Source organism: Ranitomeya variabilis, chromosome 8 (genome assembly GCF_051348905.1).
Source record: "Ranitomeya variabilis isolate aRanVar5 chromosome 8, aRanVar5.hap1, whole genome shotgun sequence".
Lineage (NCBI taxonomy): Eukaryota > Metazoa > Chordata > Amphibia > Anura > Dendrobatidae > Ranitomeya > Ranitomeya variabilis.
Window position 1 is genome coordinate 213,167,476 of NC_135239.1, and position 110,579 is coordinate 213,278,054.

General features: G+C 46.9%; 2 protein-coding genes across 6 annotated transcripts; one reads left to right on the forward strand and one right to left on the reverse strand.

Moving 5' to 3' along the window:
- Window positions 1–851: 851 nt before the first annotated feature.
- LRRN1 (leucine rich repeat neuronal 1) lies at window positions 852–95,531 on the reverse strand. 4 transcript variants are annotated; one of them, XM_077276850.1, is made up of 4 exons: window positions 95,430–95,531; window positions 32,921–33,033; window positions 8,100–10,339; window positions 852–1,597 (listed from the first exon to the last, which is right to left on the reverse strand). In XM_077276850.1, exons 3-4 carry the CDS (start codon window positions 10,244–10,246, stop codon window positions 1,585–1,587), a joined length of 2,160 nt encoding a protein of 719 aa, XP_077132965.1. In that variant the 5' UTR covers window positions 10,247–10,339; window positions 32,921–33,033; window positions 95,430–95,531; the 3' UTR covers window positions 852–1,584. The 4 variants fall into 4 exon arrangements, 3 of the variants coding, with proteins under 3 accessions (XP_077132965.1, XP_077132964.1, XP_077132966.1); XR_013218472.1 differs by lacking the exons at window positions 32,921–33,033; window positions 95,430–95,531 and adding an exon at window positions 19,217–19,517 and having other exon boundaries at window positions 852–5,654; window positions 5,797–10,339; XM_077276849.1 differs by lacking the exons at window positions 32,921–33,033; window positions 95,430–95,531 and adding an exon at window positions 19,217–19,521.
- A 10-nt stretch (window positions 95,532–95,541) lies between these two features.
- On the forward strand, window positions 95,542–109,517 carry CRBN (cereblon). 2 transcript variants are annotated; one of them, XM_077276853.1, is made up of 11 exons: window positions 95,542–95,651; window positions 96,042–96,145; window positions 97,356–97,558; window positions 98,204–98,353; window positions 99,066–99,231; window positions 101,046–101,108; window positions 101,186–101,270; window positions 105,323–105,438; window positions 105,514–105,578; window positions 105,652–105,783; window positions 108,759–109,517. In XM_077276853.1, the coding sequence occupies exons 2-11, from the start codon at window positions 96,068–96,070 to the stop codon at window positions 108,943–108,945; spliced, it is 1,245 nt and encodes a 414-aa protein (XP_077132968.1). In that variant the 5' UTR covers window positions 95,542–95,651; window positions 96,042–96,067; the 3' UTR covers window positions 108,946–109,517. The 2 variants fall into 2 exon arrangements, with proteins under 2 accessions (XP_077132968.1, XP_077132967.1); XM_077276852.1 differs by having other exon boundaries at window positions 95,571–95,723.
- Window positions 109,518–110,579: the final 1,062 nt, after the last annotated feature.

The window sequence follows — 110,579 nt, forward strand, 5'->3', positions numbered from 1 at the left end:
ACACAGCTCAGCAGTCAGTATCACACAGGAGAGGATTAGATACACGGCTCAGCAGACAGTATCACACAGGATAGGATTAGATACACGGCTCAGCAGTCAGTATCACACAGGATAGGATTAGATACACAGCTCAGCAGTCAGTATCACACAGGAGAGGATTAGATACACGGCTCAGCAGACAGTATCACACAGGATAGGATTAGATACAGGCTCAGCAGACATCACACAGGATAGGATTAGATACACAGCTCAGCAGTCAGTATCACACAGGAGAGGATTAGATACACGGCTCAGCAGTCAGTATCACACAGGAGAGGATTAGATACACAGTTCAGCAGTCAGTATCACACAGGAGAGGATTAGATACACAGCTCAGCAGACAGTATCTTAGATACACCAGTTTTGACTTGTTTTCTATTTTTTCCTTTGGGTTTTTCTTGTTAATGGAACATTTAAAAATAGAAAAGTGAGAAATGAGTAAATTAGCGCCGGCCTCGTCCTGCAGTCACACGCCGAGCGACACTGGGGGGATCACTGGGGGCAGCAGTTGCGGATCCGGGCACATTCTCACCTCAGCGTCATTATCCCGAACATTATGTAGCAGGAGGGTCCCGGCCAGGCAGTGTTATCACAGGGATCTGAGGCTTCATGTCTTGATTGACAGCTGCCATGCAGCAAAGTGTCAATGACCCAGCAGTGCCACCTGGTGGTCATACTGATATCTGCACATTATCAATGCAGCTGCAGGGGAACTACAACAGTGTCATATAACTGCAATAAACTAGCAAGGCTTGATGGGAGTTGTAGTTTCCCAGCAGTTGGAGCTAATGACGGGAATGATTTCACATCACTCAGTGTGAAAAACGGTTTATTTTATATAGAAAACAGCATATTGTCCAGAATGTAGCGGCTCTACCATTGCTCTGCAGCACTCGGGGTGGGGTGAGCCGCACGCTACTCTCTACCGTGTTACTAGGCGCAGCGAATAGTATGGCGTTGTGCTTTAACGAGGGGGTGACATGCGGTAACAGTCATGTGACCAGCGGCCACCGCCGCTCCTGAAACGGTGATTTTCTTCCTGAGGTCTCGATGCACGTGTGATGTTACCAAAAACCGTGAATGTGGTGAAGAAATGAGACGTTTCTGGAAGCAGCCGCTCGTCTCGCAGTCCTTGTACAGCACCCGTCGTCTACGCATGCAGCAGTGGCAGCCATTCCTCTGCCCAGAAGAACTGTCATAGGGGCACAGTCGGTTAATATGGCTCTTCTCGGACATCACTACTTGCCCCGGCCCATGTGTGTTGGGAATGGCTGCCGGTGGAAGCAAGGAGGGTGCAGGTAAAACGTCTCAAGGCCGAGAGGGGACGTATTGCTCAGACAGCTCTACACGAAGCCTTAATCTTCTACTACAAAAGGGGTTCAGGTCACCCCCAAAATTCCAGAGAATAAGTTGATACAACGATACAGTCAGTTCACTTGTTGGGGGGCGGAGGAGAATTTTCGACGTTGCCAGCGGAGTCTTTTCCCTCCAGGTTTCGCTTCTGCTCACGCCGATTCAACAAGTGTTCACGAGGCGCCGGCCGCTCTAGAAATCAGCCCTGTGCCAAAATAATGGGAAAATCTTAAAAGGGGAAATAATTCAGGAGCGAAGGAAACAAATCTTCACCTCCAATAAAGCTGCGATACGCCATGAAAGAACCAAAATAATGGAGGACGAAGATAATCAAACAGCAAAGACCCCGAAACGCGTCAGTGCAGCGCCCGGCCAGAAACTCTGAGAGGGGCTGCAAACGTGTCAGCACCCGGCATCCAGAGGACAGTAACCGCCACCGTCCAGTTGTCAGGTCCTGGTCCCAGAAATATCTTTAGGGCTAAATCTGATAAATGTGGAGTGATATTGCATCTGCTCCAGTCACATCCAAAGCTGCATTCTAAATACTGCCAGCTTCTCTCTGCTAAGAGACCTCCATTAGCTCAACTAGGAGACCCCCCATAAGATCAGCTAAGAGACCCCCATAAGCTCAGCTAAGAGACCCCTATATAAGGTCAGCTAGGAGACCCCCATAAGCTCAGCTAGGAGACCCCCCATAAGCTCAGTTAAGAGATCCCCTCTATAAGCTTAGATAGGAGACCCCCATAAGATCAGGGAAGAGACCCCCATAAGCTCAGCTAAGAGACCCCCCATAAGCTCAGCTAGGAGAGCCCCATAAGCTCAGCTAAGAGACCCCCTCTATAAGTTTAGATATGAGACCCCCATAAGCTCAGCTAGGAGACCCCCATAAGCTCAGCTAGGAGACCCCCCATAAGCTCAGCTAGGAGACCCCCATAAGCTCAGCTAGGAGACCGCCCATAAGCTCAGCTAAGAGACCCCCTCTATAAGCTCCGCTAGGAGATCCCCCATAAGCTCAGCTAAGAGACCCCCTCTATAACCTCAACTAGGAGAAACCCATTAGCTCAGCTAGGAGACCCCCATTAGGTCAACTTGGAGACCCCCCCATAAGCTCAGGTAGGAGATCCCCATAAGCTCAGTTAGGTGACCCCCATAAGCTCAGCTAGGAGGCCCCCCATAAGCTCAGCTAGGAGACCCCCCATAAGCTCAGCTAGCAGAACCCCATAAGCTCAGCTAGGTGACCACCTGTAAGCTCACCTAGGAGACCCCCCATAAGCTCAGCTAGGAGGCCCCCCATAAGCTCAGCTAGGAGACCCCCCATAAGCTCAGCTAGCAGAACCCCATAAGCTCAGCTAGGTGACCACCTGTAAGCTCACCTAGGAGACCCCCCATAAGCTCAGCTAGGAGACCCCTCTATAAGCTCAGCTAGGAGACCCCCCATAAGCTCTGCTAGGAGACACCCATAAGCTCAGCTAGGAGACCCCCATAAGCTCAGCAAGGAGACCCTTCATAAGCTCAGCTAGGAGACCCCCCATAAGCTCAGCTAGGAGACCCCCCATAAGCTCAGGTAGGAGACCCCCCCATAAGCTCAGCTAGGAGACCCCCCATAAGATCAGCTACGAGACCCCCATAAGCTCAGCTAGGAGACCCTTCATAAGCTCAGCTAGGAGACCTCCCATAAGCTCAGCTAGGAGACCCCCCATAAGCTCAGCTAGGAGACCCCCCATAAGCTCAGCTAGGAGACCCCCATAAGCTCAGCTAGGAGACCCCCCATAAGCTCAGCTAGGAGACCCCCCATAAGCTCAGCTAGGAGACACCCCATAAGCTCAGCTAGGAGACCCCCATAAGCTCAGCTAGGAGACCCCCATAAGCTCAGCTAGGAGACCTTCATAAGCTCAGCTAGGAGACCCCCATAAGCTCAGCTAGGAGACCCCCCATAAGCTCAGCTAGGAGACCCCCCATAAGCTCAGCTAGGAGACACCCATAAGCTCAGCTAGGAGACCCCCCATAAGCTCAGCTAGGAGACCCCCAATAAGCTCAGCTAGGAGACCCCCCATAAGCTCAGGTAGGAGACCCCCCCATAAGCTCAGCTAGAAGACCCCCCATAAGATCAGCTACGAGACCCCCATAAGCTCAGCTAGGAGACCCTTCATAAGCTCAGCTAGGAGACCTCCCATAAGCTCAGCTAGGAGACCCCCCATAAGCTCAGCTAGGAGACCCCCCATAAGCTCAGCTAGGAGACCCCCATAAGCTCAGCTAGGAGACCCCCCATAAGCTCAGCTAGGAGACCCCCCATAAGCTCAGCTAGGAGACACCCCATAAGCTCAGCTAGGAGACCCCCATAAGCTCAGCTAGGAGACCCCCATAAGCTCAGCTAGGAGACCCCCATAAGCTCAGCTAGGAGACCCCCATAAGCTCAGCTAGGAGACCTTCATAAGCTCAGCTAGGAGACCCCCATAAGCTCAGCTAGGAGACCCCCCATAAGCTCAGCTAGGAGACCCCCCATAAGCTCAGCTAGGAGACACCCATAAGCTCAGCTAGGAGACCCCCCATAAGCTCAGCTAGGAGACCCCCATAAGCTCAGCTAGGAGACCCCCATAAGCTCAGCTAGGAGACCCCCCATAAGCTCAGCTAGGAGACCCCCCATAAGCTCAGCTAGGAGACACCCATAAGCTCAGCTAGGAGACCCCCCATAAGCTCAGCTAGGAGACCCCCAATAAGCTCAGCTAGGAGACCCCCCATAAGCTCAGGTAGGAGACCCCCCCATAAGCTCAGCTAGAAGACCCCCCATAAGATCAGCTACGAGACCCCCATAAGCTCAGCTAGGAGACCCTTCATAAGCTCAGCTAGGAGACCTCCCATAAGCTCAGCTAGGAGACCCCCCATAAGCTCAGCTAGGAGACCCCCCATAAGCTCAGCTAGGAGACCCCCATAAGCTCAGCTAGGAGACCCCCCATAAGCTCAGCTAGGAGACCCCCCATAAGCTCAGCTAGGAGACACCCCATAAGCTCAGCTAGGAGACCCCCATAAGCTCAGCTAGGAGACCCCCATAAGCTCAGCTAGGAGACCTTCATAAGCTCAGCTAGGAGACCCCCATAAGCTCAGCTAGGAGACCCCCCATAAGCTCAGCTAGGAGACCCCCCATAAGCTCAGCTAGGAGACACCCATAAGCTCAGCTAGGAGACCCCCCATAAGCTCAGCTAGGAGACCCCCCCATAAGCTCAGCTAGGAGACCCCCCATAGGCTCAGCTAGGAGACCCCCCATAAGCTCAGCTAAGAGACCCCCTCTATAACCTCAACTTGGAGAACCCCATTAGCTCAGCTAGGAGACCCCCATTAGCTCAACTTGAAGACCCCCCCATAAGCTCAGGTAGGAGATCCCCATAAGCTCAGTTAGGTGGCCCCCATAAGCTCAGCTAGGAGACCCCTCTATAAGCTCAGCTAGGAGACCCCCTCTATAAGCTCAGCTAGAAGACCCCCCGTAAGCTCAGCTAGGAGACCCCCCATAAGCTCAGCTAGGAGACACCCATAAGCTCAGCTAGCAGAACCCCATAAGCTCAGCTAGGTGACCACCTGTAAGCTCAGCTAGGAGACCCCCCCATAAGCTCAGCTAGGAGACCCCTCTATAAGCTCAGCTAGGAGACCCCCTCTATAAGCTCAGCTAGAAGACCCCCCGTAAGCTCAGCTAGGAGACCCCCCATAAGCTCAGCTAGGAGACACCCATAAGCTCAGCTAGGAGACCCCCATAAGCTCAGCTAGGAGACCCTTCATAAGCTCAGCTAGGAGACCCCCCATAAGCTCAGCTAGGAGACCCCCATAAGCTCAGGTAGGAGACCCCCCATAAGCTCAGCTAGGAGACCCCCCATAAGATCAGCTAGGAGACCCCCATAAGCTCAGCTAGGAGACCCTTCATAAGCTCAGCTAGGAGACCTCCCATAAGCTCAGCTAGGAGACCCCCCATAAGCTCAGCTAGGAGACCCCCCATACGCTCAGGTAGGAGACCCCCATAAGCTCAGCTAGGAGACCCCCCATAAGCTCAGCTAGGAGACCCCTCTATAAGCTCAGCTAGGAGACCCCCTCTATAAGCTCAGCTAGAAGATCCCCCGTAAGCTCAGCTAGGAGACCCCCCATAAGCTCAGCTAGGAGACACCCATAAGCTCAGCTAGGAGATCCCCATAAGCTCAGCTAGGAGACCCCCCCATAAGCTCAGCTAGGAGACCCCCATAAGCTCAGCTAGGAGACCCCCCATAAGCTCAGCTAGGAGACTCCCATAAGCTCAGCTAGGAGACCCCCCATAAGCTCAGCTAGGAGACCCCCATAAGCTCAGCTAGGAGACCCCCCATAAGCTCAGCTAGGAGACCCCCCATAAGCTCAGCTAGGAGACCCCCATAAGCTCAGCTAGGAGACCCCCCATAAGCTCAGCTAGGAGACCCCCCATAAGCTCAGCTAAGATCCCATGATGCATTGCAATCTTGCCTACATCCAGTTGCACCCCTGGCTGTGCCTATGTCTTCAGGTATACAATGGTGGCACCCACTGCACATGCCCCTCCACCAGCTGCACCCCTGGCTGTGCCTATGCCTTCAGGTACACAATGGTGGCACCCACTGCACATGCCCCTCCGCCAGCTGCACCCCTGGCTGTGCCTATGCCTTCAGGTACACAATGGTGGCACCCACTGCACATGCCCCTCCACCAGCTGCGCCCCTGGCTGTGCCTATGCCTTCAGGTATACAATGGTGGCACCCACTGCACATGACCCTCCGCCAGCTGCACCCCTGGCTGTGCCTATGCCTTCAGGTACACAATGGTGGCACCCACTGCACATGACCCTCCACCAGCTGCACCCCTGGCTGTGCCTATGCCTTCAGGTACACAATGGTGGCACCCACTGCACATGCCCCTCCGCCAGCTGCGCCCCTGGCTGTGCCTATGCCTTCAGGTATACAATGGTGGCACCCACTGCACATGCCCCTCCGCCAGCTGCGCCCCTGGCTGTGCCTATGCCTTCAGGTATACAATGGTGGCACCCACTGCACATGCCCCTCCACCAGCTGCGCCCCTGGCTGTGCCTATGCCTTCAGGTATACAATGGTGGCACCCACTGCACATGCCCCTCCACCAGCTGCGCCCCTGGCTGTGCCTATGCCTTCAGGTATACAATGGTGGCACCCACTGCACATGCCCCTCCGCCAGCTGCGCCCCTGGCTGTGCCTATGCCTTCAGGTATACAATGGTGGCACCCACTGCACATGCCCCTCCGTCAGCTGCGCCCCTGGCTGTGCCTATGCCTTCAGGTACACAATGGTGGCACCCACTGCACATGCCCCTCCGCCAGCTGCACCCCTGGCTGTGCCTATGCCTTCAGGTACACAATGGTGGCACCCACTGCACATGCCCCTCCACCAGCTGCGCCCCTGGCTGTGCCTATGCCTTCAGGTATACAATGGTGGCACCCACTGCACATGACCCTCCGCCAGCTGCACCCCTGGCTGTGCCTATGCCTTCAGGTACACAATGGTGGCACCCACTGCACATGACCCTCCACCAGCTGCACCCCTGGCTGTGCCTATGCCTTCAGGTACACAATGGTGGCACCCACTGCACATGCCCCTCCGCCAGCTGCGCCCCTGGCTGTGCCTATGCCTTCAGGTATACAATGGTGGCACCCACTGCACATGCCCCTCCGCCAGCTGCGCCCCTGGCTGTGCCTATGCCTTCAGGTATACAATGGTGGCACCCACTGCACATGCCCCTCCACCAGCTGCGCCCCTGGCTGTGCCTATGCCTTCAGGTATACAATGGTGGCACCCACTGCACATGCCCCTCCACCAGCTGCGCCCCTGGCTGTGCCTATGCCTTCAGGTATACAATGGTGGCACCCACTGCACATGCCCCTCCGCCAGCTGCGCCCCTGGCTGTGCCTATGCCTTCAGGTATACAATGGTGGCACCCACTGCACATGCCCCTCCGTCAGCTGCGCCCCTGGCTGTGCCTATGCCTTCAGGTACACAATGGTGGCACCCACTGCACATGCCCCTCCGCCAGCTGCACCCCTGGCTGTGCCTATGCCTTCAGGTATACAATGGTGGCACCCACTGCACATGCCCCTCCACCAGCTGCACCCCTGGCTGTGCCTATGCCTTCAGGTATACAATGGTGGCACCCACTGCACATGCCCCTCCGCCAGCTGCACCCCTGGCTGTGCCTATGCCTTCAGGTATACAATGGTGGCACCCACTGCACATGCCCCTCCGCCAGCTGCGCCCCTGGCTGTGCCTATGCCTTCAGGTATACAATGGTGGCACCCACTGCACATGCCCCTCCGCCAGCTGCACCCCTGGCTGTGCCTATGCCACCTTTGCTGTACGGATATATTGCTCCCGAGCCCAGCGATGAGACTGCACATTCTGGGCATCTCGACACTTTCCTGCATCTCGCCCTTAGAGGGATTACATGGCGCTCTGCCATTCACAGGCGTCTTCAGCTTGAATCGGGACCAACAGGCGGCTATTCAGGCAGCGCGGCTCACACTTGGCAGCCGTTCACAGTTTTCTGGCCGGGCAGAACACAGCAGCGTGAACAAAGGGGGGAAAAAAGAGGAAAATAAGAGGGGACAGGAGGGGGAATGTAAGGGGCCATGGTGGGAGTTGTAGTCGTCGCCTCCACTAGTCTTTGTGCTCTGCTCGGATGTCCCTATCTGGAGTTACCACATGTAATAGCTCCGGGATGTGTCCACCTGGGAGGCTTTGGTCTCCACAGTGCCATCTTTGTCCTTCTCGCTGTCGCCCTCCCACAGGCTGATGAGCGGGGGGTACAGCTCGTTCAGGGGGATGGAGGACGTCTTCTGCATGTACTTCTTCAGGGAATGACGATAGTTTTTCCTCTGGAATCTTTTCGCTGCATAAACCGTGACGGAGGCGAAACTTATGAGGGCGAAAAGCGAACCCATGACGGCGGCCAGAGCGGCGCTGGTCTCCTGGTCACTGACGGCCAGTGAGTAGGATGCGCCTTTGGTGGTGACATTGATGCAGGCACGCTGTGCTTGCTGATGGAGACCGGAAACAGTCAGACACACTTCGTACTCTGTGGCGGGCTGCAGATGGGTGAGGTTGTACTCGTGGACGTCAGCGGGCACGCGGGCCGTGTATGTGATGTGTGGGTTGTCGATCTTCATCGTGGCTGAAGACCACTTAAGGTTAGAGGCCAGGACGCTGGAGCTCACCTTCCAGGACACCAGGACGGAGCTGGCCTCTGTCTGCTGCACGTAAAGCCGCAGAGCCTGAGAGCCATCGAGAAGGGTCCCGTTAATGCGCAGCGTGGCAACCCTGGTGTCTGCTCCTTCTGAGTTTTGCGCCACGCAGGTATAGCGCCCCGAGTCCTCCACCTGCACGCTGCTGATCTGGAGCGTCCCTTCCCCACTCAAGCGATACTTATCTGACAAGGTTTCTGTGGTGACCTTATGTCCCATGGGGGTCACCCAATAGATATCAGGCTCAGGTTCGGCCATTGCTCTGCAATCCAAGGCAATGGTCATACCAAGGTCCAGGCTGAGATGGCCGGGGAAGGTGTCCGGAGATATCATGGGTAAGCACTGCTCTCCCGCCGGGTCTTGGGCCAGTGCCTCTTTCACAGACTGACCTCGATATTCTGGGGGCAATGCACAAAACATGGACAGCGGCTCCATAAAGCGGATGGTGGTCTGGTTGGATCCCATCCAGTGAAGGACGCAGTCGCATCGTAGCGGATTACTGTGGATGCTGATTTCCCGCAGGTTGGGCAGCGACTCCACCGTCCCCTTGTACACGGAGTTCAGGGCGTTGTTATTGAGCATCAGGCTCTCCAGGGTAGGCACGTTACGGAAGGCCGATCGGTGGATGTAGGACAGTTTGGGATTGTTCGTTGCTTCAAGTTTGGTTAACTCAGGGAGATTGTCTAGGGCGAAACGGTCCAGAGACACCAGCTCCGCCATATTGTTGATCCCAAGCTCCTTCAGACGCAGCATGTTCTTGAAGTCTCCTTCCTGAACCTTCCGGATTGGATTCTTATTAAGGTCCAAGAATTTGAGGTTGGGGAGCTTTTGTAGAGACACCTGGGGAACGTTGCTGAGCTTATTATCATAGAACGACAAACTCTCCAGATTGTCCAACCCTAGAAAGGCATTCCCGGGAATATTGCTCAGGTACATGCCCGCCAAGACCAAGCTCCGCAGGCTCGCTAGTGGCTGGAAATTTAGATCCAGTATTCCGATGACTGGGTTCTCCCCAATCATCAGTATCTCCAGGTTGGGGGTGGACTCGAACCAGCGGCTGTCAATAATCCGCAGTTTATTGGAGTTTAGGTGCAGGCGGAGTAAACTGCGCAGTCCGGCAAAGGCACTAGGTGAGATGGAGCTGAGCTGGTTGTGGTTGATGTAGAGCTCCTCCAGGTTGGTCAAGTCTTGCAGACAGTAGTCCATCATCTCAAAGACTTGGTTCTCCTCCAGGTGCAGAGTGGTGAGCTGGCTGAGATTGGCCAGGCCCACATCTTGGATGGAGCTGATGTTATTCTGGGAAAGGTCCAGCTCCGTCAGGTTCACCAGCTGCTGAAGTTCTCCATTAGTCCGTTCGATGTTGTTGCTCTGCAGAAGAAGGACCTGGGTGTCAGTAGAAAGGTTGGCCGGGATCTTGATCAGACGTAAGTCATTGCAGTCCACAGTTTTGGCCTCGCGGTAGGTGGACTGTGGAGTGAACCATGGACGGTTACCACATACACAGAGCTGGGGACACTCGATGGCTTCAGATCCTGAAAACGAACTGATGAGAAATCCAAGCAAGACCCTGTAAGACGTCAGCACAAGATGCTTCCTGCAGGCCATGGCCCCCGTCCCACGAGACCCTCAAGATGCAGAAAACTGGGCCAATGCTGGTAAGAATCACGATCCTGATTTTATTCCTTCCCTGGATCCAACCTGAAATAAAACAGAGGGGCCATTAGGTCTCACTATAAAATGCACAGAAATCACACATTATTGATAAATCAGTGCTTTCTTATTGGACTAAGTTCACATGTCCAGTAATCATCCTTTAGAATGGATCCAGAAGAAATCCCATTTGAAAAGGATCCGTTTTTTGATTACTGGAGGTGGGAAAATAAATATTTAACTTATACTACTGGACATGTGAACTGCAAAGTAATCACCTATTGAAATTCATCCAGTAAGTAACAAATGGATCCGTATCAAATGGGAGTACAACTGAGCGCGAATTAACGGATCCACTTGACATAGACCTCAATGTTAAGAAACACATCCAGTTGAAATCAGTACTTTTCAGGCGAATAAAAAAGTTGTGTTTGCATAATTCACTGACTGCTGCTGGATCCGTTCTAATTGATTATTACTGGACATGTGAACATCGCCTTAAAGGGGTTCTCGTTACAGGTTAGGAGTGTCCTCCGACAATCACAGATGAAACTGAGCTGTAATCTGCAGTGAAACAAGTGTTTTATTCCCCTACAGCGCCCCCACAGGAAAGGTGAAGAATTACACCATCGCTATGGAAATCATAGTTGTCTGTGTAATGTATGGACGTCCAGGTTCCTCCAGGCAGAGATCATCTTTGTAGCTATCCTCTGCTCTGGATGGATGGAGAACTCCCCATCTGCAAGTTTGTAGCAGTTTTTACGTCCCAATTCCTTACAATCTCAAGATCTCTGCTTGCGTCACAGTAGATAAAATATTCTAGGTTACATCCTGTAGGCACTGCTCACTGCTGGAAGTGTTGTATCAATTGTATCCAGTTTAGGTAAACATGGCCTCTAGACTGATACATTGTTGCACAATATCAGCACAGGAGAGAGATTTGTGCTGAGTTCATTTCACAGAGGATTCTCGACTCTAGACTGATACATTGTAACAAACATTCAGCTGTAGGGTGTTTTAGGTCAGTACAGAATGTCAGCCTCTGGGTATAAAGTAGAGGGCTCTCATTCACCGACAGCAAGCGGAGATCCTGATAATGGTGAGGAAAGGAACCATAGGTGGCAGAAATGTCATTATACTCTGATTATGCTTCATGATAAGGATATAGAAGGGCGGACCCCTCTACTACTTTGTGACCCCAAAACCTCTTATCCTTGAAAAGACCTTAGAGGAACAAAGCAGAAGAATGAGACATGGATGGAGGGGACTCACAGGCCATTCATACACAAGTCTCCTGACAGCTGGGACTGGGGGTCTCAAGGGTCTCTGAGTGACAGCTGATCTATATTAACTCTCTCATCTCCTGTGGGTCCATAACTCGTGTCTCCAGGACCCCGGGGATGTAATCATTTCAGACAAAGGAGCGTCATGGAGTGAGGGTCTTCTCCAGTGAAGGACATGACTAGGAGATAAAGGATTTATGCTCTAGTCACTGTGCAAGCTGCAAATCATTAATCAAGAAAGTTTACAAATTCCATGTGATACATTATTATTGTGGTCAAAGGAAACTTTACAGCAGTGGCATCCAACGTGGCACAACTACAACTCCCAATATGACCTGAGTTGTAATTTAGTAACAGCTGAAGCCCCAGGTTGGAGACTACTCTTCTAAAGTTCCCAAAGTTCGAAAGCTGTCACGTCTTGCTGGGAGTTGTAGTTTCACACACCATTCTATGTCTGCATGTAAATATTGATTATGTGTTATAACATGTCGTCTTCTCCTATTACATTTGCCCTGTCCTGTGCATCACTGTATGATCTAATGGCAGGCACTGGCTGTATGGCCTGCAGAAAGCGGGGTCTCGGGGGCTGTATGGGGGGCATGGTCCCTGGCTCTGGTGAGGACTGGCCTGACTTCAGCTCTGCTGCAGGATGAATGGATTCTGCTTCGCTCTGCAGAACTGGGCATCCTGACAAAGCAGGATGGAGCTGCACAAAGCTCTGCATGCCCCCCGCTCGCTCAGCGCCCATCCTGCGCCCAGGTCCTCTCACCCCCAGTGCCCGCTCTCCTGGCCTTTTATCACTGTCACTTTCTGGCTGAAGCCTTTATGCAGAAAATTCCTCCACGTGAAGAAGAGGAGACATCTGGCACAAGAGCCTTATTGCCATGTAAGTCACCAAGATGTGCAGAGCTTCAGAACACGAAGCAGAGGGGGAACGGGGGAGATATTTTTATGTAAATAAATGAGCACTTTGAGGGGGCTATAATACCGTTTGGAGAGCTATATGGGGGGCATTATACTATTTGCAGTGCTACTTGGGGGCCATTATACAATGTGGAGAGCTATGTGGGGGCCATTATACTGTGTGGAGGGTTGAGTGGGGGCTATTATACTGTGTGGAGGGCAATGAGGGGGCCATTATACTATGTGGGGGGTTGTGTGGGTTCATTATAATGTGTGGAGGGCTATGTGGGGGGCCATTATACTGTTGTTTGGGGGGTTGTGTGGGGGCCATTATACTGTGTGGAGGGTTATCTGGGGGCCATAATAATGTTGTTTGGAGGGCTATGAGGGGCCATTACACTGTGTGGAAGGCTATGTGAGGGGCATTATACAGTGTTCAGGGTTGTATGGAGGCCATTGTACTGGGTGGAGGGCTATGTGTAGGCCATTATACTATGTGGAGGGATATGTGGGGTCCATTATCCTGTTGTTTGGAAGGTTGTGTGGGACCATTATACTGTATGGAGGGCTATGTAGGGCCATTACACTGTGTGGAAGGCTATGTGGGGGCCATTATACAGTGTTCAGGGTTGTGTGGAGGCCATTATACTGTGTGGAGGGTTGTGTGAGGAGCCATTTTACTGTATGCAGGCCATTATACTGTGGGAAGGGTTGAGTGGAGGCCATCATACTGTGTGGGTGGCTGTGTTGGGCCATCATTAAGCATTGGGATCACTATGGTGGTATCTTACTGTGTTTTGTAAGGGGTGCAAAGTTGTGGTATATGCTCTTCTGCAAATATTATTTTCTTTTGGAGGGGGGGAGACAATTAGGACTTATGATATGGGTTTCCATGATCTCTATGTACGCCCCTGAGCACAGTTCTAACCACTGAGCCACAGAATTACTAATTAATATACAGTCACCTCCCCCAGTAATGGCTGATAACAGGGAGTAATAGATCGTTGCTATGTGACCTACAGTCGCCCTCAGTTACAGGAGGTTGTGCGGGGCAGGGGGGTGAGAAACGGTTAATAATCATCATGAAGAACACATCAGGGATCAGAAGCTACAAAATCTCATTTGTTTATTGTTACAATGTTACTTTCTTCATGCAGGACTTTCTGGGAGAAGATGTAGGACACTGACGAACCGACAGTGACCGCGTCTCAGGTCGCACACGAGTCAGTCACTATAGACTTCAATGTGCGTTACATAGGACTGCGATCAGCACGCGGCTCAACTGCAATTCAGTGTTGTTTACAGGAAACAAAATCAGATCTAGAACAGTCGCGCGGCTGGAAGTTATCTTGGTTGTGCTACTTGTCTGCGAATTGCTGTTTCGCAGCATATATATATATTCCCAGTATACTACACATAATCCCAGTATATACCATACAGAAGCCCAGTATACTATGTATAATATCACTTACACTACATATATTCCCAGTATACTACACATAATCCCAGTATATACCATACAGAAGCCCAGTATACTATGTATAATATCACTACACTATATCGTATTATTTATTTAACGGCCTTCAGCTGGATCTTGAGCCATGGAGACTTGACGGATGAACGATCTGTAGGAAGATGGATCTCGTGCAGCCTAGAGAGGTCATCAGGGTCTCCTCTGCGTTATCTTGATAGTATCCAGCCATCGGGTTGCTGATCTTCCCACTTTATTATACACATCTCCCATTTCTCTTTCAAACTGGTTGTGTCTTTTTTCAAACATATTTACTAAATAACTATCTAACAAATGGCTTAATCCCAATATATATGTTATAGAAACCCAATATACTATGTATAATCTCACCATACTATATATAATCCCAATACACTACACATAACCTGGATATATATCATATAGAAACCCAATATATTATGTTTAATCTCACCATACTATATATAATCCCAATATATACCATATAGAAACCCAATATACTATGTATAATCTCAACATACTATATATAATCCCAATATACTACACATAATCCCAATATATACCATTTAGAACCCAATATACTATGTGTAATCTCACCATACTATATATAATCCCTATATACTACACATAACCCGGATATATACCATATAGAACCCAATATACTATGCGTAATCTCACCATACTATAATCTAATCCCTATATACTACACATAACCCGGATATATACCATATAGAACCCAATATACTATGTGTAATCTCACCATACTATAATCTAATCCCAATATACTACACATAATCCCAATATATACCATTTAGAACCCAATATACTATGTATAATCTCACCATACTATATATAATCCCAATATACTACACATAACCCGGATATATACCATATATATGGATATATACCATATAGAAACCCAATATACTATGTATAATCTCAACATACTATATATAATCCCAATATACTACACATAATCCCAATATATACCATTTAGAACCCAATATACTATGTGTAATCTCACCATACTATAATCTAATCCCTATATACTACACATAACCCGGATATATACCATATAGAACCCAATATACTATGTATAATCTCACCATACTATAATCTAATCCCTATATACTACACATAACCCGGATATATACCATATATAACCCAATATACTATGTATAATCTCACCATACTATAATCTAATCCCTATATACTACACATAACCCGGATATATACCATATAGAACCCAATATACTATGTGTAATCTCACCATACTATATATAATCCCAATATACTACACATAATCCCGGATATATACCATTTAGAAACCCGATATACTATATATAATCTCACCATACTATATATATAATCCCAATATACTTCACATAATCCCGGATATATACCATATAGAACCCAATATACTATGTATAATCTCACCATACTATAATCTAATCCCTATATACTACACATAACCCGGATATATACCATTTAGAACCCAATATACTATGCGTAATCTCACCATACTATAATCTAATCCCTTTATACTACACATAACCCGGATATATACCATATAGAACCCAATATACTATGCGTAATCTCACCATACTATAATCTAATCCCTTTATACTACACATAACCCGGATATATACCATATAGAACCCAATATACTATGCGTAATCTCACCATACTATAATCTAATCCCTTTATACTACACATAACCCGGATATATACCATATAGAACCCAATATACTATGCGTAATCTCACCATACTATAATCTAATCCCTATAAACTACACCTAATCCCAGCTCTAGCTGAACCATCACAGCCCAGTGTCATCATGCTAATCCCACTGCACGGAGACAAACACTTGTATCCATGTGAGTTATCACCCGGAGATGAGATCACAAGGTGGAAAATGGGTCACCTGGGATTATAGTCACCGCTGGTTCTTTCTCTGGGGGTGGAAGGTTGCATGCTTTACCTCCAAACTCTGCAATCACAAGACTTCAGAGCAACCAGGTGGATCACTAATACCTGCTGCAACTGCACAGCCCACCCTGGAGAAATAGCTGGTGATACATCACACACAGTCACAAAGAAAGGGATACCACTAGATTACCAGCTAATGTCACCAGATTACCATATAATCCTGCAGAAATCCATAAAATGCTAGATCACTCGCCATCATTAGATCAACTAGAGATATTAATGGGATAGCACAATGGATCACCAGCACATGGGACAAGATCACTAGGACATGACAAGATCAACAGCTGGCACCTCCCCAGGATGTTACTAGAATGCCCAAATCAGAGCAGTGACAGATCAGACCTGGTCACTTCTATCCAGTGGCAGATCACACTAGATCTCAACTATCTAATAGATCACATTATATTACTTCTATGTAGATCAATAGAGTTCACTTCTATCACAGGAGATCACTTCTATCTATTGGCAGGTCACACTAGATCACTTCTATCCAGTCACAGATCATACTAGATAACTTTATCTGCTCAAGGGATCCAGTTGAATTACATTAGATCGCATTAGACTAATTGGCTGGAGCATAGACAAGGAGTTTGGATCTAGTATTCAATACAGATTCTATAACACTAGATCACTAATACATATGACCAGATCACAAGTACCTCACCGGAGATGGATGTGATTTCATGTATCGCAAGATCCCTAATATACCAAATCATTATCACAATCACAACATTGTTAGTAAACGATCGGATTACGGACTACTAGACTTTACTGAGATGAGTAGATCCCACTAGATTCCATCATAATAAATCACCAGGACAAGATCTTACAAAAACATTACAACTATAAAAGTGGCACTAAAACACTGGATCACTGGAATTAAATGAAAGATCACCGACAAGAACGGATTAGTCCAAAATAATTGTGGATTTGGGAGATCGCTTTGGATCCATCGATCTACTCAATATCGCGCATCAGATTGTGTCTTATAAGCAGATCACTAGCAGGACTGTAGCTTAGTTGATGAAAATGATTGCAGCTGCACGATGTCTGGTGGAGGATCTTGTAGGATCAGATGTGCAGTGTCAGCAGCTGCAAGTGTCCCAGTAACACCAGAGACACGACCCCCATCATCCCTCCCAGCAATGTGCACACTGCCAGTGCCCGCCAGTCCTGTGACCCGCACAGCCCAGTGCAAAAGTGATGACACCCCTACACACAAGGTGCGCAACCCAGCAAATACACAATACAGCAGCACATAAAGCTCTGCACACAACTCACTGGAGAACAGTCCAAAGGCAAACACACTGCACAATACACAGACACACTGCACTATACACAGACACTGCACAATACACAGACACACTGCACAATACAGAGTCACACTGCACAATACAGAGTCACACTGCACAATACACAGACACACTGCACAATACACAGACACACTGCACAATACACAGACACACTGCACAATCCACAGACACACTGCACTATACACAGACACTGCACAATACAGAGTCACACTGCACAATACACAGACACTGCACAATACACAGACACTGCACAATACAGAGTCACACTGCACAATACAGAGTCACACTGCACAATAACAAACACTGCACAATACACAGACACACTGCACAATACACAGACACACTGCACAATACACAGACACTGCACAAGAGTCACACTGCACAATACACAGACACACTGCACAATACAGAGTCACACTGCACAATACACAGACATACTGCACAATACACAGACACTGCACAATAGAGTCACACTGCACAATACAGAGTGAGGCTGCCGTCACACTAGCAGTATGTGGTCAGTATTTTACATCAGTATTTGTAGCCAAAACCAGGAGTGGGTGATAAATGCAGAAGTGGTGCAGATGTTCCTATTATACTTTTCCTCTAATTGTTCCACTCCTGGTTTTGGCTACAAATACTGATGTAAAATACTGACCAAATACTGATAGTGTGACGGCAGCCTAACACTGCACAATACACAGACATACTGCACAATAGAGTCACGCTGCACAATACACAGACTCACTGCACAATACAGTCACACTGCACAATACACAGACACACTGCACAATACAGATTCACACTGCACAATACACAGACACTGCACAATACACAGACTCACTGCACAATACAGTCACACTGCACAATACACAGACACACTGCACAATACAGATTCACACTGCACAATACACAGACACACTGCACAATACACAGACTCACTGCACAATACACAGACACACTGCACAATACACAGACACTGCACAATACAGTCACACGGCACAATACAGAGTCACACTGCACAATACACAGACACTGCACAATACACAGACACTGCACAATACACACTGCACAATACACACACACTGCACAATACAGAGTCACACTGCACAATACTCAGACACACTGCACAATACTCAGACACACTGCACAATACACAGACACTGCACAATACAGAGAAATAACACTGTCACACTGCATAATATAGAGATATACAGAGATACACTGCATAATACACAGGCACACAGCATGAGAGCCCACAACACCAGTGCCCACGTCCTGTGCCCAGTACCCTACACAACCAAAGTGATGGCACCCCTATACACAATCCACCAAATACACACATAAAAGTAGTGCAAGCAAACAATAGACCAGCACATCCCTACAGCTCAGCACAGCTGCACTGCACAACACTACAAAGGCAAAGAAGACACTGCACAATACAGAGAAATAACACAGTCACACTACACCATACTGCACACTGCATCCAGTATATGGGCCGACACTGTGTACATGTGAGGCAAAGCACTCACACAAAGCAGTCACACACAATACATGCACTTTCTACAGGCAGCTGTGCTCTGCAAACAGTGAGCACTCAGCCCAGTGCAGAACATACAGCACAGTGCAGAGCCACAACATAGAGCACACAGCCAGCCCAGTGCAGAGCACACAGCCCAGTGCAGAGCACACAGCCCAGTGCAGAGCCAGAGCCCAGTGCAGAGCCACAGCCCAGTGCAGAGCACACAGCCCAGTGCAGAGCACACAGCCCAGTGCAGAGCACACAGCCCAGTGCAGAGCACACAGCCCAGTGCAGAGCACACAGCCCAGTGCAGAGCACACAGCCCAGTGCAGAGCCACAGCCCAGTGCAGAGCACACAGCCCAGTGCAGAGCCACAGCCCAGTGCAGAGCACACAGCCCAGTGCAGAGCATACAGCAGCACTTACCTCCTGTGTGTCTATGTGGTGTTCTTCATGCCCCCTGTCGCTGTCCCCACAGCCCCCATGTCACCCCTCTGCCTCCGCTCCAGGACTGAGCTGCTGCCTCCTGCCCTGGGGTAAGTCCAGCACTGGTCCGCTGTGATTGGCTGCTGCTGGGAGCTCCATCTGCACCACGAACAATGGAGGGGGAGGTAGGAGGCTGTGGCCGGGAGGAGGGAGCGGACCCCGGCTGGGAAAGTGGAAGGTGCTGGGAGGAGGGAGCGGCAGGTGGAGCAGCCGGCAACTTCTGCAGCCCCAGACAATGTGCGAGAAGAAGGGTCTGGGATTATCCGTCATCTGCCAGGAGGAAAGCAAATCACCACAACCACCATCATCCTCACCCACCACAACGCGCATGTCATCATTACTATCTCCAAGGATGAAATGTAACACAAATAACCACAACGGCAACAACAACAACCATCATCCTCCTCATGGCAACATCCAGGAGAGATCACAAACTATTGTCCTTATTTACAAGGAGAAGTTACATTAAACCTGCAGCCTCCACCATCACTCACATTCCACGGTAGATCGCAGGCTCTTGTCTCCAGGATCTACTGCTGGTCTTCCCTTTGTTTCTACTCTGTTCTTATGAAATGTCTGATCCTGATTCATCATGTTCTCTCCGAAGTGTACTGCACTGCAGACTATGATGGCACCATATATATATATAGTACAGACAATAATAACAACCGTCATCTCCTTCTAATTATCCATTATAAGAATCCGAGCAGCAGAAGCAGGAGAAAAAGTAATGTCACTATTGTAACATTATTTATGAGGAAAGTATGTAACATTATACAAATAACAACTGTCACCATCCAAAGTGTCATTATCCTGTACCCCCAGTGTCAGCGTCATTATCCTGTACCCCCAGTGTCAGCGTCATTATCCTGTACCCCGAGTGTCAGCGTCATTATCCTGTACCCCAAGTGTCAGTGTCATTATCCTGTACCCCAAGTGTCAGTGTCATTATCCTGTACCCCCAGTGTCAGTGTCATTATCCTGTACCCCCAGTGTCATTATCCTGTACCCCCAGTGTCAGCGTCATTATCCTGTACCCCGAGTGTCAGTGTCATTATCCTGTACCCCCAGTGTCAGTGTCATTATCCTGTACCCCCAGTGTCAGCGTCATTATCCTGTACCCCGAGTGTCAGCGTCATTATCCTGTACCCCAAGTGTCAGTGTCATTATCCTGTACCCCGAGTGTCAGTGTCATTATCCTGTACCCCAGTGTCAGTGTCATTATCCTGTACCCCCAGTGTCAGTGTCATTATCCTGTACCCCGAGTGTCAGTGTCATTATCCTGTACCCCAGTGTCAGTGTCATTATCCTGTACCCCCAGTGTCAGTGTCATTATCCTGTACCCCGAGTGTCAGTGTCATTATCCTGTACCCCGAGTGTCAGTGTCATTATCCTGTACCCCCAGTGTCAGTGTCATTATCCTGTACCCCCAGTGTCAGTGTCATTATCCTGTACCCCCAGTGTCAGTGTCATTATCCTGTACCCCGAGTGTCAGTGTCATTATCCTGTACCCCGAGTGTCAGTGTCATTATCCTGTACCCCCAGTGTCAGTGTCATTATCCTGTACCCCGAGTGTCAGTGTCATTATCCTGTACCCCCAGTGTCAGTGTCATTATCCTGTACCCCCAGTGTCAGTGTCATTATCCTGTACCCCCAGTGTCAGAGTCATTATCCTGTACCCCCAGTGTCAGTGTCATTATCCTGTACCCCTGAGTGTCATTATCCTGTACCCCCAGTGTCAGTGTCATTATCCTGTACCCCGAGTGTCAGTGTCATTATCCTGTACCCCGAGTGTCAGTGTCATTATCCTGTACCCCGAGTGTCAGTGTCATTATCCTGTACCCCCAGTGTCAGTGTCATTATCCTGTACCCCCAGTGTCAGTGTCATTATCCTGTACCTCGAGTGTCAGTGTCATTATCCTGTACCCCGAGTGTCAGTGTCATTATCCTGTACCCCCAGTGTCAGTGTCATTATCCTGTACCCCCAGTGTCAGGGTCATTATCCTGTACCCCCAGTGTCAGTGTCATTATCCTGTACCCCGAGTGTCAGTGTCATTATCCTGTACCCCAGTGTCAGTGTCATTATCCTGTACCCCGAGTGTCAGTGTCATTATCCTGTACCTCGAGTGTCAGTGTCATTATCCTGTACCCCGAGTGTCAGTGTCATTATCCTGTACCCCGAGTGTCAGTGTCATTATCCTGTACCCCGAGTGTCAGTGTCATTATCCTGTACCCCCAGTGTCAGTGTCATTATCCTGTACCCCCAGTGTCAGTGTCATTATCCTGTACCCCGAGTGTCAGTGTCATTATCCTGTACCCCCAGTGTCAGTGTCAGTATCCTGTACCCCCAGTGTCAGTGTCATTATCCTGTACCCCGAGTGTCAGTGTCATTATCCTGTACCCCCAGTGTCAGTGTCATTATCCTGTACCCCCAGTGTCAGTGTCATTATCCTGTACCCCGAGTGTCAGTGTCATTATCCTGTACCCCGAGTGTCAGTGTCATTATCCTGTACCCCGAGTGTCAGTGTCATTATCCTGTACCCCCAGTGTCAGTGTCAGTATCCTGTACCCCCAGTGTCAGTGTCATTATCCTGTACCCCGAGTGTCAGTGTCATTATCCTGTACCCCCAGTGTCAGTGTCATTATCCTGTACCCCGAGTGTCAGTGTCATAATCCTGTACCCCCAGTGTCAGTGTCATTATCCTGTACCCCCAGTGTCAGTGTCATTATCCTGTACCCCCAGTGTCAGTGTCATTATCCTGTACCCCGAGTGTCAGTGTCATTATCCTGTACCCCGAGTGTCAGTGTCATTATCCTGTACCCCGAGTGTCAGTGTCATAATCCTGTACCCCCAGTGTCAGTGTCATTATCCTGTATCCCGAGTGTCAGTGTCATTATCCTGTACCCCGAGTGTCAGTGTCATTATCCTGTACCCCCAGTGTCAGTGTCATTATCCTGTATCCCGAGTGTCAGTGTCATTATCCTGTACCCCCAGTGTCAGTGTCATTATCCTGTATCCCGAGTGTCAGTGTCATTATCCTGTACCCCGAGTGTCAGTGTCATTATCCTGTACCCCGAGTGTCAGCGTCATTATCCTGTACCCCGAGTGTCATTATCCTGTACCCCGAGTGTCAGTGTCATTATCCTGTACCCCGAGTGTCAGGGTCATTATCCTGTACCCCGAGTGTCAGCGTCATTATCCTGTACCCCGAGTGTCAGTGTCATTATCCTGTACCCCGAGTGTCATTATCCTGTACCCCGAGTGTCATTATTCTGTACCCCGAGTGTCAGTGTCATTATCCTGTACCCCGAGTGTCAGTGTCATTATCCTGTACCCCGAGTGTCAGTGTCATTATCCTGTACCCCGAGTGTCAGTGTCATTATCCTGTACCCCCCGAGTGTTAGTGTCATTATCCTGTACCCCCAGTGTCAGTGTCATTATCCTGTACCCCCAGTGTCAGCGTCATTATCCTGTACCCCGAGTGTCAGCGTCATTATCCTGTACCCCGAGTGTCAGTGTCATTATCCTGTACCCCGAGTGTCAGTGTCATTATCCTGTACCCCCAGTGTCAGCGTCATTATCCTGTACCCCCAGTGTCAGTGTCATTATCCTGTACCCCGAGTGTCAGTGTCATTATCCTGTACCCCCAGTGTCAGTGTCATTATCCTGTACCCCCAGTGTCAGCGTCATTATCCTGTACCCCAGTGTCAGCGTCATTATCCTGCACCCCGAGTGTCAGCGTCATTATCCTGTACCCCGAGTGTCAGTGTCATTATCCTGTACCCCAGTGTCAGTGTCATTATCCTGTAACCCGAGTGTCAGTGTCATTATCCTGTACCCCGAGTGTCAGCGTCATTATCCTGTACCCCGAGTGTCAGTGTCATTATCCTGTACCCCCAGTGTCAGTGTCATTATCCTGTACCCCAGTGTCAGTGTCATTATCCTGTACCCCCAGTGTCAGTGTCATTATCCTGTACCCCAGTGTCAGTGTCATTATCCTGTACCCCGAGTGTCAGTGTCATTATCCTGTACCCCGAGTGTCAGCGTCATTATCCTGTACCCCCAGTGTCAGTGTCATTATCCTGTACCCCCAGTGTCAGCGTCATTATCCTGTACCCCAGTGTCAGCGTCATTATCCTGCACCCCGAGTGTCAGCGTCATTATCCTGTACCCCAGTGTCAGCGTCATTATCCTGTACCCCGAGTGTCAGTGTCATTATCCTGTACCCCGAGTGTCAGCGTCATTATCCTGTACCCCGAGTGTCAGCGTCATTATCCTGTACCCCCAGTGTCAGCGTCATTATCCTGTACCCCCAGTGTCAGCGTCATTATCCTGTACCCCCAGTGTCAGTGTCATTATCCTGCACCCCCAGTGTCAGTGTCATTATCCTGTACCCCCAGTGTGTGTCATTATCCTGTACCCCCAGTGTCAGCGTCATTATCCTGTACCCCAAGTGTCAGTGTCATTATCCTGCACCCCCAGTGTCAGTGTCATTATCCTGTACCCCCAGTGTCAGTGTCATTATCCTGTACCCCAAGTGTCAGCGTCATTATCCTGTACCCCGAGTGTCAGCGTCATTATCCTGTACCCCCAGTGTCAGGGTCATTATCCTGTACCCCGAGTGTCAGTGTCATTATCCTGCACCCCGAGTGTCAGCGTCATTATCCTGTACCCCGAGTGTCAGTGTCATTATCCTGTACCCCCAGTGTCAGTGTCATTATCCTGTACCCCGAGTGTCAGTGTCATTATCCTGCACCCCCAGTGTCAGTGTCATTATCCTGTACCCCAGTGTCAGTGTCATTATCCTGTACCCCCAGTGTCAGTGTCATTATCCTGTACCCCGAGTGTCAGTGTCATTATCCTGTACCCCAAGTGTCAGTGTCATTATCCTGTACCCCAAGTGTCAGTGTCATTATCCTGTATCCCGAGTGTCAGTGTCATTATCCTATACCCCCAGTGTCAGTGTCATTTTCCTGTACCCCAGTGTCAGTGTCATTATCCTGTACCCCGAGTGTCAGTGTCATTATCCTGTACCCCGAGTGTCAGTGTCATTATCCTGTACCCCGAGTGTCAGTGTCATTATCCTGTACCCCGAGTGTCAGTGTCATTATCCTGTACCCCCAGTGTCAGTGTCATTATCCTGTACCCCGAGTGTCAGTGTCATTATCCTGTACCCCCAGTGTCAGCGTCATTATCCTGTACCCCGAGTGTCAGCGTCATTATCCTGTACCCCCAGTGTCAGTGTCATTATCCTGTACCCCGAGTGTCAGTATCATTATCCTGTACCCCCAGTGTCAGTGTCATTATCCTGTACCCAAAGTGTCAGCGTCATTATCCTGTACCCAAAGTGTCAGTGTCATTATCCTGTACCCCCAGTGTCAGCGTCATTATCCTGTACCCCGAGTGTCAGTGTCATTATCCTGTACCCCCAGTGTCAGCGTCATTATCCTGTACCCCCAGTGTCAGCGTCATTATCCTGTACCCCGAGTGTCAGTGTCATTATCCTGTACCCCCAGTGTCAGTGTCATTATCCTGTACCCCGAGTGTCAGTGTCATTATCCTGTACCCCAGTGTCAGTGTCATTATCCTGTACCCCGAGTGTCAGTGTCATTATCCTGTACCCCGAGTGTCAGTGTCATTATCCTGTACCCCGAGTGTCAGTGTCATTATCCTGTACCCCCAGTGTCAGTGTCATTATCCTGTACCCCAGTGTCAGTGTCATTATCCTGTACCCCCAGTGTCAGTGTCATTATCCTGTACCCCCAGTGTCAGTGTCATTATCCTGTACCCCGAGTGTCAGTGTCATAATCCTGTACCCCGAGTGTCAGTGTCATTATCCTGTACCCCCAGTGTCAGTGTCATTATCCTGTACCCCGAGTGTCAGTGTCATTATCCTGTACCCCGAGTGTCAGTGTCATTATCCTGTACCCCGAGTGTCAGTGTCATTATCCTGTACCCCCAGTGTCAGTGTCATTATCCTGTACCCCCAGTGTCAGTGTCATTAACCTGTACCCCGAGTGTCATTATCCTGTACCCCCAGTGTCAGTGTCATTATCCTGTACCCCCAGTGTCAGTGTCAGTATCCTGTACCCCCAGTGTCAGTGTCAGTATCCTGTACCCCCAGTGTCAGTGTCATTATCCTGTACCCCGAGTGTCAGTGTCATTATCCTGTACCCCCAGTGTCAGTGTCAGTATCCTGTACCCCCAGTGTCAGTGTCATTATCCTGTACCCCGAGTGTCAGTGTCATTATCCTGTACCCCCAGTGTCAGTGTCATTATCCTGTACCCCGAGTGTCAGTGTCATTATCCTGTACCCCCAGTGTCAGTGTCATTATCCTGTACCCCGAGTGTCAGTGTCATAATCCTGTACCCCCAGTGTCAGTGTCATTATCCTGTACCCCCAGTGTCAGTGTCAGTATCCTGTACCCCCAGTGTCAGTGTCATTATCCTGTACCCCGAGTGTCAGTGTCATTATCCTGTACCCCCAGTGTCAGTGTCATTATCCTGTACCCCGAGTGTCAGCGTCATTATCCTGTACCCCCAGTGTCAGTGTCATAATCCTGTACCCCGAGTGTCAGTGTCATAATCCTGTACCCCCAGTGTCAGTGTCATTATCCTGTACCCCGAGTGTCAGTGTCATCATCCTGTACCCCGAGTGTCAGTGTCATTATCCTGCACCCCGAGTGTCATTGTCATTATCCTGTACCCCGAGTGTCAGTGTCATTATCCTGTATCCCGAGTGTCAGTGTCATTATCCTGTACCCCGAGTGTCAGTGTCATTATCCTGTACCCCCAGTGTCAGTGTCATTATCCTGTACCCCGAGTGTCAGTGTCATTATCCTGTACCCCGAGTGTCAGTGTCATTATCCTGTACCCCCAGTGTCAGTGTCATTATCCTGTACCCCGAGTGTCAGTGTCATTATCCTGTACCCCGAGTGTCAGTGTCATTATCCTGCACCCCGAGTGTCATTGTCATTATCCTGTACCCCGAGTGTCAGTGTCATTATCCTGTATCCCGAGTGTCAGTGTCATTATCCTGTACCCCGAGTGTCAGTGTCATTATCCTGTACCCCCAGTGTCAGTGTCATTATCCTGTACCCCGAGTGTCAGCGTCATTATCCTGTACCCCCAGTGTCAGTGTCATTATCCTGTACCCCGAGTGTCAGTGTCATTATCCTGTACCCCCAGTGTCAGTGTCATTATCCTGTACCCCCAGTGTCAGTGTCATTATCCTGTACCCCAGTGTCAGTGTCATTATCCTGTACCCCGAGTGTCAGTGTCATTATCCTGTACCCCCAGTGTCAGTGTCATTATCCTGTACCCCGAGTGTCAGTGTCATTATCCTGTACCCCCAGTGTCAGTGTCATTATCCTGTATCCCGAGTGTCAGTGTCATTATCCTGTACCCCGAGTGTCAGTGTCATTATCCTGTACCCCGAGTGTCAGCGTCATTATCCTGTACCCCGAGTGTCATTATCCTGTACCCCGAGTGTCAGTGTCATTATCCTGTACCCCGAGTGTCAGGGTCATTATCCTGTACCCCGAGTGTCAGCGTCATTATCCTGTACCCCGAGTGTCAGTGTCATTATCCTGTACCCCGAGTGTCATTATCCTGTACCCCGAGTGTCATTATTCTGTACCCCGAGTGTCAGTGTCATTATCCTGTACCCCGAGTGTCAGTGTCATTATCCTGTACCCCGAGTGTCAGTGTCATTATCCTGTACCCCGAGTGTCAGCGTCATTATCCTGTACCCCCCGAGTGTCAGTGTCATTATCCTGTACCCCCAGTGTCAGTGTCATTATCCTGTACCCCCAGTGTCAGCGTCATTATCCTGTACCCCGAGTGTCAGCGTCATTATCCTGTACCCCGAGTGTCAGTGTCATTATCCTGTACCCCGAGTGTCAGTGTCATTATCCTGTACCCCCAGTGTCAGCGTCATTATCCTGTACCCCCAGTGTCAGTGTCATTATCCTGTACCCCGAGTGTCAGTGTCATTATCCTGTACCCCCAGTGTCAGTGTCATTATCCTGTACCCCCAGTGTCAGCGTCATTATCCTGTACCCCAGTGTCAGCGTCATTATCCTGCACCCCGAGTGTCAGCGTCATTATCCTGTACCCCAGTGTCAGTGTCATTATCCTGTACCCCAGTGTCAGTGTCATTATCCTGTACCCCGAGTGTCAGTGTCATTATCCTGTACCCCGAGTGTCAGCGTCATTATCCTGTACCCCGAGTGTCAGTGTCATTATCCTGTACCCCCAGTGTCAGTGTCATTATCCTGTACCCCCAGTGTCAGCGTCATTATCCTGTACCCCAGTGTCAGCGTCATTATCCTGCACCCCGAGTGTCAGCGTCATTATCCTGTACCCCAGTGTCAGCGTCATTATCCTGTACCCCAGTGTCAGTCTCATTATCCTGTACCCCGAGTGTCAGTGTCATTATCCTGTACCCCGAGTGTCAGCGTCATTATCCTGTACCCCGAGTGTCAGTGTCATTATCCTGTACCCCGAGTGTCAGTGTCATTATCCTGTACCCCCAGTGTCAGCGTCATTATCCTGTACCCCGAGTGTCAGTGTCATTATCCTGTACCCCCAGTGTCAGTGTCATTATCCTGTACCCCAGTGTCAGTGTCATTATCCTGTACCCCCAGTGTCAGCGTCATTATCCTGTATCCCGAGTGTCAGTGTCATTATCCTGTACCCCAGTGTCAGCGTCATTATCCTGTATCCCGAGTGTCAGTGTCATTATCCTGTACCCCCAGTGTCAGCGTCATTATCCTGTACCCCCAGTGTCAGTGTCATTATCCTGTACCCCCAGTGTCAGTGTCATTATCCTGTACCCCCAGTGTCAGCGTCATTATCCTGTATCCCGAGTGTCAGTGTCATTATCCTGTACCCCAGTGTCAGTGTCATTATCCTGTACCCCAGTGTCAGCGTCATTATCCTGTACCCCGAGTGTCAGTGTCATTATCCTGTACCCCGAGTGTCAGTGTCATTATCCTGTACCCCCAGTGTCAGTGTCATTATCCTGTACCCCCAGTGTCAGTGTCATTATCCTGTACCCCACTGTCAGTGTCATCATCCTGTACCCCGAGTGTCAGTGTCATTATCCTGTACCCCGAGTGTCAGTGTCATTATCCTGTACCCCGAGTGTCAGTGTCATTATCCTGTACCCCGAGTGTCAGTGTCATTATCCTGTACCCCCAGTGTCAGTGTCATTATCCTGTACCCCCAGTGTCAGTGTCATTATCCTGTACCCCGAGTGTCAGTGTCATTATCCTGTACCCCGAGTGTCAGTGTCATTATCCTGTACCCCAGTGTCAGTATCATTATCCTGTACCCCCAGTGTCAGTGTCATTATCCTGTACCCCAGTGTCAGTGTCATTATCCTGTACCCCGAGTGTCAGTGTCATTATCCTGTACCCCGAGTGTCAGTGTCATTATCCTGTACCCCAGTGTCAGTATCATTATCCTGTACCCCGAGTGTCAGTGTCATTATCCTGTACCCCAGTGTCAGTATCATTATCCTGTACCCCCAGTGTCAGTGTCATTATCCTGTACCCCAGTGTCAGCGTCATTATCCTGTACCCCAGTGTCAGCGTCATTATCCTGCACCCCGAGTGTCAGCGTCATTATCCTGTACCCCAGTGTCAGTGTCATTATCCTGTACCCCCAGTGTCAGTGTCATTATCCTGTACCCCGAGTGTCAGTGTCATTATCCTGTACCCCGAGTGTCAGTGTCATTATCCTGTACCCCAGTGTCAGTATCATTATCCTGTACCCCCAGTGTCAGTGTCATTATCCTGTACCCCAGTGTCAGTGTCATTATCCTGTACCCCGAGTGTCAGTGTCATTATCCTGTACCCCGAGTGTCAGCGTCATTATCCTGTACCCCGAGTGTCAGTGTCATTATCCTGTACCCCGAGTGTCAGTGTCATTATCCTGTACCCCGAGTGTCAGCGTCATTATCCTGTACCCCGAGTGTCAGTGTCATTATCCTGTACCCCGAGTGTCAGTGTCATTATCCTGTACCCCCAGTGTCAGTGTCATTATCCTGTACCCCCAGTGTCAGTGTCATTATCCTGTACCCCGAGTGTCAGTGTCATTATCCTGTACCCCGAGTGTCAGTGTCATTATCCTGTACCCCAGTGTCAGTATCATTATCCTGTACCCCCAGTGTCAGTGTCATTATCCTGTACCCCCAGTGTCAGTGTCATTATCCTGTACCCCGAGTGTCAGTGTCATTATCCTGTACCCCGAGTGTCAGTGTCATTATCCTGTACCCCCAGTGTCAGTGTCATTATCCTGTACCCCCAGTGTCAGTGTCATTATCCTGTACCCCGAGTGTCAGTGTCATTATCCTGTACCCCGAGTGTCAGTGTCATTATCCTGTACCCCGAGTGTCAGTGTCATTATTCTGTACCCCGAGTGTCAGTGTCATTATCCTGTACCCCCAGTGTCAGTGTCATTATCCTGTACCCCCAGTGTCAGTGTCATTATCCTGTACCCCGAGTGTCAGTGTCATTATCCTGTACCCCGAGTGTCAGCGTCATTATCCTGTACCCCGAGTGTCAGTGTCATTATCCTGTACCCCGAGTGTCAGTGTCATTATCCTGTACCCCGAGTGTCAGTGTCATTATCCTGTACCCCCAGTGTCAGTGTCATTATCCTGTACCCCGAGTGTCAGTGTCATTATCCTGTACCCCCAGTGTCAGTGTCATTATCCTGCACCCCGAGTGTCAGTGTCATTATCCTGTACCCCCAGTGTCAGTGTCATTATCCTGTACCCCCAGTGTCAGTGTCATTATCCTGTACCCCGAGTGTCAGTGTCATTATCCTGTACCCCGAGTGTCAGTGTCATTATCCTGTACCCCCAGTGTCAGTGTCATTATCCTGTACCCCAGTGTCAGTGTCATTATCCTGTACCCCCAGTGTCAGCGTCATTATCCTGTATCCCGAGTGTCAGTGTCATTATCCTGTACCCCCAGTGTCAGTGTCATTATCCTGTACCCCAGTGTCAGCGTCATTATCCTGTATCCCGAGTGTCAGTGTCATTATCCTGTACCCCGAGTGTCAGCGTCGTTATCCTGTACCCCCAGTGTCAGTGTCATTATCCTGTACCCCCAGTGTCAGCGTCATTATCCTGTACCCCCAGTGTCAGTGTCATTATCCTGTACCCCCAGTGTCAGTGTCATTATCCTGTACCCCCAGTGTCAGCGTCATTATCCTGTATCCCGAGTGTCAGTGTCATTATCCTGTACCCCAGTGTCAGTGTCATTATCCTGTACCCCAGTGTCAGCGTCATTATCCTGTACCCCGAGTGTCAGTGTCATTATCCTGTACCCCGAGTGTCAGTGTCATTATCCTGTACCCCGAGTGTCAGTGTCATTATCCTGTACCCCGAGTGTCAGTGTCATTATCCTGTACCCCGAGTGTCAGTGTCATTATCCTGTACTCCGAGTGTCAGTGTCATTATCCTGTACCCCCAGTGTCAGTGTCATTATCCTGTACCCCCAGTGTCAGTGTCATTATCCTGTACCCCGATTGTCAGTGTCATTATCCTGTACCCCGAGTGTCAGCGTCATTATCCTGTACCCCGAGTGTCAGTGTCATTATCCTGTACCCCCAGTGTCAGTGTCATTATCCTGTACCCCGAGTGTCAGTGTCATTATCCTGTACCCCGAGTGTCAGTGTCATTATCCTGTACCCCAGTGTCAGTATCATTATCCTGTACCCCCAGTGTCAGTGTCATTATCCTGTACCCCCAGTGTCAGTGTCATTATCCTGTACCCCGAGTGTCAGTGTCATTATCCTGTACCCCGAGTGTCAGTGTCATTATCCTGTACCCCCAGTGTCAGTGTCATTATCCTGTACCCCCAGTGTCAGTGTCATTATCCTGTACCCCGAGTGTCAGTGTCATTATCCTGTACCCCGAGTGTCAGTGTCATTATCCTGTACCCCGAGTGTCAGTGTCATTATTCTGTACCCCGAGTGTCAGTGTCATTATCCTGTACCCCCAGTGTCAGTGTCATTATCCTGTACCCCCAGTGTCAGTGTCATTATCCTGTACCCCGAGTGTCAGTGTCATTATCCTGTACCCCGAGTGTCAGCGTCATTATCCTGTACCCCGAGTGTCAGTGTCATTATCCTGTACCCCGAGTGTCAGTGTCATTATCCTGTACCCCGAGTGTCAGTGTCATTATCCTGTACCCCCAGTGTCAGTGTCATTATCCTGTACCCCGAGTGTCAGTGTCATTATCCTGTACCCCCAGTGTCAGTGTCATTATCCTGCACCCCGAGTGTCAGTGTCATTATCCTGTACCCCCAGTGTCAGTGTCATTATCCTGTACCCCCAGTGTCAGTGTCATTATCCTGTACCCCCAGTGTCAGTGTCATTATCCTGTACCCCCAGTGTCAGTGTCATTATCCTGTACCCCCAGTGTCAGTGTCATTATCCTGTACCCCGAGTGTCAGTGTCATTATCCTGTACCCCCAGTGTCAGTGTCATTATCCTGTACCCCGAGTGTCAGTGTCATTATCCTGTACCCCCAGTGTCAGTGTCATTATCCTGTACCCCGAGTGTCAGCGTCATTATCCTGTACCCCGAGTGTCAGTGTCATTATCCTGTACCCCCAGTGTCAGTGTCATTATCCTGTATCCCAGTGTCAGCGTCATTATCCTGTACCCCGAGTGTCAGTGTCATTATCCTGTACCCCCAGTGTCAGTGTCATTATCCTGTACCCCCAGTGTCAGTGTCATTATCCTGCACCCCGAGTGTCAGTGTCATTATCCTGTACCCCCAGTGTCAGTGTCATTATCCTGTACCCCCAGTGTCAGTGTCATTATCCTGTACCCCCAGTGTCAGTGTCATTATCCTGTACCCCCAGTGTCAGTGTCATTATCCTGTACCCCCAGTGTCAGTGTCATTATCCTGTACCCCGAGTGTCAGTGTCATTATCCTGTACCCCCAGTGTCAGTGTCATTATCCTGTACCCCGAGTGTCAGTGTCATTATCCTGTACCCCCAGTGTCAGTGTCATTATCCTGTACCCCGAGTGTCAGCGTCATTATCCTGTACCCCGAGTGTCAGTGTCATTATCCTGTACCCCCAGTGTCAGTGTCATTATCCTGTACCCCCAGTGTCAGCGTCATTATCCTGTACCCCGAGTGTCAGTGTCATTATCCTGTACCCCCAGTGTCAGTGTCATTATCCTGTATCCCAGTGTCAGTATCATTATCCTGTACCCCCAGTGTCAGTGTCATTACCCTGTACTTCCAGTGTCAGTGTCATTATCCTGTACCCCGAGTGTCAGTGTCATTATTCTGTACCCCGAGTGTCAGTGTCATTATCCTGTACCCCGAGTGTCAGTGTCATTATCCTGTACCCCCAGTGTCAGTGTCATTATCCTGTACCCCCAGTGTCAGTGTCTTTACACCGTACACGGTGAAATCAGACATATCAGACTCTCAGCTCTCCGGACCCCTGTACACACTGCACTGTCGATGACCCGCCGTTATCACGGACATCGGCCTAATGTGTACGGGGCTTTAGAAGTGACATCTTCACATTCTTTCGTGTGTAGGGTTCAGTTTCCCGTGGGCTTTGTTGCCCCTTCCCATCACCCTTCTCCCTCTGTCAGGCTTCACCTGTTGAGGAGCAGGTGGGGTCCATGCCTTCTGGAGACATCATGGCTGTCTGCGATGGGGGAGGTTCACACTTTGTCCGTCATTTTCCTCCATGGGAATTCCCAGGGTCTGCACTGCAATGTGAATCAGCATATTATCACACGGGGTCACAGGTCACAGATCAGAGGTCGTGCACATGGCTAATGGACCCACCATCTGCCTGGGCTGGTAGTCATGTAAATGAGGGGGTGTGGCCATGTAAATGTCAATACCTTCCTCCTGAGAGGAGAGAAGACCACCATTGATGTGATGGGACCACAAAGTCCCAGCTGCCTGAAAAGGACAATAGATAATTCCTGAAGTCAGAGCCCCTCATTGTCTGCAGCTCATGTTCTATCCACCACCCCCTCAATACACAATCAGCCAGAAACACCAACTGTTTATTTATTGTAGTGTTTTAGTTTTTCAATAACATTTCAGTTGTAAATATACAATATATTTCTATATAGACTAGATACAAAAGATGTCTACATTGATAGAAAGACATTCTGTATATACTCATCACATTACTTATACCCCAGAGCTGCACTCACTATTCTGCTGGTGCAGTCACTGTGTACATACATTACATTACTGATCCTGAGTTACATCCTGTATTATACTCCAGAGCTGCACTCACTATTCTGCTGGTGCAGTCACTGTGTACATACATTACATTACTGGTCCTGAGTTACCTCCTGTATTATACTCCAGAGCTGCGCTCACTATTCTGCTGGTGCAGTCACTGTGTACATACATTACATTACTGATCCTGAGTTACATCCTGTATTATACTCCAGAGCTGCACTCACTAGTCTGCTGTTGCAGTCACTGTGTACATACATTACATTACTGATCCTGAGTTACATCCTATATTATACCCCAGAGCTGCACTCACTATTCTGCTGGTGCAGTCACTGTGTACATACATTACATTACTGATCCTGAGTTACCTCCTGTATTATACTCCAGAGCTGCACTCACTATTCTGCTGGTGCAGTCACTGTGTACATACATTACATTACTGATCCTGAGTTACCTCCTGTATTATACTCCAGAGCTGCACTCACTATTCTGCTGGTGCAGTCACTGTGTACATACATTACATTACTGATCCTGAGTTACATCCTGTATTATACCCCAGAGCTGCACTCACTATTCTGCTGGTGCAGTCACTGTGTACATACATTACATTACTGGTCCTGAGTTACATCCTGTATTATACCCCACAGCTGCACTCACTATTCTGCTGGTGCAGTCACTGTGTACATACATTACTGATCCTGAGTTACATCCTGTATTATACCCCAGAGCTGCACTCACTATTCTGCTGGTGCAGTCACTGTGTACATACATTACATTACTGATCCTGAGTTACCTCCTGTATTATACCCCAGAGCTGCACTCACTATTCTGCTTTCAGAGCTTGATGTGGTGATCACTGGTTGCTGCGCTGAATGTGCGCCGCTGTTTGAGGAGTGTGACGCGCCCAGGTCGCTGGCTGAATCGTGTTCTTCCCGTGCTGCTCGGTCTCGCTCGCCGTGTATACGTCTTGTAACTTTGGATCTGGTTGACCTCCCCGTGAATCACCTGAAATGTATCGTGTGCAGAATAACTGAGCACCGATGAGGGAGGTAATCCGGACAAGTCAGTGGTCAGGAAACATTCACCCAGAAGACAAGAACTAAGTGGTGTGTGAGCGGAGTGTGGATATAACGTTATACTGGGACATATTACAATGGCTGGTGTGGGAGACTATGACTCTGACCATCACTGGCGCGGTGTCTAGTGCAAAAATCAATGTGGAGTCCCCGACTCCAGGCTTTAAAGGATATAGAAACTATGTGCGGGCAATTTTTTTTTTTATTTAAAATGCAAATATTTTGGGTTGAAAATCATTTTTTCAATTGTATTAACATTTTTGCACCATTTGACTTCTTAAGGCTCTTTGTCATTGCTGAGTTAATTGAGAATTAGTCAGTGAGCTCGGTTTGTCTCTGTCTTTTTATGTCCTTCCCTCAGTAGATTTATGACCTCAGACCACATCAAAGTTAAGCTGTAGACAAGCGTATGGGAAATGGACCGATTTTCATCTAGAAAACTTGGACCATATTGTTATGATGTTTGTGACTATACAGCATGTAATCTTAGCTATCCAGACATCTATTTTCAGTAAGCCGGGAGGCATACACTGTTATTTATATGTTGACTTTTGAATTGATGTGTTTCTTTCTTCAGTTGGTCAAGAGTCTGAAATATTGACTAAACTGATATTTGTAAATTGATGAATGCTTGTTATTTACCTCTTATATCAGCTCCTACAGTTTGTTGTACTGTTATATTTGCAAAACAGGGATGCAGGATCACTGAGCAATGATATTCGCTGATATGTTGATTACACATTGTGCCAGGCCAAGCAGTGTGTTGACTTGCAAACATTGAAGGATAAACTATAAATAATCAAGCAATGTGGGTTATTTGTCCAAATCAGACGTCACTTAAATGTTTACAGGCCAGAAGGCAATGAACAAACAGTTTTTTTTTTACATTGCATATTGCAGTGTAGTGGGTCATACATCCGAAATTTACAGGGTTGTCCCAAGAAACTGGTTCCAAAATGGGGGTGTGATGGAAATATGCAAAAATATGGCTATGTCTAAAGAGGTGAGATGTTACTGTTATATAAGGGTCCAGGAGATACTATCAGGACCCCACTAGGGTGTATATCTACAGTGGGCACTTACAACCCTATGCTGCATTCTGCAGGGTTAGGGCACTCAGCTTTGATTGACAGGAGCAGATCGAGCGGTCGCATGATCACTGAGCCGAATATCCAGAATGTTTAGGAGTGTAGACAAATCTGAGAGTCCCAAAGAGGCAGAGCAGGTGTGCGGCAGGAATGTGGACAACAAATGCTATATATATATATATATATATATATATATATATATATATATATATATATATATATATATATATATAGTGACGGGAAACCACAAATAAATGGAGCCAGACATTAATGGCCAAGACCCCCCTCCTGTGACCCCCAGTATTATCTGACACTATTACATTTCCCTCTTAGAAAGAAAGCGTTGATTATTTTCCAAACATTATGGTTCTGGACGATTAACCCTGAATGATTTCCTGACACTGGGAGAATAAAACTTTACTGCTTCCCATTAGAGGGGGCAGCATCGCACATTATGGATCACTGTACCTATAGATGCAGGGGTTAGGGTGGGCTCGGTGCGAGACCCCCAGGTCAGCGGTTTTCAGACATCAGTGATGCTCATTGCTGCGCTGATTAGGACTCGACCTCGAGCTTTTATCACAAGATCATTTGCAACTTTCCCCCTTATGGAATCATTGGCGATTTTTGCTGCGTGTATTTTAGGTCGTTAACGTCATGGCTGACGATTTGTTACTACCAGGCAGCAGACAATCATGCAATGATCCCACCACCCATAGCTGATCGGGGGGCGCCAGCAGCAGGACCCCTGAAAGATCCAGGAAGCAAATCCTTCAAATCTTTAGCTCTATAGGGTTAAACCTTCCCTGGCTTCCCCTTTAATATGTGATCCATGGCGGGGATCACTGCTGGGTTTTGGTCTAGATAAGTCACCGTCCTGTGCCAGCGACTCTGCGGCCACATATGTCCGGGCTCTGGCTGAATATACGGAGGAAGAAGAGTCACATTCACTGAAGGAGAAATCTGTGACCTTGATGTATGGAAAGTCTGCAGGAATATTCTGTACACAGCAGTGCGGAAACCCGGGACCTGCGCATGTACTGCACATAGTATGCTGTATCTAATCCTATCCTGTGCGATACTGACTGCTGAGCCGTGTATCTAATCCTATCCTGTGTGATACTGACTGCTGAGCTGTGTATCTAATCCTCTCCTGTGTGATACTGACTGCTGAGCCGTGTATCTAATCCTCTCCTGTGTGATGCTGTCTGCTGAGCCGTGTATCTAATCCTATCCTGTGTGATACTGACTGCTGAGCTGTATCTAATCCTCTCCTGTGCGATACTGACTGCTGAGCTGTGCATCTAATCCTCTCCTGTGCGATACTGTCTGCTGAGCTGTGTATCTAATCCTATCCTGTGTGATACTGACTGCTGAGCTGTGTATCTGATCCTCTCCTGTGTGATACTGTCTGCTGAGCTGTGTATCTAATCCTATCCTGTGTGATACTGACTGCTGAGCTGTGTATCTGATCCTCTCCTGTGTGATACTGTCTGCTGAGCTGTGTATCTAATCCTATCCTGTGTGATACTGTCTGCTGAGCTGTGTATCTAATCCTATCCTGTGTGATACTGACTGCTGAGCTGTGTATCTAATCCTCTCCTGTGTGATACTGTCTGCTGAGCTGTGTATCTAATCCTATCCTGTGTGATACTGACTGCTGAGCCGTGTATCTAATCCTCTCCTGTGTGATACTGTCTGCTGAGCTGTGTATCTAATCCTATCCTGTGTGATACTGACTGCTGAGCTGTGTATCTAATCCTCTCCTGTGTGATACTGACTGCTGAGCTGTGTATCTAATCCTCTCCTGTGTGATACTGTCTGCTGAGCCGTGTATCTAATCCTCTCCTGGGTGATACAGTCCCAGTGATGCGCACGGTACCACACCCCCATTATCCGGCTCCTCTCTCTGGGCCGCAGGGAAGGTGAGGAGCCCGGGAGGCCGAGATTCTGAGTAACCAGCCGCCGATGAAATGGGTTTAAATATTTCATACTCCCTTCCTGCCAGGACACAATCTACTCTGAGAGCTGGCAGCGTTCGCCCTCCCAGGAATATCTTTTATTTAGAGGGGATGGGATGTTGGCTGAAGGACGCCATTGTCTGAGCAGCCATTTATCATAATTAACATTTTACTTGGAGCTGGAAGTGTAAGAACAAGGGAGCGAGTGACCCAAATGTTACAGATGGCAGCGCTCCTCAGGGCTGGATAACCTGATGGTTCTGGTCCATAAATCCCTGAGAGTCTGTGGTACGAAAAACAGGAGGAAACACCAGGAAATGGCAGAAAATCAAGGATTCATCCAGACCAATGTAAATAACAGTGATACATTGTATAACAAGTGATCAAATCCCCAACACAAACAGCAACTCACCATCTCTGCTTCAGATAAGCGACATACTCAGTGATGTCACCGCTGATCTCTGGTGATGGATAGGAGGCATTCTCAGTGATGTCACCGCTGATCTCTGGTGTTGGATAGGAGGCATTCTCAGTGATGTCACCGCTGATCTCTGGTGATGGATAGGAGGCATTCTCAGTGATGTCACCGCTGATCTCTGGTGATGGATAGGAGGCATTCTCAGTGATATCACCGCTGATCTCTAGTGATGGATAGGAGGCATTCTCAGTGATGTCACCTCTGATCTCTGGTGATGGATAGGAGACATTCTCAGTGATGTCACCGCTGATCTCTGGTGATGGATAGGAGGCATTCTCAGTGATGTCACCGCTGATCTCTGGTGATGGATAGGAGGCATTCTCAGTGATATCACCGCTGATCTCTAGTGATGGATAGGAGACATTCTCAGTGATGTCACCGCTGATCTCTAGTGATGGATAGGAGGCATTCTCAGTGATGTCACCGCTGATCTCTGGTGATGGATAGGAGGCATTCTCAGTGATGTCACCGCTGATCTCTAGTGATGGATAGGAGGCATTCTCAGTGATGTCACCGCTGATCTCTGGTGATGGATAGGAGGCATTCTCAGTGATGTCACCTCTGATCTCTGGTGATGGATAGGAGGTGTCACGATATGGTATGAAATATCATAAGTTAGTTTTCTTGCTAGCATGCGGGGGCTAAATCCCCCTCTCTCTGGTTCTCTTTCCTTCCCTGTGTTTCTAACTGTGTAGAAGAGCTTGCCTTGTGGGGGAGTTTTATTGACGAAAGGTATTTACGACTGGCATAGCTGCAAGGGAAATTTGTGTTAGCAGGAACTGGTAGAGAAACTTCTAGAACGCATGGGAGTTCTTTGTTCTGTTTTTGGAAGATATTATGCAAACCGTTTAAGTTATGGACACGAAAATATATATTCTTATTTTTCCTCGATGGATCTACCCCTCACTCGAAACACAGGTTTCTAGCTCCATCTGGTACAGAGGTAGGGATTTCTCTGTCAGTGTGCGTGACAAATAGGACATATTTGATCTCATCGGAATGCCCACGATACTACGAGATGAATGATGGGTATGGTGTGATTATTTTATGTTCTGTAGCGAAGTTACGGGCATCAGATATATTTAATGCCCAGTGAGTAATACTGAAGAAGTAGGAGGGGTTGGAAAAGCCAGCCCTTTCTGTGAGGTCACAGCCTGCAGGTTTTAAGTTGCTGGGAGACTTTCAGGAGGCAGATTTGGAGTTTTTCCTGGACAGACCTGAGCACGCCCAATGAGCTGGGACGTGTGGTTGCCTGCAATGCAATGATCTAAGAACATGTTAGTGTTATCTTTTCTTCCTTTAATCCTTTTATTTTCATAATTACCTTGTACATATTTGCAATTGTCTCATTTGTAACATCTTTGTAAAATATTTTTATAAACACTGCCTAAAAATCATTTATGGGGTATAATATTTATTACTAGTTCGTTCTCCATGCTCTAAAAACGTACCCTGTCTTTGAAGGGAATTTACGCTACTGTTTTGGGTTAGCAGCCGGACCCGTTTAATCGGCGCTGGTGGCAGCTTACCGTGTGCCAGCTGTTGGGGGGTCACTGTAGCGACTGCGGCTTGATAATTATTGTTCCTGCCTGCGTGGGAGTAGTTATCGCGTCGCTGCAGCGCGCCCAATAGCCAGTACATAGCAGGCAGCCTTTCTGGTGACTAATTACCCCAGGTGCAGTACCTAATCTGACCTGAGAGTAAGGGGGGCGCCAGAGAGCTGCAAGTGTTAAGTGGAACTGTAAGCGGGATAGACACAAATCCCTGCAGTTCCTGGTATACTGAAGAGCAGTGGGATACCTAAAATAAGCCCCTGCTGTAAACAAGAGGGCAATAGCCTCGTGTGTGTTTTTTCATCACATTGTGGCAGTGGAGGGATAACTAGGATAAGCCCCCTGCACATGTGACAGCCGTCTGCTGGTCTAAAGTCACCCCGATCCGTGACATATTGTGGGCAGCGGCTAAGGGATCTTGACAGTCACGGTGTGAATCGTGACAGGAGGCATTCTCAGTGATGTCACCGCTGATCTCTAGTGATGGATAGGAGGCATTCTCATTGATGTCACCGCTGATCTCTGGTGATGGATAGGAGACATTCTCAGTGATGTCACCTCTGATCTCTGGTGATGGATAGGAGGCATTCTCAGTGATGTCACCTCTGATCTCTGGTGATGGATAGGAGACATTCTCAGTGATGTTACCTCTGATCTCTGGCGATGGATAGGAGGCATTCTCAGTGATGTCACCGCTGATCTCTGCTTCAGATAAGCGACATACTCAGTGATGTCACCGCTGATCTCTGGTGATGGATAGGAGGCATTCTCAGTGATGTCACCGCTGATCTCTGGTGATGGATAGGAGGCATTCTCAGTGATGTCACCGCTGATCTCTGGTGATGGATAGGAGGCATTCTCAGTGATGTCACCGCTGATCTCTGGTGATGGATAGGAGGCATTCTCAGTGATATCACCGCTGATCTCTAGTGATGGATAGGAGGCATTCTCAGTGATGTCACCTCTGATCTCTGGTGATGGATAGGAGACATTCTCAGTGATGTCACCGCTGATCTCTGGTGATGGATAGGAGGCATTCTCAGTGATGTCACCGCTGATCTCTGGTGATGGATAGGAGGCATTCTCAGTGATATCACCGCTGATCTCTAGTGATGGATAGGAGACATTCTCAGTGATGTCACCGCTGATCTCTAGTGATGGATAGGAGGCATTCTCAGTGATGTCACTGCTGATCTCTGGTGATGGATAGGAGGCATTCTCAGTGATGTCACCGCTGATCTCTAGTGATGGATAGGAGGCATTCTCAGTGATGTCACCGCTGATCTCTGGTGATGGATAGGAGGCATTCTCAGTGATATCACCGCTGATCTCTAGTGATGGATAGGAGACATTCTCAGTGATGTCTCCTCTGATCTCTGGTGATGGATAGGAGGCATTCTCAGTGATGTCACCGCTGATCTCTAGTGATGGATAGGAGGCATTCTCATTGATGTCACCGCTGATCTCTGGTGATGGATAGGAGGCATTCTCAGTGATGTCACCTCTGATCTCTGGTGATGGATAGGAGGCATTCTCAGTGATGTCACCGCTGATCTCTAGTGATGGATAGGAGGCATTCTCATTGATGTCACCGCTGATCTCTGGTGATGGATAGGAGACATTCTCAGTGATGACACCGCTGATCTCTAGTGATGGATAGGAGGCATTCTCAGTGATGTCACCGCTGATCTCTGGTGATGGATAGGAGGCATTCTCAGTGATGTCACCTCTGATCTCTGGTGATGGATAGGAGGTGTCACGATATGGTATGAAATATCATAAGTTAGTTTTCTTGCTAGCATGCGGGGGCTAAATCCCCCTCTCTCTGGTTCTCTTTCCTTCCCTGTGTTTCTAACTGTGTAGAAGAGCTTGCCTTGTGGGGGAGTTTTATTGACGAAAGGTATTTACGACTGGCATAGCTGCAAGGGAAATTTGTGTTAGCAGGAACTGGTAGAGAAACTTCTAGAACACATGGGAGTTCTTTGTTCTGTTTTTGGAAGATATTATGCAAACCGTTTAAGTTATGGACACGAAAATATATATTCTTATTTTTCCTCGATGGATCTACCCCTCACTCGAAACACAGGTTTCTAGCTCCATCTGGTACAGAGGTAGGGATTTCTCTGTCAGTGTGCGTGACAAATAGGACATATTTGATCTCATCGGAATGCCCACGATACTACGAGATGAATGATGGGTATGGTGTGATTATTTTATGTTCTGTAGCGAAGTTACGGGCATCAGATATATTTAATTGCCCAGTGAGTAATACTGAAGAAGTAGGAGGGGTTGGAAAAGCCAGCCCTTTCTGTGAGGTCACAGCCTGCAGGTTTTAAGTTGCTGGGAGACTTTCAGGAGGCAGATTTGGAGTTTTTCCTGGACAGACCTGAGCACGCCCAATGAGCTGGGACGTGTGGTTGCCTGCAATGCAATGATCTAAGAACATGTTAGTGTTATCTTTTCTTCCTTTAATCCTTTTATTTTCATAATTACCTTGTACATATTTGCAATTGTCTCATTTGCAACATCTTTGTAAAATATTTTTATAAACACTGCCTAAAAATCATTTATGGGGTATAATATTTATTACTAGTTCGTTCTCCATGCTCTAAAAACGTACCCTGTCTTTGAAGGGAATTTACGCTACTGTTTTGGGTTAGCAGCCGGACCCGTTTAATCGGCGCTGGTGGCAGCTTACCGTGTGCCAGCTGTTGGGGGGTCACTGTAGCGACTGCGGCTTGATAATTATTGTTCCTGCCTGCGTGGGAGTAGTTATCGCGTCGCTGCAGCGCGCCCAATAGCCAGTACATAGCAGGCAGCCTTTCTGGTGACTAATTACCCCAGGTGCAGTACCTAATATGACCTGAGAGTAAGGGGGGCGCCAGAGAGCTGCAAGTGTTAAGTGGAACTGTAAGCGGGATAGACACAAATCCCTGCAGTTCCTGGTATACTGAAGAGCAGTGGGATACCTAAAATAAGCCCCTGCTGTAAACAAGAGGGCAATAGCCTCGTGTGTGTTTTTTCATCACATTGTGGCAGTGGAGGGATAACTAGGATAAGCCCCCTGCACATGTGACAGCCGTCTGCTGGTCTAAAGTCACCCCGATCCGTGACATATTGTGGGCAGCGGCTAAGGGATCTTGACAGTCACGGTGTGAATCGTGACAGGAGGCATTCTCAGTGATGTCACCGCTGATCTCTAGTGATGGATAGGAGGCATTCTCATTGATGTCACCGCTGATCTCTGGTGATGGATAGGAGACATTCTCAGTGATGTCACCTCTGATCTCTGGTGATGGATAGGAGGCATTCTCAGTGATGTCACCTCTGATCTCTGGTGATGGATAGGAGACATTCTCAGTGATGTTACCTCTGATCTCTGGCGATGGATAGGAGGCATTCTCAGTGATGTCACCGCTGATCTCTAGTGATGGATAGGAGACATTCTCAGTGATGTCACCTCTGATCTCTGGTGATGGATAGGAGACATTCTCAGTGATGTCACCTCTGATCTCTAGTGATGGATAGGAGACATTCTCAGTGATGTCACCGCTGATCTCTGGTGATGGATAGGAGACATTCTCATTGATGTCACCGCTGATCTCTGGTGATGGATAGGAGACATTCTCAGTGATGTCACCTCTGATCTCTGGTGATGGATAGGAGGCATTCTCAGTGATGTCACCTCTGATCTCTGGTGATGGATAGGAGGCATTCTCAGTGATGTCACCGCTGATCTCTGGTGATGGATAGGAGGCATTCTCAGTGATGTCACCGCTGATCTCCGGTGATGGATAGGAGACATTCTCAGTGATGTCACCGCTGATCTCTGGTGATGGATAGGAGGCATTCTCAGTGATGTCACCTCTGATCTCTGGTGATGGATAGGAGGCATTCTCAGTGATGTCACCGCTGATCTCTGGTGATGGATAGGAGACATTCTCAGTGATGTCACCGCTGATCTCTAGTGATGGATAGGAGACATTCTCAGTGATGTCACCGCTGATCTCTAGTGATGGATAGGAGACATTCTCAGTGATGTCACTGCTGATCTCTGGTGATGGATAAGAGGCATTCTCAGTGATGTCACCGCTGATCTCTGGTGATGGATAGGAGGCATTCTCAGTGATGTCACCGCTGATCTCTGGTGATGGATAGGAGGCATTCTCAGTGATGTCACCTCTGATCTCTGGTGATGGATAGGAGACATTCTCAGTGATGTCACCGCTGATCTCTGGTGATGGATAGGAGGCATTCTCAGTGATGTCACCGCTGATCTCTAGTGATGGATAGGAGGCATTCTCAGTGATGTCACCGCTGATCTCTGGTGATGGATAGGAGACGTTCTCAGTGATGTCACCTCTGATCTCTGGTGATGGATAGGAGACATTCTCAGTGATGTCACCTCTGATCTCTGGTGATGGATAGGAGGCATTCTCAGTGATGTCACCGCTGATCTCTGGTGATGGATAGGAGGCATTCTCAGTGATGTCACCTCTGATCTCTGGTGATGGATAGGAGGCATTCTCAGTGACGTCACCGCTGATCTCTGGTGATGGATAGGAGGCATTCTCAGTGATGTCACCGCTGATCTCTAGTGATGGATAGGAGGCATTCTCAGTGATGTCACCGCTGATCTCTGGTGATGGATAGGAGGCATTCTCAGTGATGTCACCGCTGATCTCTAGTGATGGATAGGAGACATTCTCAGTGATGTCACCGCTGATCTCTGGTGATGGATAGGAGACATTCTCAGTGATGTCACCTCTGATCTCTGGTGATGGATAGGAGACATTCTCAGTGATGTCACCGCTGATCTCTAGTGATGGATAGGAGGCATTCTCAGTGATGTCACCTCTGATCTCTGGTGATGGATAGGAGGCATTCTCAGTGATGTCACCGCTGATCTCTGGTGATGGATAGGAGACATTCTCAGTGATGTCACCGCTGATCTCTAGTGATGGATAGGAGGCATTCTCAGTGATGTCACCCCTGATGTCTGGTGATGGATAGGAGACATTCTCAGTGATGTCACCGCTGATCTCTGGTGATGGATAGGAGGCATTCTCAGAGATGTCACCTCTGATCTCTGGTGATGGATAGGAGGCATTCTCAGTGATGTCACCGCTGATCTCTAGTGATGGATAGGAGACATTCTCAGTGATGTCACCGCTGATCTCTGGTGATGGATAGGAGGCATTCTCAGTGATGTCACCTCTGATCTCTGGTGATGGATAGGAGACATTCTCAGTGATGTCACCGCTGATCTCTGGTGATGGATAGGAGACATTCTCTGTGATGTCACCACTGATCTCTGGTGATGGATAGGAGGCATTCTCAGTGATGTCACCGCTGATCTCTGGTGATGGATAGGAGGCATTCTCAGTGATGTCACCTCTGATCTCTGGTGATGGATAGGAGACATTCTCAGTGATGTCACCTCTGATCTCTGGTGATGGATAGGAGACATTCTCAGTGATGTCACCGCTGATCTCTAGTGATGGATAGGAGGCATTCTCAGTGATGTCACCCCTGATGTCTGGTGATGGATAGGAGACATTCTCAGAGATGTCACCGCTGATCTCTGGTGATGGATAGGAGACATTCTCAGTGATGTCACCTCTGATCTCTGGTGATGGATAGGAGACATACTCAGTGATGTCACCTCTGATCTCTGGTGATGGATAGGAGACATACTCAGTGATGTCACCTCTGATCTCTGGTGATGGATAGGAGGCATTCTCAGTGATGTCACCTCTGATCTCTGGTGATGGATAGGAGACATTCTCAGTGAGGTCACCGCTGATCTCTGGTGATGGATAGGAGACATTCTCAGTGATGTCACCGCTGATCTCTAGTGATGGATAGGAGGCATTCTCAGTGATGTCACCTCTGATCTCTGGTGATGGATAGGAGACATTCTCAGTGATGTAACCGCTGATCTCTGGTGATGGATAGGAGGCATTCTCAGTGATGTCACCGCTGATCTCTGGTGATGGATAGGAGACATTCTCAGTGATGTCACCTCTGATCTCTGGTGATGGATAGGAGGCATTCTCAGTGATGTCACCGCTGATCTCTGGTGATGGATAGGAGGCATTCTCAGTGATGTCACCGCTGATCTCTGGTGATGGATAGGAGACATTCTCAGTGATGTCACCGCTGATCTCTAGTGATGGATAGGAGACATTCTCAGTGATGTCACCGCTGATCTCTGGTGATGGATAGGAGACATTCTCAGTGATGTCACCGCTGATCTCTGGTGATGGATAGGAGACATTCTCAGTGATGTCACCGCTGATCTCTGGTGATGGATAGGAGACATTCTCAGTGATGTCACCTCTGATCTCTAGTGATGGATAGGAGACATTCTCAGTGATGTCACCGCTGATCTCTGGTGATCGATAGGAGACATTCTCAGTGATGTCACCTCTGATCTCTGGTGATGGATAGGAGACATTCTCAGTGATGTCACCGCTGATCTCTGGTGATGGATAGGAGGCATTCTCAGTGAGGTCACCGCTGATCTCGGGTGATGGATAGGAGACATTGTCAGTGATGTCACCGCTGATCTCTGGTGATGGATAGGAGACATTCTCAGTGATGTCACCGCTGATCTCTAGTGATGGATAGGAGGCATTCTCAGTGATGTCACCTCTGATCTCTGGTGATGGATAGGAGGCATTCTCAGTGATGTCACCGCTGATCTCTGGTGATGGATAGGAGACATTCTCAGTGATGTCACCGCTGATCTCTAGTGATGGATAGGAGGCATTCTCAGTGATGTCACCCCTGATGTCTGGTGATGGATAGGAGACATTCTCAGTGATGTCACCGCTGATCTCTGGTGATGGATAGGAGGCATTCTCAGTGATGTCACCTCTGATCTCTGGTGATGGATAGGAGGCATTCTCAGTGATGTCACCGCTGATCTCTAGTGATGGATAGGAGACATTCTCAGTGATGTCACCGCTGATCTCTGGTGATGGATAGGAGGCATTCTCAGTGATGTCACCTCTGATCTCTGGTGATGGATAGGAGACATTCTCAGTGATGTCACCACTGATCTCTGGTGATGGATAGGAGGCATTCTCAGTGATGTCACCGCTGATCTCTGGTGATGGATAGGAGGCATTCTCAGTGATGTCACCTCTGATCTCTGGTGATGGATAGGAGACATTCTCAGTGATGTCACCGCTGATCTCTGGTGATGGATAGGAGACATTCTCAGTGATGTCACCTCTGATCTCTGGTGATGGATAGGAGACATTCTCAGTGATGTCACCGCTGATCTCTAGTGATGGATAGGAGGCATTCTCAGTGATGTCACCCCTGATGTCTGGTGATGGATAGGAGACATTCTCAGTGATGTCACCGCTGATCTCTGGTGATGGATAGGAGACATTCTCAGTGATGTCACCACTGATCTCTGGTGATGGATAGGAGGCATTCTCAGTGATGTCACCGCTGATCTCTGGTGATGGATAGGAGGCATTCTCAGTGATGTCACCTCTGATCTCTGGTGATGGATAGGAGACATTCTCAGTGATGTCACCGCTGATCTCTGGTGATGGATAGGAGACATTCTCAGTGATGTCACCTCTGATCTCTGGTGATGGATAGGAGACATTCTCAGTGATGTCACCGCTGATCTCTAGTGATGGATAGGAGGCATTCTCAGTGATGTCACCCCTGATGTCTGGTGATGGATAGGAGACATTCTCAGTGATGTCACCGCTGATCTCTGGTGATGGATAGGAGACATTCTCAGTGATGTCACCTCTGATCTCTGGTGATGGATAGGAGACATACTCAGTGATGTCACCTCTGATCTCTGGTGATGGATAGGAGACATACTCAGTGATGTCACCTCTGATCTCTGGTGATGGATAGGAGGCATTCTCAGTGATGTCACCTCTGATCTCTGGTGATGGATAGGAGACATTCTCAGTGAGGTCACCGCTGATCTCTGGTGATGGATAGGAGACATTCTCAGTGATGTCACCGCTGATCTCTAGTGATGGATAGGAGGCATTCTCAGTGATGTCACCTCTGATCTCTGGTGATGGATAGGAGACATTCTCAGTGATGTAACCGCTGATCTCTGGTGATGGATAGGAGGCATTCTCAGTGATGTCACCGCTGATCTCTGGTGATGGATAGGAGACATTCTCAGTGATGTCACCTCTGATCTCTGGTGATGGATAGGAGGCATTCTCAGTGATGTCACCGCTGATCTCTGGTGATGGATAGGAGGCATTCTCAGTGATGTCACCGCTGATCTCTGGTGATGGATAGGAGACATTGTCAGTGATGTCACCGCTGATCTCTGGTGATGGATAGGAGGCATTCTCAGTGAGGTCACCGCTGATCTCGGGTGATGGATAGGAGGCATTCTCAGTGATGTCACCGCTGATCTCTGGTGATGGATAGGAGACATTGTCAGTGATGTCACCGCTGATCTCTGGTGATGGATAGGAGGCATTCTCAGTGAGGTCACCGCTGATCTCTGGTGATGGATAGGAGGCATTCTCAGTGAGGTCACCGCTGATCTCGGCTGATGGATAGGAGACATTCTCAGTGATGTCACCGCTGATCTCTGGTGATGGATAGGAGACATTCTCAGTGATGTCACCGCTGATCTCTGGTGATGGATAGTCATTACTATTAGGCACACGTTGCACAGCACCAAAATACCAACTTCGCACAAGGCCAAGAAATAAAATATAATAACTTTATTAACCAAAAAACAAATAATAAGAATACAGGTATGGGTAAACTCCTAAGACACAGGAACAGGGAGGGCTAACCAGTCAGACACTCCATAAACATTAATATCATAATACAGACAATACTATGTCCGTGTGATTAATCATTGCGCAAATGGTCATGTGCAAATGAACAATTACTGATCTCTAGTGATGGATAGTCATTACTATTAGGGCTGTCCCACACGTCCAGATAATTCCGGTACCGGAATAAATCGGTACCGGAGTTATCCGTGTCCGTGTGCCTGGGAACTCACGGAGGCCATACCTGCGGCACAAGTGTGCCGCCCGTATGGCGAGTGGGTACCACACGGAGCGTGTGGTACCCACTCTGCATGGTGCTGAAGCTGCGATTCATATCATCCCTGCAGCAACGTTTGCTGCAGAGAAAATATGAAGAATAGTGTTAAAAATAAAGATCCATGTGTCCGCCGCCCCCCCACCCCCTGTGCGCCCCCCCCGCTGGTCAGAAAATACTCACCCGGATCCCCCGTCGGCAGTCGCTCCTTCCTGGTCTGGCCGCGGCTTACTGTATGCGGTCACGTGGGGCCGCTCATTTACACTCATGAATAGGCGGCTCCGCCCCTATTGGAGGTGGAGCCACATATTCATGAGTGTAATCGGCCGCATACAGTAGAGAAGCCGCGGCCAGACCAGGAAGGAGCGACTGCCGACGGGGGATCCGGGTGAGTATTTTCTGACCAGCGGGGGGTGCGCACAGGGGGTGGGAGGGCGGCGGACACCTAAATCTTTATTTTTAACACTATTCTTCATATTTTCTCTATAGCAAACGCTGCTACAGGGAAGATATGAATACCGGCTTCAGCACCATGTGGGGGGGACAGCGCTTACTGTAGCGCTGTCTCCGGCACGCACACGGACCCCAGACGGAGAATGTCCGTGTGAGGTCCGTGTTTTACGCGGACCCATTGACTCTATTGGGTCCGTGTAAAACGTGCGCTCCCACGAACACTGACATGTCTCCGTGTTTGGCACACGGAGACACGGTCCGCACACGGTCCGCAAAAAATCAATGACATCTGAACAGATGCATTGATTTTTATGGGTCTACGTGTGTCAGTGTCTCCGGTACGGGAGGAAACTGTCACCTCACGTACCGGAGCCACTGACGTGTGAAACCGGCCTTAGACTGTGCACATGTTGCACAATTGCAGCCCAAATTTCCACAGCAATTCCGCAGCTCCTGCTGAGGGTATATCGCTTGCGGAATTGGCATGACTTTTCCAGCTACACCCTAGCATTTTCCAAGTGATCTGTAGCATCGCTTGGAAAACTGATTGACAGGTTGGTCACACTTTTCAAACAGCGTGTTTGACAAGTGTGACCACCTTTTTACTATTGATGCTGCCTATGCAGCATCAATAATAAAAAGACATAATGTTAAAAATAATGAAAAAAATCGTGATATTCTCGCCTTCCGGCGTCCCCCGCAGCCTTCTCGCTCCTCACGATGCTCCCTTTCCCAGTAATGCATTGCGAGAATGACCTGTGATGCCGTAGCGGTCTCGCGAAACCTCTACGTCATCACAGGTCATTGCCGCAATGCATTACTGGGACCGGAGCATCGCGAGGAGAGAGAAGGCTGCGGGGGACGCCGGAAGGCGAGAATATCACGATTTTTTATTTTAATTCTTTTTTTAACAATTATATGGTACCCAGGGCCAGGAGGAGAGTCTCCTCTCCTCCACCCTGGGTACCAACCGCACATGATCCGCTTACTTCCTGCATGGTGGGCATAGCCTCATGTGGAAAGCAGACCAATGCATTCCTATGTGTGCGGAATCCCCGCGATTCCGCACAAAGAATGAACATGCTGCGTTTTTCTGGAATGCGATTCCACTGCGGAAAAAAACGCAGCATGTGCACAAAAAATGCAGATTGCATTCTAATAATAGGATGCTTAATGTGAGCGTTTTTATAGAGAAAAAGCTCAAAAAATCCTGAACGTGTGCACAGAGCCTTAATGTTATTAGGAGGTGCTGACATTTATTCATCTGTGGATGATGGATGTGCAGTGGACGCTCATGTTCTGTGCTGCACACTTTTCTCTATGCAGCCAGGTAAGCAGTCCATTAAGGAGGCAAAACAGTGAATATTCTCCCTAGAAGCCGATCCTCGTGCCCCACTTTTTCCGACTTTGATAAATTAAACTGAGAGGAGAATATGAAAAGCTGAAATGGAGAACAATATTTCTGGTGTACTCAGTTACATTGTTGCAACCCTTGCAACACTGATATACACTCACCGGCCACTTTATTAGGTACACCATGCTAGTAACGGGTTGGACCCCCTTTTGCCTTCAGAACTGCCTCAATTCTTCGTGGCATAGATTCAACAAGGTGCTGGAAGCATTCCTCAGAGATTTTGGTCCATATTGACATGATGGCATCACACAGTTGCCGCAGATTTGTCGGCTGCACATCCCAAAGATGCTCCATACAAGGCAGGATGGATCCATGCTTTCATGTTGTTTACGCCAAATTCTGACCCTACCATCCGAATGTCGCAGCAGAAATCGAGACTCATCAGACCAAGCAACGTTTTTCCAATCTTCTACTGTCCAATTTCGATGAGCTTGTACAAATTGTAGCCTCAGTTTCCTGTTCTTAGCTGAAAGGAGTGGTACCCGGTGTGGTCTTCTGCTGCTGTAGCCCATCTGCCTCAAAGTTCGACGCACTGTGCGTTCAGAGATGCTCTTAGGCCTACCTTGGTTGTAACGGGTGGCGATTTGAGTCACTGTTGCCTTTCTATCAGCTCGAACCAGTCTGCCCATTCTCCTCTGACCTCTGGCATCAACAAGGCATTTCCGCCCACAGAACTGCCGCTCACTGGATTTTTTTTCTTTTTCGGACCATTCTCTGTAAACCCTAGAGATGGTTGTGCGTGAAAATCCCAGTAGATCAGCAGTTTCTGAAATACTCAGACCAGCCCTTCTGGCACCAACAACCATGCCACGTTCAAAGGCACTCAAATCCCCTTTCTTCCCCATACTGATGCTCGGTTTGAACTGCAGGAGATTGTCTTGACCATGTCTACATGCCTAAATGCACTGAGTTGCCGCCATGTGATTGGCTAATTAGAAATTAAGTGTTAACAAGAAGTTGGACAGGTGTACCTAATAAAGTGGCCGGTGAGTGTATATATATACATATATATATATATATATATATATATATATATATATATATATATATATATATCTACATACCTGGCTTTGTTTATTGATGATGAGACAAGCAATTAACTCCATATTACATCTATGAACAGCTATGCTTCTTATAAATGTAATCTACCAGTAATCGCTGAAACAATTCCATAGCATAATGGAGTCACAGATGGCAATGAACAGACTACAATAAAACTTCAACTGAATCTTATGAATCTCTGTATACAGGGAGCTCCCCCTAGTGGTGACTGCAGACAGGATCTTATCATGTATCTCTGTACACAGGGAGCGCCCCCTAGTGGTGACTGCAGACAGGATCTTATCATGTATCTCTGTATACAGGGAGCTCCCCTAGTGGTGGCCGCAGACAGGATCTTATGTATCTCTGTATACACGGAGCTCCCCCTAGTGGTGGCTGCAGACAGAATCTTATCATGTATCTCTGTATACAGGGCGCTCCCCCTAGTGGTGACTGCAGACAGGATCTTATCATGTATCTCTGTATACAGGGAGCTCCCCCTAGTGGTGACTGCAGACAGAATCTTATCATGTATCTCTGTATACAGGGAGCTCCCCCTAGTGGTGGCTGCAGACAGGATCTTATCATGTATCTCTGTATACAGGGAGCTCCCCCTAGTGGTGGCTGCAGACAGGATCTTATCATGTATCTCTGTATACAGGGAGCTCCCCCTAGTGGTGGCTGCAGACAGGATCTTATCATGTATCTATGTATACAGGGAGCTCCCCCTAGTGGTGGCTGCAGACAGGATCTTATCATGTATCTCTATATACAGGGAGCTCCCCCTAGTGGTGGCTGCAGACAGGATCTTATCATGTATCTCTGTATACAGGGAGCTCCCCCTAGTGGTGGCTGCAGACAGGATCTTATCATGTATCTCTGTATACAGGGCGCTCCCCCTAGTGGTGGCTGCAGACAGGATCTTATCATGTATCTCTGTATACAGGGAGCTCCCCCTAGTGGTGACTGCAGACAGGATCTTATCATGTATCTCTGTATACAGGGAGCTCCCCCTAGTGGTGACTGCAGACAGAATCTTATCATGTATCTCTGTATACAGGGCGCTCCTCCTAGTGGTGGCTGCAGACAGGATCTTATCATGTATCTCTGTATACAGGGAGCTCCCCCTAGTGGTGGCTGCAGACAGGATCTTATCATGTATCTCTATATACAGGGAGCTCCCCCTAGTGGTGGCTGCAGACAGGATCTTATCATGTATCTCTGTATACAGGGAGCTCCCCCTAGTGGTGGCTGCAGACAGGATCTTATCATGTATCTATGTATACAGGGAGCTCCCCCTAGTGGTGGCTGCAGACAGGATCTTATCATGTATCTCTATATACAGGGAGCTCCCCCTAGTGGTGGCTGCAGACAGGATCTTATCATGTATCTCTGTATACAGGGAGCTCCCCCTAGTGGTGGCTGCAGACAGGATCTTATCATGTATCTCTGTATACAGGGCGCTCCCCCTAGTGGTGGCTGCAGACAGGATCTTATCATGTATCTCTGTATACAGGGAGCTCCCCCTAGTGGTGGCTGCAGACAGGATCTTATCATGTATCTCTATATACAGGGAGCTCCCCCTAGTGGTGGCTGCAGACAGGATCTTATCATGTATCTCTGTATACAGGGAGCTCCCCCTAGTGGTGGCTGCAGACAGGATCTTATCATGTATCTATGTATACAGGGAGCTCCCCCTAGTGGTGGCTGCAGACAGGATCTTATCATGTATCTATGTATACAGGGAGCTCCCCCTAGTGGTGGCTGCAGACAGGATCTTATCATGTATCTCTGTATACAGGGAGCTCCCCCTAGCGGTGACTGCAGACAGGATCTTATCATGTATCTCTGTATACAGGGAGCTCCCCCTAGTGGTGGCTGCAGACAGGATCTTATCATGTATCTCTGTATACAGGGAGCTCCCCCTAGTGGTGGCTGCAGACAGGATCTTATCATGTATCTCTGTATACAGGGAGCTCCCCCTAGTGGTGACTGCAGACAGGATCTTAACATGAATCTCTGTACACAGGGAGCTCTCCCTAGTGGTGACTGCAGACAGGATCTTATCATGTATCTCTGTATACAGAGAGCTCCCCCTAGTGGTGGCTGCAGACAGGCTCTTATCATGTATCTCTGTATACAGGGAGCTCCCCCTAGTGGTGACTGCAGACAGGATCTTATGTATCTCTGTATACAGGGAGCTCCTCCTAGTGGTGACTGCAGACAGGATCTTATCATGTATCTCTGTATACAGGGAGCTCCCCCTAGTGGTGGCTGCAGACAGGCTCTTATCATATATCTCTGTATACAGGGAGCTCCCCCTAGTGGTGGCTGCAGACAGGATCTTATCATGTATCTCTGTATAGAGGGAGCTTTCCCTAGTGGTGGCTGCAGACAGGATCTTATCATGTATCTCTGTATAGAGGGAGCTCCCCCTAGTGGTGGCTGCAGACAGGATCTTATCATGTATCTCTGTATACAGGGAGCTCCCCCTAGTGGTGGCTGCAGACAGGATCTTATCATGTATCTCTATATACAGGGAGCTCACCCCTAGTGGTGGCTGCAGACAGGATCTTATCATGTATCTCTGTATACAGGGAGCTCCCCCTAGTGGTGGCTGCAGACAGGATCTTATCATGTATCTCTATATACAGGGAGCTCCCCCTAGTGGTGGCTGCAGACAGGATCTTATCATGTATCTCTATATACAGGGAGCTCCCCCTAGTGGTGGCTGCAGACAGGATCTTATCATGTATCTCTGTATACAGGGAGTTCCCCCTAGTGGTGACTGCAGACAGGATCTTATCATGTATCTCTGTATACAGGGAGCTCCCCCTAGTGGTGACTGCAGATAGGATCTTATCATGTATCTCTGTATACAGGGAGCTCCCCCTAGTGGTGGCTGCAGACAGGATCTTATCATGTATCTCTGTATACAGGGAGCTCCCCCTAGTGGTGACTGCAGATAGGATCTTATCATGTATTTCTGTATACAGGGAGCTCCCCTAGTGGTGACTGCAGACAGGATCTTATCATGTATCTCTGTATACAGAGAGCTCCCCCTAGTGGTGGCTGCAGATAGGCTCTTATCATGTATCTCTGTATACAGGGAGCTCCCCCTAGTGGTGACTGCAGACAGGATCTTAACATGAATCTCTGTACACAGGGAGCTCTCCCTAGTGGTGACTGCAGACAGGATCTTATCATGTATCTCTGTACACAGAGAGCTCCCCCTAGTGGTGGCTGCAGACAGGCTCTTATCATGTATCTCTGTACACAGGGAGCTCCCCCTAGTGGTGGCTGCAGACAGGCTCTTATCATGTATCGCTGTATACAGGGAGCTCCCCCTAGTGGTGACTGCAGACAGGATCTTATCATATATCTCTGTATACAGAGAGCTCCCCCTAGTGGTGGCTGCAGACAGGCTCTTATCATGTATCTTTGTATACAGGGAGCTCCCCCTAGTGGTGGCTGCAGACAGGATCTTATCATGTGTCTCTGTATACAGGGAGCTCCCCCTAGTGGTGACTGCAGACAGGATCTTAACATGAATCTCTGTATACAGGGAGCTCCCCCTAGTGGTGACTGCAGACAGGATCTTTTCATGTACCTCTGTATACAGGGAGCTCCTCCTAGTGGTGGCTGCAGACAGAATCTTATCATGTATCTCTGTATACAGGGAGCTCCCCCTAGTGGTGACTACAGACAGGATCTTATCATGTATCTCTGTATACAGGGAGCTCCCCCTAGTGGTGGCTGCAGACAGGATCTTTTCATGTACCTCTGTATACAGGGAGCTCCTCCTAGTGGTGGCTGCAGACAGAATCTTATCATGTATCTCTGTATACAGGGAGCTCCCCCTAGTGGTGACTACAGACAGGATCTTATCATGTATCTCTGTATACAGGGAGCTCCCCCTAGTGGTGGCTTCAGACAGGATCTTATCATGTACCTCTATATACAGGGAGCTCCCCCTAGTGGTGGCTGCAGACAGGATCTTATCATGTATCTCTGCATATAGGGAGCTCCCCCTAGTGGTGGCTGCAGACAGGATCTTATCATGTATCTCTGTATACAGGGAGCTCCCCCTAGTGGTGGCTGCAGACAGGATCTTATCATGTATCTCTGTATACAGGGAGCTCCCCCTAGTGGTGACTGCAGACAGAATCCTATCATGTATCTCTGTGTCAGGACTCTGAACATTTTTTATTACCTTTTTGTGCATTACTGCCCTTTTCCAAGATGGCGACTTTGGTCTCATGTGCACTGTGTCTTCCTGCTATAAAACTCCACCCCAGCCTTCAGTCTGTGCTAGAGTATTCTGCCTTGCATCCAGCTCCTGACCTCAGGTGCTCCTGTGAACCTGTGTGGTGATCCTGCTACTCTGCTCTGAGTTCCTGCTGCATACACCAGTTCCAGTAATCTTCCTTCATCTGCTGCTCGTGTTTACTTCCATCTGCATTTGATGGACATGTAAGCTGTTTCTGCACTGCAAGAACCTGAGACTATTACCCAGACCTCCCTGGTTGAGCTAAGATATTATTTGAACTGCCTTATAAGCATATCTATCTGTGTTTTGGACTAAGCAAGGACTTATTCGTGTCAAGTATCCTCAAGAATAATTGTGCTTCATAGACTTTCTGTGTGATTGCATTTTCCTCTGAAGTTTCCTATAGACTGCTGAGCTGCATTTGATGTTTGCACCAAGTGTTGTGGACTTGATTTTCTCTCTGCACCTGTTAGAATCCCCGTGTGATAATATAGACTTTACCACTTATAAAACTGTGTCCTGTAGTTGTCTTGTTCCACACAAAGAGTCTCTTGAGTTATCCCCTATAATTATTACACTCTGTATGCAGGGAGCTCCCCCTAGTGGTGGCTGCAGACAGAATCTTATCATGTATCTCTGTATACAGGAGCTCCCCCTAGTGGTGTCTGCAGACAGGATCTTATCATGTACCTCTATATACAGGGAGCTCCCCCTAGTGGTGGCTGCAGACAGGATCTTATCATGTAGCTCTGTATACAGGGAGCTCCCCCTAGTGGTGACTGCAGACAGAATCTTATCTTGTTTCTCTGTATACAGGGAGCTCCCCCTAGTGGTTGCTGCAGACAGGATGTTATCATGTATCTTTGTATACAGGGAGCTCCCCCTATTGGTGACTGCAGACAGGATCTTATCATGTATCTCTGTATACAGGGAGCTCCCCCTAGTGGTGGCTGCAGACAGGATCTTATCATGTATCTCTGTATACAGGGCGCTCCCCCTAGTGGTGACTGCAGACAGGATCTTATCATGTATCTCTGTATACAGGGAGCTCCCCCTAGTGGTGACTGCAGACAGGATCTTATCATGTATCTCTGTATACAGGGAGCTCCCCCTAGTGGTTGCTGCAGACAGGATGTTATCATGTATCTTTGTATACAGGGAGCTCCCCCTATTGGTGACTGCAGACAGGATCTTATCATGTATCTCTGTATACAGGGAGCTCCCCCTAGTGGTGGCTGCAGACAGGATCTTATCATGTATCTCTGTATACAGGGCGCTCCCCCTAGTGGTGACTGCAGACAGGATCTTATCATGTATCTCTGTATACAGGGAGCTCCCCCTAGTGGTGACTGCAGACAGGATCTTATCATGTATCTCTGTATACAGGGAGCTCCCCCTAGTGGTTGCTGCAGACAGGATGTTATCATGTATCTTTGTATACAGGGAGCTCCCCCTATTGGTGACTGCAGACAGGATCTTATCATGTATCTCTGTATACAGGGAGCTCCCCCTAGTGGTGGCTGCAGACAGGATCTTATCATGTATCTCTGTATACAGGGAGCTCCCCCTAGTGGTGGCTGCAGACAGGATCTTATCATGACTGTATATACAGGGAGCTCCCCCTAGTGGTGACTGCAGACAGGATCTTATCATGTATCTCTGTATACAGGGAGCTCCCCCTAGTGGTGGCTGCAGACAGGATCTTATCATGAATCTGTATATACAGGGAGCTCCCTCTAACTGTGGCAGTTGACAATCAAGATTTTAATTTGTGAATTGTCTATTATGAGCACTCAATTGATCTAACAATAATATTGTATAAACCTCACATGTTAAGTGAATATCCACAATTACAAGGTACCAGAGAGTAAAAAGTACAGCCATCTTTTACTGTATTTCTGGCTTGACAAATGCCCCCTATGGCTGAAATGTTGCATCGTCTACCCTGTTTTTTGTACTTCACCATGCTACTTTAAAGATAAAATAAAAGGTAAGTTTATTCTCTACTATTCTTCGGTGTCTTGGAATTTTTATTTTTTGGACTTTATGGGGATCATGACGAGTTAGCATGGAGCTACTAACTGTGCTTAAGAATTACTCACTGATCTCGCATGTTAAGAGAATTTTATCATACAGATTTCTAAGAACATGATCCAATGAAGAAATAGCTGATCAAGAACGAGTACTGGGAGCACATTTTAAGGGAATTGATCCTAATTCTGAACTCTGCAGTAATTGCATATTTGGAAATACTTGGTGGGACCAGCACTGACTTTCACTGCTTGGTTGATGCTGACGCTTTCCTTACAGCGAAGGAAACCAATAAATAATAAAGTGATATTCCCAGAAGGTAAGAGTAACATTTATACTGTAGACTAATGGTAAATCTGCTTCACTGAGCAATAACTGATGGCAAAACGACAACATAAAAATGTCAAATATGGAAACTTACCGAAAACGGCTCCTTATTGCCAATGATAAAAGATGAAATTTATGGGAAAGTCTATAGAAGTTCTCTGCATATTCCTTACTCAAAACTGTGCAAAAGCCCTGGACCCCAAACCCACTGCTGACATATTCCTGTATATAGGGGGCAGTATTATAGTAGTTATATTCTTGTATATAGGGGCAGTATTATAGTAGTTAAATTCTTGTACATAGGGGGCAGTATTATAGTAGTTATATTCTTGTACATAGGGGCAGTATTATAGTAGTTATATTCCTGTACATAGGGGCAGTATTATAGTAGTTATATTCTTGTACATAGGAGCAGTATTATAGTAGTTATATTCTTGTACATAGGAGCAGTATTATAGTAGTTATATTCTTGTACATAGGAGCAGTATTATAGTAGTTATATTCTTGTACATAGGAGCAGTATTATAGTAGTTATATTCTTGTACATGGGGCAGTATTATAGTAGTTATATTCTTGTACATGGGGCAGTATTATAGTAGTTATATTCTTGTATATAGGAGCAGTATTATAGTAGTTATATTCTTGTACATAGGAGCAGTATTATAGTAGTTATATTCTTGTACATAGGGGCAGTATTATAGTAGTTATATTCTTGTACATAGGAGCAGTATTATAGTAGTTATATTCTTGTACATAGGGGCAGTATTATAGTAGTTATATTCTTGTACATAGGAGCAGTATTATAGTAGTTATATTCTTGTACATAGGAGCAGTATTATAGTAGTTATATTCTTGTACATAGGAGCAGTATTATAGTAGTTATATTCTTGTACATAGGGGCAGTATTATAGTAGTTATATTCTTGTACATAGGGGCAGTATTATAGTAGTTATATTCTTGTACATAGGAGCAGTATTATAGTAGTTATATTCTTGTACATAGGAGCAGTATTATAGTAGTTATATTCTTGTACATAGGGGCAGTATTATAGTAGTTATATTCTTGTACATAGGGGCAGTATTATAGTGGTTATATTCTTGTACATAGGGGGCAGTATTATAGTAGTTATATTCTTGTACATAGGGGCAGTATTATAGTAGTTATATTCTTGTACATAGGGGCAGTATTATAGTAGTTATATTCTTGTACATAGGGGCAGTATTATAGTAGTTATATTCTTGTACATAGGGGCAGTATTATAGTAGTTATATTCTTGTACATAGGGGCAGTATTATAGTAGTTATATTCTTGTACATAGGGGCAGTATTGTAGCAGTTATATTCTTGTACATAGGGGCAGTATTATAGTAGTTATATTCTTGTACATAGGGGCAGTATTATAGTAGTTATATTCTTGTACATAGAGGCAGTATTATAGTAGTTATATTCTTGTATATAGGGAGCAGTATTATAATAGTTATATTCTTGTACATAGGAGCAGTATTATAGTAGTTATATTCTTGTACATAGAGGCAGTATTATAGTAGTTATATTCTTGTATATAGGGAGCAGTATTATAATAGTTATATTCTTGTACATAGGAGCAGTATTATAGTAGTTATATTCTTGTACATAGGAGCAGTATTATAGTAGCTATATTCTTGTACATAGGGGCAGTATTATAGTAGTTATATTCTTGTACATAGGGGCAGTATTATAGTAGTTATATTCTTGTACATAGGAGCAGTATTATAGTAGTTATATTCTTGTACATAGGGGCAGTATTATAGTAGTTATATTCTTGTACATAGGAGCAGTATTATAGTAGTTATATTCTTGTACATAGGGGCAGTATTATAGTAGTTATATTCTTGTACATAGGGGCAGTATTATAGTAGTTATAGTCTTGTACATAGGGGCAGTATTATAGCAGTTATATTCTTGTACATAGGGGCAGTATTATAGCAGTTATATTCTTGTACATAGGGGCAGTATTATAGTAGTTATATTCTTGTACATAGGGGCAGTATTATAGCAGTTATATTCTTGTACATAGGGGCAGTATTATAGTAGTTACATTCTTGTACATAGGAGCAGTATTATAGCAGTTATATTCTTGTACATAGGGGCAGTATTATAGTAGTTATATTCTTGTACATAGGAGCAGTATTATAGTAGTTATATTCTTGTACATAGGGGCAGTATTATAGTAGTTATATTCTTGTACATAGGAGCAGTATTATAGCAGTTATATTCTTGTACATAGGGGCAGTATTATAGTAGTTATATTCTTGTACATAGGAGCAGTATTATAGCAGTTATATTCTTGTACATAGGGGCAGTATTATAGTAGTTATATTCTTGTACATAGGGGTAGTATTATAGTAGTTATATTCTTGTACATAGGGACATTATGATAGTAGTTATATTCTTGTACATAGGAGCAGTATTATAGTAGTTATATTCTTGTACATAGGAGCAGTATTATAGCAGTTATATTCGTGTACATAGGGGCAGTATTATAGTAGTTATATTCTTGTACATAGGGGTAGTATTATAGTAGTTATATTCTTGTACATAGGGACAGTATGATAGTAGTTATATTCTTGTACATAAGAGCAGTATTATAGTAGTTATATTCTTGTACATAGGGGCAGTATTATAGTAGTTATATTCTTGTACATAGGGGCAGTATTATAGTAGTTATATTCTTGTACATAGGAGCAGTATTATAGTAGTTATATTCTTGTACATAGGGGCAGTATTATAGTAGTTATATTCTTGTACATAGGAGCAGTATTATAGTAGTTATATTCTTGTACATAGGGGCAGTATTATAGTAGTTATATTCTTGTACATAGGGGCAGTATTATAGTAGTTATAGTCTTGTACATAGGGGCAGTATTATAGCAGTTATATTCTTGTACATAGGGGCAGTATTATAGTAGTTATATTCTTGTACATAGGGGCAGTATTATAGCAGTTATATTCTTGTACATAGGGGCAGTATTATAGTAGTTATATTCTTGTACATAGGGGCAGTATTATAGCAGTTATATTCTTGTACATAGGAGCAGTATTATAGTAGTTATATTCTTGTACATAGGAGCAGTATTATAGTAGTTATATTCTTGTACATAGGAGCAGTATTATAGTAGTTATATTCTTGTACATAGGGGCAGTATTATAGTAGTTATATTCTTGTACATAGGAGCAGTATTATAGTAGTTATATTCTTGTACATAGGAGCAGTATTATAGTAGTTATATTCTTGTATATAGGAGCAGTATAATAGTAGTTATATTCTTGTACATAGTGGCAGTATTATAATAGTTATATTCTTGTACATAGGAGCAGTATTATAGTAGTTATATTCTTGTACATAGGAGCAGTATTATAGCAGTTATATTCTTGTACATAGGGGCAGTATTATAGTAGTTATATTCTTGTACATAGGAGCAGTATTATAGCAGTTATATTCTTGTACATAGGGGCAGTATTATAGTAGTTATATTCTTGTACATAGGGGTAGTATTATAGTAGTTATATTCTTGTACATAGGGACATTATGATAGTAGTTATATTCTTGTACATAGGAGCAGTATTATAGTAGTTATATTCTTGTACATAGGAGCAGTATTATAGCAGTTATATTCTTGTACATAGGGGCAGTATTATAGTAGTTATATTCTTGTACATAGGGGTAGTATTATAGTAGTTATATTCTTGTACATAGGGACAGTATGATAGTAGTTATATTCTTGTACATAAGAGCAGTATTATAGTAGTTATATTCTTGTACATAGGGGCAGTATTATAGTAGTTATATTCTTGTACATAGGGGCAGTATTATAGTAGTTATATTCTTGTACATAGGAGCAGTATTATAGTAGTTATATTCTTGTACATAGGGGCAGTATTATAGTAGTTATATTCTTGTACATAGGAGCAGTATTATAGTAGTTATATTCTTGTACATAGGGGCAGTATTATAGTAGTTATATTCTTGTACATAGGGGCAGTATTATAGTAGTTATAGTCTTGTACATAGGGGCAGTATTATAGCAGTTATATTCTTGTACATAGGGGCAGTATTATAGTAGTTATATTCTTGTACATAGGGGCAGTATTATAGCAGTTATATTCTTGTACATAGGGGCAGTATTATAGTAGTTATATTCTTGTACATAGGGGCAGTATTATAGCAGTTATATTCTTGTACATAGGAGCAGTATTATAGTAGTTATATTCTTGTACATAGGAGCAGTATTATAGTAGTTATATTCTTGTACATAGGAGCAGTATTATAGTAGTTATATTCTTGTACATAGGGGCAGTATTATAGTAGTTATATTCTTGTACATAGGAGCAGTATTATAGTAGTTATATTCTTGTACATAGGAGCAGTATTATAGTAGTTATATTCTTGTATATAGGAGCAGTATAATAGTAGTTATATTCTTGTACATAGTGGCAGTATTATAATAGTTATATTCTTGTACATAGGAGCAGTATTATAGTAGTTATATTCTTGTACATAGGAGCAGTATTATAGCAGTTATATTCTTGTACATAGGGGCAGTATTATAGTAGTTATATTCTTGTACATAGGAGCAGTATTATAGCAGTTATATTCTTGTACATAGGGGCAGTATTATAGTAGTTATATTCTTGTACATAGGGGTAGTATTATAGTAGTTATATTCTTGTACATAGGGACATTATGATAGTAGTTATATTCTTGTACATAGGAGCAGTATTATAGTAGTTATATTCTTGTACATAGGAGCAGTATTATAGCAGTTATATTCTTGTACATAGGGGCAGTATTATAGTAGTTATATTCTTGTACATAGGGGTAGTATTATAGTAGTTATATTCTTGTACATAGGGACAGTATGATAGTAGTTATATTCTTGTACATAAGAGCAGTATTATAGTAGTTATATTCTTGTATATAGGGAGCAGTATTATAGTAGTTATATTCTTGTACATAGGAGCAGTATTAGTTATATTCTTGTACATAGGAGCAGTATTATAGTAGTTATATTCTTGTACATAGGAGCAGTATTATAGTAGTTATATTCTTGTACATAGGAGCAGCATTATAGTAGTTATATTCTTGTACATAAAGGACAATTTATGTAGATTTCATGGCAATAGCCTGCTTTGCATTTAGTATGTGGCGGTTTTATCTCACAGAAGTCGAGCCTCCTTTGATGCGATGTTCCGCAGGGTATGTGTCACCTCATATATATGGTAATGATATTGTTGCAGGCGGCATATGTTCTAGTCTTATTTGCGGATGGTAAGTATTCATGGCGCGGCCTGAGCTCCTCTTTTCTTGGGATTATCGCAGTAACAACATACGCCGGCACCACACGACTTAGACAAATCTGTAGGATGAAATTCTCTAAATATACATGAACTAAACGGAAAGGAATGATTGGGGGAGATGTCAGATGCAGTAGATCTTTCTGGGATGTTGGTGGTCTCCACTGGAATGACGATAATATTCTGACGCATTGGGATGAGCACAATGGCGGAATTATATGTTGTGGAAGAAATGGCATTTGTAAACTGCACTTTCGGGGTCTTTTTCTTCCCTCCATGTTAATTTCATGGCTGTAGAGTGGGCAGGGCTCCCCTGCTGTGATGTCAGAGTTGTCTGCTCTGAACCAATCAGATGTCAAATCTTAGTAGCCACAAAAACCTCTCTGACATATTTAAGTCAGAAGCAAGGGCTATGATTAGCCCATATACCTAAAAGAGATATACCTACTCAGAGCAACATATTATAACTGGAGAAAAAGGAGTTATACTAGGTATGAATAAAGTAGAAAAAAGTTCAAATTTTATTAAAGATACACATAACATAGACTGAACATGAACATAAATAAAGTACAATGGTACATGTGCAAGGATAATACATAAAAGTAGCCAGAGAACCCCCCAGCAACCCAAGTCACTTGAAGCCTATCAGTCCATATATAAAGTGCATATGCATAATGTAAGGGCATAAAAAATGAGTATCCTGCCAACTGAAAACCTACCTAACGCCACAATGGGAAAATAATTAGTTTATAGGGAATTGGCAGTGACTCAGTGCTGACCAATTTGTATATATAAAGTGCATATGCATAGTATGAAGGCACAAGACAGTAGGTGTCCTGCCAAACAAAAACCGTATCCAGCACCACAGTGGGGAGATATTTGCTTCATAGGGAGTTGGCAGTCACTTACCGCAGACAAGGGTTAGAGGGTCCTGGGGCAGGTGTGAAGATAGAAGCCCCCCGACGCGCGTTTCGCGTCACTTATCGACCGCTTTATCAAGGGAGTGATAAAGCGGTCGATAAGTGACGCGAAACGCGCGTCGGGGGGCTTCTATCTTCACACCTGCCCCAGGACCCTCTAACCCTTGTCTGCGGTAAGTGACTGCCAACTCCCTATGAAGCAAATATCTCCCCACTGTGGTGCTGGATACGGTTTTTGTTTGGCAGGACACCTACTGTCTTGTGCCTTCATACTATGCATATGCACTTTATATATACAAATTGGTCAGCACTGAGTCACTGCCAATTCCCTATAAACTAATTATTTTCCCATTGTGGCATTAGGTAGGTTTTCAGTTGGCAGGATACTCATTTTTTATGCCCTTACATTATGCATATGCACTTTATATATGGACTGATAGGCTTCAAGTGACTTGGGTTGCTGGGGGGTTCTCTGGCTACTTTTATGTATTATCCTTGCACATGTACCATTGTACTTTATTTATGTTCATGTTCAGTCTATGTTATGTGTATCTTTAATAAAATTTGAACTTTTTTCTACTTTATTCATACCTAGTATAACTCCTTTTTCTCCAGTTATAAGATGTCAAATCTTGCAGTTTGGGAGAAACAAGAGGCAGAATCTGCAGCTGCATCTCCCCCCTCTCCTTCTCCTATTTCCTGTATTAGTACAAATAGATATTTGGTGAATCCGGAGGTGTACAGTGAATTCCATGGAGGCTCCCGGCAGGATGTGATGGTATAGGATGCAGGAATGTAAAGATGCCGCTGTCCCCACGTGAGCAGATATTACATTAGTTGTTGCATCCACATAGTTACAGAATTATGAAAATTAAATTGTCATCGCCTTGAACCCTTAATATTTGACCGGGTTTTTGTTTCAAAATGTTCTGCCTAAAATGCTTATAAGTACGTAGTACTGGAAACTGTCAGCAAGTCCAAACTCAGCAGTCTGTAGCTTGCAGGTGAAAGTCTGTGCTCTGCAAATGGATCTATGGGGAATCTGCAGAAATGTGCGCCTTTCTCCATGTTTAGGTTCCATGGTGGAGAGGCTCATACAGAGTAAGGGGAGATTGGGGTCTTCCTTGCAGGTTATGGTTTCCTGTAGACCACCCTATTGTTGCAGTCCCGGGGCGCAGTCTTGGCAGGCAGCTGGACGCCATTGACATCAATAGACCCCATTCTTTTCAGTGGTTGCAGTGATTGATGGGAGGGGGGTCTCTGCTTGTCGCTGGGGATATGTCCGTATGAAAAGGGATTTTCTAAACTGGAGTAGCCCTTTAAAGAATCAGAAGTGAGGTGATTGGGGCGAGGTGTCATTGGGGAGACGGCTCTGCCCGGAGCCGCTATATGGGCAGAGAACACAGACATGACTGTCCGTGAGCAGAAATCCCATACACGTTTACTCCAGCCACATCCAGAGCTGAAATCACAGTTCTGCTGGTTACCTTGGGGATTGTATGCAGCATTATCCTGTAAAATGAGGTCACATTATTATTTGTTTAGGTTTTTTAAGAAAAAAGCCAACGGGAGTGTCATCCATAATCCCATTATAGGGCGCCCTGATACCACCACAGTCACCGGCGACTTCTTTGGGAAGTTTTTTTCCAGCTTTCTGATTGGACAGACGCTTCACAGAAGTGACTGCACTTATTTCCCCCAACCTGAAGTGGGGAAAAACCTGCTCTAAAGACTGAGCGTGTGAACAGCGAGGAGGCGCTGCAGCAGAAAATAATTAAATGGAGACTTTTTTTAAAAAAATTTTGAAAGCCATTTTTTTTTCTACATTTTTTGAGGGTGATTGACTCCAGATAGCGCCTGGTGCACAGAGAAGCATCGCATCAGATCTGTGGACTCAGAGGGAATGCTGCACTAAATGCTGCTGCTCCTGTGTCATCCATGGTTTGTGGCCCCGCACAGATGCAACTGTGACAAACCCTGAACTGTGAGAAGTAGGGTCTGTCCAGATTCTGGGACCATTCACCATCGGGGTTGTGTAATCTGGGGTATGTGCCCGGCTCGGACCCCTCATGTTATATGACTGGCATAGGCTAGCACCCCGCACACTAGGAAGTCCGCACGAGCGCTGAGCCCCAGTAACCCCGGCCGGCCGCTGGGTGAGATGGAGCTGGCATGAAATGTTATGGCAGCATGCTCCACTCCGCAGGCCGGGGATTAGCGGAGGCAGAGGATTTACTGAGTGTTTTCAATGATTGAATCGCAGCTCCGGTCACCGGGATTATAGGCCGGCAGGTCTCCAACTACTATCCTCATTATACCAGGGCTTAAAGGGCAACTTCGCTCAGGGCTGATATCAGCACCCCCGATGCAGGATCCTTCCCAAGGCCTCCTTCCTAAGCCGCTCATTCACCAGTGGTTCTCAGCCTGGACGGTCACATCTTGGCACCGTCCAGTTTGAAAACTATTAATCCACAGACATGGATTATGGTGCTGGACAGAACGATGGACACGTGAGGGATATGGTTGCTTTTTATTTTATTACAGGAGACGAGGGCTTCGGTGGAATTAGGCGTTAGGTGAGTATAACTGTGTTTATTTTTAAATAAAAAAGGAAAACTGTGTTATGTTTTATTTCTAATAAAGGACTTTATACTGTCTGTGTCTTTATTGACCATATAAGTATAGGATTAGTAATGGAGAGGTGTCTTATAGATGCTTCTCCATTACTAAGCCATGAGCTTGATGTCACCTGACATTACAGAGGTGACATCAACCCCACAAATATGAACCCCCTTGCCACCGCTACAGGGTAAGTGGGAAGAGTCGGGCAAAGCGCCAAAATTTGCGCATCTAATTGATGAACCTTTTCTGGGCGGCTGCGGGCTGTTGTTTTTAGGCAGCAGGGCAATGTCCATGGTCCCTTACCAGCCTAAAAATACCAGCCCCCAGCTGTCTGCTTTAGCTTGGCTGGTTGTCAAAATGGGAGGAGCCCCACACCATTTTTTTTTTAATGATTTGAATGATTTTTATAAAACAGCAAGGCAACCCCTCTATTCTTGATAACCAGCCTTGTTAACACTGACAGCTGAGGGTTGTTGCCCCCAGCTGTCAGTTTTGCCTGGCTGGTTATCAAAAATACAGGGGAACCCACACTGTTTTTTTATTTATAGCGCAGGTGTCGGGTGATGAATACTCCCATCAGTCGCCGCCTGCTCTCACTGTTATCACTTGAATATAACTCTCATCATTCTCCTCCGATTGTGCTGATCGCCAGCAGAGCAGGGGAGTATGATGAGAGCTGTCTTCAGCACCCGGCGCCGGGGAACAGCGCTTGCTGTACTGCTGCTTCCCTTGCGCCCACCGTGTGGTGCTGATGAGGCATGTGTGCCGCACATATTACACACACAGACACTGATATCTCCGGTATTGTTTTTTCCAGGACCGGAAATATCAGGACGTATGAAACCAGCTTATTAGGATTTTCCGTTCCCTCCCATCATACACCTCCCATTGTGGGACGACTGGAGGAACTGACAACCTCCCGGACACATTTCTGAACTTTTCGGACCTGATTCATTCTTGCATTTTTGACTATTTTTTTGTCTAGTTTTTACGGCTGTTATTTTGCACCAAGTTCTTCCTTTAGGTTGTGTCTATTTTTAAACCAATTTTCTCCATGTTCTTCTGATTTTTCCTCTGTTCTCCATCCAGCATTTTTTTTGTAAACCAAATGTTTGTGGTAATTTATTAGTCAAAAAAGTCACAACATTTTGGCATAATTTTTGCGGAGTGACTTTTTTTGTGAAATTGTTTGCAGAAATGTTGCAATTGCGTGCAACATTTTAATGGATTGTGAAACTTTTTTTGCACTAAAACGGAGCAAAGCCAGTAAAAGACAAAAAATAAAGAACGGTTTTGATTTTGTGCACAATCCATGATCCCATGAGCGCCACATTGAAGCACTAAAATGGCAACAAAAACCGCAAGATAATAAAGAAAAGTGACAAAAAAATCCCAAGTAGTGAATTTGGTCCTTCAAGTCCATTTGTCGCCAAGGATTCAGGCTGGGAACTTGCCTTTTCTTTTTTGCATCATAGTTTTTGCAAAAACTGCAACATGTGAACACAGCGATAGTAACTGGTGTTATCTGCATATGTATTAATTAGAATATTGCTAATTAACAGCCCCCTGCACTGGGCTTATTTCTGAGATGAAGGTAATGTGCGCCTGTCCCTTTAAGTGACAGCACATCAGCAGCTACAAAACCGTCCTGACATAATCAGCTCTTCACCTTAATGAATCTTTGCGCAGGTTAACGACCCAGACGAGTTCTCCGGTTAATTAGAAGGAGATGCAATTACATAACGGTCTCTGTCTAATGGCTTCTGTACATTTCTATTACCGAGGAGCTGAGAAAAGTGAATTCTTCTCCCACAGGAGATGGAGGGGACGTCACATTCATGGATGTCAGGGATCTGAGCGTAGAGCACAGAGATGGCTGCACCGCCACCATCTATCCACCAGGGCGGCGCTCATTGGATAATGCCACCTGCATACGGAGGGTGAAATCGGATCAAACCTCTGCCGAATGATGCAAAACCCTACAGATACCCCATACCCTGCCATGTGCTGCCGGCTAGACGGGGTTTACCATCTGGGGAAACAAGGGATCGATATAGAGGAGATTTCATTTTCATCAACTCAATGATCTCATGAAATTCACTTTGTGGCTGATGGGAAACACAGGTTTGGACTTCGAGAAGCCGCGCGAGGAGAATGGGCATCGTGTGCTGGCATCAGATGAGGGGCACCATAGCCGGCCATAATGCAGGAGTGTCTGGCTGCAGCGAATGTATGGGCACCGCAATGGGAACCAGTATAGAGGCGTCAGTCCCGTGATTCCTGCACTGTGTGATAGTATTATTTGGGCACTGTATGGCATTATGACATGGGCACTGTGTGATAGTATTATTTGGACACTGTATGGCATTATGACATGGGCACTGTGTGATACTGTTATTTGGGCACTGTATGGCATTATGACATGGGCACTGTGTGATACTGTTATTTGGGCACTGTATGGCATTATGACATGGGCACTGTGTGATACTATTATTTGGGCACTGTATGGCATTATGACATGGGAACTGTGTGATAGTATTATTTGGGCACTGAATGGCATTATGACATGGGCACTGTGTGATACTGTTATTTAGGCACTGAATGGCATTATGACATGGGCACTGTGTGATACTATTATTTGGGCACTGTATGGCATTATGACATGGGCGCTGTGTGATAGCATTATTTGGGCACTGTATGGCATTATGACATGGGCACTGTGTGATAGTATTATTTGGGCACTGTATAGCATTATGACATGGGCACTGTGTGATAGTATTATTTGGGCACTGTATGGCATTATGACATGGGAACTGTGTGATAGTATTATTTGGGCACTGAATGGCATTATGACATGGGCACTGTGTGATACTATTATTTGGGCACTGTATGGCATTATGACATGGGCGCTGTGTGATAGTATTATTTGGGCACTGTATGGCATTATGACATGGGCACTGTGTGATACTGTTAATTGGGCACTGAATGGCATTATGACATGGGCACTGTGTGATAGTATTATTTGGGCACTGTATGGCATTATGACATGGGCACTGTGTGATACTGTTAATTGGGCACTGTATGGCATTATGACATGGGCACTGTGTGATAGTATTATTTGGACACTGTATGGCATTATGACATGGGCACTGTGTGATACTGTTATTTGGGCACTGTATGGCATTATGACATGGGCACTGTGTGATACTGTTATTTGGGCACTGTATGGCATTATGACATGGGCACTGTGTGATACTATTATTTGGGCACTGTATGGCATTATGACATGGGAACTGTGTGATAGTATTATTTGGGCACTGTATGGCATTATGACATGGGCACTGTGTGATACTATTATTTGGGCACTGTATGGCATTATGACATGGGCACTGTGTGATAGTATTATTTGGACACTGTATGGCATTATGACATGGGCACTGTGTGATACTGTTATTTGGGCACTGTATGGCATTATGACATGGGCACTGTGTGATACTGTTATTTGGGCACTGTATGGCATTATGACATGGGCACTGTGTGATACTATTATTTGGGCACTGTATGGCATTATGACATGGGAACTGTGTGATAGTATTATTTGGGCACTGTATGGCATTATGACATGGGCACTGTGTGATACTGTTATTTAGGCACTGAATGGCATTATGACATGGGCACTGTGTGATACTATTATTTGGGCACTGTATGGCATTATGACATGGGCGCTGTGTGATAGTATTATTTGGGCACTGTATGGCATTATGACATGGGCACTGTGTGATAGTATTATTTGGGCACTGTATAGCATTATGACATGGGCACTGTGTGATAGTATTATTTGGGCACTGTATGGCATTATGACATGGGCACTGTGTGATACTGTTATTTAGGCACTGAATGGCATTATGACATGGGCACTGTGTGATACTATTATTTGGGCACTGTATGGCATTATGACATGGGCGCTGTGTGATAGTATTATTTGGGCACTGAATGGCATTATGACATGGGCACTGTGTGATACTATTATTTGGGCACTGTATGGCATTATGACATGGGCACTGTGTGATAGTATTATTTGGGCACTGTATGGCATTATGACATGGGCACTGTGTGATACTAATATTTGGGCACTGTTTGGCATTATGACATGGGCACTGTGTGATACTGTTATTTAGGCACTGAATGGCATTATGACATGGGCACTGTGTGATACTATTATTTGGGCACTGTATGGCATTATGACATGGGCGCTGTGTGATAGTATTATTTGGGCACTGTATGGCATTATGACATGGGCACTGTGTGATAGTATTATTTGGGCACTGTATAGCATTATGACATGGGCACTGTGTGATAGTATTATTTGGGCACTGTATGGCATTATGACATGGGCACTGTGTGATACTGTTATTTAGGCACTGAATGGCATTATGACATGGGCACTGTGTGATACTATTATTTGGGCACTGTATGGCATTATGACATGGGCGCTGTGTGATAGTATTATTTGGGCACTGAATGGCATTATGACATGGGCACTGTGTGATACTATTATTTGGGCACTGTATGGCATTATGACATGGGCACTGTGTGATAGTATTATTTGGGCACTGTATGGCATTATGACATGGGCACTGTGTGATACTAATATTTGGGCACTGTTTGGCATTATGACATGGGCACTGTGTGATACTGTTATTTGGGCACTGTATGGCATTATGACATGGGCACTCTGTGATACTGTTATTTAGGCACTGTATGGCATTATGACATGGGCACTGTGTGATAGTATTATTTGGGCACTGTATGGCATTAAGACATGGGCACTGTGTGATAGTATTATTTGGGCACTGTATGGCATTATGACATGGGCACTATGTGATACTATTATTTGGGCACTGTATGGCATTATGACATGGGCACTCTGTGATACTGTTATTTGGGCACTGAATGGCATTATGACATGGGCACTGTGTGATACTATTATTTGGGCACTGTATGGCATTATGACATGGGCACTCTGTGATACTGTTATTTAGGCACTGTATGGCATTATGACATGGGCACTGTGTGATACTGTTATTTGGGCACTGAATGGCATTATGACATGGGCACTGTGTGATACTATTATTTGGGCACTGTATGGCATTATGACATGGGCACTCTGTGATACTGTTATTTAGGCACTGTATGGCATTATGACATGGGCACTGTGATACTGTTATTTGGGCACTGTATGGCATTATGACATGGGCACTGTGTGATACTATTATTTGGGCACTGCATGGCATTATGACATGGGCACTGTGTGATAGTATTATTTGGGCACTGTATGGCATTATGACATGGGCACTGTGTGATAGTATTATTTGGGCACTGTATGGCATTATGACATGGGCACTGTGTGATACTAATATTTGGGCACTTTGTGGCTACTTTACTATGTGACACTGTATGGCATTATGACATGGGCACTGTGTGATACTAATATTTGGGCATTTTGTGGCTGCTTTATTTGCATTACTATGTGACCTTATATGGCGGTTTTATTTAGGCAACATATGGCCTTGTGTATGGACACTGTACAAGACTGTTATGTGGGCACCCTGTGGTCCCTTTGTTTCACTGTGACACTAGATGGCGCTATCATTTGGGCACTGTACGGCATTACATAGGCACTGTGTGAATTATATGGGCACTTTATGGCTGCTTAAGGGTATGTGCACATGCTGCAGATTTTGTTGCGGATTTGCAGCTGTTTTACATGCGTTGTACAGCACCATGTAAACCTATAGAAAACAAAATCTGCAGTGCACATGCTGCGGAAAAAACGTGCGGAAGCGCAGCGGTTTACATTCCGCAGCATGTCAACTCTTTGCGCAGCGGTTTACACCTGTGCCTCAATAGGAATCCGCAGATGTAAAACTGCAGGTGGAATCCACACAAAAAACGCAGGAAATCCGCAGTAATTCAGCAGTAAATCCGCAGTGCGGTTTACCTGCGGATTTACCAAAATCAGTGCGGAAAAATCAGCACACCATTCCGCAACGTGTGCACTTTATTATGTGAACTATATGGTGGTATTATTTGGGCACGGTATGGCCTTATGTATGAGCACTGCGTGAGACTATTATCAGGGCACCATGTCGTCTCTTTATTTGTTTTACTATGTGACACTATATGGCGGTATTATTTGTACACATGCTGTAAGGCTATGTGGGCACATTTTTTCTGTTCTTTGATATTTGGCGGCTTTCCTTTGCATTTGCGCCAGTATCTGCAGATTTCTGAACGCAGCTGGTGACATCCGCGCCACTTCCACTTTCAGAACAAAACGCTGACTTTTTCTATGTGTTACCAAGAAGGAAAGATATAACAGGGCCCATCTGTTCAGCGATTCCGGAGGGAGGGGGATAAAAGTGTGGACGCCGGGGTGTCGGATGGTAACGAGCAGCATGTTGACGGCCGCCATCCTTCATCCCCAGTTAGCAGTTCCATAAAAGACTTGAGATTGAGGCCGGGCGCTCGGGGTGTCCTTAAATTGACAGATAATGAACTTGTCGCCATCCCTGGGGGTCAGGAGCTCATCGCTTTGAAGACGTTTCCTGTGGCTTCAGTGGTTAATGGTTTAAACAGCATCTGATGTTCTGTGGCCCCTAGAGGGCTTGATGATGGGGTCACAATGAGGCTGGTGGCAGGGGGCACAGGCGGGCACAGGCACCTCTGCTCAGTCGGACGGCCTGCGCCCCCAGTCGCCCCACGCAGGGTGCAATCACGAAATCGCCTCATCTGCAGATTGCCTGGATCTTAATTAGCTAATTTCCCGTCCTCCAGCCGCGCGGGTCTGTCGTTCAGGGCTTGTGATGAAACGTCACCCCCGTCTGCGCCATCGTCTCGCTCTTAGGCTACGTTCACACTAGCGTTGTGCGCCGTTGCGTCGGCGACGCAACGCACAACGCACGCAAAAACGCGTCAAAACGCACGCAAAAACGCTGCGTTTTGCGACGCATGCGTCGGTTTTTGCCGAAAATCGGACGCAAGAAAAATGCAACTTGTTGCGTTTTCTTGGTCCGACGCTTGCGGCAAAAAAGACGCATGTGTCGCACAACGCAACAAAAAAAACGCATGCGTCCCCCATGTTAAGTATAGGGGCGCATGACGCATGCGTCGCCGCTGCGTCGCCGACGCAAACCCGACGCACATTAGCTTAACGCTAATGTGAACGTAGCCTTACTGTGAAATATCAGGCAGCGAGTTCATTGGGGGACGGTAGGAAATAAAAGTCGCGGGGGGCCGCATTTATCGCTAAAAAAGCAACAACAAAAAACAGAAAGCAAAAACGTTATGTTTGTTAATAAGATAAAAATCAGAAACGGCTGCGGAGATAAGCGACGCCATGCTGGGTAACGGGACACAGAGGAATCATTGATGGGAGAAAAGCAAATGGGGGAAGCAGTGTGGCCGCAACGGGGGATTGCTGAATAAATAGGGGGACTGGCCAGTAATCTGGTGTTGGCGGCCGTAACCCAGCTTTCCCAGGAGCAGATAAACCTAAGGATCTAGTGAATGCAACACTGAACCTAAACGTGTGGGTTTGATTCCAACAAAGATCACGAAAGAAAATCCGCAGCGCAAACTGCATCACTTATATCATGCATCTCTGTATACAGGGAGCTCCCCCTAGTGGTGGCTGCAGACAGGATCTTATCATGTATCTCTGTATACAGGGAGCTCCCCCTAGTGGTGACTGCAGACAGGATCTTATCATGTATCTCTGTATACAGGGAGCTCCCCCTAGTGGTGACTGCAGACAGAATCTTATCATGTACCTCTGTATACAGGGAGCTCCCCCTAGTGGTGGCTGCAGACAGGATCTTATCATGTATCTCTGTATACAGGGAGCTCCCCCTAGTGGTGGCTGCAGACAGAATCTTATCATGTACCTCTGTATACAGGGAGCTCCCCCTAGTGGTGGCTGCAGACAGGATCTTATCATGTATCTCTGTATACAGGGAGCTCCCCCTAGTGGTGGCTGCAGACAAGATATTATCATGTATCTCTGTATACAGGGAGCTCCCCCTAGTGGTGACTGCAGACAGGATCTTATCATGTATCTCTGTATACAGGGAGCTCCCCCTAGTGGTGACTGCAGACAGGATCTTATCATGTATCTCTGTATACAGGGAGCTCCCCCTAGTGGTGACTGCAGATAGGATCTTATCATGTATCTCTGTATACAGGGAGCTCCCCCTAGTGGTGGCTGCAGACAGAATCTTATCATGTACCTCTGTATACAGGGAGCTCCCCCTAGTGGTGGCTGCAGACAAGATCTTATCATGTATCTCTGTATACAGGGAGCTCCCCCTAGTGGTGGCTGCAGACAGAATCTTATCATGTATCTGTATACAGGGAGCTCCCCCTAGTGGTGGCTGCAGACAGGATCTTATCATGTATCTCTGTATACAGGGAGCTCCCCCTAGTGGTGTCTGCACACAGGATATTATCATGTATCTGTGTATACAGGGAGCTCCCCCTAGTGGTGGCTGCAGACACATTCTTATCATGTATCTCTGTATACAGGGAGCTCCCCCTAGTGGTGGCTGCACACAGGATATTATCATGTATCTCTGTATACAGGGAGCTCCCCCTAGTGGTGGCTGCAGACAAGATATTATCATGTATCTCTGTATACAGGGAGCTCCCCCTAGTGGTGACTGCAGACAGGATCTTATCATGCATCTCTCTATACAGGGAGCTCCCCCTAGTGATGACTACAGACAGGATCTTATCATGTATCTCTGTATACAGGGAGCTCCCCCTAGTGGTGGCTGCAGACAAGATCTTATCATGTATCTCTGTATACAGGGAGCTCCCCCTAGTGGTGGCTGCAGACAGAATCTTATCATGTATCTGTATACAGGGAGCTCCCCCTAGTGGTGACTGCAGACAGGATCTTATCATGTATCTCTGTATACAGGGAGCTCCCCCTAGTGGTGGCTGCAGACAGGATCTTATCATGTATCTCTGTATACAGGGAGCTCCCCCTAGTGGTGGCTGCAGACACATTCTTATCATGTATCTCTGTATACAGGGAGCTCCCCTAGTGGTGACTGCAGACAGGATGTTATCATGTATCTCTGTATACAGGGAGCTCCCCCTAGTGGTGACTGCAGTCAGGATCTTATCATGTATCTCTGTATACAGGGAGCTCCCCCCAGTGGTGACTGCAGACAGGATCTTATCATGTATCTCTGTATACAGGGAGCTCCCCCTAGTGGTGGCTGCAGACAGGATCTTATCATGTATCTCTGTATACAGGGAGCTCCCCCTAGTGGTGGCTGCAGACAGGATCTTATCAATTATCTCTGTATACAGGGAGCTCCCCCTAGTGGTGACTGCAGACAGGATCTTATCATGTATCTCTGTATACAGGGAGCTCCCCCTAGTGGTGGCTGCAGACAGGATCTTATCGTACCTCTGTATACAGGGAGCTCCCCCTAGTGGTGGCTGCAGACAGGATCTTATCATGTATCTCTGTATACAGGGAGCTCCCCCTAGTGGTGGCTGCAGACAGAATCTTATCATGTACCTCTGTATACAGGGAGCTCCCCCTAGTGGTGGCTGCAGACAGGATCTTATCATGTATCTCTGTATACAGGGAGCTCCCCCTAGTGGTGGCTGCAGACAAGATATTATCATGTATCTCTGTATACAGGGAGCTCCCCCTAGTGGTGACTGCAGACAAGATCTTATCATGTATCTCTGTATACAGGGAGCTCCCCCTAGTGGTGACTGCAGACAGGATCTTATCATGTATCTCTGTATACAGGGAGCTCCCCCTAGTGGTGACTGCAGATAGGATCTTATCATGTATCTCTGTATACAGGGAGCTCCCCCTAGTGGTGGCTGCAGACAGAATCTTATCATGTACCTCTGTATACAGGGAGCTCCCCCTAGTGGTGGCTGCAGACAAGATCTTATCATGTATCTCTGTATACAGGGAGCTCCCCCTAGTGGTGGCTGCAGACAGAATCTTATCATGTATCTGTATACAGGGAGCTCCCCCTAGTGGTGGCTGCAGACAGGATCTTATCATGTATCTCTGTATACAGGGAGCTCCCCCTAGTGGTGTCTGCACACAGGATATTATCATGTATCTGTGTATACAGGGAGCTCCCCCTAGTGGTGGCTGCAGACACATTCTTATCATGTATCTCTGTATACAGGGAGCTCCCCCTAGTGGTGGCTGCAGACAGAATCTTATCATGTATCTGTATACAGGGAGCTCCCCCTAGTGGTGGCTGCAGACAGGATCTTATCATGTATCTCTGTATACAGGGAGCTCCCCCTAGTGGTGGCTGCAGACACATTCTTATCATGTATCTCTGTATACAGGGAGCTCCCCTAGTGGTGACTGCAGACAGGATGTTATCATGTATCTCTGTATACAGGGAGCTCCCCCTAGTGGTGACTGCAGTCAGGATCTTATCATGTATCTCTGTATACAGGGAGCTCCCCCCAGTGGTGACTGCAGACAGGATCTTATCATGTATCTCTGTATACAGGGAGCTCCCCCTAGTGGTGGCTGCAGACAGGATCTTATCAATTATCTCTGTATACAGGGAGCTCCCCCTAGTGGTGACTGCAGACAGGATCTTATCATGTATCTCTGTATACAGGGAGCTCCCCCTAGTGGTGGCTGCAGACAGGATCTTATCGTATCTCTGTATACAGGGAGCTCCCCCTAGTGGTGGCTGCAGACAGGATCTTATCATGTATCTCTGTATACAGGGAGCTCCCCTAGTGGTGACTGCAGACAGGATGTTATCATGTATCTCTGTATACAGGGAGCTCCCCCTAGTGGTGACTGCAGTCAGGATCTTATCATGTATCTCTGTATACAGGGAGCTCGCCCCAGTGGTGGCTGCAGACAGGATCTTATCATGTATCTCTGTACACAGGGAGCTCCCCCTAGTGGTGGCTGCAGACAGGATCTTATCATGTATCTCTGTATACAGGGAGCTCCCCCTAGTGGTGGCTGCAGACAGGATCTCGTCATGTATCTCTGTATACAGGGAGCTCCCCCTAGTGGTGACTGCAGACAGGATCTTATCATGTATCTCTGTATACAGGGAGCTCACCCTAGTGGTAACTGCAGACTGGATCTTATCATGTATCTCTGTATACAGGGAGCTCCCCCTAGTAGTGACTGCAGACAGGATCTTATCATGTATCTCTGTATACAGGGAGCTCCCCCTAGTGGTGGCTGCAGACAGGATCTCATCATGTATCTCTGTATACAGGGAGCTCCCCCTAGTGGTGACTGCAGACAGGATCTTATCATGTATATCTGTATACAGGGAGCTCCCCCTAGTGGTGACTGCAGACAGGATCTTATCATGTATCTCTGTATACAGGGAGCTCCCCCTAGTGGTGGCTGCAGACAAGATCTTATCATGTATCTCTGTATACAGGGAGCTCCCCCTAGTGGTGACTGCAGACAGAATCTTATCATGTATCTCTGTATACAGGGAGCTCCCCCTAGTGGTGGCTGCAGACAGGATCTTATCATGTATCTCTGTATACAGGGAGCTCCCCCTAGTGGTGGCTGCAGACAGGATCTTATCATGTATCTCTGTATACAGGGAGCACCCCCTAGTGGTGACTGCAGTCAGGATCTTATCATGTATCTCTGTATACAGGGAGCTCCCCCTAGTGGTAACTGCAGACAGGATCTTATCATGTATCTCTGTATACAGGGAGCTCCCCCTAGTGGTGGCTGCAGACAGGATCTTATCATGTATCTCTGTATACAGGGAGCACCCCCTAGTGGTGACTGCAGTCAGGATCTTATCATGTATCTCTGTATACAGGGAGCTCCCCCCAGTGGTGACTGCAGACAGGATCTTATCATGTATCTCTGTATACAGGGAGCTCCCCCTAGTGGTGGCTGCAGACAGGATCTTATCATGTATCTCTGTATACAGGGAGCTCCCCCTAGTGGTGGCTGCAGACAGGATCTTATCATGTATCTCTGTATACAGGGAGCTCCCCCTAGTGGTGGCTGCAGACAGGATCTCGTCATGTATCTCTGTATACAGGGAGCTCCCCCTAGTGGTGACTGCAGACAGGATCTTATCATGTATCTCTGTATACAGGGAGCTCCCCCTAGTGGTAACTGCAGACAGGATCTTATCATGTATCTCTGTATACAGGGAGCTCCCCCTAGTGGTGGCTGCAGACAGGATCTTATCATGTATCTCTGTATACAGGGAGCTCCCCCTAGTGGTGACTGCAGACAGGATCTTATCATGTATCTCTGTATACAGGGAGCTCCCCCTAGTGGTGGCTGCAGACAGAATCTTATCATGTATCTCTGTGTACAGGGAGCTCCCCCTAGTGGTGGCTGCAGACAGAATCTTATCATGTATCTCTGTATACAGGGAGCTCCCCCTAGTGGTGGCTGCAGACAGAATCTTATCATGTATCTCTGTATACAGGGAGCTCCCCCTAGTGGTGGCTGCAGACAGAATCTTATCATGTATCTCTGTATACAGGGAGCTCCCCCTAGTGGTGACTGCAGACAGGATCTTATCATGTATCTCTGTGTACAGGGAGCTCCCCCTAGTGGTGGCTGCAGACAGGATCTTATCATGTATCGCTGTATACAGGGAGCTCCCCCTAGTGGTGACTGCAGACAGGATCTTATCATGTATCTCTGTATACAGGGAGCTCCCCCTAGTGGTGGCTGCAGACAGGATCTTATCATGTATCTCTGTATACAGGGAGCTCCCCCTAGTGGTGACTGCAGACAGGATCTTATCATGTATCTCTGTATACAGGGAGCTCCCCCTAGTGGTGGCTGCAGACAGGATCTTATCATGTATCTCTGTATACAGAGAGCTCCCCCTAGTGGTGGCTGCAGACAGGATCTTATCATGTATCTCTGTATACAGGGAGCTCCCCCAATAGGTGGCATTTTTTCATATATCTTGATGGCTGTTTTTGACTTCATGTAATCTAAATGGAGATGAAAAGATTCTTGCATTGGAAATTTTCATGGACACCTGACATTTAGGAGCTGGGGGTCAGGTGCTGCTCATGAACATGGAGTGTGTACAATAATAAGCAATCTGGACAATCCTCCGTGAATGTAATATGTCAGCGGTAGATGCATGTCTCACATGTTCGGGCCTTTGGGCGATTACTTTCAGTAGCTGCTGTGGAATATGTGAATAATCCATTTTGTGGAGCCGCGGTGCCACCTGTACAGATGATGCCACCTGCAGCCTGAAGAGCGGGACCGGTGGTCGCACATGTACAGAGCGCCTCGTCCAGGTTCCCTAATTGCTTGTGTTCAGTCTAATGAATGCATTATTGATAAATAATGGCGAGGCTTTTGTCTTACAAGGTCACATCTGTAGCGGAGGTCCCCAGCGATGCCCTGTCACCACCAATGAATGTGATGTTGGAGACATGCCACCGCTATAGGGCACGGCAGGAGGGGCTGCTCTGTCTCTTAGTGGTGTAAATAGAGAAGGGGCCCTCATTCCCTGCACCGGCTCCTATCAGCCGCAGCTCCCTTTTCTGCTAAGGGTGTCTCTCCTAAAATCCACTGCTGAACAGCGAAAATAAAGCTGCTCCCCCTCTATATGAACCCCATATACTGCCGGGTGGTACACAGGTCAATTATGGCAGACAGTAACAGAAAATGTGCAGATATTCTGTATGTGGAGTATCTGCATTGTATAGTGAGGGTGCGATGTGCAGTGTATATTCTGTATGTGGAGTATCTGCAGTGTATAGTGAGGGAGCGATGTGTAGCGGATATTCTGTATGTGGAGTATCTGCAGTGTATAGTGAGGGTGCGATGTGCAGCAGATATTCTGTATGTGGAGTATCTGCAGTGTATAGTGAGGGTGCGATGTGCAGCAGATATTCTGTATGTGGAGTATCTGCATTGTATAGTGAGGGTGCGATGTGCAGTGTATATTCTGTATGTGGAGTATCTGCAGTGTATAGTGAGGGTGCGATGTGTAGCAGATATTCTGTATGTGGAGTATCTGCAGTGTATAGTGAGGGTGCGATGTGCAGTGTATATTCTGTATGTGGAGTATCTGCAGTGTATAGTGAGGGTGCGATGTACAGCGGATATTCTGTATGTGGAGTATCTGCAGTGTATAGTGAGGGTGCGATGTGCAGTGGATATTCTGTATGTGGAGTATCTGCAGTGTATAGTGAGGGTGCGATGTGTAGCGGATATTCTGTATGTGGAGTATCTGCAGTGTATAGTGAGGGAGCGATGTACAGCGGATATTCTGTATGTGGAGTATCTGCAGTGTATAGTGAGGGTGCGATGTGCAGCAGATATTCTGTATGTGGAGTATCTGCAGTGTATAGTGAGGGTGCGATGTGCAGCAGATATTCTGTATGTGGAGTATCTGCAGTGTATAGTGAGGGTGCGATGTGCAGCGGATATTCTGTATGTGGAGTATCTGCAGTGTATAGTGAGGGTGCGATGTGCAGCGGATATTCTGTATGTGGAGTATCTGCAGTGTGTAGTGAGGGTGCGATGTGCAGCGGATATTCTGTATGTGGAGTATCTGCAGTGTATAGTGAGGGTGCGATGTGCAGCGGATATTCTGTATGTGGAGTATCTGCAGTGTATAGTGAGGGTGCGATGTGCAGCAGATATTCTGTATGTGGAGTATCTGCATTGTATAGTGAGGGTGCGATGTACAGCGGATATTCTGTATGTGGAGTATCTGCAGTGTATAGTGAGGGTGCGATGTGTAGCGGATATTCTGTATGTGGAGTATCTGCAGTGTATAGTGAGGGTGCGATGTGTAGCGGATATTCTGTATGTGGAGTATCTGCAGTGTATAGTGAGGGTGCGATGTGCAGTGTATATTCTGTATGTGGAGTATCTGCAGTGTATAGTGAGGGTGCGATGTGCAGCGGATATTCTGTATGTGGAGTATCTGCAGTGTATAGTGAGGGTGCGATGTGCAGCGGATATTCTGTATGTGGAGTATCTGCATTGTATAGTGAGGGTGCGATGTGTAGTGGATATTCTGTATGTGGAGTATCTGCAGTGTATAGTGAGGGTACGATGTGTAGCGGATATTCTGTATGTGGAGTATCTGCATTGTATAGTGAGGGTGCGATGTGTAGTGGATATTCTGTATGTGGAGTATCTGCAGTGTATAGTGAGGGTACGATGTGTAGCGGATATTCTGTATGTGGAGTATCTGCAGTGTATAGTGAGAGTGCGATGTGTAGCGGATATTCTGTATGTGGAGTATCTGCATTGTATAGTGAGGGTGCGATGTGTAGCGGATATTCTGTATGTGGAGTATCTGCAGTGTATAGTGATGGTGCGATGTGCAGCAGATATTCTGTATGTGGAGTATCTGCAGTGTATAGTGAGGGTGCGATGTGCAGCAGATATTCTGTATGTGGAGTATCTGCAGTGTATAGTGAGGGTGCGATGTGCAGCGGATATTCTGTATGTGGAGTATCTGCAGTGTATAGTGAGGGTGCGATGAGCAGCGGATTTGCAGGTTGGCAGCGATGCAGCGTGGGCAGAGATCTTGCAGAGTATTTGCCCCTCTCTGCCCCCTCAGTCACTTTCCTCAGTATAAGGACAGATTTAACCCCTTCCCTTTGGCACATTTCGCTCCGTTCTCTGCTGCTCAGGACAAATGTCTGCCTCTGCGCGGTTTAATGGTCCCCTGGGCACGCGGCACTAAATAACGTCTCCATCGTGAACCGTTACAGTCTGTGACTGAATTAATAGAAGCCTCAAAAGATTTCCGTCCAAGTTGGCTCGTTGACACAAATTTAACGGCAGAAGATTGACTTTTCTGGTGTGTACTTAACCCGGGAATGAATATTTCATTACGGCTCTATAACTCGCACTATGGCTTCCAGTTTGGGCCCCGCGTGTCGGTCCTGGGGACGGGATATTTATCGGACTTCAATGAACTTCTGCCATAAGTCATTGTATCTGCTGCAGCAAAGATGGACCCCAATAAAGCCGCTATAATGCAGCACGTCGCCGAGACCTCGTCTGCTAATATTCACCGATTCACCCCCCCTCCCCCGCCAGCGCCCCACTTCACTGAACAGAAGCGCTAAGCTCCTCCTGCTCCTTCGTGAAGTTTTTGAGGGGTCAGCGAGTTCTGAAAATGCTGGCACCAGGGTTTACTAGGAAAGCTCAGCGTCTTGAAGAATCTCATGTGACGGCTGATCCAGACCGAGCGGAGTAATTAGGGATAATGAGAAGAACAGTCGATGGGAAGACAAGTAGAAAAGATGGAGAGGGAGAAAGCGAGACGGAAAGAGAGAAGTTGTGAGCGGAAGACAGATTTCACTCAACCATCGTCAGTATCAATCATCAAAATATATGAAATTATACACAGTATTACAAAAACACTACATAGAAGTATAAAAGTAGTTACCGTATATACTCGAGTATAAGCCGACCCGAGTATAAGACGACCCCCCTAATTTTGCCACAAAAAACTGGAAAAACTTATTGACTCGAGTATAAGCCTAGGGTGGAAAATGCAGCAGCTACCGGTGAATTTCAAAAATAAAAATAGATGCTCCATACTGTTCATTATGGCCCCATAGATGCTCCATATAAAGCTGTACCACATATAATGCTCTGCACCGTTCATTATGGCCCCATAGATGCTCCATATAAAGCTGTGCCATATATAATGCTCTGCACCGTTCATTATGGCCCCATAGATGCTCCATATAAAGCTGTGCCACATATAATGCTCTGCACCGTTCATTATGGCCCCATAGATGCTCATTATAAAGCTGTGCCATATAGAATGCTCTGCACCGTTCATTATGGCCCCATAGATGCTCCATATAAAGCTGTACCACATATAATGCTCTGCACCGTTCATTATGGCCCCATAGATGCTCATTATAAAGCTGTGCCACATATATAATGCTGGTGCTGCTGCTGCAATAAAAAAAACCCCACATACTCACCTCTCTTGCTTGCAGCTCCTCAGCGTCCGGTCCCGGCGTCTCTCCGCACTGACTGATCAGGCAGAGGGCGGCGCGCACACTATATGCGTCATCGCGCCCTCTGACCTGAACAGTCAGAGCGGAGAGACGCCGGGAAGATGGAGCGGCGCCCAGCGTGTGGAACGTGGACAGGTAAATATGCGATACTTACCTGCTCCCGGCGTCCCGCTCCTTCCCCCGGACAGCTGGTCTCCGGTGCCACAGCATCTTCCTCTATCAGCGGTCACCGGCACCGCTGATTAGAGAAATGAATAGGCGGCTCCGCCCCTATGGGAGTGGAGTACATATTCATAAGTTTAATGAGCGGTAGCACGTGACCGCTGTACAGGGGAAGAGCTGCGGCACCCGGAGACAGTGTGACGGGCAGGGGGAGCATCAGGATCGCCGGGACTAGGTAAGTATGCCTCAGCGCCCTCTCCCCCTCACCCGCCGACCCTGCCACAGACCATGACTCGAGTGTAAGCCGAGAGGGGCACTTTCAGCCCAAAAATTTGGGCTGAAAATCTCGGCTTATACTCGAGTATATACGGTATATTATTGTACATAGAGGGCAGTATTATAGTAGTTATATTCTTGTACACAGGAGCAGTATTATAGTAGTTATATTCTTGTACATAGGGGCAGTATTATAGTAGTTATATTCTTGTACATAGGGGCAGTATTATAGTAGTTATATTCTTGTATATAGGAGCAGTATTATAGTAGTTATATTCTTGTATATAGGGGCAGTATTATAGTAGTTATATTCTTGTACATAGGGGCAGTATTATAGTAGTTATATTCTTGTACATAGGAGCAGTATTATAGTAGTTATATTCTTGTACATAGGGGCAGTATTATAGTAGTTATATTCTTGTACATAGTGGCAGTATTATAGTAGTTATATTCTTGTATATAGGAGCAGTATTATAGTAGTTATATTCTTGTATATAGGGGCAGTATTATAGTAGTTATATTCTTGTACATAGGGGCAGTATTATAGTAGTTATATTCTTGTACATAGGAGCAGTATTATAGTAGTTATATTCTTGTACATAGGAGCAGTATTATAGTAGTTATATTCTTGTACATAGGAGGCAGTATTATAGTAGTTATATTCTTCTACATAGGAGCAGTATTATAGTAGTTATATTCTTGTACATAGGGGCAGTATTATAGTAGTTATATTCTTGTACAGAGGAGCAGTATTATAGTCGTTATATTCTTGTACATAGGAGCAGTATTATAGTAGTTATATTCTTGTACATAGGAGCAGTATTATAGTAGTTATATTCTTGTACACAGGAGCAGTATTATAGTAGTTATATTCTTGTACATAGGAGGCAGTATTATAGTAGTTATATTCTTGTACATAGGAGCAGTATTATAGTAGTTATATTCTTGTACATAGGAGGCAGTATTATAGTAGTTATATTCTTGTACATAGGGGCAGTATTATAGTAGTTATATTCTTATATATAGGGGCAGTATTATAGTAGTTATATTCTTGTACATAGGAGCAGTATTATAGTAGTTATATTCTTGTACATAGGAGGCAGTATTATAGTAGTTATATTCTTGTACATAGGAGCAGTATTATAGTAGTTATATTCTTGTACATAGGAGGCAGTATTATAGTAGTTATATTCTTGTACATAGGGGCAGTATTATAGTAGTTATATTCTTGTACATAGGGGCAGTATTATAGTAGTTATATTCTTGTACATAGGAGCAGTATTATAGTAGTTATATTCTTGTACATAGGGGCAGTATTATAGTAGTTATATTCCTGTACATAGGTACATAGGGGCAGTATTATAGTAGTTATATTCTTGTACATAGAGGCAGTATTATAGTAGTTATATTCTTGTACATAGGAGCAGTATTATAGTAGTTATATCCTTGTACATAGGGGTAGTATTATAGTAGTTATATTCTTATACATAGGGGCAGTATTATAGTAGTTATATTCTTGTACATAGGGGCAGTATTATAGTAGTTATATTCTTGTACATAGGAGCAGTATTATAGTAGTTATATTCTTGTACATAGGGGCAGTATTATAGTAGTTATATTCCTGTACATAGGGGCAGTATTATAGTAGTTATATTCTTGTACATAGGGGGCAGTATTATAGTAGTTACATTCTTGTACATAGGGGCAGTATTATAGTAGTTATATTCTTGTACATAGGGGTAGTATTATAGTAGTTATATTCTTGTACATAGGAGCAGTATTATAGTAGTTATATTCTGGTACACAGGGGCAGTATTATAGTAGTTATATTCTTGTACATAGGAGCAGTATTATAGTAGTTATATTCTTGTACATAGGAGCAGTATTATAGTAGTTATATTCTTGTACATAGGAGCAGTATTATAGTAGTTATATTCTTGTACATAGGAGCAGTATTATAGTAGTTATATTCTTGTACATAGGAGCAGTATTATAGTAGTTATATTCTTGTACATAGTGGCAGTATTATAGTTGTTATATTCTTGTACATAGGGGCAGTATTATAGTAGTTATATTCTTGTACATAGGGGGCAGTATTATAGTAGTTCTATTCTTGTACATAGGGGGCAGTATTATAGTAGTTATATTCTTGTACATAGGGGCAGTATTATAGTAGTGATATTCTTGTACATAGGGGGCAGTATTATAGTAGTTATATTCTTGTACATAGGGGCAGTATTATAGTAGTTATATTCTTGTACATAGTAGCAGTATTATAGTAGTTATATTCTTGTACATAGGGACAGTATTATAGTAGTTATATTCTTGTATATAGGAGCAGTATTATAGTAGTTATATTCTTCTACATAGGGGCAGTATTATAGTAGTTATATTCTTGTACATAGGGGCAGTATTATAGTAGTTATATTCTTGTACATAGGGGCAGTATTATAGTAGTTATATTCTTGTACATAGGGGCAGTATTATAGTAGTTATATTCTTGTACATAGGGGCAGTATTATAGTAGTTATATTCTTGTACATAGGGGCCAGTATTATAGTAGTTATATTCTTGTACATAGGGGCAGTATTATAGTAGTTATATTCTCGTATATAGGAGCAGTATTATAGTAGTTATATTCTTGTACATAGGGGCCAGTATTATAGTAGTTATATTCTTGTACATAGGGGCAGTATTATAGTAGTTATATTCTTGTACATAGGGGCAGTATTATAGTAGTTATATTCTTGTACATAGGAGCAGTATTATAGTAGTTATATTCTTGTATATAGGAGCAGTATTATAGTAGTTATATTCTTGTACATAGGGGCAGTATTATAGTAGTTATATTCTTGTACATAGGGGCAGTATTATAGTAGTTATATTCTTGTACATAGGGGCAATATTATAGTAGTTATATTCTTGTACATAGGGGCAGTATTATAGTAGTTATATTCTTGTACATAGGGGCAGTATTATAGTAGTTATATTCTTGTATATAGGAGCAGTATTATAGTAGTTATATTCTTGTACATATGGGCCAGTATTATAGTAGTTATATTCTTGTACATAGGGGCAGTATTATAGTAGTTATATTCTTGTACATAGGGGCAGTATTATAGTAGTTATATTCTTGTACATAGGAGCAGTATTATAGTAGTTATATTCTTGTACATAGGGGCAGTATTATAGTAGTTATATTCTTGTACATAGGGGCAGTTTTATAGTAGTTATATTCTTGTATATAGGAGCAGTATTATAGTAGTTATATTCTTGTACATAGGAGGCAGTATTATAGTAGTTATATTCTTGTACATAGGGGCAGTATTATAGTAGTTATATTCTTGTACATAGGGGCAGTATTATAGTAGTTATACTCTTGTACATAGGGGGAGTATTATAGTAGTTATATTCTTGTACATAGGGTAGTATTATAGTAGTTATATTCTTGTATATAGGAGCAGTATTATAGTAGTTATATTCCTGTACATAGGGGCAGTATTATAGTAGTTATATTCTTGTACATAGGAGCAGTATTATAGTAGTTATATTCTTGTACATAGGGGGCAGGATTATATTAGTTATATACCAGCGCTCTAAGCCTTTGCCATCTCTCCTTCTTTGCTCTTCTTGGAATCTCATACACGGTGCATTATTCAGCAGGACGTGGCACTAAGTGCAGGGAAAGGTTCAGCCGAGTGGAAAGGACATAGCAAATCTGTGTTTTTTCCTGGGTCATGAAGCTGGGATCATTTACAGAAATGTTATCTTGTAGTGATTTTCACGTCGTTGATGTTAATACCTGCAATGACTGGAGTTCGCCCTTTACGTGAATAAGGGCCAATGATGCCACAATTAATGAAAGCGCTGCGCTGGCAGAACTGTGACTCCCCGCAGGTGATGGCAGCTCCTGGGTACACGCCGCGGTTGCAGGTGATCGTTACCTGGTAGATAGTGAACAACGCTCCACAGGGTAACAGCTCATCAGAAAGAAGAAAATGCAACAGCCGCAGAATCTTCTCCTGACTCATGAAGAGCTATATATAGAGAGACCACACAACTCAGTGAGTCTCAGAGGCCTCATCGCCGCCGCTCCGAAAAGGTGGACAGCAATGAAGGTTCTCTGTAATGACCAAAGAGAGGCAGCGCTGGACTACTGGGACGAAGAGGGAAAATGGGAGTAGGTGGAAGATGATGGGATCTCTTGTGGTTTCTGGAGGTCACCTTGATCAGTCATTGTCATTGCAGGATAAGGTGTTCCTGCAGTCTAGAGGGATCTGCAGCCCTAGGTGAGGTGCGTCACAATGAGGGATGAGTGTCTCTGAAGATAGGAGGAAAGATACTGTAATGTGCTGCAGAGAAGGTAATACTCTGCAGGCTAGGGCTGGGGTGATGACTGCAGGGTTCCGGGACTTATAGGGGGTTCTGCATGACTATGGTATAAAACAGCCAAGAACAATGACCTCTTTAACTTTAATAACTCCCAGAAGGAGTGACCTCCCAGACCTTCTGAGGAAGCAGAGACCACTATGACTCCCAGAAAAAGGGGCAACCTCCAAAACTTCCAGAAGGAGTGACATTCTAGTCCACTGTAGAAAGAAAATGCCACCAAAGCTTCGGGGAAAAAGGTGCAACAAAAAAAAAAAAAAAAAAGAAAAGAAAAAAAAAAAAAAGGGAGGCTATCCGGACTCCTGGAAGAGAAGGCGCGACCACCCAAACCTTCAGAAGAAGTACGGTAACCATCTCTCAGACTCCAAAAAGAAGGAGCCATCTCCCAAACTTTAGTAAAAAGGAACAGGCTCCCAGACTCGAAGAAGGTGGTGCCACCTCCCAGACACCGAGAAGAAGGAGTGACCTCCCGGATTTTCAGAAGAAGGAAGAGACTTGCAAATGTCCCAGAAGAAAGAGTGATGTAATACTATTGTAGGAACTCCAGGAGTCTGGTAGCGTGGGGCAATGAACAGACAGAGACGGGTTTCTTTAGTGCAAATAGTGTATTTGTATCACAGCAATAGCACCCAAAACAATATACTGAGAACCCGCAATGAATCAAGTCCCTTAACCATATACAGCAAATCGGCAGAGTTCTTACGGCAGAGTCCTCGGCAAGGTGAGTGTGACAGGTGACGTGGTGCAGATCCAAAACAAAGAGTCAAATCCAGGTATGTAGTAAACACCGGGAAGTCCAGAACAAGTCCTCAGGTTAATCCCAGGTGTGGCATGAACACGGGTAAGTCCAGAAACAAGTTCTCAAGTTGATCTCAGTTGTGGCATAAACACAGGTAATAACAAGGTCAAAAATGGTGCACACATCAAATGTAGGTGGTGCTCGCCCTGAGCCATTGGACGCACGCCGGTACATCATCTATTGCAGTTACGCTGCCTTTCCCATATGCCATATTGGCAGGTGACATATTATGCACGTTACCAATCATATACAGACTTCCTTGAAAAAGACAGAGTGTGCCGAAACGTTGGAATATTGATGTCTGCTATTTTGTTGCTGGCTGTCTACTAATAAATTCATCCGTTTTGGAAAAAATTGTGGACTTGTTGAGTGCCGAAGGTTATTTTTCTCATATAAACACAAGTCCAGAACAAGTTCACATTAAAGTATGATACTGGTGTAGATTCCAGTAGCTCCTACCAGGGGGAGTAAATGAAGGATTAAGTAGCAAAAACACAGTCCAGCAACATAGTTTCAAAACACAGTTCAAAAACAGAGTTCTTACCAGGAGTGAACCAAGGGTTAAGTTCCAAAGTCAACAGACTAAAGATAACTGAGAGTGTAGCTTACATAGGCAGAGAATGTCCAGAGCCACAGGTAGAAGCACAGTAGAACAAGCAGCTGAGCTGAAGGGAAAACGGAAGCAGAATACTCCAGCAAAGAGGCTGACACCTGAGCCGGGTTTTAAACAAACGAACAGGAAGTAGGGCAGACAAAAACAGCAAACTCCATCTTATTAAAGGGTAAAATCATTCACAAGGTGACTTGAAAAACCCGTAATACTGACAAGTGACCTCCAAGAGTTCCATAAAAAGGGACCATCTCCCAGACTCCTAAAAGAAGGAGCCACCTCACACCCACACTTGGAAGAAGGACCAACCTCTCAAACTCCCGGAAGAAGGAGTGAGCTCCAAGACTGCAGGAAGGAAGAGGCACCCTCCCAGAAAAATAAGCCACCTCACAGAAGGAGACCTACCTGCCAGACTCACAGAATATGGAGCCACTTTACCAGACTCACAGAAGAAGGAGCCACCTTCCTAGACTCACAGAATAAGGAGCCACTTTCCCAGACTCACAGAAGGAGCCACCTTCCTAGACTCACGGAATAAGGAGCCACTTTCCCAGACTCACAGAAGAAGCAGCCACCTTCCTAGACTCACGGAATAAGGAGTCACCTTCCCAGACTCACGGAAGGAGCCACCTTCCTAGACTCACGGAATAAGGAGTCACCTTCCCAGACTCACGGAAGGAGCCACCTTCCTAGACTCACGGAATAAGGAGTCACCTTCCCAGACTCGCGGAAGGAGCCACCTTCCAGAGGAAGGATTGACCTCCCAAACTCCTAGAAGAAGGAACCACCTCTCACACTTCCAGAAGAAGGAGCCACCTCCTAGACTTTCAGAAGAAGATGCCACCTTCCCACACTCCAAGAAGAAGGATGTAAAAATAGATTTGACACTCCAAAGTAGATGCAAAGAACATAAGAGTATTTTACTAGTACAAGTTCATCCACTGTATAAACAATATTGACGTTTCGGCCGGTTACATGTCCTTTATCAGAACTAAAAAGTATAAATTACAACAAAATAATTTGTAAATGTCATGGGTTTACCACGACGGAGAGGAGCCATAAGACTCCAGCGTCTGATTTCTCCTACTCCTGCACTGATTAGAAGCACTTCACCTTCATATTAAACATATTCTTTTAGCAGTGCAGGGGTTAATCTGCTCTTCTGAGAGCTCCTGGAGCTTAAGGCTCTGAGCTGTGCACGGTTAGCCACTCTCATCTCCTATATAACCTGGGTCCTGGCTAGCACTCCTTGTCAGAGCTAGCTTTTGCTGCATGGCTGGAGGTTGTTGTTGGTGGCTATTGGAGAAGGCGGTTGGTGGATTTATCGGTGACTTCTCTGTATAGGATCCTCTAGCAGTATTTCCAGGGTAGTCAGGGTTTCTCCAAGCCTCTCCGGAGTGCTGGCCTTAGCATCATCCTCCCACAAAGGGTCAATCTTGCATGACTCACTGTCTTCCTCAGGCTTCCTCCTTATATCCAGGGGTAGGCAGACAGGTTGGATGGTTTTCAGGCCTCCCAGATCTTGGAATGGCGCCTCAGAGATCAATGCACTACAGGAGGTGATCTGCGGCATTTGGAGAGCAGAGGGGTCATGAATGGACAGTCAGGAAAGGTCAGCAGAGATTCATCAAGAGGCATGGGCACATTCAGGCTGCAGATGGTAACTGAGCTAATTCAATTATCGGAACTTCTGTAAGGTAATTAAGACTCTAGACAATATGAGGAATACACAGAATGATGCAAGACAACACTCCGAAAATCAGCAAAATATGAACAAAATATAGACACAATGATACCCCACTCACAGGCCCCGCAGGCTTAGGGCCACAACGCCTGTGTAATGTTCTGGCTGCACCAATGACAGGAAACTAACATGCTTTCATTTTCTGAATGTTACACAAATGATGATGCAGAGCTGTGAGGACTTGGTGATCTTCTTACTGACAGAAGATGGGGGTCCGCACCAAGATCAATCTGAGCGGCGGGAACCTTTCATCTTTATAATGGAAGCACAAACTCTAAGTTCTAAGATTCTAATCATACATAGAGAGCGCCATCTGCTGGGCACTGTGTGCATGACCACTCTTCAGAGACAGGACGGTGATATCCCCCAGCATGGGGGGAGCGGGGCCAGGACCCCATAAAATCTAACGTAAGGAATAAAGACAGATATTACCAGAGCAACCAGGACTCACAACGAGGCGTTTCTTCACTTCTGCCCCAAAGATCTTTGTGGGAGGCTCTAATATAGGGGCTGTGGGGGGATCTATTATAGGGGCTGTGGGGGGATCTATTATAGGGGCTGTGGGGGCTGGGGAATCTATTATAGGGGCTGTGGGGGGGATCTATTATAGGGGCTGTGGGGGGATCTATTATAGGCGCTGTGGGGGGGATCTATTATAGGGGCTGTGGGGGGCTCTATTAGAGGGGCTGTGGGGGGATCTATTATAGGGGCTGTGGGGGGATCTATTATAGGGGCTGTGGGGGGATCTATTATAGGGGCTGTGGGGGGATCTATTATAGGCGCTGTGGGGGGATCTATTATAGGGGCTGTGGGGGGATCTATTATAGGGGCTGTGGGGGATCTATTATAGGGGCTGTGGGGGGATCTATTATAGGGGCTGTGGGGGGGAATCTATTATAGGGGCTGTGGGGGGAATCTATTATAGGGGCTGTGGGGGGATCTATTATAGGGGCTGTGGGGGGATCTATTATAGGGGCTGTGGGGGGATCTATTATAGGGGCTGTGGGGGGATCTATTATAGGGGCTGTGGGGGGATCTATTATAGGGGCTGTGGGGGATCTATTATAGGGGCTGTGGGGGGATCTATTATAGGGGCTGTGGGGGGGATCTATTATAGGGGCTGTGGGGGATCTATTATAGGGGCTGTGGGGGGATCTATTATAGGGGCTGTGGGGGATCTATTATAGGGGCTGTGGGGGGATCTATTATAGGGGCTGTGGGGGGGATCTATTATAGGGGCTGTGGGGGGATCTATTATGGGGGCTGTGGGGGGATCTATTATGGGGGCCGTGGGGGGATCTATTATGGGGGCTGTGGGGGGATCTATTATAGGGGCTGTGGGGGGATCTATTATAGGGGCTGTGGGGGCCGGGGATCTATTATAGGGGCTGTGGGGGATCTATTATAGGGGCTGTGGGGGGATCTATTATAGGGGCTGTGGGGGGATCTATTATAGGGGCTGTGGGGGGATCTATTATAGGGGCTGTGGGGGGGCTCTATTATAGGGGCTGTGGGGGGATCTATTATAGGGGCTGTGGGGGGATCTATTATAGGGGCTGTGGGGGGATCAAAAATAGGGGCTGTGGGGGGATCTATTATAGGGGCTGTATAGGGGTTGTGGGGGGATCTATTATAGGGGCTGTGGGGGATCCATTATAGGGGCTGTGGGGGGATCTATTATAGGGGCTGTGGGGGATCTATTATAGGGGCTGTGGGGGGATCTATTATAGGGGCTGTGTGGGGGATCTATTATAGGGGCTGTGGGGGCTCTAATATAGGGGCTGTGGGGGATCTATTATAGGGGCTGTGGGGGATCTATTATAGGGGCTGTGGGGGGATCTATTATAGGGGCTGTGGGGGGATCTATTATAGGGGCTGTGGGGGGATCTATTATAGGGGCTGTGGGGGGATCTATTATAGGGGCTGTGGGGGGGATCTATTATAGGGGCTGTGGGGGCTCTAATATAGGGGCTGTGGGGGCATCTATTATAGGGGCTGTGGGGGATCTATTATAGGGGCTGTGGGGGGATCAAAAATAGGGGCTGTGGGGGGATCTATTATAGGGGCTGTATAGGGGCTGTGGGGGGATCTATTATAGGGGCTGTGGGGGGATCTATTATAGGGGCTGTGGGGGATCTATTAGAGGGGCTGTGGGGGGATCTATTATAGGGGCTGTGGGGGATCTATTATAGGGGCTGTGGAGGGATCTATTATGGGGGCTGTGGGGGATCTATTATATGGGCTGTGGGGGGATCTATTATAGGGACTGTGGGGGGATCAAAAATAGGGGCTGTGGGGGATCAAAAATAGGGGCTGTGGGGGGATCAAAAATAGGGGCTGTGGGGGGATCTATTATAGGGGCTGTATAGGGGTTGTGGGGGGATCTATTAAAGGGGCTGTGGGGGCTCTAATATAGGGGCTGTGGGGGATCTATTATAGGGGCTGTGGGGGATCTATTATAGGGGCTGTGGGGGGATCTATTATAGGGGCTGTGGGGGGATCTATTATAGGGGCTGTGGGGGGATCTATTATAGGGGCTGTGGGGGGATCTATTATAGGGGCTGTGGGGGCTCTAATATAGGGGCTGTGGGGGCATCTATTATAGGGGCTGTGGGGGGATCTATTATAGGGGCTGTGGGGGGATCAAAAATAGGGGCTGTGGGGGGATCTATTATAGGGGCTGTATAGGGGCTGTGGGGGGATCTATTATAGGGGCTGTGGGGGGATCTATTATAGGGGCTGTGGGGGGATCTATTATAGGGGCTGTGGGGGATCTATTAGAGGGGCTGTGGGGGGATCTATTATAGGGGCTGTGGGGGATCTATTATAGGGGCTGTGGAGGGATCTATTATGGGGGCTGTGGGGGGATCTATTATATGGGCTGTGGGGGGATCAAAAATAGGGGCTGTGGGGGATCAAAAATAGGGGCTGTGGGGGGATCTATTATAGGGGCTGTATAGGGGTTGTGGGGGGATCTATTATAGGGGCTATGGGGTCTCTATAATAGAGGATGTGATGGCTCTATTGCTGTGGTGGCCCAATTATAGGAGTTGTGGGGGGCTCTAAAGAGGATATGGGGCTCTATTATAGGGGTTCTTATCGGTCATGTGGGTGGAGGCTCTATTATAGAGGATGGGGGTCTCTATTATAGAGGATATGGAGGGCTATATTATAGATGATCACAGTCCTGGTCTCCCTCCTCTCAGTAATGTGCAGCTGGATGCTAATACTTCTGACTGACCCGTTGCGCTCTCGGTTGATGCTGGGACTTGTAGTCCCGCCCTCCTGGCTTTGGTTTCCGCGTTCTTGTAGTTTGCCGTTGCTATGCGTACAGGATACCGCGGGCGTGGCTTACGACTAACCAATCAGCTCTGTTGGGGGCGTGGTTCAGAGACCTGACAGGGGGCGTGGTCTCCCGGGGTGTCTGCGTCCTTGGCTCCCAGCATGCACCGCTGGTAAACAGGTATGGCGGATGAGGAAGAGGAGGGTGATCCCGGTGTAAATAACATGGGCAACCAGCTGCAGCTCATCCCCGGTAACGTATCACACGGTCACTGAGGCGGACGCCGCCGTCACGTCTGTTGTGTTTATACTGCTTCCCATAATGCACCGCGTCCTGCTCCTCGGCCACAGATGGCGCAGTAGTGGTAGCCAATCAGAACACTGCTTTCATTTTGAAACCTTCACTGTTAAAGTGTTACCTGCAATCTTATTGGTTGTTCCTTATTCCTGCAGGGGCCATGGGGCTGCTTTTCCCATCATGCTTTGCCTCTTCTTCTTGTCGCCATGTTTCCGTGTGGCGACTTCTGGTGTAATAACAGTCGCTGAGATTAATAATCTTCTCCCCTGACAGAAAGCGAGGAAGACGACGACGTCGAGATGGAGGATCCTGATGGCGGAGACCAGGAAGCGCCCAACATCATCAACTTCGACACCAGCCTGCCGACGTCACACGCCGTGCGTACCGCGGGGGGTGCACTTACTTTTACGTCCTCTGCTTGTTGTCACTGAATTAGAATTACTTATTTTACGATTTTGTATCCAGAGGCCGTTAAGTCGTGTCCGGTCGCTGTCACAGCAGAGGTTTTGGTACAGTTGTATGTAGTGTGGCCGGGGGGGATCCTGCTGCAGCCAGATGTGATCGTCGGGTCTGCTTGGCGGATCTGTGGCCTTATGATGACCGCGAGGGCGGAGCATCACATAGCTCCGCCCATAACCACGCGTTACTGCATGGGGACCGGCCGCGGTGCGCCCTGGAGGGGGAGCAGGAGACTGTCGCTGCCCCCTGCTGGAGCTCTTATTGGCCGCCATCATCGCGGGTCCGTCACATGGTCAGGATCCAGAGGTGCAGACGTCACCGGTGGATCGGCCCCTACTACAGCGGCTCCGCACCGCCTGCCGCCAAACTCGCTCTCCACCTACTGGCCCTAGGGAAGTCAGCGGACCACCGAAGACACTGATTGGCTTCAGGGTCAGGTGACTGATGGGCGAGACAGCGGCGTTATTCGGCCGCCTTCCTTCCCCTCCTTTTAACCCCGTCCCATCACTGCCTGGTTTCGTTTTTGCACTTTCATTTGTTTCCTCTTCTCCTTCCAGGAGCCGTCACTTTCTGTTATCACCTCCCCTGGACCGGGGATTGTTGTCGTTCACATTCCCATAAAATGCTCCAAAAAATGGGAAAATTAAAATTCTCCTTCTGTGAAAGGGTAGAACGTGCACAATTCTGCCTTTGTTCTTGGGATTCGGTTCCTTGTGACTCGGACCCTCGATTCTCCAGCACGATGACGGCGACGTCTGACTTCTTTCTTTATGTCGCTGTTTTCTGACACCCAGAACTATTTAAATAGTTTTTCATCAGTGAGAACTCTGCTGTTTAACCCCTAAGTTGCTGCCCCTCGGATCCACACGGTGACCGCGCAGCCCTCCCACCTGATTGCATTGAGCACCCCTCGTCTTCTAGTTTACTATGTATCAGTGCAGTGTTACAAACCTGGGGTCCGGGCTGTAAGACCCCTCAGCTGTGAGAAGCGTTTCGCCACCTCTGGACTTAGAAAGATAATGTCATTAGGTGACAGCAAGCAGAGATCTTGATAGTGGGTAATGGGGAGGAACTGCAGCCCCCTAAAAGGTCGTCACTTCCCCTCCATTGTCTCGTCCTCCTCCGCAGTACCTGGGCGTGGACATGGAGGAGTTCCACGGGAGGACACTGCACGATGACGACAGCTGTCAGCTGATCCCGGTGCTGCCGCACATCCAGGTGATGCTGATCCCGGGCCAGACGCTGCCGCTGCACCTCTCCAGGCCGCAGGAGGTCAGCATGGTGCGCGGCCTCATCCAGCGGGACAGGACGTTCGCAGTGCTGGCCTATAGGTGTGTCAGGCGGGTGCTATATACTATATACAGTGCAAAATCCCTTTAATCCCTTCGCATCCAGGCAAGTATTTTTTTTCTCTCTTTTACTTTCATTTTTTCTCCCCTCTTTTTTTCTGTCTACATGGCCATATGTCGGCGTGTGTTTTTTTTTTTTTTAATTATTGGCAATGACTGCAGAATAAATTCTGTAATATTTTTCCAGTTTTTATAAATTTACAGAAGTGACGGTTATGAGTATTTTTTTTTCTTCTTATTTTTCATTTTTTTTTAAGTTAATTTAATAAGTGAGAAAAGAATTACAACTTTCAGAATTTTCCTATTTTTTTTAATTTTTTTATTAATTTATATTTAATAGTCCTGTAATACAGGAGGATATTGTAGATTTTGAGATCTCCTATGAGGAGCTTCACAGACGGCGGTCCTGCAATTTGTGGAGCCTCTGGCTGCCCTGACAACACATAAGCAGCACGTTGTGCGTTGTCGGTGGGAGCAGGGGGATACAGATCGGGTGCAGGTTGTGTCACACTGGCCTTCCTCCCCGGGGAGGCACTTTGTGGTGTTAGATGAAGGGAATATCTATGTGTAATCAGCGGAGCCATCACGGTGACAGTGTTAACTGTCTTTATACATTTTCTATCGCAGTGAGGGTCTGCAGAGGGACGCTCGCTTTGGAACGACTGCAGAAATCTACGCATATCGCGAGGAGCAGGAGTACGGCATCGAGACCGTGAAAGTGAAAGCCATCGGGCGCCAGCGATTCCAAGTGCTGGAAATGAGAACCCAGGCAGATGGGTGAGAGGGGGAGAAGCTGGCAAAAAATAGCAAAATAACCTCTGTGCCGACAGGTCTGCCCAGGAATGAGTAATCTGTGATAGGGAGAGGGTGACGCAAGAATTTGCCCGCTGTGCAGTGACACTTCCCCCACTCCGATAATGCTCTGTTACAGGTTTGGTGATGGCACAAGTGGGTGTTCATTCCCGGGTGCGCTGGCCTGTAGTGGATCTGGGCATGATGGAGACCCTATAGTAATTCTGGGCACTGAGCCAGCCTGTAGTGGCGCTGGGTAAGGTGGCGGTTCTGGGCACGGTGGCGGCCCTGTAGCGGTTCTGGGCACGGTGGCAACCCTGTAGCGGTTCTGGGCACGGTGGCGGCCCTGTTGCGGTTCTGGGCACGATGGCGGCCCTGTAGCGGTTCTGGGCACGGTGGCGGCCCTGTAGCGGTTCTGGGCACGGTGACGGCCCTGTAGCGGTTCTGGGCACGCTGGCGGCCATGTAGTGGTTCTGGGCAGGGTGGCGGCCCTGTAGTGGTTCTGGGCAGGGTGGCGGCCCTGTAGCGGTTCTGGGCACACTGGCGGCCCTGTAGTGGTTCTTGGCACGGTGGCGGCCCTGTAGTGGTTCTGGGCACGGTGGCGGCCCTGTAGCGGTTCTGGTCATGGTGGCAGCTCTGTAGTGGCCCCGGGATTGCAGCGGGAACTTTCATGTTAATTGAATCTTTGCTCCACCAGGATCCTGCTTGCTCGGGTGCAGATCTTACCGGAGAGGGTCCTGCCATGTCCAATGACGTCTGTCCTGCTGGATTCTCAGAGTCGCCATCAAGTGCTTCCGTGCAGTAAAACCCTCAGCCCCCGTAGCCCCCAGAACAGCAGCGAATGGCTGCACAAGTACCGCAGGGTGAGGGACGCTGCTCTGCTTCCACCTCTGGAATAAAATGTTTTTTTAACTGTCCCAAATTACCTAGAATAAAAAAGAAGTGGAAAAACTTTGCAAAATCATAATCATAAACTTCCTTCACCCATGATGACAGCAGCAGTGAGAGTGGACGATCTTCCCGATAGGGAACCCCGAGCAGATAGGCCGCACTCGCCTCCTTCAGTGGTCTCCTATGGACAGATGAGGCTGCGGCTTGTACCTGTGAAGGTGGAGAGCAGGGACTGCAGCGAGTGTGACTGTCGAGTAGTCCTGCAGTATACATATCTCTTCTCAGGGCCTGCTACCTCCGTTTAAAGGGGTTTCCCAGGGGACGGAATATGTAAAAAAAATAACAAGTCTACTGGCTCCCACCTGTGTCCATTGCAGTCTGCATTATAGTCTGTGCAGAGACGGGAACGGCCGATGTCACCATTTCACTAACTGCAAGACCGCTGCCGCCTGTGATTGCCTACAGCCGTCAGGTGACTGAGAGTGCATCATCGTGCTTGGTGATGTACGGCTGCATGCAGCTGCTTGGCCATGAAGCTCCTGGCGGGGGCGCAGTGTCTGTGCTGATGTTAATACCAAAGGAGGTCTGGACTCTGCAGTTATGGGGTCAGCAGAGCGGTGGTTACTTTTCTGCCCTCTGCAGGTGATGGGGAAGATTCAGGAGGAAGAAGTGTCATGGAGGAACTTATTACTCCGGAGGCTTCTAGTACAGGACCGCTCTGGTATTGGTGAAAAATTAGCAAAAAAAAAAAAGTATATATTTGTTTGTTTTTTTTGCAAATCTTTCACACTGTAACTAGGGCATCAATAGGAGGTTGAGTTACAGGGGAAACCGAGGTTTGCTCAGCAGCAGAGACCTAATGATCGTGTGATCGCCATCACTAGAGCTGATGCTTCTTTGCACTATGCGGCGCTATCTGAGCGTTAGAGAAGACCGAAGTGGCAATAAACCTTTGTGTTCTCCCCGGGGTCCTGCAGGAGCTGTAATCCCACTCTGTAAACTTACAATGGTGCAGGGTTTATGTGCCAACGCTTTCCTTATCGACTTTTCCATCACAGGGTAGAGATGAGTTTTCTCAGATCTTCCCTTTGGTAATCCTGAATCATTTCATTTTGTGACTAATCTCTGACTTGGAGTGATGTGTCTCCATATTCTGCAGAGCGTTTCCCTCATTTGGTTGAAGGGCCGACATCTGCAGGATCTGACAACATAGGGCTTGTTTGTAGTCTGTTACTATGGAGACACATTGGTTGGCAGATGCCCTGTGGAAACAAAACTGTAGAAGGCTATGTTCACACTTTGCGTTTTTTGCTGCGGATCCGCAGCCGTTTTCCATGCAGGGTACAGTACAATGTTACCCTATGGAAAACAAAAACCGCTGTGCCCACTTTGCGTTTTTCCGCTTAAAAATCAGCGCGGATTTTCTGCGGAAAAAAAGAAGTAGCATGTCAATTCTTTCTGCGGATTCCGCAGCGGTTTTCCACCTGCACCAATAGGAAAGTGCAGTTGGAAACCCGCAGTGGAATCCGCAGTAGAAACCGCACAAAAAACCGCAGTGAAAACCACCGCGGTTTTGCACTGCGGTTTTTCCAAATCCGCAGCTGAAAAATCCGCAGCAAAAAAAGGATAGTGTGAACAAGCCCGAAAAGTTTTATTTGAGATCTTTTGCAAAGTTTCTCCATTTCTCAGGATTCATTGGGATAAACTTTCAGAAATTGTTTTATTTGAGCTTATTCCCTTTATTTGTCCATTTTAATGTTTGTTTCTTTTTCTCCATATTCTTCAGAGAAAGTTCTTTGGTGCCAATTTGACGTCCTGGCCGTCGTGGCTGTACGCCTTGTACGACGCTGTGAGTACGGATTGTCAGCTCCGTGGTCGGGGGAACGGGAGCGGCACTGATAATAACCCAAGCCAATCTGTCATTAGGATTATCTCATGGAGCGAGTGAAGCGACAACTGCACGAATGGGACGAGAATCTGCGGGACGATTCCCTGCCGGCTAATCCTATAGGTGAGAGGCGATGGGAAGCCGTCACTTATTCATCCAATCAAAAGTTCCAAGAGTTTAAGAAATCGAAATAAAATAAACCTACATAAAGAAGATACCATAAATATTCAAATATTTACGGTATCTTCTCTGTTTATTTTATCTGCCGATTTTGCAAGTTTTCCCCCTACAAAGAATGGAGAGGTCTGTAATTGTTATCGCAGGTACACCTCACCTGTGAGAGACCGAATATAAGAATAAAAAAACAGAAAATCACATTGTAGGATTTTTAAATAATTAATTTGCATTTTATTGCACGAAATAAGTATTTGATCACCGACCAACCAGCAAGAATTCTGTCACTCACAGACCTGTTAGTTTTTCTGTAAGGCCGGGGTCACACTAGACCGTAATACGGACGAGTGCTATGCGATAAAAAATCGCATAGCACTCGGCCCAATGTTAATCTATGGTTCAGCTCCCATCATCCGATATTTTCTCCACCGTATTTCGGATCCGAGGGGACTCGCAGCATGCTGCGATTGTCAGCGTATCTCGGCCGAGACTCGCCAATGCAAGTCTATGGGTGCGCGAAAAAATCGGATTACACACGGACCATGCGTGTGCATTGCGAGAAATACGCAGCGGTGTTCTATAGAAAAGCCGGTAATTCAATTGCCGGCTTCTCATTTCTCCTTCCCAAACCCGACAGGATATGAGACATGATTTACATACAGTAAACCATCTCATATCCCCCTTTTTTTGCATATTCTACACTACTAATGTTAGTAGTGTGTATGTGCAAAATTTGGCCGCTGTAGCTGCTCAAATAAAGGGTTAAATGGCGGAAAAAATTGGCGTGGGCTCCCGCGCAATTTTCTCCGCCAGAGTAGTAAAGCCAGTGACTGAGGGCAGATATTAACAGCCAGGAGAGGGTCCATGGTTATTGGCCCCCCCGTGGCTAAAAACATCTGCCCCCAGCCACCCCAGAAAAGGCACATCTGGAAGATGCGCCTATTCTGGCACTTGGCCACTCTCTTCCCACTCCCTGTAGCGGTGGGATATAGGGTAATTAAGGGTTAATGCCACCTTGCTATTGTAAGGTGACATTAAGCCAGATTAATAATGGAGAGGCGTCAATTATGTCACCTATCCATTATTAATCCAATTGTCTGAAAGGGTTAAAAAAGACACACACATTATTAAAAATGATTTTAATGAAATAAACACAGCGGTTGTTTTAGTATTTTATTGTTCTCTCTGTCCATCAGAAGACCTTCGCTTGGCAAAATAATTAACGCACAAAATACATACCTTCCGATGATCTTTCACGTCCAACGAGGTAATCCATCTGAAGGGGTTAATTATTTTACAGCCATGAGCTGCGCTAATGCACTCGCTCGTGTCTGTAAGCCCCGGGTAATGAAAGGAAATCTGAGTGATCTGTACTTACATTGAGTCGCGGTGATGCGCCCTCTGGTGGATGTTCTCATGAACTGCAGCCTGGGAACTTTTTCCCACGCTCGAGCTCATATGAGGACAACCTGCAGGGGGCGCATCACCGCGACTGAAGGTAACTATAGGTCATTGACCTACATTTCCTTCATTCGCCGGGGCTTACAGGCACGGAGCACAGCTGCATTAGTAGGGCTCCTGCTTGTAAAATATTTTAACCCCTTCAGATGGATTACCTCGTGGGACGTGACGGTTCATCTGAGAGTATGTATTTTGTGGGTTTATTATTTTGCCAAGCGAGGGTCTTAAAATGGATTGAGAGAGCAATAAAATATTAAAACAACCGCTGTGTTTATTTAATTAAAATACTTTTGAATCATGTGTGTGTGTGTTTTTTAACCCTTTCAAACAATTGGATTAATAATGGATAGGTGTCATAATTGACGCCTCTCCATTATTAATCTGGCTTAATGTCACCTTACAATAGCAAGGTGGCATTAACCCTTCATTACCCCATATCCCACCGCTACAGGGAGTGGGAAGAGAGTGGCCAAGTGCCAGAATAGGCGCATCTTCCAGATGTGCCTTTTCTGGGGTGGCTGGGGGCAGATGTTTTTAGCCACGGGGGGGCCAATAACCATGGACCCTCTCCTGGCTATTAATATCTATCCTCAGTCACCGGCTTTACTACTCTGGCGGAGAAAATTGCGCGGGAGCCCACGCCAATTTTTTCCGCCATTTAACCCTTTATTTTAGCAGCTACAGCGCCCAAATTTTGCACATACACACTACTAACAGTAGTGTGGAATATGCAAAAAAAAGGGGATATGAGATGGTTTACTGTATGTAATCATGTCTCATATCATGTCGGGTTTGTGAAGGAGAAATGTGAAGCCGGCAATTGAATTACCGACTTTTCACAGATATCGCGCTGAATGAAATATAAATACAGAATATATATATATGTGTCGCAATGACATATATATATATATATATATATATATATATATATATATATATATATATATATATATATATATATATACTGTATATATGTTTTCCCGAACATTTGAGCACATAAATCCATTAGATGTCGATTTTGCAAGCTTGCGAGAAAAACTCGGCATACAGATGTCACACGGATGTCACACGGATCATTTGATGCGAGGAAATCGCATCCTCGCACTGCACACGGATCACTGTTTTTGAAACATTTGTGCGATTCTCGGCCGTGAAAAACTGACCGTTTTTTTATACGTTAAGTGTGTCCCCGGCCTAAGAAGCCTCCTACTCTGCGCTCATTACCTGGATTAATTGCACCTGTTTGACCTCGTTACCTGCATAAAAGACACCTGTCCACACAATCAATCACATTACAACCTCTCCACCACGGCCAAGACCAAAGAGCAGTCTAAAGACACTGGGGACAAAATTAGAGATCTGCATAAGGCTGGGTATGGGCTACAGGACAATAGGCAGCAGTTGGGTGAGAAGGTAACAACTGTTGGCACAATTATTAGACAATGGAAGAAACAAGATGACTGTCAATCTTCCTCGGTCTGGGGCTCCATGCAAGATCTCGCCTCATGGGGTAAGGAAGATTCTGACAAAGGTCAGGAATCAGCCCAGAACTACACACGAGGACCTGGTCAATGTCCTGAAGAGAGCTGGGACCAGTCTCAGACATCACCATTAGTAACACACTACACCGTCATGGATTAAAATCCTGCAGGGCTCAGAAGGTTCCCCTACAGGATGACTGCACCATATTGAAGGGAGGATAGACGGGGTCTTGTATCATGAGATTTGGTCAAGCAACCTCCTTCCCTCAGTAAGAGCATTGAAGATGGGTCGTGGCTGGGTCTTCCAGCATGACAATGACCCGAAACACACAGGGCAACTAAGGAGCAGCTCCGTAAGAATAATCTCAAGGTTCTGGAGTGGCCTAGACAGTCTCCACACCTGAACCCAATAGAAAATCTTTGGAGGAGCTGAAACTCAATGTTGCCCAGTGAGAGCCCCGAAACCTGAAAGATCTGGAGAAGATCTGTATGGAGGAGGGGGCCAATATCCCTGCTGCTGTGTCTGCAAACCTGGTCAAGAACTGCAGGAAACGCCTGACCCTCTGTACCTGCAAACAAAGGCTTCTGTATCAAATATTAAGTTCTTTTTTCTGTTTTATCGAATACTTAATTTCATGCATAAAATGCAAATGAATTATGGAAAAATCCTACAGTGTGATTTTCTGGATTTTTTTTCTTTAGATTCTGTCTCTCACAGGTGAAGCGTACCTACAATAAAAATTACAGACCTCTCCATTCTTCGTAGGTGGGAAAACTGGCAAAATTGGCAGTGTATCAGATACTTATCTTCCGCGCTGTATTTGGTTTCTTTGTGTCTGTAAAAGTCATATATAAAATGAAAAAAACCTACAACTGAATCTATTAGCCGCATATTACCCTCCTGTATCGATGGAAGTGTGTGCATGCACTGCAGCCGCAGGTGGGAGCCGCCTGAGAGAGACCTGAATGCAGCAGAATGGTGTGACTTTCTGTGATGATATTTGCTCATCTTTATTCCCCAGCCGCTGATTTATTTGTTTGTCTCCTTTTTTTTGGCAGATTTCTCCTACCGAGTCGCGGCTTGCCTGCCCATCGACGACACGCTGCGCATCCAGCTGCTGAAGATCGGGAACGCCATCCAGCGGCTGCGCTGCGAGCTGGACATCATGAGCAAAGTGAGTCCCGGGGATTGCACGCCTGCCCCCGATCACAGTCCCCCGTGGTGACCCCCTGCCCCTCTCTCGTTCCAGTGTACGTCTCTCTGCTGTAAACACTGTCAAGATACGGAGATCACAACCAAGAACGAGATCTTCAGGTGAGCGGAGAAGAGCGGGGCGGCCATGACGGAAGCATCCGGGGATTTATCTATAGTCTTGCCTCTCTTGCAGTCTCTCGCTCTGTGGCCCCATGGCCGCCTATGTGAACCCTCACGGCTACGTACACGAGACCCTGACCGTCTACAAAGCCTTAAACCTGAGCCTGGTGGGCCGCGCATCCATAGAGAACAGCTGGTTCCCAGGGTGAGTGGGCCACAACGTGACAAGGACCCTGGACATACAAGGCGGATAGGGACTCATTGACCAGAATGGACAGACCCCGGTGCGGACCCTTTTTTGGATTTCTCCCCTTTCTTACTATATATTCTGATAGTGGAGGGTCTCTGTTCTTGACTACCACAGGTCGGGGGAGCACATTAATATCTACACCCTTCATTGCAGAGGACCCCTTTAACGTCTCCCATCTCCCAGGTTATAGTCACAGTGAATCTAGAAAAGGATTGTGTGACTTTATACCTCAGCCACGGACATTGTGGAATCAGTCGCTGATGACCCAGGTCTGCGGTCTCCAGGCTGCTGCAGTTGTAAAACTACAACTCCCATCATGCCTCAAGTATCGGCTGCATGAGAGCCTTTAAATGGAAATAAGTGGGTGGTGCCACCTGGTGGATAAATGATGAATGGCGCTCCGCTCCTCTGGGAGGTAAAGGCAGCAGTAGCACAGCTCCCTCCTGTCCTGTTTGTTACAATGTATCAGTGTAGATACAACATACACTCACTGGCCACTTTATTAGGTACACCTGTCCAACTTCTTGTTAACACTTAATTTCTAATCAGCCAATCACATGGCGGCAACTCAGTGCATTTAGGCATGTAGACATGGTCAAGACAATCTCCTGCAGTTCAAACCGAGCATCAGTATGGGGAAGAAAGGTGATTTGAGTGCCTTTGAACGTGGCATGGTTGTTGGTGCCAGAAGGGCTGGTCTGAGTATTTCAGAAACTGCTGATCTACTGGGATTTTCACGCACAACCATCTCTAGGGTTTACAGAGAATGGTCCGAAAAAGAAAAAAAATCCAGTGAGCGGCAGTTCTGTGGGCGGAAATGCCTTGTTGATGCCAGAGGTCAGAGGAGAATGGGCAGACTGGTTCGAGCTGATAGAAAGGCAACAGTGACTCAAATCGCCACCCGTTACAACCAAGGTAGGCCTAAGAGCATCTCTGAACGCACAGTGCGTCGAACTTTGAGGCAGATGGGCTACAGCAGCAGAAGACCACACCGGGTACCACTCCTTTCAGCTAAGAACAGGAAACGGAGGCTACAATTTGTACAAGCTCATCGAAATTGGACAGTAGAAGATTGGAAAAACGTTGCTTGGTCTGATGAGTCTCGATTTCTGCTGCGACATTCGGATGGTAGGGTCAGAATTTGGCGTAAACAACATGAAAGCATGGATCCATCCTGCCTTGTATGGAGCATCTTTGGGATGTGCAGCCGACAAATCTGCGGCAACTGTGTGATGCCATCATGTCAATATGGACCAAAATCTCTGAGGAATGCTTCCAGCACCTTGTTGAATCTATGCCACGAAGAATTGAGGCAGTTCTGAAGGCAAAAGGGGGTCCAACCCGTTACTAGCATGGTGTACCTAATAAAGTGGCCGGTGAGTGTAGACAGTCCATATAGAATGTCAGTGTAACAACAATCGGCAATCGGGGATCTTAAAAAGTCTGTAATAAAGGACCCAGTCCTTCTTTTGTTTTTTTTCCATTGTGACCACTCCAGAGCTGTTACATTTTCCATTCTTCCATCCTTGCAGCCGACACACTCGTTTATTGCTGGAGGTTACAGAGTGTATTCGCTTTTACTATTTTAAGGGGGGAAATATATTTCTGGCATTGTGGGTTTTTATGCCATGTGTGTAATCACTCTGGGGGCCATTACCATCTGCTCCCTGTGCCTGATAGTGGGAGCACGGAGTCCGTGCAAGGGGTTAAATATAGATGGTAAAATGTTGGATAGAGATCATGGAAAACAGCAGTGATGGAGGGGCCAGCGATGGAGCCGGAGTATAAAGCAGGAGGATATATTTAATATCGAACCTTGTATAATCCAGAACCTTAGCCAGATGTGGAGTCTCCGCTCCTGTGAGGAGCGCAACGGAATACACTGTGCATAGGCAGCAGGTGACACGGCACGTACAGGTCTGCGCAGCCACCAGTGATGTGTACATGGATGACAGACACCTCTGTCTCTGCCCTCCCTCCCCTGGGACCCTCTGTCTCTGCCTTCCCTACTCTGGGACCCTCTGTCTCTGCCCTCCCTCCTCCGGAACCCTCTGTCTCTGCGCTCCCTCCTCCGGGACCCTCTGTCTCTGCCCTTCTCCGGGACCCTCTGTTTCAGCCTCCCCTCCTCCGGGACCTTCCGTCTCTGCCTTCCTTCCTCTGTTTTTGTCCTCTTTCACTTCTGAGACCCTCTGTCTCTGCCCTCTTTCCCTTTCTCTTCTGGGCCCCTTTTCTCTCCATCCTCTGGGTCCATTTTTGTCCTCTTTCCCTTTTGGGACCCTCTGTCTCTGCCCTCTCTCATCTGGGACCCTCGGGCTCTGCCTTCCCTCCTCCGGGCTCTGCCCTCCCTCCTCCGGGACCCTCTGTCTCTGCCCTACCTCCTATGGGACCCTCTATTTTTGGGACCCTCTGTTTTTACCCTCCCTCCTCTGGGACCCTCTGTCTGCCCTCTCTCCTTCCTCTGAGACTCTCTGTTGCTCCCCTCTTTCCCTTCCGGGACCCTCTGTCTCTGCCCTCTTTCCCTCCCTCCTCTGGGACCCCCTGTTTCTCCCTACATTCATTCTCTGGGGTCCCTGTCTTGCCTTGGTGGCCCCTTAGGATCAGGCATAGCAGAGCCCCTCATGCCCAGTGCTTCCCTCCATGTAATCTCCCGCTGTTGAGAAACTACAAGTCCCAGCATGCCCTGACAGCTTGTGGGTTTGGGGGAATGCTGGGAGTTGTAGTTTTACAATGGTTTCTGACTCCTGGTGAATGGACAGTGTACCTCTACATGTAGCAGCTCCTGCACTACAGCAATAGGACTGTCGGGCTCTGGATTGTCAGATATTCTGGAGTATCAGGGGTCACGGACTGTCCTGCATATTATGGGGTCCCGGATGTCTCTGCTGCCATCCCTCTGTGTCAGCCTTTTCCGTCTCTTTCTCCCCGTGCAGATACGCGTGGACAATCGCGCAGTGCAGAGCGTGCCGCAGTCACATGGGCTGGAAGTTCACCGCCGTGCGGAAGGATCTGTCCCCGCAGAGATTTTGGGGTCTGACGCGTTCCGCTCTTCAACCTCGAATCCCAGTGCCAGAAGAGGAGGAGGCGAGACAGGACCAGTCCCCGATCCTCTGCCTGTGACGGGCGCACCTCGCCGCCGTGGATCTGTAGACTGGGGATGGGTGCAGCCCCCTGCATGTGACCCGAGGGCCGGGCCGCAGATATGGAGCAGGGGGCCCGGCGCCCTGGGGCCGCACGTCTGTCTGCACCGCGCACTTGTCTGACACTTTACCTGCTCTGCTCATAGACACTGATATTGTGATGTGACCGGTCGGACGCAGCGATACGCGGCCGTCCGGAAACCAGCGAGTCCCAACCATGTGTCCCCGGACCCCCAGCATCAGTCCATCTGTGAATAAAGTCTAATCATCAAGGAAAGTCCGAATATACATCATCTACGAGATCTCTGCCGGCTGTCAGTGAGTGCAAACAGCCTGCACGGATACATTGTACCAAACACAGGACAGGAGACATCTGCGCTGCCGCCGATTCTCTGCACTGGATACAACTGTAACAAATCCTCAGCTGTGAGAAGCATTGGAATTGAAGACAGGTTTCATATCGCTGACAGAAAGCAGAGATCTTATCTATAGAATATATGAGAAAGTTGTACAACTTATATGCGTTAAGCTGTAAATATATAAAACTGGAAATCCCTCGTTTTTATGACTCCGGCGGTGTGAACCTGATCTTATTCCTGTACGGAGGGGGCGGAAGAGAATTTGGGGTTGTTGAGTCGTTATATTCATTGATTCTGGGGGGGCAGAAAGTCCCCTCTGCTGCTCCTCCAGGCAGCAAAGCAAGGGGCAAAAGAGAGAAAATGGTGATCTACCCAGAACAATGGCTGCAGACAGAACCCTACGTATCTATACAGGGAGCTCCCCCTAGTGGTGGCTGCAGACAGGATCTTATCATGTATCTCTGTATACAGGGAGCTCCCCCTAGTGGTGGCTGCAGACAGGATCTTATGTATCTCTGTATACAGGGAGCTCCCCCTAGTGGTGACTGCAGACAGGATCTTATCACGTATCTCTGTATACAGGGAGCTCCCCCTAGTGGTGGCTGCAGACAGGATCTTATCATGTATCTCTGTATACAGGGAGCTCCCCCTAGTGGTGACTGCACACAGGATCTTTTCATGTATCTCTGTATACAGGGAGCTCCCCCTAGTGGTGGCTGCAGACAGGATCTTATCATGTATCTCTGTATACAGGGAGCTCCCCCTAGTGGTGACTGCAGACAGGATCTTATCATGTATCTCTGTATACAGGGAGCTCCCCCTAGTGGTGACTGCAGACAGAATCTTATCATGTATCTCTGTATACAGGGAGCTCCCCCTAGTGGTGACTGCACACAGGATCTTTTCATGTATCTCTGTATACAGGGAGCTCCCCCTAGTGGTGACTGCACACAGGATCTTTTCATGTATCTCTGCATACAGGGAGCTCCCCCTAGTGGCGGCTGCAGACAGGATCTTATCATGTATCTCTGTATACAGGGAGCTCCCCCTAGTGGTGGCTGCAGACAGGATCTTATCATGTATCTGTATACAGGGAGCTCCCCCTAGTGGCGACTGCAGACAGGATCTTATCATGTATCTGTATACAGGGAGCTCCCCCTAGTGGTGGCTGCAGACAGGATCTTATCATGTATGTCTGTATACAGGGAGCTCCCCCTAGTGGTGGCTGCAGACAGGATCTTATCATGTATCTCTG

Coding starts and splice junctions, on each gene's coding strand:
- LRRN1 (XM_077276850.1), bottom strand. CDS start 10,246: ATGGCCTGCAGGAAGCATCTTGTGCTGACGTCTTACAGGGTCTTGCTT.
- CRBN (XM_077276852.1), top strand. CDS start 95,654: ATGGCGGATGAGGAAGAGGAGGGTGATCCCGGTGTAAATAACATGGGC. Junction 99,232..101,045: donor GGCTGCACAAGTACCGCAGG/GTGAGGGACGCT, acceptor CATATTCTTCAG/AGAAAGTTCTTTGGTGCCAA. Junction 101,271..105,322: donor CCTGCCGGCTAATCCTATAG/GTGAGAGGCGAT, acceptor TTTTTTTGGCAG/ATTTCTCCTACCGAGTCGCG.